Source organism: Erythrolamprus reginae, chromosome 4 (genome assembly GCF_031021105.1).
Source record: "Erythrolamprus reginae isolate rEryReg1 chromosome 4, rEryReg1.hap1, whole genome shotgun sequence".
Lineage (NCBI taxonomy): Eukaryota > Metazoa > Chordata > Lepidosauria > Squamata > Dipsadidae > Erythrolamprus > Erythrolamprus reginae.
The window spans coordinates 95,109,440-95,231,335 of NC_091953.1; the positions used below are offsets into that span (position 1 = coordinate 95,109,440).

General features: G+C 40.2%; 1 protein-coding gene across 1 annotated transcript; it reads right to left on the reverse strand.

Moving 5' to 3' along the window:
- Nucleotides 1–15,774: 15,774 nt before the first annotated feature.
- On the reverse strand, nucleotides 15,775–114,739 carry GABRA5 (gamma-aminobutyric acid type A receptor subunit alpha5). The gene is made up of 9 exons (XM_070751822.1): nucleotides 114,591–114,739; nucleotides 97,231–97,352; nucleotides 88,917–88,984; nucleotides 88,600–88,820; nucleotides 62,121–62,203; nucleotides 35,138–35,281; nucleotides 20,797–20,949; nucleotides 18,121–18,332; nucleotides 15,775–16,074 (listed from the first exon to the last, which is right to left on the reverse strand). The coding sequence occupies exons 1-9, from the start codon at nucleotides 114,674–114,676 to the stop codon at nucleotides 15,775–15,777; spliced, it is 1,389 nt and encodes a 462-aa protein (XP_070607923.1). The 5' UTR covers nucleotides 114,677–114,739.
- Between the last annotated feature and the right edge of the window lie 7,157 nt (nucleotides 114,740–121,896).

Sequence of the window (121,896 nt, forward strand, 5' to 3'; positions counted from 1 at the left end):
ACATGTCAGATATTCATCCAGACATCTTTCCAAAATGACAAAACAAGTTCTTTCCATCCATATAATGTGGAGGAAATAAGTTAAATTTTATATTAATGTTATCTTAACATTAGCATATCCACAATAATTTAAGTAACTTGCACCCTGATGCAAACTGTTGTTTACATTCATGTATATCATTTGTATAATGAACTAATAATAACAGATAAAATGAATTGCTATGAGTATAATCCATTAACCCTTACTTAATGGATATTTGAGAAAATTAAGTATGTCCCTTCTTTTACATCCCCAGGTCCATTAAAAGGAAATTTCATAGTTTTGTTATTGATGGTCGTCAGATCTAGGAACTACATGCAGTTTTATAATCCTTCTGCTTGGTTACTTATATCAGTGAGAGATCTTATGAAGAGACCTTCAATACGAGAATGTCAACTATCAAGTATGTAAGAAAGAACTATCTTCGGTAGAATGCACTTTTTGAGAAGGTGCATTTAATTTCTACTTTCTCAAAATTTAGAAAAATGACACAAAACTCATCCCATTTGCTAAGCTTTTAGTAGTTTATTTGTTATAACAATGGCTTTTAATTATAATTTTAATTGTATTATTTTTTCTATTTTGGGGGTGCTGCTCTAAGTGTTTTTAAAATTATTGTTATTGATTTTATAAAATATAAACACACACCACCACATACAACTAGTGCTCTGTGACAGGAAAAAGCAAGTACAATTAGCATACCCCCCCCCCCAAGGCTGTGTACTCTTACCACTTCTCTTTTCTCTAGAGACCAATGACTGCATCTCAAATGATCCATCTGTTTGCAGGTGATACAACAGTGATCGGACTCATTCGAGACAGTGATGAATCCGCATATAGACAGGAGGTTGAACAACTAGCCTTGTGGTGTGACCAGAACAATCTAAAACTGAACACACTCAAAACCGTGGAAATGGTGGTAGACTTTAGGATAAACCCTTCCATCCTTCCACCTCTCACAATACTAGACAACACGGTATCAACAGTAGAGACCTTCAAATTTCTAGGTTCTACTTTTATCATTACTTATCTAATGTTTTATTTGTACAAATTACCACCAAGCCACAGCTACAGTACTGATAGTAAAACGTTTTGAATCCCACCATTGGGTTGTGTGCTCATTTCCCCCCATCTTAAGATAAGGATTTTAAAACTGTGCTTGAAAGTTAGCAAGTGAAGGATTCAGAAATGCAAGATAAACCACAGGCTTCATATTTTAAAAATCTTTTCTTATTACTTGTCTTATTTTTGTTTATTGCCCACCATCACATAAAAAAAACCCAAAACAAAACCCCACAATGCAAAGAATTTCTAACACAATATCTATCTAATCTAGGGACCTAAGGGAAAACTATAAACAGATAATAAGTGTAGCAGTATCTTTTTACGTTGCCTGGCAATCTGGCACCTCTGCCTTTCTCCTAGGAACAAAACATTATAAAAGCATTATAACTAGTAGCTATGCATATCATTCTATATCAGTTTATACAGTCAGGTATATTTTGAGAAAATACATTCCACAGTTCTATATAAAATATTCCAATCATTCTGCATCCTTAAATGGCACTGCATTATAAAACAGTAAGGGGGGTGGGGAAGGCAAGTACAGTGATCCCTCGAGTTTCGCGATCTCGATCTTCGCGAAACGCTATACCGCGATTTTAAAAAAAAATTAATTAAAAAAAACCCCACTTCCGCGTTTGGCTTCGGGAGTCAGCTGGGAAGCGGCGCGGCTGTTTTAAAAGGTCGCAGCCGGCCTGGGGGGCTTCCCAGCACCCCCCCGAACCCGGGTGGCCGGGCGAGCAGCGAGCGAACGGCGGGCGAGCGGGTGCTGGGGGGGCGGGGGCAGCCGACATTCAAAGCAATCTGTCAGCTTCCGCACTTTCGTCGCTCCCCACCTCCACCATCTGCGCATGCGCGGCCATTGAAAAAAGGGTGCGCATGCGCAGATGGTGTTTTTACTTCCGCAACCCTACATCGCGAAAAATCGATTATCGCGAGGGGTCTTGGAACGGAACCCTCGCGATAATCGAGGGATCACTGTACTTCAAAATGAAATTTGTCACCTTGTAGCAGTTTACACTTGTTAATATTTTCATCAATGAATGCATAATACCTTTAAAACAAAAATAAATACCACCTTATGAATCAAGTAAGGTCTAAGGCCGTAGTGACCTTCAGGCTTGTATGGAAAATCTAAAACTTAATCTTTCTCCACTGCATCATTCATTAAACCGAAATGTTATTCCATTTATAGCTGACAGTCTTTTCTTACCAATTTTTTTTTAACATTCCAGCAGCTGTTTTTGATAACAGAGAACATACCAGAACTGGAATGCCTGTATATAAAGGGCAAAAAAAGGAAGTCAAAAATGAAATGTGAGCCAAGATCCATAATGCACTTTCTGAATTGGTCTCTGTAGGACAAATGGGATGAGTATATTGCCTGGGGTGATAGATAGAATTGGATCTTCTGCCCCACACAGACACCAATCAGAGTGTCAGCTGAATATTCTTTCAACCTTGAGGAGGAGGGGGTTATTTCTATCCTGGCACGCACAATTTAGCTTTATTTATTACAAATAAATACATGATCCTATGACACACCAGAGGCTAATTTACAGACCACAGAATCTACAAAACAACGTCCTTCAGTAATTTGCAGTGGCTGCTGTCATTATGTTATCATGCACTGTGTGGGCTATATTAGTTCATTCCAGCTAAGGAGACGACTCCCCTGCTGTAAGGGAAATTTATGGCAATCCATTCCATCTTATTTATTCTCCACTTTTTATTGCATCGCATAGGACCAATTTATGTGCAAGTCTGCTTAGTTCTTTATGGTCTCCCCTGAACTAGCATGGAATAATTGTTTGTAGGTCCTGCTGCAGATACATTGCTTTCTCTGGCAGAGTTTATCCCATATTGTAAATTGAAGCATTATTATTATTTTGAAGAGACTGAAAACTTACTTGCTTATTCAAGCTGTTTTAGTTTTCTTAAACTATCTTCACATTTTAATAATCTTGTGCAGTATTGTTTCAATGATACAAGGGACGCCCAGAAAGTAATGCACCACATTTTTTCTTCAACAATTATTTAGAATAGAATAGAATAGAATTTTTATTGGCCAAGTGTGATTGGACACACAAGGAATTTGTCTTGGTGCATATGCTCTCAACGTACATAAAATAAAATATACATTTGTCAAGAATCATGTGGTACAACACTTAATGATTGTCATAGGGGTCAAATAAGCAATGAAGAAGCAATATTAATAAAAATCTTAGGATATAAGCAACAAGTTACAGTCATACAGTCAACATGGGAGGAAATGGGTGATAGGAATGATGAGAAAAACTAGAATAGAAGTGCAGATTTAGTAGAAAGTCTGACAGTGTTGAGGGAAATATTTGTTTAGTAGAGTGATGGCAGTGTTGAGGGAATTATTTGTTATTTATTGAACACAATGAAACTTACATAGAAGAAAGAATGATGTTTCTTCTACACTCCCTATTTTTCCACGTAATCTCCGTCCCGTTCTATGGCCTTCCTCCAGCAAGACACAAGGGCGTGTATGACCTGTTGGTACCACTCCTTGTTCTGGTCACGAAGCCAGAACCGTCTTTTAATGGCCTTACCCTCTGTGCCCAGCGACTAACTGTACTTCTGTTGACTGTAGATTCTCCATAAATGTTCCCAAGTTTCTTTTTCCGCAGTGAGAAATTCAACAATGACATGCTGTTTGTAACGTACATCACTTACAAACACCATTTTGAATCACTGCTCCAGCTACACCATCTGTCTAAAATTTACACACACACTCCTGACAATTCAAATAATGTATATCTAAAGTTTTGCAATTGTACCATTACTGTAGACTGAGAAAAAAAATGTGGTGCATTACTTTCTGGGCGACCCTCATATTTAAGGCCTGTTTTCTTTAGATGTTTTAATTATATTTTTTTAAGTCACCTGGAACTTTTGAGAGTACATGGCTAAATAAGTAAGACACAACTGTGGGCTACTCCTTAAGGCCTTTATAAAAGAATGAAGTCTGGAAAGTGAGTGTTTGGGCTATGAGTCAAACTTAGTAAATATCCATGACTGCTTTAATTAAGCCGCAGATTGACTGAAACAATATTGGAAGTCCTGAAGTCACTTACGAGAATGTTACTAGTTTTTCAACAGCAATGAAAACTTTTGTCTCAAGACCATGACAAAGTAAGCTTCAATATTCTTTCATTCTTGCTAATTAATAGTTTCTAAAATGCCCAAGTGTTTGGGTGAGTACTAATAAGTGGATTTGATTTCTTGCTTGTCAATTTGACATTTGCTTTCCTTAATAAAATTCCTCCAAAAACCCAAACATCTTTGATCATTTTGATCCAGTCATTAATTTTCATTGATGGACAAAATACTAAAGATTTAAGTTATTTCTCTGTTCCTAACATCTGAAGGGTGTAGATTAACTAAATTTATTCAAGTCTAGCTATCATTCAGTCAGATTTTGTCCAGGGGTGAAATGCTCCCGGTTCACTGTGCCTGTCTGTAATTGGAGAGCTGGTCGCAAAGGGAGCGCAAAGCTCCGCCCACCTACCCAGAAACTGCCGTTTGGGTTGCTCTGCATATGTGCAAAGTATTCTGTGCATGGGCAGAAGGTAAAAGAACCCAAATGGTGGCATCCATGTGGGTGAGTGGAGTCTTGCACTCCCTTTGTGAATGGCTTTCCGACAACCGACAGGCATGAGTGAACCGGGAACATTTCACCCTTGATTTTGTCCCCGTAGTAGGCATTTTATGCTGTAAACTAGATGGGAAGGGGCGAGTACCTTCATGCCAGAGTGAGATAGGACCTAGTGGCATTGTTTGGTCACTCTTGAAAGAAACATTTTGGCACTTAGTTCTGGGAGGCTCCTATTCTGCACAATTTATTTATTTATTTTTTTGACTCCTAAGCCGCCCTTCTCGAAGCGACTAATTACCATTAGCCTATGGTGACCCTCAGAGGGACTGATTAACACTTCTCATATTATTTAAATATGTATGAGGCTGTTGGTGAATCTATTCAACATTTGGCATTGAGTGTTGTAAGATCGAAAGTAAGTACAGTATTCTAAATCAGTGTCTGATGCTAATGAGGACAAAATGTAGATGCGGGTAATAAGGATTTCATCTGTATTGGAAAGCACTAAAGTCAGTTACACAGTTAAGGTAACTCTTGTTTAGCCCTTAATTCATATTTTAGTCCAGATTTTAGTGGATGAATATAATTTACACAACTAAGAATATAATTTATACAACTGATATGTTACTAGGCCAATTCTACTTTACTGACCGGAATAAATTGCCACTTTGCACCTATAACATTTTAGCCAGTTGGAGGCTAAAGGCTGTATTCTCTATTTAAGTTAACTGATACTTTTAAGATCTTAAGATTTTTTTGGTCTCATCGTCCACTCTCAGGGAGATGTTTAATGGGAATTTATGCTAGTTTTGAAGTTGTTTCCAGTCTTCGGAAATATTTGCTCTGGAGGTCTTAATTCTTTCTTTTTTCCTTTTGCTGGCAGGTTAACCCTTGGGATGTAAATAGGCTACTGCTAAGTTGATAGGTACTACTTCTTTTTTTTTCAATCACCTTGTAATCCCTTGCATCTAGGTGGAGTCAACGTGACAGGATAGAACTGAACATTTATCGGTCAGTCACCCTTCCTGACACCTACGCAGAGTTGGCTTTGCACTAAGAAATAGCTGCCACCTAGGATTGAACTCACAACCTCTGGATTGTGAGGTGAGAGCACCACTTCTAGGCTACCCACCATGATTATAATTAATAAAAATTAATAATTTGTACTAATTATTATTTTATATTTTTATTAAGGGGATATGGTGGCCAAGCAGTTAAGATGCTGGGCTGTCGACCTGAAGATGGGCAGTTCAAGACCAAAATACTCCACGATGGGGTAAGCTTCCATTCTTTTTCCAGTTGTTACCAGCTAAGCAGTTTGAAAGCAGGTAAGTGCAAGTAGATAAATAGGCACCACTTTGGTGGGAAGGGTTAGGATTAGGTGTACTGCATTCTGTATACCTCAGTGTAATGTCATGTTGGCCACATGCCCAAAGAAGCATCTTTGGACAATACTGTCTCCCTCAGCTTGGAAATGGAGATAGCAATGCACCCAGAGTTGGACATGATTAGATAGTGAAGACCTTTACCTTTTTTAAACCTTTGACTTCTTTTATTATGTAGAATTGAAATGAAATGGCAAACAGGCTACTTCATTTTTGATTTTTACTTATGTTGTGTTGGCTATCTCAAGGAAGTTAATAAGTGCATAAATCCCGAAGACTGCTCTCTTCCTGTCCTTTTATTGACCAGATAATTCAGCTGTTGCACTAGGACAGTGATGGCAAACCCATGGCACGGGTGTCACAGGTGGCATGCAGAGCCATATCTGCTGGCAAGCAAGTTGTTGCTCTAGCTCAGCTCCAATGTGCATGTGTGTGCCGGCCAACTGATTTTTGGCTCACACAGAGGCACTGGGAGGGTGTTTTTGGCTTCCAGAGAGCCTCCGGGAGGATGGGGAGGGCATTTTACCGTCCCCTGTGGCCAGGGAAGTCTTTGGAGCCTGTGGAGGGCAAAACATGAACCCACTGGGCCCACCAGAAGTTAGGAAAGAGGCCGTTTCCAACCTCCAGAGGGGCTGGGGAAGAAGGCATTGAATTATGGGTGTGGGTACTTGTACATGCGCGATAGTGCGCACTCACACTCTTTCGGCACCCGAGGAAATAAAGGTTCGCCATCACTGCACTAGGATATTATCAGTATCAAATTACACATGTAAGTGTTCATCATCTTTTAATGACCCTTTAATCCCTTGCAGGATGGAGTCTGGGCAACTGAATGGAGCAAGAAGAGTGTTAAATGGCCAGATGCCCTTTCTGCCACCAATGTATAAATGTAAGCAATCAACTGAATCATAATCCAATGTACAAACGAACAAGTGGGACCTGTTTGCTTGTGATAACCAAAAGACCCGTTGTACCTACCTGAACGGTCTTCTCGATGCACTGGAAGGAGAGTCCAACATGGGTATTTAACCAATCCTATTGGTAGAGACTGAGTAAAAAATTAGCATAATAATAGGTACCGCCCCCTTGCAGTCCCCCATGAGCTCAGTTTTAAAAATGAAAGGCACTTAAGAGGATAACCAACTTTTATTGAACAATTCAATAACTCATAAACCAACCCAACCTCCGGTGTCCCTGAACTTCAACTACCGGGTGGGTTTGGACTCTCCTTCCAGTGCATCGAGAAGACCGTTCAGGTAGGTACAACGGGTCTTCTCCACTGCATCTGGAAGGAGAGTCCAACATGGGATATACCAAAGATCTTTAAAGCCCATGGGAGGGAGAAGGTCTAGCTAGGGACTTAGGAGAAACACAAACTCTTTGAAGAACCCTCCTGCCAAAGGCCGCTTCCGCTGAAGCAAAGGAGTCCAACTTGTAATGTCTAATAAACGTCATAGGGGCTGCCCAGGTTGCAGCCCTACAAATGTCCTCTATTGATGCTTGAGTAGACCAAGCCGCTGAGGTCGCCGCACTCCTGGTTGAGTGCGCTGTCAATCCTTCCGGAACTGTGTGTCCTCCGGCCCAGTAGGCCTCCGAAATACAGTCCTTAATCCAACGACTAATGGATTTTGCCGATAGTCCAAGTCCCTTCCTATATTCAGAAAATGAAATAGAGTTTCAGACTTACGGAACTCCTCCGTCCTTCTAATGTAAATCTTTAGAGCCCTTCGGACATCCACCTTATGCCACAGCAGCTCCGACGGATGACTCCCATGAGTACAGAAATCCGGGAGAATTAGTTCCTGCTTCCTGTGGAACGCCGTGTTCACTTTTGGCACAAAGGTGGGGTCCAACCGAAGGACCACCCTATCTGGGTAAAAGACACAGAGGTCAGGTCTCACAGATAGGGCCGATATCTCCGACACCCTGCGTACAGATGTAATAGCCATAAGGAAGGCTGTCTTGATGGAAAGTAACCTAATTGGTATAGACCTCAACGGTTCAAAGGGAGGTTTAGTTAAGGCCTTAAGTACCCATGTGAGGTCCCAGGATGGAAATCTCCTGACAGGCGGGGAATGTTTATTCGTGGCTCCCTTAATAAAGTCTCTAATCCAAGCATGCTGAGCCAATGAACGAGACTCTGGGGTTTGAATCATGGTGGCTAGGGCTGCCACCTGTCTTCTTAAGGTATTATGGGCTAGGCCACGCTCCACCCCTGCTTGTAAAAATTCCAAAACTGTAATTACAGAAGCTTCCCTAGGGTCACGTAAATCTTTGTTGCAAAAGTTACAAAATGCTGCCCAGGTTGCCTGATAAATCCGTGAAGTCGATGGGCGCCTGGCAGCCTGCATGGTATCTATGACCTTCTCTGGTAAGTCCAACTGCTTCAATTTATGCCTTTCAAGTGCCAGCCTGTCAAGTGCAGCCATTGGGGATCTGGGTGTTGCAGATTCCCCTGGCTCAGCGAGACGATCTGATCCGGGATTCTCCACGGGGGTGACACTGAAAGCTCCACCAAGTCCGCGAACCACGGCCGACGTGGCCAGTGCGGTGCTAGTAAGATCACTTCCGCTTCCTCGTGAAGAATCTTCTCCACCACCCTCGGGATGAGATTCACAGGAGGGAAGGTGTAAAGGAGGCCGGGGGGCCAAGGTGACAGTAGAGCGTTGGTCCCTTCTGCCTTTGGGTCCGGAAAGCGTGTGAAAAACCGCAGGAGCTGGGTGTTCTGGCTGCTGGCAAATAGGTCCACTAGGGGAACCCCGAACCTCTGGGTCAACTGATAGAACAGGTCTGGATCGAGTTGCCACTCTGACGGGTCCAGGGTAGTCCTGCTGAGCCAATCCGCTGTGGAATTGCTGATCCCTGCGATTTGATGTAGATATTGAGTTGTTTTAAATTCAGTATCATCCGGTATCCTCCTGAAGACTTGGGTACCAGGAAGATCCTGGAATAAAATCCCTTGCCTACTTCTTGCCGAGGTACCTGTTCGATGGCTTGTATTTCCAATAAATGGGCAATCTCCTTGCGGATCTGCTGTCTCTTGTGCAAGTTCCGAAGCCTCGGGCAACTTACAAATCGATGAGGAGGAGGTCCCATGAATTCCAGACGAAGTCCTTCCGATATGGTGGCTAGTACCCACTTGTCCGAGGAAGTGAGTAGCCAGGAGGGGCTGAAGTGTTGCAGCTTCCCCCCTAATGGTAGGAGCCTGGATGAGTCATTTGGAACGACGATATCCCCTCTGGTTGCCTCCTCGAAAGGGCCGCCTGGACTGCTGGAAACCTCTTGGACGATCCTGATAGGATCCGCGATCACTCCTGAACGATTGTTGGGAATATTGGTTCTGGTGAAAACCTCTCTGCGCCTGTCCCTGTCCGGTAGAAGAATCCCAACGTGGTTTCTGACGTCTAGTGTAGGGAGTAAAGCGACGGTCCTGGCGTCTATTGGACTTACGGAGGACCTTCCTCTTGTCCTTGTCCTCAATGAGGACTTTATCCAGAATGTCGCCGAAGAGCATTGATCCCTGCAGCGGGGCTGATGCCAGGCGCCATTTTGATTTCAAGTCCGCTGGCCAATTTCTTAGCCACAACAGTCGGCGTGACGGCAGTGTAGTAGCCATGCCTCTACTGGCAAACTTAGCTGCGTGTAGGGTGGCATCGGCAGAAAACTCAGCTGCGGCCTGCAGTTTACTGATATCCTGGCGAAGTCTGGCCTCCTCCGGGCCGAGGCGTGAATGCAGTTCCTGGAGCCACATGATAGAGGCCCTGTTGAAGAAGGAGGCCGCGGCAGCTGCTCGGAAACCCCAGCCCGCCATCTGGTGGGTCTTGCGCAATAGGGTTTCCGCCTTCCTGTCCTCTGGTTTCAAGCTTTCCCCCGTCTCTGACGGTACCAGGGCACTAGAAACCAGCGTGACTACCGGCTGGTCAATGGGGGGAATCTCCAAAAGTTTTTCCACCTCCTCGTCGAATGTGTAGAACTTTCGCTCCAAATTCGAAGGCCCCTGGGCCGCTGCGGGGTGCTGCCAGGGCTTTTTAACTCCCTCAACAAAAATGTGCGAGGCTGGGATGTGGTCCGACTCGGGTTGGGGTTCTCTTAAAAGGGAAGCCGATGTCTTGCCGGTCTCTGCTTCAGGTGTCTTGGCAGCTCCCTGCAGGTCCATTACCTGCTTTGCTTTGAAAAGTAGGGTCCGAAACAGTGTAGGTTTAAACAGGCCAGCCACTGAGAACTCGTACTCTTTGTCACTGTCCTCGGCAAAATCCGGATCCTCTGAAAGAGACCCCAAGCCCGAGGGGGGCGGTACTGGCCAAAGGTTTCTTGCTTGAGTCTGTGGACGGTTCACATGCTGACCTGCCCCGGCATTCACTCCTTGAGCATAGACATTCGCGAACATCTCCTGTAGATCTGGAGGCATGTGTTGCCATGAACCAGTCTGGGATCGCAGCCCAGCCGCTGTAGGGGTAAACCTAGCCGAAGGTGCCTGGGCGCCCCTTCTTGGAGGCCCTGAAGGTTCAGGTCTAGTCCAGGACAATGCTGGAGATGGGGCCTGTGGCAATGTCATGAACTGCCCTTCTGGGGACCAGTCACCCTCCTGAAGGGGCCCCATGTGTCCAAAGGCTGACTGTGGAGTCATAGGTTCAGGTATGGTTGCCTGCCTCTGAGCCAATGGTACTGGCGAGGGGGAGGGGTGTAATGCTGCCTCCAATTTCTTCTCCAGCGCTTTTATGCGCTTTTCTGCCTCTTTCAACGAGGCCACCGAAGCAGGAGACTGGGAGGGCTTTGACCTCTCCTTATCCTTCCCCTTAGCCTTTTCCTTGCTCACCACTGGGGAGCTGGCTTTCTCGGCACTGGCTTGTCATCCATTGTACTCACAGCTCCGGTGGTTGTATCAGATGAATTGCCCGGGAAATTGCCTCTCAGCAGCTTCGTCACTAATAGTAAAAATGGCTGCTGCTGCTGGTCTCGCCCTTGCGGTTGCGCAGTAGGGCCGAAGCCCAATTTGCGCCTCTCAGCTGCCGGAAGCCCTTCCGGTTGGCGCCTTTGCGCTCCGTGGGGGGGTCTTTCCAAAATGGCGCTGCCCAGCGTTTTCGCGGGCTTTTTGCGCTTACCCCCCCGCTTTCGTCGCCTATTCGGGCTCACCCAGCCCGTTCTCGGTCGTCCGGTCCTCGATGGACCTCTCACAGGCCAGCCGCGGCGATTTTAGCTCTGGCGGCGGTGGTGGTAGCCTCCGCGGCTTTTCCCTCTCGCCGCTTAACAGCTGATCCGGGCTCCGGCGCTGTTCGAAAATCCCTCCGGGGACATTTGTCCTCCTCGAGCCTCCCAGTGGGGGGGGGCAGCCCCCCCCACCTTCGGCTCGCAGCCCTTGTTTGACCGCTGGGGCCAGGGACTCCGGGCTGAGGTGCTCCTCTTGGGGGCAGTTCCCTCGGGGGGAAGCAGCCCCTAAGGAGATCGTTGGGGGTGTTGTCCGCGGAGGACAGAGACCCCTTCCTCCAACGCTGATCAAATCTGTAAGGAGACAAAAGAAACAAGATTAAACTGGTAAACAACAGTCAAATTTCTTTAAGTAAAACTCAGTATGTCTCTACTCTGGGACTGAGTTTTTAAAACTGAGCTCATGGGGGACTGCAAGGGGGCGGTACCTATTATTATGCTAATTTTTTACTCAGTCTCTACCAATAGGATTGGTTAAATACCCATGTTGGACTCTCCTTCCAGATGCAGTGGAGAATATCACTATCTAGCACAAGGTGATATTAACAGGCAAATATAGTGAAATACGTTACCAGAACTTCCTGAAATATAATAAATTTGGGGTGGGGAGTGAAAAGACCTCCAAAACTGCACTAGGAATGAAAATACTTCCAATCTGAATTAAGAGCATTCAGTTCTCATGAATGGACTCCTGAAAAGAGATGGAAAACTAGACTTGAATATTTTACTTTACAACATTTTTGGTAGGTCCTACTTGTCGCTCTGACAAACAAACTTGAGAAAAGATGACATTAAACAGTATTTTTCTTTCTTTTCTTTTTTTTTAATTTAAACAGTAAGATAAAATTACAAAAGCTTCTGAAGCAATGTTTCTATGCAGGAGAAAAGAAACAACCCACTGAAGTAAACTCAAATTACATACGCAGCCTGGTACTAGGCATAGTTACACAAAAATACATGTTATGTTGTGTTCTCTTCCAACTCAGTGTACATAGGACTGCAGCTTTCCAAAGTAATCTCCACATTTTCTCAGAAGTCCTATGGATCTCATTGGGATTTAATCCCAGGCATACATGCATAGGACTGCATGTTAATCATTCACAAAGTAAATAAAATTGGAAATATAAGTTATCCAAAAGGCATGGTACCAAACCGAATACTGGTGAAGTTGATTGAAACAGTTTTGAAATGGAACTTCATTTCTTTGTCTTTATTATAGTAGAAATACTGTAGAAGGATTTTGTCTGAATACTAGAGAGAAATGTTCTAAAAATGTTTATGTTTTTCTTATAAAAATGGAGAATTAAACTGGGTATTGTTCTAGTCTACTTTTAAAATGTAATCTCATGCAATATATGACTGTTTAGGAGCAGTGATGATTAAGAAGCCAGGAAGCAGGTTAAATTTGAATCAAAGTTTGTATTTCCCTGAAAGGTAAAATTCCTCATTTTCCTAATGGGCATGTAAGTAATGGCCTTAAAATTCAAGTATCAGTGAGCAGAGTATTAGCAAGTGCATTTTAAAACAGCTCCATGGATATCAAAATGCCTGTTCTCACAGTGACTGTGAGCCCAGGACAATGGCATCAATGAAAGATGTCACACCCTGCCAAGTGTCACTGAAATGCAGTAAAAGGCAAAAAAAAAAAAAGTGGTTCATGCACATTTTATTATGAAGTCTATGTAATCTATTGTCTTTGTGTGTATGCATGCATGCATGAACACACACACGCACGCTTTTGAATCCAAAATTGATTCCTGGTAACTGCCTGGACAAGTCCCTGCAGTTTTCTTGGAAAAACTTTGGAAGTGAATTTCCATTGCCTGCTTCTTAGGGCTGAGAGAGAGAGACTGCCTTAAAATCACCAATCAGCTTCTTGCCTAAGGCAAGACAAAACTCACAGCCCCTTGGTTTCTAGTCAAGTAGTGTCTTAAACTCTAAACCAAATTGCCCTCCCACTGTCATTAAAGGTGACAATATATTTTCTCTCTGCATGATTTATTACCAACCCACTATCCAGGTAAAACAATTTTAACCTACCTCTATGCAGAGATCCATCAATTTAGGCAATTCTAACTGATATATAGTTTGTAGAGCACATTTCCCCCCCTCCTTTATGCAGGAAAATCAAACTTTTGGAAACTTCCAAGGTTTTAATGAGTAATGATTTTGTTCTTATGTGCTAGAAAGATTCAGACTCTGTGGGCAATTTTGGTATATTGGTAAACTGGTAAACTGGTTCAACATTGTTGTAATTCATGCTGTTTTGTATTCATTTTTAAAACTATAATTTGGGATGAGGAGAATTATATCAAGTTAAATAAATAAATATTCCTTTGTGTGCCAAACTTTGAAAGTGTAGTACATCTGTAAGTTTCAATTCAACTCAGAATAGAATTGGAAGGGACCTTGGAGGTCTTATAGTCCAATCCCTTGCTCAAGCAGCAGACTCTATACCGAGCAGACCATATACCATTTCAGATAAATGGCTGTCCAGGCTCTTCTTAAAAACCTCCAGTAATGAAGCACCCACAATATCTGAAGGCAAGCCATTCCTCTGGTTAATTGTTCTCACTTTTTAGGAGGTTTCTCCTTAATTCCAGTTGCTTCTCTCCTTGATTAGTTTACATCCATTGCTTCTTGTCCTGCTCTCTGGTGCTTCAGAAAATAAGTTATCTCCTCTTCTTTGTGGCAGCCCCTGAAATACTGAATATGGCAGCCCCTCAATTCCAGTATTCCAGTGTTCATTCTTTCAATCCCTCTTTTCTCTACATTAGCCATACTTAAAGTTATAGGTAGTCAACTTGCTCTTCTTTTGGCTTGCTACAATGCAAGCAATATCATTGCAGTAACCTTTTATTACCAAGGGACTGATAAATACTTTTATATTAATTTTTCACGTCGACTGTGACATGTTGCACTTTTGGAAGGTGCTATAGTTTAATTACTAACAAAAAAGAGTAGCAATTCTTAGGTAGGCCAATAAATAATACCATAAATATATTGGAAATAATATCATTTCATTGCAAGCATTTCATAGTCAAATGATGCAGCTAAATCTGCTACATAACTAACCTCTGTTATGGTCACTGTTGTGGCTTATTGTAAAACCTGAGATGGCCTAGATTGGGTAGCCATGGGGCAGTTGTTAAGTGTAGACTTAGAATGGCAAAGAAAGGATTGTGGAAATGGTTGAATCGAGAGTGGTGTCTGGAGAAGGCAACCACAGTGTTATTGCCAGGACTGGCCGTATCATAGAAGTGAAGAAGTCTGCTTGAACTAACCGGTCCAGGTGGGCAGATGGGAGAGTAGCTTTCAGTGTCTTTACCTTGCATTTCAGGCACAACAGTGCATTTAGGCCATTACTATTTCAAAGTCCTAGGTTTTGAAGTTACCTGAGCCTTCTGGGACTATGAAGCCACTAAGGAGGGAGCCACTTGATTTGCAGAAAGTCACTCAGTTCAAATTCTAAGTCATGGACCAGAATCAAGAGAATGTGGCTGATATACCGATACAAAGCGCTACACCTGGTTCAACAAAACCTGCACAAGTTTTACAATGCAAAGAAAGGAAGGGCCAATTCCTGTACACTGCTGAATATTATGCATTTTACGACCTTATCTAGAAAAGTCTTACCCATGGCAGCCATCACAGGGTACGGGTCCCCTATGGTATGTATGTCACGGGCACCAGTAATATTTAGCAGTTCTCACCAGTATTAAGTGTTAGACAGTTTTACACACCGAGCACTGCTACCACATATCAAAGCTGAGGACAGATAATAGGTTGGAAAATAAGTCCAGTTTTCAGAGACTTGTATTTCAAAGTGTAGATGACCTTCATAAAAAATGCGGCACTCAGAGGCAAAAAAAAATCTGTGCCTGTGACACTACAGCGATGTTTGTTCCACACATCCAAGTTATCAGGGGAGGAGTATAGACTTCAATGGTCTGCCAAAAGTTGCTTGTGGGCGTGTGCTCTTAAGAGGTGCTGTTAATCCACTTCATGTGCATTCAGCATGACTATGAGCTAGAGTGTTCCAGCTGTAAGAATACCTCCGCAGGTTGCAAAGTTCACAGTCCCACTATGTGCATGAATGTACATTCGAAATATAAAAAAATGGCAGATATGTTATATGCCCAAACAGTTTAAAAAATATACCCTATTTCATTTGTAAACTATCAATGCAGGATACCCAGCAGCATAGAAACTATGTTCCAAGTCTTCTGTTGTCCTAAAAAGATTAGTGTCTGCTGCCATTTTTGTCATTGTCACAAACATCTGAGGTTACATGTAGAAATAATCAAGGCAAGAATAATTTTGTACATATTGTTAAACATGCAAAAACTTCCTGAAGAATATTGCCCAAAGGTCAAAAATCTTTTGGAACCTCAAATTCTCCTTGGTAGCATTTGTTTTTGCAAGTATGGCTAACACTTGATCTGGAAGTCCTTCTGTTTATTTTGAAGAAGCAGCACCTTTAATAACAGGTTCCCTGTTCAAATATGTGGCCCAATAAACTAAATTGAATGTTCCAAACAAGACCGGGAAAACTATTCGAGACATTTTGTCAATCTTACTGATGCTGTTATACGTCTTTTTGTTTTCAGCTGGTTTCTCAATGGGTATGGCTGGAGAAGAAACAGAGTTGGAGATGACTGAAGGGGTAGAGTCCTTTGGTATGCTTAACGTGGGTGTCATCTTTCCAGCAGCATAGCTGTTTATGGCTTTATTTGCCATTAATTCACGTTCTTTTTTCTGAAACACACACAAATGCAACAACAACATTGGAAAACTTATTTTTTTTAAAAAAAAAGAAATGCTTGGGTCATTAAAAATGACATTTTATACACAGTCTCCACAATCTCTGGTTATACTATGTATAACAGAATATTCATTGGATTATTATCACTGTCATTTACAGCAAACTAGTTTATTAAATGGGTACTGTATTTTTCAGAGTATAAGATGCACCGGAGTATAAGATTAACCTTTTTTGGGGGGGAGAAAAACAAGGAGAAAAAATCTGCCTCTGCCTCCCAGCAAACAGCAGAGATGCATGTGTGCCTGACCCATAGAAACAGCAAAAACATAGGTGCAATGTAATTCCAGAAAGTTTTCTTTAATGTAGCCACACTAACTCCTCCCAATTATTTAAATAGACCCACTCCAAACATGACTAAGCCAGGGTTTAACTAAGCTGCCTTATCTTAATACTAAAACAGGGCACTGTTACATTTCAGAGTATACTTTTACAGATCTTTAAAATTGATGTGGGTTTCTGGAAGTATACATTATTCTCTGCTGTTTAAAAGAAGATACAATAGTGCTGCGCCTCTTTAGATCAAGCATTTATTTTAAAAGGCTTCTTAATTTTGTTCAGTTGTCTAGAACAATAATAAAACAGTCTTTAAAAATAAGTCTAATATTTTGACCATTCTATATAATAGACAACTAGACACAAGAACAGTTTTTTCCCGAACGCCATCACTCTACTAAACAAATAATTCCCTCAAAACTGTCAGACTTTCTACTAAATCTGCACTTCTATTCTACTAGTTTTTCTCATCATTCCTATCACCCATTTCCTCCCATGTTGACTGTATGACTGTAACTTGTTGCGTATATCCTAAGATTTTTATTAATATTGCTTCTTCATTGCTTATTTGACCCCTATGACAATCATTAAGTGTTGTACCACATGATTCTTGACAAATGTATATTTTATTTTATGTACGTTGAGAGCATATGCACCAAGACAAATTCCTTGTGTGTCCAATCACACTTGGCCAATAAAAATTCTATTCTATTCTATTCTAATTATTGATTTACCTCCTTGCATCTAGTTTCAACAGTCTCATTAGTACAAGAAAATAAATCAGCTGTGGGTCGGGAGGTTGAAAACCAGTTGCTTGTGCTAATCAGGCTCTGCACTGTTTGCTGCAAGGAGGTAAATTGCTGAGAGACAGAGGCCAAAGGGTGGGGCTACATTCAGTGTATAAGACGCGCCCACATTTTCACCCTCTTTTGGAGTGGGTGGGTAAAAAAATTGCATCTTATACTCTGAAAAATAGAATAATTTTTTTTCCCATTCTGCAAGCATGATGTGGCTCAGCCTTTAAGAATAGTTTCATAAAGACATCATTTTTACATGGAGGAGTAGTGATGGAAGCATCACCATTCTAATTACATCTAAAGGAGCCTCTTAATACACAGTTAAATTCTTTTTGAGAATCAGGTTGGGGGTGAATGATTTACCTTAGCATTTAAATCCAGAAAGAATAAAGAAAGTTATTTCTCATCATCCATTAAGCATGGAACCTTCTTCCAGAGCATCTGTTATGCTACTGCAGCTTCTATTGCTCTTATTAAACATTTGGGTTGAGTCTCTTAGTCCTCAACTCCATAAGAACTTCACTTTTCCCTTGCTTTTGTCTTCCTGTTTTTTCTTTTCCAAAGGATTGTGTGTGCCTATCATAAAATCCTTTAAGGACTTTTCTTGCAACTGTACGGCCTGTTTTGTTTTAACTCTTTACTTCTTATGGTTTATGGTATATATGTAAATATACATCTGTTACTAGTAGCCAAAGTGGAAGCATTAAGTATAGCAGATATGTTTAGTTAATTGCATTATATAATAATGAGGACAACTCATAACTGAGAAAGAGGCATTAGAAGAATGTAAATACCCACAGGTTATGGAGGAAAAAAACCCAATCAGGAAGTCTAGAAAATTTGTGACATCTCCCCCCCCCTCCCGATATTTATTAATTTACTTCTTCAAGAAGTTGCGTAATTAGTCACCTTCTTTTTTGCTGCCTCCAAAGCTTTTTTGCCATCCCAGGCCCAGCTTCTTTTGGTAAAATAATTGACTGTGGCAAATTCAATCAGGGCAGAAAAGACAAAGGCGTAGCACACAGCGATAAACCAATCCATCGCAGTAGCATAAGCCACTTTGGGTAGAGAGTTACGGGCACTGATGCTTAAAGTCGTCATTGTAAGAACTGTAGTCACACCTTTAAAAAAGAGAAAGAGAGAAAGACATAAGTTACTTAATGAATTTATTTATTATTTATTTAGCATATGGCGATGTCTAACTAATACAGAGTAGTAGTTTGGCTGCCTAACTACCAGTTAGCCCTGTCTGGTTCACACTCACGTGCTTTCCAAAGTGCATCACATTTTGCACAAGAAAGAAAGACAAGCAGCTTTCCTGCAATGTTATCCAGGAGCTTCTTTCTTCACCAAAGCCACAGAATCACAACTGGGAAGATCCAGAGATGATGGGATTCTAACTGTCTGCGTGGAGCGCCGACTTGTTTTCCAACTGAAGTGGTAACCTATTTATCTATTCACATAGAAAATTCTTTCAAATTGCTAGGTGGGCTCACCCCACCACGAGTGCTAAGACTTGAACCACTGGAGTAAAGACCATCTCCAGTGTCATTAAGCCAATAAACCACCTTGCTTCACTGTTACTTAAAATGTGTAATGTGTAAAACTTTTTCAGATGGCTCACTTTTAAAGTGAATTTGCAGGTAGCGCAGGGAATAACCTTGAAAGACAGTGGAAAGATCCACTATCAAGACAACACACATGATTTAAGTCAATTCCAAGAAACTAATTTGAACACCCCCCCCCCCCCAGACATACTCCTCTGTAATAAACATGAAGATAAAGCAAAGGAGGAGAGAAACATACTCAGACATGAGAGTATTACTATCTACTGCTATTACTACCCTGTTTCCCCGATAGTAAGACACCCCCGATTGTAAGACATAGCCGTACCCTGAAAGTAAGACATATGTCTTACTTTCGGGGAAACACGGGGGTATTGCCGGGTGGGGGAGCCCGATGACGTTGCTTCCAAGCTCCCCGTGCGCCCCTCGCCTTCGGCGCGGCGCCACCGCCTCTTCCCCGGCTTGGCAAAGCGAAGGACGGCGCTGGTCCGAAGCGAGCCGAGCAGGCGGCGGCTTGCAGCGAAGGCGCTCGTCCCAGCAACCGAGTCCTGACGAGGCTCGGCTGCAAGCGGCCAGCGAGGCCGACCAGCTCCAAGGCAAGCGGCCGGAGCTGCGCCCTCCTTCGCCCGCCTCCTTTCCGGCAGGCAGGTGGGGCTGCCCAACTGCGCAGAGCGGCTCCTCCCCTCCAGTCACACGCTTCCCCGACACGCGTCTGTGGCTCCACGCGTGCACGCCGCTTGGAGCCCTGAGGTTGAACTTGGAAAAGGGCTCACGAGGCTCCTGTCCCGCGGCTGCCCTTCTGGACTCTGGGGAGATGCCTTCGGGAACGCGACCCTTTCAATTTTTTTCCAATGTAACACATACCCCGAAAGTAAGACGTAGTGGGGCTTTGGGGGGTAAAAAGAAAGTAAGACACTGTCTTACTTTCGGGGCAACACGGTATACTGTAATAAAAATAGCTTTAAGTGTGTACACTGTCTGTTTCTTATGCTTGCTATTCCATACTAACCTATCTCCAGGAAGGATTAGATGGCTTGCTTAAAGTATCTAAGAAGAGGCAGCGTATTATATCTAAATAGGTGCAGTCACATGGGAAAAAGAAACTGGAAATACTGCTATATGCTCCAATATAACTGGAGGGCACTTACCTGGAAAAGACTGACCCAGGTGATCTGTAGACAGTTAACTGGACAAAAGAGACTACAGAGGGGAGGAGATTACTTGCTCTTTTACTTGTATTGTATTTATAACTGTTGTTGGCCGCTCACAGTCTGTTTGGGAGTGAGCGGCATATAAATGCAAATAAATAAAATAAAATAAATAAATAAGTAAATAACCTTGCATAATTGAATGTTGAATTATTACTCCTGTAATAGTATGTGGGAATGACAGCATATACCTCAGGTGGATAGTGTACGTGGGGGAAACTCAGAAGAGACCCTCACTAATTTCTCGGGTGTAAGGAAATGGGAGAGGAATTGTACTTTCAGACTTACAAGGTTCTGTTAAGGTAGCCTTACAATAAAGTAGAATTAGCTCATCAGATTGTGTTTCCTATCTGCCATCTGGCTGACAGTTCTGGTTGTTAAATTGTATACCAATTGGAATTTGGTCTTATTGGTAGCTGGGTTTCTCAGGAAACCATCAGACCATAAACTAATTGATATAGGCTACCTTTCTACTGGCTCTCCAGCAATACTCAATTCTATTCTATTCTGCAACACCTAGGTTGTTCTAAGCTTCAATTTTTTTAAAGAAAAAGAAAAGTGGATAAAGTACCAAACATGAATTGGTTCACAGTACCTAAAATTACTTTTTATTTTGTATCTTCCTTGGAGGAGGGAGAAGAAAGAAGTGATAAAGTGCTTGGATTGGGTATAGGTGCAGGGGGAATTTACTGTCAGGAAGAATTAAGCATTGCCACTTTCTTGAGAGATTCCCCCTGCATTCTCTTGCAAAGGAAATTAGATTTGGAAATCCCAGAATAAAGGATCTTTTAAGGATGAAGGAGAGTACTTACCAAAGACTGTTCGAGCAGGGACAGATTCTCTATTTAACCAAAATGATACTTGTGATAAGATTACTGTCATAATGCAGGGAAGGTAAGTCTGGATGACAAAATAACCAATCTTCCTTTTCAGATGAAAATGCGCCCTCATTATAGTGTATTCCCCTAGGTAGGAGAAAATAAAGATATATCTTAGCAAGGGAAAAAAACCAGAATTATTAACGCCTTCCATTTAAGTAGCTATTCCACAAGCCACTTGAGCAGTCCTAGAATATTCCAAACAGAATGTTGATTTGAAGATGCTATTCACCAGCCACTAAGCTGGAGATTGATTCACAAGATCCGTTTCTTTTCTCCCAAAAGGTAAACCTCCATACCTGATCTTATTGCTAAGCCTTGAGATCACAGACCTTGTATCCAAGCTTCTTAAATAATCCAGAGCAGGGACTCTGACTTGCTTCTTGCACATTTGTCAAAGAGAACACTGACTTCTGTAGCCTTTGTCAGCCTGCATGTAACAGGCCACTGCTAAGGCTGCGGGAAAGGCTTTCACAAAAGAATTTTTCCATTAAATGAAGATGCCATATGGATTCTTTATGATGGAAGACAACATAGCTCATGGAGAGTCTTTACACTACTGTAGCACATTCCTAGCCAGCAAGCCAATCAGTGCTGCCAAGGTCTCTCTGCATGGGGCAGAAGACCATTGTGTTAGTGACACTACATATTGAGACTCCCTGCAGAGGTACTGCCCCAAGAAATCATTTCAAGGGCACCCATTTGAGAAACATGACAATTCTAGGGAAAGGCTCTTTCTCTTATAATTGTATAGCCACATGGAATGCAAGCGGCTATTGAGGACCAGTGATAAAGGAAGCTAACTATTTAGAAACTTGTTCTTATGTGCAAGTTTTAGTAGACCAGATTAATCCCATATTTTTTAATCTACATCCAACAGAGGCAAGGAAATGCTATGATTTACTAAAACTGGGCAAATATTTTAAGAGTGCCATGAAAAGCAGAAGGAAAGAGAATGAGGGGGGGGAAATCTCTTTCGTAAATATTCTTTTTGACACAAGAGAAATCTTTGGTCCAAAAGAATATTTACACAAGAGATTTTTTTTCTCATTCTCTTCCCTCCATCTTTGGTGGAGCAGCAATCTCTTGGGCTTCAACCACCTTTTCACAGCCAGCTGTGATAGTCTGTTCCTCCATAGTTGCTATTGCTTTGGCTGCTGGAGAAAGTGGAACCTTGCCTGATAAGTTTTCCCCCCAAAACTATTGTGCCTCTCATGTACCATGTTTCTCCCAAAATAAGACCCTGTCTTATATTTTTTTTGAACCCTGAAATAAGCACTTGGCCTTATTGCCATGCAATCAAAAGCCCAATTAGGTTTATTATCAGGGTATGTCTTATTATGGGGGAAACAGGGTATTGACTGTATAAATAAAGCAAAGGCCTTCAGATTTGGCTTCTGCCTTTGGGTAAGGTTTCCTTGACTTAGTTGTCTCCATCAAAAGTAGCCGTGTTACAATAGGCTGGGAAAATAATTTTCGGAGACAGAATGAAGAGCTGCTGCCTAGGCAACTGTGATAAAAAAAGACCAAAGTCCAAAGGAGTGGGAAAGTGGAGAAAGTATTTCAGGGGATTCCCTAATTCTCTGGAGAGATAGGAGAATAGAGGAGTGCCTTCAAGTTTTCAAGACAACAATAGCACTTAAATCTTATATACTGTTTCACAGTGCTTTCAAGCGGTTTACAAAGTCAGCATATTGCCCTCAATCATCTGGGTTCTCGGATTCTGGTGCTGTAACCTTATAATAAATGTACTAGTATTAATTACTTATGGGTTTGGATCCTGTTTGTATTCCTGCATCACCAAGAGCTGGCATAATGGAAAGGAAGGGTGAGCAGGGTCATAGTGGCTGCAGTATGAGAATTAGTTTCAGTCATTCAACATGTTGCCATCTGGTGATTGATACCAAGTCTGTTTTTCTACACAGTCTGTTTTTGTACAACTGAGGCATAAAAGCACTTTCACAGCCCCGAATAGCAGCATCAGTAACTACCTCATTAGATGATGGCAGCTTATACTTAACATGGTAAGAGCAATACTATGAAGACCATATTTTAAATACCAATATACTTTCAACCTGCCTTGAGGATGGGAGAAAGCAATGTTCACATCTGCCCAAATGAACCCTTTATTAAAAGGATTAAATCATTAAAGCAGTCCCTTTGCTTTGCATATAGATACATCTGGAAGCAGCAACATGCAAATCTGGAACAAAGATGCAGTTGCTTTAATGATCTTTAAAGTGCTTTTGTGTTTTGTGATGCAATTTTTTAAAAACACTTGCACAGCCCCACAATTTACTGTATAAAACAGACATCATATTCCCAAGTACACAATGTTTGCTGAAACTCAGGTGACACTCTTTCTTCCCAGATTGAGCTTCAACAAACAGGTAGGAAGACAATTCAAGGTCATTGTCCTGTGCCAGTAACTTGTTGCTTGTATCCTAAATTTTTTATTAATATTGATTGTTTCTTCATTGCTTATTTGACCCCTATGACTATCATTAAGTGTTGTACCACATAATTCTTGACAAATATATCTTTATGTACACTGAGAGCATATGCACCAAGACAAATTCCTTGTGTGCCCAATCACACTTAGCCAATAAAGAATTCTATTCTATTCTGTTCTGTTCCATTCCATTCTATTCTTCATCTCTGACCAGCCATGGCTGGGTATTAAGTGGGACTCAACATGAACAATATGACACAACAAATTCTGGATATTATGATGGAAAACTATGTACAGTGATCCCTCGAGTTTCGCGATCTCGATCTTCGCGAAACGCTATATCGCGATTTTTAAAAAAAATTAATTTAAAAAAAAAAAAACCACTTCCGGGTTTGGCTTCGGGACTCAGCTGGGAAGCGGCGCGGCTGTTTTAAAAGGTCGCAGCCGGCCTGGGGGGCTTCCCAGCACCCCCCCCGAACCCCCAACCTGGGTCTTCCCGGCCACCCACGCAAAGGGGAAACCCCGGCTCCTCGCTGATGCCCGCCGCTCGCCCGCCAGCAAGAGGGGGAAGACCCAGGGAAGGTTCCTTCGGCCGCCCAGCAGCTGATCTGCTCGGTAGCGCAGCAGCAGCGAGGAGCCGAATTGGGGTTTCCCCTTTGCGTGGGCGGCGGGGAACGCAAACTCCACCATCTACGCATGTGCGGCCATAGAAAAAAGGGCGCGCATGCGCAGATGGTGTTTTTACTTCCGCAACCCTACATCGCGAAAAATCGATTATCGCGAGGGGTTTTGGAACGGAACCCTCGCGATAATAGAGGGATCACTGTAATATCTCCACAACAGCATTAGAAACCTAAATTTTAAGTACATTTGGATAAAAGCTGCCTCTTTAACAAAACAGAAATGTTTTGGCAAAAAGAACTATATATATCTATGTAAAAATGTAAAAATATAAAAAATGTTAAAAAAAATCCCTGATGACAAACATACATTCAAATTTTAATAAGATAAAAAAGGATCCCACAAAACGTGCACCTTAGCAGGAATTGGTACTTTTTTAAAAAAATGGAGATGGAGCTGACATCACAGCGATACGATGACTCTTCTATAGGGCTCTATGGAAGTTTGCCGAATTCTCCTTCCAGAAGGTTCTAAGGGATCTAAGCAAACATGGAGGGGTGGTGAAGAAGAGAAGAGACCCTTGTTGATCACAAGGAGATCACTAACTCCTTCTTTGATCCAGGGGAATCCCTCTATCCAGCAGGGAGGAAAAGACGGCCATCGCGAGCCATCCAAGGCTATGACAGACAGCCTGAACAGAGAAGAATGAGGAAAGATTGAAAAAGAACAGTGTGGTGGCTGGGTGAGAATTTTCTAACTTGTGTCAAAATTGCCCTTTTTAAAACTGGCTGAGTGATAGTGGGGCTGAAAAAGAAGGAGGTAGTTTTGTTGACCTCCCACCCCTTGAAATAGTGGCAAATAAGCATAAAGCTGAAATAGATCCAAACAAGAACATTAAACTACAGTATTTGCAAAATTTGAAGATATAATGTTAAGAGGAAAATGATTGGTTAACCTAAGGATTATATTAATTGGCTACAGCTGAACTAAAACTTTATTTGGGATATAAAACATGGGCTCTGGAACCTTTAAAGGCAGTATGTGAAAGAAAGTTAAAGGAGGAGCAGAAGAGAATTAGAGCAACAGTGACATCTACTGGCCAGAAAAAAGCAACAGGGAAAGTGGAGAAACAGAAGAAAAAGAAGTATGAACAATAATTGACCTTGGGCAGCTTATTGGAAAACATTGTTACAAGCTTGTCACAAGACTTAGACAAGCTGCCTGCACCTGGGAATTATTCATAGAGAGAATTATAGAGAAAGAGAGTGCAAACAGTGTAAATTGTAAACATTGTAGTTCCTTGACTGGATATAGATTTTTAGCAATTTAGCAACTGGAACTGGGAAATAATAGAGGTTGCTTATAAGATAGAGATTTTTATACTTCAGCCTTTAAATTTTCTCCTTGGGGATTTATAACTTGTTGGATATAATTTTGGGGTCTTGGTGGACTTTTGTGGATTACAATTTGGTGACTCCTCGTGGATTATGTGATCCTTCGTGGATTATAACTCATAACTTTATGGACTATAATATATAAATTATTAAAAAAGAAGAAAGAAAACAAATCTTGTTGAAGAGAACTTGGATTATGGATTTTTTGGACATGTGAAATACAGTACATAAAAGCAAGAAGTGATTTGAGGCTTGAAATAAGAACTGGGATAAAGAAAGAAGATTGTTGGACTGTATCACATATATCTTATAAGTTGGATATAGTGGAGTATCACTGTGTTTGATTTACAATGTTAATGATTGTTGAGTTACTGATGGGTTGTTTTTGTTAAATAGATTAGATTAGATTTATTGGATTTATATGCCGCCCCTCTCCGCAAACTCGGGGCGGCTCACAACAATAATAAAAAAACAGCACAGTACATAATACCAAATCCAATGCCCACCAATCTAATTACAATTTAAAATTAGTAATCTCATAAAAACAGTATATATAAAAAACAGCCACACAGTCAATCAATCAACAAACAACATGGGCAAGGGGGAGGTGTTTTAGTTCCCCCATGCCTGACGGCAGAGGTGGGTCTTAAGGAGTTTACGAAAGGCAGGGAGGGTGGGGGCAATCCTAATCTCAGGGGGGAGCTGGTTCCAGAGGGTCGCCCCCCCCACAGAGAAGGCTCTTCCCCTGGGTCCCGCCAGACGACATTGTTTAGTCGACGGGACCTGGAGAAGGCCAACTCTGTGGGACCTAACCGGTCGCTGGGATTCGTGCGGCAGGAGGCGGTCCCAAAGATATTCTGGTCCGGTGCCATGAAGGGCTTTATAGGTCATAACCAACACTTTGAATTGTGACCGGAAACTGATCGGCAACCAATGCAGACTGCGGAGTGTTGGAGTGATATGGGCATACTTGGAGAAGCTCATAATTGCTCTCGCAGCTGCATGCTGCACGATCTGAAGTTTCCGAACACTTTTCAAAGGTAGCCCCATGTAGAGAGCGTTACAGTAGTCGAGCCTCGAGGTGATGAGTGCATGAGTGACTGTGAGCAATGACTCCCGGTCCAAATAGGGCCGCAACTGGTGCACCAGGTGAACCTGGGCAAACGCCCCCCTTGCCACAGCTGAAAGGTGTTTTTCTAATGTGAGCTGTGGATCGAGGAGGACGCCCAAGTTGCGGACCCTCTCTGAGGGGGTCAATAATTCCCCCCCCAGGGTAATGGACGGACAGATAGAATTGTCCTTGGAAGGCAAAACCCACAGCCACACCATCTTGTCTGGGTTGAGCTTGAGTTTGTTGACACCCATCCAGGCCCCAACAGCCTCCAGGCACCGGCACATCACTTCCACTGCTTCGTTGACTGGACATAGGGTGGAGATGTACAACTGGGTATCATCGGCATATTGATGATACCTCACCCCATGCCCTTGGATGATGTCGCCCAGCGGTTTCATGTAGATATTAAATAGCAGGGGGGAGAGGACCGACCCCTGAGGCACCCCACAAGGGAGAAACCTCGGGGTCGACCTCTGACCCCCCACTAACACCGACTGCGACCGACCGGAGAGGTAGGAGGAGAACCACTGAAGAACAGTGCCTCCCACTCCCAACCTCTCCAGCCGGCCCAGAAGGATACCATGGTCAATGGTATCGAAAGCTGCTGAGAGGTCAAGGAGCACCAGGACAGAGGACAGGCCCCTGTCCCGGGCCCGCCAGAGATCATCCATCAACGCGACCAAAGCAGTTTTCGTGCTGTAGCCGGGCCTGAATCCAGACTGCTGAGGACCTAGATAATCGGCTTCATCCAAGGACCGCTGGAGTTGAAGTGCCACCACCTTCTCAACAACCTTCCCCATGAAGGGAAGGTTGGAGACTGGACGGTAGTTATTAAGCACGGCTGGGTCCAGGGAAGGCTTCTTGAGGAGGGGGCGCAAAACCGCCTCCTTATAAAGGGGCGGAAAGGACCCCCTCCCCAAGGAGGCATTGACAATCTCCTGGACCCAGCTCCGTGTCACCCCTCGACTGGCCAAAACCAGCCAAGAGGGACACGGATCCAGTAGACAGGTGGCGGAACTCACAGCTCCAATGGCCTTGTCCACTTCATCAGGTGTCATCAAGTCAAACTCCTCCCAGACAGATGGACAAAAACGTTTAGCCCCAGTCACCTCGACTGACTCATTGTCAGTCGACTCTGTTTCACAATTGGAGTCGAGGTCCGCTCGGATCCAGGCGATTTTATCAGCGAAAAATGTGTTAAAATCCTCGGTACTACTCTGCAAGGGCTCCCCAACTCCTTATATTTAAAATATTTGATTTTTTTCAAATGATCAAAATGACAAGCAATATAAGCTCAAGTAAAACAGGGAGGAAAATCCCATCAGCAGCGCCATCAGCAGCAAGTCCAGTGAATCAGCACTCTATAGACACCATGTTGCAGAATGAATAATTAAACACATTTCAGTCAGAGATTTAAAATATGATTCATTTTTTACAGAAATCACGGAAAGGAGCTATAACTAAGAATTATGAGGATATGTCAGATAGAATGCAAAAGATGGAACAAAAAATGGAAGATAAAATAGACAATATCCAGCAAATTACAGTATACTAAAAATAAACAATGGATCCAGAAAGTGGAAAAAAAGACAGAGCAAACAGATAAGAAAGTAGAAGAGATGGAGAATAGATTAACTAAGGTAGATAATGACCTCAAATGATCTATATTATGTTGGAGATGGATAAGGCAGGGTACTTCGTGCTGCAGCATGGGGTTGGACTAGATGACCTCCGAGATACCTTCCAACCCTAAATTGCTATGCTGTTTCAAAGTGTCTTCTGAAGCCACATCTAGTGGCAGGGTTTGTGCTGCTTCCTTCCTCTTCATTTTTCTCTCTCTCTCCTCTATCTTCCTTTCCCTTTTTCTTTCTCTATTTCTCTGTCTTTCTTTCTCTTTCTTTCTTGTCTCTCTCTCCCTCCCTCTTCTTCTTCCTCCTCCCTCCCTTCTTTCTTTCCTTCTTCTTTCTCCCTCCCTTTCTTTTTCCCTTCCTGTGAAAAACTCCAGAAGGTCTTTGGTAGCAGGAAGAAAAGCCAGATGTTTTGAAACTGAGAACATGCCCATTGATAATCTGGCATTCTTAGAAATTCGGTGTTGATTAGCTTAGAATATGGGGAAGTAGCAGAGTTGAAAATAAATAGAGATAAAACAAAGATCTTAGTTAAAAATCTTACAAGGAAAGAGTGTATTAATATACATATAGTTGTGTCCAAGTTGTGTTTGAAAGCTACTGGCTAGGCACAGGAATATGTGAGATAGGAACTCAAGAACTGAAGAATAAAAATTCAGCAGGAGCTGGTTGAAGAAGTTTCTCTTCAGTGTAGCAAAAATAGAATCTCTCTTATACTTTTATTTACAGAAAGTACTTTACTACAACTATAAACCACAATACAATAAACCAATCCATCACACCACTAACCCACCAACCACAACAATCAGAACATCCACACCACTGCAAAGTTGCATTGCTTCTTATTCTGTTCTAGCCCAATCAGGTTGCAGCTTAGTCATTATGACTCAGCAGTATAACTGCTTTGCATACTCACTACCTTTTTACCTTAAATTGAATATTACCTAGGATCGTACTAATCCTTGACAAGTTGAACAAGTGAAATACAGTACTTGGGAATACAATTAACAGAAAACTGCAACAACTAAAGAGGATAATTATATGAAACTGCTGAGACAAATTAAACTAGACCTGGAGAAATGGAAAGATCTGAAACTGACATTATCAGGAAGAATAGTTACTATAAAAATGAACATTTTACCAAAACTACTATATCTATTCCAAACAATACTAATAAAATTGGAGGAAAAATAGTTTGAAGAATTAAATAAAATAGTATCAAGATACATTTGGTTAGGATAGGCTTGAAAACGTTGCAGGAAACAATAACAAAAAAGAGGGGGCTTTGGACTACCAGTCTGGAAATTGTATTATCAGGCCTTGGTACTCACATAGGTGAAAGAATGGATCAGCTTGACACACACACACACAATTATTAATGTAAGAAGATCATGTGGGAATCCCCAAACAGTGAGGGTTTCTTTCTTTCTCCCTTGAAGGCTCCCCCACACTGCTTTTGGGCCTAGTAAGCCTCCCTGCAGTCCCCTGAGAGCCAAAAGGGGTATGGGGGGGCCTTGGAAGCAGGGGTGGGTTCTAATTTACTTTGCTGCTGGTTCGTTTCCTTCTGTGTCACAAAAAAAAAGACAAAAAACAGATAGTAACCGAATGCACAATGCCAAAATTCAGCTTCTGAGCATGCTCAAAAGGAAATTTAAAAAAATCAAAAGAAAGATGGCAGAGCCCATGGACCGGCACCGACTGATCTGGTTCGGTGATGACATCACCAGTGGGTCACTACTGTTTCAGGCAAACCAGTCTGAACTGGGAGGAATCTACCCCTGATCTGGATCATATTACTATATGTGGTAGACATTCCCAAAAGCTAAAAAATATTGGATGAAATTAAAATACATACATGATTGGGGAAAAAAATGATAATGCAACACATAGACTTGAAACCAGAGACATTCTTGGGCATTCTGCAGGAAAAATATGGTAAAAGGACTATATGTATCTGGTTTTACATATACTAACCACAGCTAGAATTGTATTTACAAAGAAATGGAAAAATGATGAGATTCTGTCAGACGAGAATGTAATTAAAATATTAAAATGCACAGAAATTGATGGATTAGCACTCACTTTGAAGGACCGTCTCCTGCCTCATGCCTCGCTGCTGCCAGTAAAGGCCCACAGGGTCAGGCTTCTCCAGGTTCCATCTGCCAAACAATGTTGCCTGGCAGAACCTCAGGGAAGAGCCTTTTTATGGTGGCTCCGACCCTTTGGAACCAACTGCCCCCAGAGATCTGTACTATCTCTACACTACCGGTCTTCCAGAAAGTCGTTAAAACCTGGCTTTTCTGGCAGGCCTAGAATTAGTAATGTCTGTATATATGCATGGTTTCTAGGATATTATACATTTTATTGCATTGCTGCTTTTATTGTTATATTTTTATTGTTCTAGTATTTATGATTATTGTTAGCTGCTCTGACTCCTTTTTGGAGTGGGCGGCATATAAATGCCAATAATAACTAATAAATAAATAAGGATAAAGAAGAAACTGTATTTTATCAATGGCTAGACAACAGAAATAGAAGTTAGAAAGGAGGAAATATAAAGAAAATGTCATTGTTATTATGTTATCAATATTATTGTGAGGAATACTAAAACAAATACAGTGTATATGAATTATGACTGTTTAAAAACAACTGTACCCAAAGCACACACTGTTTGATGGAAATTGAATGTTATATAAATAAAATAAACAAACATGAAAAATTTCACAGAAATATATATTTGAGGAAGACATACATTAAAAATGGGAAATCATACAAAAACATGCTTAATTCAAATTAAAATGAAGAACTGCATGGTGTTATTCTGTTTTTAAAAAGTGTAGTTTATGGAAAATAACTTTTGGGTAGATGATTAGAAAAGGTTAAGCAGTATAATAGTAGTTATGTGTGGGTGTGATTGAGTTAATTGACTGTTTTTTAAATATAAGGGGATTTTAATTTAGAATTTTAACTTTTAGATTTGTACACATATTATTATTATACTGTATTTTGTGAGCCGCCCCGAGTCCTCAGAGAAGGGCGGCATACAAGTCTAATAAAATAACAACAACAATAATAATAATAATGTGGATTTTCCTGTTTCTGTATCAATACTTCTGTGATACAAAGCAACTAAATCTAAAAACTTATCTTCATATTCTATACTACAAATATTTGCCCCAGCCAACCTAGTCTAATTATTACAGGAATAATAATCTAAAACTCCTATATAACTCAGAACTTTGCAAAATCACCTCTGTTGTAACAACATGGTTCAAAAATAAGCAAGAAGGCCCAAGAGTGTTCATCCATTGCTAGATAGGCTAAATCACTTTTGTTTTTGTTTCTTAAAACATCTTAAAGCACACAAAAAGGGTCCAGACATAGGATAGGATGGTATCTTTCTCACCTGGACCAATAGATACTGCATTAAAAGCTCCATGGTGCAAACTTATTTGTTTTTAATTCATAATTTCAAGCAAGGTTTTAATTCATAACCTCAGACAAGGGGAAACCTGAATTCATGGTTCTCTCTAGTTGGACCAAGGTGAAGATGTAGGAGTTGAATGTGGGAAGCAAAATGAAAATAAAATGAGAAATTAATCCTTTGCCTTTTCTCTTCTTCCTTTTTAGGATTTTGTACAGGTCTGTGACTACAATAAAACTGATCTGATTCAACTTTAATATAACACACACACACACACACGGTTTTGTCTAACTGAGAAATTGTAACTAAAATAACACATAAACTGTATGTGTTATTTTTATATTTTTCAGAAAGGGAAATAACATCTTAGAAATCCTGATTACAGGCATCCCAAAAGCTTGCTAAAGACCAGAAAATCCTTAGTTGACTAATGCTTTCCCTGTGTGAAATCGGATTGCTGTATTTTGTTAATCCTCGGTTACAATCTGTGTCCTACTATTTCTGACCCATGCTGTATTGAGAGTGCAACCTGATCAGAGGTAACCTGGGACAATTGCAAAGTAAAATAGGAGGGGTGGGGGAGGGAAAGAAAGCTGTAAAATATTTTACGTTCAGCACTGGGCATTCTTGAGGAAATTTCTATGAAAGGTAATTCCTGGATAAAGCTCTGATTGTGTCCTCAGAATCTCTTTTGGTCCTTAGTGTTGCATGGGCCAGAAGCCTTGGTAAGCACTGCTAAGAACTGGATGAGTGCCTGGCACATTCCCTGTGGATATCTTGCTCTTAGAAAGCTTCTCCACACAGATCTAGGAGATGCTTCAGGAAACCTTCTGGACTTTTTTCTTGATGACTCTGAAAGTGAAAGGGGAGCTGCCATTCATTGCAGAGAATAATGCTGCTATAGTGGTGAACTGGTAAGAAATCTTTTATGATGAACTTATTTTACTGGTCAACGTTTCCTCCCCCACTACCCCTTGTGAGATCTTGTGGCCTTTGAGTCCTCTAGAATTGTATCTTTCTCTCCTTCTCATTACCATTCTTAAAAGATAATTAGTGCTACAGCTTTCTCGATTTCAGAGTGTTCTGTGGAATACAGAAGGAGGGAGATATTGTGTTCTTTACTCTGATTGTGTTAAGGTTGTTGTGAGGTTTGCACCGTCTCTTGCAATGCTGCTCCTTTCTCTTTATTTTTTGCACTTTTGAGATTGTGTGGACTTTCTGAAAAAAACAACTGAGTTCTCAGGAGGCTGTCATTTTGGGAACAGTGTGTTCATTTACTGATTGAGCAGGCAAGACTTTAAGCACTGCCATTCTTTAATCTTTTTAGACTCTAGGGGATGTGAGTGTGTCTATGTGTGTGTACATGCATGCCTCTGGGTCTATTACAAATCACTTAAGTATCTATTCTCCCTACAGAGAAACAGGCAACTGACCTCTTTTCTCCCAAAGTCTCAAATTAGCAAAGAACCCTGCTGGTATGCTATGGGAACCTGGGCCACCAATAGCAAATAAGTCCAGTGTTTTCTTAGGTTGCTCCATCAATTTATTGGCATTCCTTCAAAACCTACAGAGGATATAACACAGCATGGAACCACCTGATTCCAAACTCACAGGCAGGGTCCTTTGTCTCTAATTACCAGGATCCTCAATTTCTACTTCAATCTCAGAAGCAAGGGGAGCATAAATCAGACCCTACACCTCTTTATCACCCGTCCTTTTTCAGGCATGCTTCTTCAGAGATAAGAAGAAACAATTGCCCTGAAATCCTCATGTGGATGGCTGGGTCTGTAGTGCTGCCATGCTCAGCACATTTTCTTCCAGGTACATAAATGTGAATCCTAGCATCCCTTTCACCATACATGGTATCTAGACATACTATGGAGCAGGGCCACAGCTGCTAGTTTCCCTTTTCTTTTGCCCCAAAGTTTTTATTGAACATATTGTTGAGATGGGGGAAGAAATCAATCTATAAATGCTTGCTTGGCTCCTGTGGGAAAATAAGCTAGCAAAAGACATAGCAGTTTAAGTAATTGCAAAGGAGCTCTCCATTCCTAGTGCTTCTTTCAAGCTTGGATAGTTTGTCTGCTACATCTGTTTTATCCAGCAGAAAGAAATGTTCTTTAGCAGAATGTAAGAGGCAGAGCTTTTCGGAAGGAAAGGAATACTGCGTCTGATGAATGTGCTTTTAAACCAACAATCCATTTATAAAATTGTGGCAAGTTTAATAGGTATCTGAGAATTGTTGGTTGTACTTTTATACTAAATGGCCTTATTTTTTTTCTTACATCTGGGCATAATTCTATTGATTAAGTATAATAAAACCTTTTTTTACTTCCAATTAACCATCCTATCTAGAGCTACCTTTGGGTACACTGTCAGGCATAAATCATTTTAGCATGTACTAATTAAATGACAACAACTATCAGGGCTGTGCAGCACTTCAGATCCAATTCCCAAAACACAGCAAGAAGCTTGTAGTGATACACCCATCCTCATCCCTTTAAAACCATCCCGGTTTTTTTCTCTCTAGCATCACACATCAATTCTCAAGGGCAATCATATATCCTAGAGAAGATGAAACTGCTTTAAAGAGTTATTTTCATGATTCATTCAAATTTTGAATTGCATCCAAGGTACTGCATGCCCTAATATTGTGCATCTCAAAACATGCAATCAGCGTGAAGCGTCTCCTTTTTTGCTTATTTCAATACAATAATAAACTGAAAATCAGACCATAATGATGAGGGAATATCACATGGTGCAACATTATTATTGAGAAAACGTCCAAGCTACCTTATATTATGTGAATTTTATCATGGTTTTATTGAAATTTGAATCACAATCTCATTTTACACTGGGTAAAAGATATACATGATTATCACCCGAACAGCATCCCATAGTAACTTGTACAGAAAAATGAGCCATCCTAAATACCAGAAATAGTTCTTCTAGGTTACCCTTCCTGTCACAATATTGCTGAGCAATTCAATTATGACTAATAAGGTGCGAATGGTGAAGTATTGCTTCTGTTGCTTATCTAAAGAGTCCTAAACAATAAAAACCGTCTGCCTGAAAAAATGCTTCCCTATATTAATCTGCTGTAATCTGAGGATGGAACGGAATGGAAAGGAAATTGCATTAAGTGATGATGTAAGATGGGTTCTTTGCATCTAATACCAAATTGACTTTCAGGATGAAGTTTTACAAATGGTAAAATATCTACTTTATTTATATGCATTTGCATTCTACTTTGTCTAAAGATTCCAAGCTATTCAATGCCTTTTCATTTGGTATTTATGAATTAATGGCTATGGTAGGTATAATTTGTGGTTTTGTTTTATTTATAATTATTGGTTTTACTGAGAGAAGGTTTTTAAAAATTCCTTATCAGCTTGAGATAGTTTTATCAATGGGGTAAAAGAGATAAAGATTGTGGGTTCAGGAATGAATGAAATAAGCCACACACAAATAACAATCAAACATGTGTGAAAATACTGAGGAAGATTCATATTGGGCATAGAGAAAGTGACACCACAGGGCAAACCAACCAATATGACTTATTTTGAAAAAGCACCATCCCGTCAGCATAAACCTTAGATCTTTCCTTACTGAATACTGCAATTCAAAGGGCAATTTTATTACCTGTACTGGTACTGATGTTTAAAGAATCTACACTTTGTCCCATCAGGTGATATTGGTTAAGCCTAGAACCATCTTCTGCTACTACCACCGAATTTGCTGAGGTGTTAGTCCACACGTAGATCACTTCTGAATTGGGGTAAGCATCTGGATTAAAATAGAGAAAGAAAAAAAAAGACAAGTGATGTTTGAACATTAATATTCATATACTAGACTTTTACCTGAAAAGTCAAGCTTAATTTCTGCCAAGGTTCAGTTTCAAATTCTCATATCATTATTAAGATTCAATTCCTGGATGTGTGAATTTACATAAAATAATAGAATGTTCACTTCAACTAAAAATAGTTCTCGTTGTAACAAGAAACACAAAGAAGAGCTTTCAAAGAACTTGGCCTATGTATTCACCCTCTTTTCCTGGAAATGAAGCTTTGATTATTAACAAAAGCACAGAAAAGCATTTGAATCTTACAAATTTATAACCTGCCTTAGGTCTCAATATCCACAAGACCTCTATTTCCCCATTTGTTATATGAGATTCAATTACTATGATATTTTATAGATGGAAATCAGAAACAAAGAAATAGTATGTCCATAGATTCATTCATTAACCCAAAGTCGAGGGACAGCTTCTGAATATTACAAAAAGCAGATACAGTACTTTCCATTTTTGTGTTATCCCACTCTGCATGTACAGAACTGGGGGGAGAGGGGAATTATTTCAGAGCAAAAGGAGAAATAATTAATTTGTAATTAAATGAACAATGTTGTTTCTGCATAGATTGTGACCAGAGTTGATGCAGGTTGAGCTGGCTTCCTTCTTTGCCATAATACCCATCTCCTCCACAAATATCTGTATGACTGTTGCTTGTATCTTTACAATTTATATTGACTGGTTCCTGATATGATTTGATTGCTTATTTGTACCCTATCATTAAGTGTTGTACCTTATGATTCTTGATGATCTTTTCTTTTATGTACACTAAGAGCATATGTACCAAGACAAATTCCTTATGTGTCCAATCATATTTGGCCAATAAAATTCCATTCCATCCCATTCCACATATACTATACAAAGTTTCTGAAGAGATTTTGTCACTACTGCAGCATTATGTGCACATCAAAGCATGAATACAAGATGGTAAACAATAGTCCTATGGTTGTCTCTTTTACCAGCAACTACCACAATCTTGCCTGCAGCATCACCCATTCAGTTTGCTTAGCCCATTAGCCCTCTGAATGTCTTGGGTTGGCACCTGCCTGGTATTAGCAAATGAGAAGCATTATCAAGCATCATAAAATCCAGATTGTGGACTGGATTTGTCTAAATGTGACTGATCACAAATTATGCAATGTAAATGACGGGGAAAAGCAAAAGATTAGTATTAGCACAGGCTTATATTACTAACTATGGAAACAGAGCTTTGTAGTGATCTGCCAGAGCCTTTCCTCCTTTCTTTTCACCTGGATTTTGAGGCTGAATTGTTGTGGCTGCATTCTTGTGCCTCTGTTATAACGGAAAAGCTACTTTCTGCACCTAGATGCAGTCTGTGTATTGTCCACAACACACAATTTTATTTTATTTTGTTTGGTTGTCAAACACGTATAAGACAGCAGGTATAGGTATAATCATTAACAAAGTAAGTACAGAAAAATGAGGTCAATAGGACATTAAGATAGAAACGGTAAGGCACAATGGTGCATGCCCCTTACAGACCTCTTAGCAAGAAGATGAGGTCGACAGTAGTCAGTCTAAAGTTAAAGTTTTGTGGTTTGGGGGAGAAACCACAGAGTCAGGTAGTGCATTCTAGGCGCTGGCCACTCTGTTACTGAAATCATATTTTCTGCAATCAAGTTTAGAGCAGTTTACATTAAGTTTGCATCTATTGTGTGCTTGTGTATTGTTGCAGTTGAAGCTGAAGTAGTCATTGACAGGTAGGGCATTGTGGCAGATAATTTTATGAATTACATTTAGATCAGATGGAAGGTGATGTAGTTTTAAGTTGTCTAAGCCCAAAATTTTAAGTGTGGTGGAATAAAGTTGCAGAGGAGTGGAGGACTCTTTTTGTGAAATATTTCTGGACCCTCTCAATTATATTAATGTCCAATATGCAGTGCATATTCCAGACAGGTGAGCTGTATTTAAGAATTGATCTAGCGAATGTTTTGAATTCTCTGGTTAGCAGTGTAATATTACCACACAAGTTACACAAAATTAAATTAATAACTCTTAGCGCCTTTTTGGCAATGTTGTTACAGTGGGCTTTGACACTTAGATCATTAGATATGGATACTCCAAGATCCTTGATAGAGTGAGGGTTATCTACAAGGTCATGTCATCCAAGCTTGTATTTTGTGTTCTGATTCATTTGTTGTTTGAGATTTAAATAAATGCTACTCAAAAAAATAAAGAGAACACTCAAATAACACATCCTAGATTTGAATGAATGAAATATTCTCATTGAATATCTCATTTGCGCAACTATTCCATTTGTACAACAGCATGTGAAATTGACTGTCAATCAATGTTGCTTCCTAAGTGGACAGTTTGATTTCACAGAAGTTTGATTTACTTGAAGTTATATTCTGTTTTTTTTAAGTGTTCCCTTTATTTTTTTGAGCAGTGTACATTCATGGGTTGGACAAAAGGAAAAGAGAAAGTTGCAGGTGTGAGAAGAGGCAATAGGAAAGGCCAACACAAAATAAATTGGCTGCTGGATCAGTGAGCATCTGTGAAATCTGGAAAAAGTAGGGGCAGTTTCAGATGCTCAAAAGAGGAAAGCTGAAAGGAGTGGCAGAGTTTGGAAACCATGCCATCTTCTCCAGAAGAGCTAACAATGAACGGCTGGAAGATGCTAAATTCCCTCCAGTTGTTCAGGATAGCAGCACCCAGTGTTTTGCTGTAAAGCCTAACACAGCCATCCAATGTTTGGCTGTAAAGCCAGCCTGACACAAACTTAGCCAAATACACTGTGTGTGTGTGTGTGTGTGTGTGTGTGTGTGTGTTGAACTTAGGTGCAAAGTTTTCCCACCATCTAGAGTTGGGAAAGTAGCCGGTAATTTAAGCAAGGCTAGACAATGCAAGAAAGGGGAGGGGAAGGAAAGGAGTTAATACAAAGTCATACAAATTGTGGCTAAGAATACTTAAACTTAAATACATTGTTAGTACTCTGTACAAACGGTTGGGTTCCTAATATATAAACAAGCCAACAATGTGGATTGATGTAATGTAGCTTTAAAATGTATGCTATGTTCTGATTGGCTTGCAAGTTGCCAAAATAGGGAGCTAGAGATCATGTCTTATTCTCTCTGTTGTTTCACTCTATTTGACTATGATAGCGATCCCTGTATTATGCTCTGATATTCCAATGTGTATTCCAAGCTATAATATCTTTGTTGAATATATATGAGAATGACAAACTGGTAAGAAGTTTATTATATTTCTAAAGATTGACTTTATTTGAACTTATATGACCTGCACTGTTTATTTGGACTGTGCTATTTGTTAAAGTAAACACTACCTGTGTATCTGTGTGTGTGACTGGATAACTACTCATATTTGCTGCATATCTACTGCAGTACTCCATTGCTATGTGCATGTCCTTGATAACTCAAGGGTTGCTCTGCACATACCTTAACATACATAACATACAGTATCCTGTGAGATTCATAGGTAGGAATATATTCAAGCTTGTTTTAAAGGGCAGGCAGCGATTTGGGGAAGAGAAGGCAGAATGCCATTGAATATCTTGCTTCTCTGGCAGAGACCAAATCTGAGAGGTCCAAACTACAGCCAAGATGATCTTCCTAGTAATAATGATGATACATACCATTTGTGGAATACATTTCAAGTATTCAATTATTTCAGAATATTATCTCAACAATCCTTATAACAGATTTTTATTTTCCATACTATGTATGAATATGCAGCAAGAGTTGCAAGAAAAGCTATTCGTTTTTCTTGTTTAAAATTTTGTTTCTCTCTTTAAAAAAAGTTGTTAAGAAATACATTCCATTTAATAATGTTGAAGAGACCATGTTCTTATTTCAAATGTTTTTTGGCGTATATAATTATCTTCCAAGAAATATCCTGACATTGGTTTATTCGGGGACATCATATTAAGCATCAATGCATTCATCAAAATGATGTTCCCTTTTAATAGGCAACTGTTCTCTTGGATCATGTATTGTTCCAGACATGGGGACAAAAAGTAAAGCTGAGCAAATAAAAAGAGTTTGGACTGTGGCAATAATTTTGCGATAAATTGTTCCTGTGTGACATAATTTGCTCTGCTTTCCACAGGAGGGGCGGTTAGTCTTCCGGTGAGACTTTTAACAAAGCAGTTGCTTGGAAGTTACCTGGTCAGCAACAATTTCCTATTTTTTACCGTTTAATTGTCCCTGCTCAGTTATGTTAATATGTATAGTGGATATTTATTCTGGGATGCAACATTTGATCTGGGAATTAGCGTGAAAGTTTATTTTGAATTGTGATTTTCTGTTGCTGCAAAATTATCCTTCCAAAGAAAGCTGCCAGAATTGGCTATTTCAGCCACTAGTGGTTTTTTTGTGTGCTCTTCTGCAGGAGTTTTTGAAACTTATACGGGAAGCACACAGAAAAAACCCGAATATGCCAAGACCTACACATATATATACACAGATAGATAGATAGATAGATAGATACATAGATAGATAGGTAGGTAGATAGATGGTTGATTTTCTTCCTTTTCACGTATCAGCAAAAATATGTAACCACACACATACACACACACACGTGTGTGTGTATGTAAGTCCAAGTAAATAAAATAAATACACGCACACACGCACACACAAACACACACACACTGTTGAGCATTGTAATAGTACAAGTCGGGTGAAACATCTTTAAAATCTGAAAATAATATAAGTACTTTATAGATGGAAGTTCTTGTAGGAAAGACAAATAAAGCCAAAACCTTAGGCCAATCTGATACGCTCTGTTGTGGTTGGCTCTGGGCCAGCTCCTGCTCCAAGGACTGTGGGAGAATTCTCACATTATCAGAGGCCCTTTTTACTGCCAACAGCTTCCGACAGTGAAGTGTCTGTGTCAGGGGAAGATTCTGGAAGTGAAGTAGGATCAACGGAGGAGGTACTTACAGGCAGCCCATTTGCTAATTACCCCATTAGTGAACCATCATCATCATGGTTAGAATCAGAAGAGGAGGCATTCATAGATGTTCGCAGACACAGGTTGATGTCAAGGAAGGAACAAATGCGCAAGTATTATAGGAAATAAGGGAGAACACCTGTGGCTGAGGCAATTAGGCTAATGGGGCTGTTGATAAATTGAAGGTGTTGTTGCCTCTCGGCGTGGGAGTTTATCCGTTTTATGAGAATGAGAGACTTGTGGTTTGCTTTGGGATTTACAGACTTTTGTGAACGGCTTTCAAGGACTTTGTGGAACAATTCAGAGTTAAGTCTCAGCATGAGGACTCTTGAAGGGGGTTGGCTGTGACGTCTTCACAGCTGCTTTTTATCTGTTTTGCTTTTGTTTTATGTTTTTCATAGCATTCAAGGCTTGTGATGTGTGGGAGAGCACTTTGGCTGAATAAAAGTGCATTTTGGACAGTATTTTCCTTTTAATAAACCAACTTTGTTTACTTTACAAACGTGTGTGTTTGAATTTCTCCTTTGGACTTAATTGGGGGCTTGTAACATGAAGCCCGGCATAACAAAGTCAAGGATTCAAAAATATTTTATATTGTTGTAAGGTCTCCTGCCACTACTGACCACAGCTTTACTGACTACAAAGTGCAAAGGCATCAGGAGGAATTACATCCAACTTGAATTTGGATATAATTTTTAACAAGTTCGAATGCAGTTTATCAAACATCCTGGAAGAAAGAGAGGGCAAATGGAAGAAGATAAACTTAGAGAATTAGAATGTTGCTAGGAGCCAGGATACTGTCTTATGCAGTTTTAATTTTTTTAATTTCCAAATGTACTTGACAGAATATTGTTTTTGTAGAGATTCTATAATGTATGCAGAGCAGGTACACATCTTAGAATTTATATTTCTGGCTGTAGAAGACCCAAATCCTTGAGTCACTCATAACAACACCTCTAATTTTATAATGGAACTAGTTATTAGTCAGCATCCAGATACATTTCAATAGGCTCATTGTCACATGGATATCTATGGAACTGCCCATTCTAAAAAGTTTTTGTCCACCTATCATCAAGAGTAGTGCTTCCTCCAGATTCCTTGTGGCTTCTTCAGAGGTAGGTTTCTCAATCCATATCCTTCCTCTCTGGAACAACATCCCCATCAAGAGACGACTTGCCCCAACTCTATTGGGGTACTTGAGGGGAGCAAATTAAGTATATTGATATTACTTGACATGGCTCTTCTGCATAAGAATATTATGAATGTATTAATGTGAGCCTCTGTTTCTGATTTCAGATGCATTTTGATGTTTTTAATGATGCTGAAATATGGTAGGATTTTAAACCACTCAGATTCAATCAACAAGCAGGGCAAGGCATATTCACTTACTAAGCTTTACTAGAATAAAATAATAATATCTAGAATAAAATAAATAATATCGAAGGATATCATGTTGGAATGACTACGGTGATTCTGTCTGAGCAATCATCTATTTTATCCAGTATGATTGGACAGAGCTAGCACACTTCAGGTTTCACCAATTAAATGAAATCATCTGATTTAACCCAAGAAAAAGGTCCTTACACCTATAACATCTGTTCTGTAGAACAGTATCCTCCTATCCTCCTACCAAGATTGGTGTGGTCATTATCCTAATCATATTTAAAAATATATTTTAAAAAAAGAAAATAGCATTTTCTCCAGGCCTTGGGCTAGTTTGGTGGTAAAACTTTTAGTAAACGTTTAGCACAGGTCAGTATTAATGTTTTTTTTCTATTCTGGATATCACCATTTTCTTTGTTATATTTTTATTTTTAACAGTTTATGCAACCCAAAATCTTTATGGACTTGGGTGATCTTTTCAAAACTGTCAACACACCCAGTAAAATTAGAAAGAATGTAATACCACCAAGAAGAAATTTAAAATTGTGCTGTCAATAATGGAATTAATTCCAGAAGAACAAAGCCTTGATTATAGGAGCCAGGAAAGATAGTATAAAACAAAACTTTGCACCAACTGAGAAAAAGCCCAACAAGCAGCTCTGCAATACTGCAGTTTTATAGAAGTAAACCCAATTTTCTAATAGTTTCTAATAAACCAAGTGAAGAAATCAGCTCTCCAAAGCCAGTAAGAGCTGCTTCGAAACTGCTGCAAATCTCTTGCAGCTGTCTTTAAAACCAAGCCATCCACAAAAGCCATCAATATTTTACTGCAGATAAATCTACTCATTTCTGAGTCCTGTGACTCCTATATCATACACTAACTCATACCGTAACACTTCATTCTTTCAAATGTTTTATTACAATTCCCATTATTTTTTATCAGTATGGCCAATGGTGAGGAATCCTGAATCTCTCCACAAAATATATTAGATCCAAGTTGAAGAAATCTGCCCTAATTTAACAAGTTAAACTAGAAAGGAGACAACATTTTAGTTCCCAGATTTTGCAGTGAAAAATCTGTTGCAAAACAATAAAGAAAAAATGGAATTTTTAGATCTACATGCACTCCGCATGTAGCCCCAAGAAGGAACAGAAGTAAGGGATTTGAGAATTAATGTTATGAGTATTCATTCCAGTAAGACAGATGAGCAAAGACTATGTAATGGGCCAAAATTCTGGAGACAAAATGAAAGCATTTATCAATATCAGGAGGAAGTTAAAATAATATTCATAATCATAAAAGAACAAAGAGTTTATTACATTCAGGATCAATAGACTAGTGACGGGCATTCTGTAATATCCTAGTGATGAAAAATGAATACTCCAAAGGGCAACAGTCCATGTGAGAAGTGGTTTGTGAGGCTTGAGGACAGTGATGATGAATTCTTAAGTGTATATTATATTTTAAGCTTAGAAACAAATAGAATAGAATAGAATCAATGCTGCTTAACCAAGTTGAACACTTCTGTTTAGGCTGCCTTTTTAGTTTTATTGTGGAATTTGCACAAAGTGAGCGGCAGTCCTGGAATATGGTTTTGTTTTCAGGCAAAATAAAACCAGGACAAATCTAAATGTCCAGAATGGCTATACTGTATATTTCTTCCTATGTGATACAATGCTGAGATATCCAAGCACTGGAGACTTATAGTATCTATGCAATGTGTACAATGACAGGCAATTCTTAATTGAATAACAACAGACAACAAAATTCCAAACAGAATAGTTTTAGACATCCTTCTATCCTCTTAATCCCAATTACAAATTATCAATATTTTCTTCTAGTTATACTTACCATACAAATTAACTATCAGAGAACACAAATCTCAGTACATGCATGGATGATGAAAGTATGCTCTGAGTGCCTATTAACAAGCAATAATAACAACATGTAATGGTCACCGTCATTCTTTAAGAGATTCTAAAGGGACCCCCCCCCCAATGCAATTCAAAGACCTGATTTACACTTATAAAAACTCTATCCAGCTTTGAACTTAATTTTTAATAACTAGGTTGTTCATTATTTATTTACTCAGGGTTTTTGCCCATAGCAATTGAGGGCTCTGAATTTCAATTTGTGAAATCTTGCAATTGTTCTTTTATGTCTGTGGGAGCCAGTTGTGGGACATACTCTTGAAGTGTCATTTGGTTAGCTACCTTGAAAAACTAATGCTTTTAAAAAAGCTTTCTCGGGCTTTTAATGGAACACACAGCTGCTTCTGCATCAGTTGTTTTTGTCCTTATTGCTATTTTTACCTCTATTGATAGCATTATTTCTATTCTCGCTTCTGCTTTTACTAGTGTCATCATCAATTCAGTCTATGGATTCTACGTAGTAATTCCATGCAGACTGACTAGAAGTAATTGAGATGTAAACATGTTCAAGATTGTATTATAAGAGTTTTATGGTTTAATCATAATTATTCTCCATTAAGACCTTGAGAAGTCATCTGGTAAAAAGAGTTAAAAAAAAGTAACAGAAATTACTCGTTAGTATTTTCTAAGCATGGACAGACAATCTGGGAAACCCACTGAAGCAGCTACACTGTGTTCTAGAGCTAGAACATATAGTCTGATGAATACTTGATTTATACCAACATGCCTCATGAAGCATCCTTTTAAAGCTTTCCCTAGTCATAATTAAAATAAAATACGTTAAATAATTAATGATTTGCTGCCCATTATTACAATCCAAGTCTTCTACTTGGGATGCTGGCTTGATTCTATGTCTCAGCAGAGCCATCTCTGTCTTCTCATTATACTGCATTAAAAAATATACAGTACTGACTTCAAGTATTCTCAGGTTCATGCAGCTAAATCTGATTGTTTCCATGATGCCACTGTACTGTTTAAAGCAGAATCAAGATAAATCTAGTATCTTTGAAAAGCAAGCAACAGTGCAGGTATTGCTTGAAGATGTCTTCTGTTTCCTTAATTTTGTTGACAAAAGCTGAACATAAGTCTAATTTTATGTGCCATTGCTAAAGATTGTCCGGGAGATGTGATAGCTATTTGTTCTCAATTATTTCGGATACCGCAGCATGAAATTAAAATGTGATGGTAACATCTTTATATTAGTCTCCTACTTGATTTCAAAACTTTATTTTCCCCCCAAGGCTGAGCATTAATTTTTATTCTCCATCTGACTATTATTCTACAGCAGGCCGCATCTGGCCCACCTGCTGTCTGTGACCTGCCCACCCGCTACCTGTGACATGTTTCCTGGAGGAGGAAGCCATGGAGTGGGAGGGGGGGAACAAGCGCCTAAAATGAACAGGACAAAAAAAGCACCCACCAACAAGGCCATCTTAGAGCCCCACCATCATGGGACAAATTGGGGTCGCCCTTTTTAGTTCCGTTTCACCACAGGAAAGCAACAATCCCTCCTTCCTTATGGCTCTCTCCTCTCTGCGGTGTTGGGCAAAAGGCAGCAGGTTGGGAGGGGGGTAGTTGCTGAGGCTCAGGGTGGCGGCAGCAGCAGCCCAACCATGGTGGGAACAGGCTGGGCAGCCGAGATGGGGGAGAGAACAGCAGCCCAGAGAATAGGATGCAAGGGTGGAGGGCTGCTGGGGAGGTGGCAGCGGGCCAACACAGGGGGGGAGGAAGGTGGGCGGGCGGCTTCATGCCATATTGGGTGTTATTGTGCCATAAGTGAGTGTTATTGTGATAATGAGAGGGCGGGGCCAGCCGGGAGTGGGGGTGGGCTGCTGGGGAGGGGCAGTGCGAGTGAGGAAGTGAAGAGAGGAGGGGGAGGAGAACAGAGGGGCAAATAAATAAATAAGGAACAGTGGGGAGGTTTGCACTCTTTGTGTGTGTGAATTGGGGGGGGTGTCATTTGGGAGAAAGAAAACAAGGAAGAGGGTAGAACTGAGTTAATTATATTAGTCTGTCCCTCTAAAACCATCCCAATTTCTCATGTGGTCCCATGGCAAAATTAATTGCCCACCCGTTCTATAGTGATATCAAAGCAAAATTGATACATTTGCCTCAATGGAAGCAAAAAAAAAATTACTGTAGGAGATGACCAGCTGAGCTCAAGAGAGAGTTCAAGTGTGTCATCAGTTATGACTCCTTTGCATCCACAAGAGATCTAAATCCAGCTCACTTTGAATTCCTTTCTATGTTTATCTACTGCCAATTTCCTGTTGCAGTTAGTAGTTCAGATTCTTTTAGACAGCTCAATGTTGCAATAAATCCTTATACCAATTTGAACTGGATTACCTGATATCTCCAGCACTCGACATGCATTATTGAAAAGATACCACTTCGTACCAAGAATGCAATAGATTTTCGACATGTATTGGAGGAGGTGGAGAAAGAAATTATTTCAAATGCTTGATCAGAAAAAGTAAGATTGCTTTCTAACAGAGTAGAGATTAAGTAGAACAGTGGTTCTTTCTAATGTCGTGACCCCTTAATACAGTTCCTCATGTTGTTGTTATCTCCAACCATAAGTCTAGCGCCAATTCTCCCAACAGAACTTTAAGCTAATTGGCAGAAAGGTCAGAGGTACACCCCCATTGTAAACGCCTGTGTCAGGCCGGAAGCCATCATGTGGAGTTAGAGGCTTTGGCCTGCCACAGTAACACAGCATAAGGAAATTGGGAGGGGTAGTTAAAAGAGAGAAAAGTTAATAGCCACAACAAATTCCTTTCCCAGAGTCCAAGGTCATTTCTAGTTCTTCTATTTTCTGTATTCTATAATTCTTATGTCATGCAATGTTCTTCATACCATTTCCAGTCTTGATATCCCTTTGTTTGCTGGGATTTTTTCTCCTAATGTAGTGTTCTTTTAAAAAGCAAACAGTTAAGTTGTAAATTAAATGCTTTTTTGGAATGACTTCAGTGAACTGCATTATCAGAGAAGATTTCAAATGTCATATGCTATAAGAAAATGCAAAGTATTTTTCTGATTTTATCAGAAAGATTTGAAAGCAAGAAGCAACACTTTTATTTAAGCTATTTTCTTTCAATATCAACTATTATTGAGAAACACTCCATTCATTTTTAGTAAAAAGAAATTGCTATGTCAATATTCTTCTCTGAATCAGACTCTTTTATTTTATTTTCACATGCCATATTTTTGTATAAATTATTCTACCCAGGTTTTTATATTCATGGCTTCTGAGATTACGGTTTATAGAAATATGTGTAATTTCCCCAGGAATCTGATGAATGTAGAGTTCATATTATCATATTCTACTGTGCACAATTAGGAATATAAATAAAAGAGATTTATTTATCTTTATATATATTTATAATTTATTAAAATCCAAAATTGAGCCACTATTTCTGGAATACCTATTTGGTTCAGGAACCATTACATTTTACTACCGATGCAACAGCTGATGTCTGAACTTCTGCCAAGATAAAATCTTTTATCTGACATTCATGTGTGGTTTCTAGATAGCTCATCTGCTAACTATAATGGATATCTTTCAATATAGGAAGATCTTACTTTAGTTTATTTCCTTGTTTTTATCTCACTTGTTTTCCTACCAGCCAAACTTGTAATAAAAATGCATTGCTCGAGACACATAATTAAATAGAAAATACTTCAGAAACACCTGCACTGAATCTTAGCTAAATTAGATAGTGTGAAACTTCCCTCAATTTCCTTCTTTTAGTGACACAATGAAATCTAAAGTAATTTTGAAGCTATAAACTAGTCTGCTACTTGGCCTTGACCTGTCAAAAGAAGCTTTATGAAACTCTTATGGAGTCAGAAATTCTAGTGAATTCTTATATTATTTTGCCTTCAATGATGAAAGTTCCTGATTGGTGTTTCTCAACTTCAGCAACTTGAAGTTAGGTGAAAGTTGACAAACACTTCAGCTAATCATCTTGAAACTTCAGCTGATGTATTGAAGCATGGGTGTCAAACTTGATCATATCACATGATGTATCATGACGTATTGTGATTTTTTTTTTTGCCTTTGCAGAGCTAGTGTGGGTGTGGCCAGCGCATGACACATCTGATACATGGGCCATCAGTTTGACAGGCCTGTAACTGAAGAGTTCTTGTCTGTGCCCTGATAAGATACAAATTAGCACCTGAAACTTGCTGAAATATACCTATGATATTTTTTATTTGATCTTGAAAACTTTTCTTTTTCAATGGTAACATTTTAGACATACTTCTTAGCATTTAAACACTTATTTTCTTCTGCATTTCCTGTTAAAAATAAATGGTGTAGATCTTTATGAAATTTTCCTCCTTAAACTGTAACTCTATTGGTACTTATTCTAGCACAAACTTGATTGACTATTGATTAACAGGAGAATAAGATCAGAGACAATGAATTTAAACTGAAACCATTCCAGATAACGCTGCCACTGTGTCCAGTCATATGAGATTAAAGAATAAGTCTATTTTTCTAAACTGAATAATGAAAACAGGCAACAGAATTGTACACAGAACTTTACTTCTTTAAGAAACACACCACAGAGGTTAATGCAATAAAAGAGATGCATTTTTCAATTTAGAGATAAACACAGGCCCAAGAATGACAACTTTGGATGGATATCAGAACTTAGACTGTAATTCTGAAGCAACATCTGTAAGATAGTCTCTCAGGAATGGCAGTGGAACAAAACAGCTCATTAAGTTTGAAACATAATATATTTCTATATTTTAATGTTTCTCTAATGAGGTCCTGGTGTTAGAAAAAATGGCTAACATACACATAAGTGGTGCAGTGGTCACAATGCAGTACTGCAGGATACTTCTGCTGACTGCCAGCTGACTGCAATTTGGCAGATCGAATCTCAGCAGGCTCTAAGTTGATTTATCCTTCCATCCTTCCAAGGTGGGTAAAATGAGGACCCAGATTGTTGGGGGCAATATGCTGATTCTGTAAACTACTTAGAGAGGGCTGTAAAAACACTGTGAAGCAGTATAGTCCATTGTCTAAGTGACCATTCCTATTGCTATCTGAAAACATAATTGGAGAAGAACGGAATGGATATCTTCTGAAGCCTAGCAAATGGCCACAGCAGATAATGTGATAGGACACTAAAATAACCATTTTAATATGAATAATTTCTTCAATTCAGACCAAGAAAACTTCTCTTTAGAAGGATGCACGAATCCCAGTGAACGGTTAGGTCCCACAGAGTTGGCCTTCTCCGGGTCCCGTCGACTAAACAATGTCATTTGGCAGGACCCAGGGGAAGAGCCTTCTCTGTGGCGGCCCCGACCCTCTGGAACCAGCTCCCCCCAGAGATTAGAACTGCCCCCACCCTCCTTGCCTTTCGTAAACTCCTTAAAACCCACCTCTGCTGTCAGGCATGGGGGAATTGAGACATCTCCCCCGGGCCTAAACAGTTTATACATGGTATGTTTGTGTATATGTTTGCTTTTAATAAGGCGTTTTAGTGTTTTTAAATTATTAGATTTGATGGACATTGTTTTATTGTTGTTGTGAGCCCCCCCGAGTCTCCGGAGTGGCATACAAATCAAATCAAATCAAATCAAATCAAATCAAATCAAATCATAAAAAAAACCCAATACATCTCAGACTTTCCCCACCTACTACAGGCTACCCACATTTGCCACATTTATGAACTTTTATGTTGAAGAAGTAAGATTGATGAACTGTGACAGTGAAGGGCTACCAAAATTTTTACTACCGCACTGTGGGCGTGGCTTACGCAGGACGCCCTACATTTTCTTTCAACATCTTTCAGTGCAAATTGAGTGCTCTGGGATGGAGCTCCATTTTCACTACCCCACTGCACCCCCCCTCCCCGGTCCGGGCAGTAGCCCACCCCTGAAATGTGGTCGAACATTTACAATTTAGAAGACTTAGCAGTTCAGTATGTATGATGATAGTAGTGATGATAAGGACAACTACAGCCATTGAAAAAGTGCCCCCAGAGTAAAGACACCAAAGTCCTCCTCAGAGGATTACTTATGAAATCTGGAAACCGAATCACAAATTAAAAAGAAATATGTGCATCTCATATCTTAATTCTATTGGAATTCTACATGAACCTTCACCTTGATTTGACTATTATTCTGGGCCCTTTATGTTGAGATAATAGAGAGATTTTGATATTCTTCTATGTGGTGTTTTAAAAATATTATTATGTTCCCCCTGAGTTTTATTACCAGTTCTCTCCTTGTCTTTGATAAAACCCTTCAATCCAATTCATTAATTATTGAATCAGGCCCAAGTCAGAGCTCTATTTAATACCTCCAGTGTAATAATAAATAACATTTAATGAGCATAACTTTGGTGCAATATAAGCCAATTGTGTGGGTCTACCTAATAAACATGCCATCCGGCTTGTAATTAGCTTGCTTAGTCATATTTATGACATCAGTAGTGTTCTGGGATCATGTGATCACCTTTTGCAAATGTCTGACAAGCAAAGACAATAGGAAGGAAGACTAATTTAACAACCATGTTACTAACTTAACAACTATAACGATTCACTTTACTGTGCCAAGAAAGGTTATTAAATGAGGCAAAACTCACTTAACAAATGTCTCACTTTACAATAGAAATTTTGGGCTCAATTGTGATTGAAAGTCAAGGACTATCTGTATATGATACAGGACTTTATGATTCCCTCTAAAATCTTCCCCTCTATCAACATCAGGTAATGCATATTATTTGGGTTCTCCTTTTCTTCCCATTGGAAGACAGAGATGACCTGCTGCAGTTATATAATAAGTATTTTAATCATTTGAATATTTCTCAAAGTCGATGCATATCTATTTGGAAGAATAAATAAGAAAGTAAAGAAAATTCAGTAAGTTCCTTCAATATTCTACAATTCAGTTCACTTGACCCAAAAGAGCTGAACTCATTCAAGCTAAGTAGCTATTTTATGTCTAGGTTTCTATTAAGCATGAGTAGGAATATTTTTGCTTCAACTAACTCTTCACAATTAGCCTGGTTAATCACATATACTGTTTCTTCTCTTTCTTTAAATCTATAGCAAGAAACCTTTGGATTATTCTTACTATACTTCATTGTTCTCAGTTCATTCTGAACTTTAACTTTCCTGACCAGCTGTACAATTTCAGACTGTATGTACACTTCCTCAGTGACCTTCATCTTGTAAATGTTTATGTACACACACCATATGTATAGTACATGCACATGCTTTTGTTTCAGATTTTCACTACATCTGTCGAGTCGCATTAGCATATCCTTTTCCATGTGCTGAAATAAATTGTGATTATGCTTTCAGGGAATATAAATTTTATTCTTGGAAATATTACCCATTATTTGAATGAGCAATAACTTCGTTTAATGGTCTGGGTATGCTGTTTTAGGCAACTAAGTGCCTCCAGGAGTTTCATCTAGGCAATGGTTTCAATTAAGTGACAATTTTTGTTCTTTCCGTTTAAGATTCATATTTTGATTTTAATATATTATATTTTTATTCTCCAAACAGAAGGAAAAGTCTCATGACAAATGAGACGACCAATTTCTAATCACCTTTTTTCAATCTTTTTCTATTAATCAGGCAATGGTTTCAATTAAGTGACCATTTATTTGTTCTTTCCATTTAAGATTGATATTTTGATTTTAATATATTTCTTTTTTTCAACCATTTTCAGTTAACTCATGATAAAAGCACAGAACATTACTCATTTAACAATTGCATCTTTCTAATGCAATTGTTTATATTTATTATCAGAGTCTGAATAACTTCTTGCAAGTCACAATTTTTAAAGTCTTTGAAGATAATTATAATACTTTTTACAACCTCATCACTAAATGTCATAAAAACAGAAAGGACAGGAATATCTTGAAATGTCACAAATTAATTTAAAACTAAAATGGATTTTATAACAAAATGTAAAAGGTAAAAAAAAAAAGGAGCTGCCCACCGCAGGAGGTGATTCTGGGGGTTAATATGTGATCTATGAAGCAAGTTGTCACACCTATTTAAACCATTTTTGAAGTCTGTTAAAGTTATGGTTATGTCAGGATTTCTTTGACATCCTTTTAAAGCGTTCCTGTCCAAAGATAATTGTTAACTGTCCAAATACTTATCACCACTTCACCAATCCAAAAATGGATAAGTGTCGATTTTTAAAAATAATGTCATGACTTCAAACTTTAACAAAAACTATTTCAATGCACTTCTCTAAGATGTAAGGATTAATTTTAGTACAAAAGTAATGGATCAATTAAGATTAAGTAGTATACATACTTAGAGTATATACTGCATATAATCTACTTTGCGGTGTCTGCTTATAGTAAGGGGCATACATAAGGGCACTAGAGTGCCTTCCATCCCCTGTCCTATAGTCTCTCCTATATCTTGTATTTCTTCTCTACTATATCCTCTATAACCTTCATTGTGTATTATTGTGTATTGGACAAAATAAATAAATAAATAAATAAATAAATAAATAAATAAATAAATAAATAAATAAATAAATAAAGTTAGGTTATCAGAGCAAGTGCAGGAGTTTGATCATTTTAAACTATTTAGAGTAGCTATTATCTAATAGTATTTATGAAAACACGCTTCAAGTATAGATTTAAAAAGATCTAATCAAAATAATCATCTTTTCTGGGCATTCAATAGGAAGCATGCAAATTCTTAGCAAAAATGCCATGCTTCAATGGGCATAAAAACTGAATAAAAACAGGATAATGGCCTCTAATAATAAAGCATTATACTTATTCCTTATACCTGACACAACAAATATGGCCACAAAATAAATCCAGGTTATATAATCCAGAAAGTCATAACAACATTTTCACACATACACACAACATGTTTAGAAAATTTATAAAAATCTCAATCAAGAATAAGAATGAAAAAAATTCAATCACAGCAAGATTACAATAATAGCAATTGTAATGTAAATCACTGTCAAAACAATGCAAGCATTAACAAATTTATATTCAATGCAACATCCTTAATAGTCTATATACTGTACAATGTAATTTAGAAAGTGCACCAATTGCTTGAGCAAGAGTCTCGTTTATCTAGATATCTATTTGATAAAAAAAAATTCTCACATAGCTTTGCTTGAATGCCCTTGAAAGAAAGTCAATTAACCTTTTTTCTTTAAATGTATCCTCTCCCCACCACACCTCTCTCTCTCTCACACACACTTATTCACAGAATAACTTATGGGCAGAAACAAGGATAAAATATTGATCAGAGGACAATATATTTCCCTGAGTTTTAAGTCTAGCAAAGGTATTTTTGTAAAATACCAGATTTACCAGATGGAGAGTGGGTTTTTTTGTATATTTTTATTTTTACTCCACAATAAAACATACATATGACATCATATACTTTTAGTACAACCTAATAAGCATACAGTATATCATATTTTAAATACATTTTAAAAGAAAATCTATTATATCTTACCTTTGGTATATATTATTTAACTCTTGCTGCCTCCTTTATCTGGTTTTGTCATCTGGATACACAAATTATCTTCAAAAGAAATTTACCGCTATTGTTTACTTCATTTACTAACTATTATATCTCTAATTTCTTAAATCTAAGCTGTAGCGCTTCCTTTTTTCTCATCCTTGTTTTCTTGTTCATCATTCTTGTTTTCCTTTCCCCCCTATTTTTCTCATGACTAAAACCCCTTATCTCTTAAAAATTGCAAATTTACTTATATTTACTATTAAACATCAAGTTATAAATTTGTATACTATTTCAAATTGATAACCTATCTAATAAGGAAAAGAATAAAATTATTCAAATTCAAAAATTTCACATATTCAATTATTTTCTTCATTTTACATCATAATTTATCTTCCCACTGGTGGTAAAAGTATGTATTTATTAATTTTAAATTTAATCCAAAACCAATTTAAATATACTTTCCAAGAAAAATCCCCACCTAATTTTGCAAGTACAGGGTAGTTATATTCAAATGTTTTAACATTCAATTATTTATCTAAAAACATATTAATTGTCAGTATTAATTGATTAATCAGAATTGCAGAAAAAACAATTGCTGCCAATCTGCCTTCCATTGAGGACCTGTATACTGCACGAGTCAAAAAGAGGGCGGGTAAAATATTTACTGACCCCTCACATCCTGGACACAAATTGTTTCAACTCCTACCCTCAAAACGTCGCTACAGAGCACTGCACACCAAGACAACTAGACACAAGAACAGTTTTTTCCCTAACGCCATTACTCTACTGAACAAATAATTCCCTCAACACTGTCAGACTTTCTACTAAATCTGCACTTCTATTCTACTAGTTTTTCTCATCATTCCTATCACCCATTTCCTCCCATGTTGACTGTATGACTATAACTTGTTGCGTATATCCTAAGATTTTTATTAATATTGCTTCTTCATTGCTTATTTGACCCCTATGACAATCATTAAGTGTTGTACCACATGATTCTTGACAAATGTATATTTTATGTTATGTACGTTGAGAGCATATGCACCAAGACAAATTCCTTGTGTGTCCAATCACACTTGGCCAATAAAATTCTATTCTATTCTATTCTATTAATATATTTAAAAAATTAATAGTAATTCAGATTCCATAAAATTATACAAATTAAGACATTTCATTTATTTACTTGTACTATTTGATCTTCTAACACCACATATAAATATTTACCAAGTTTAAACTTAATCAATCAAATCAGATTTATATCAATTTATAACACATTAGTACATTTTATTCATTTTATTTATATTTCTTCTTTCCTCTAATAGTACATTAAATATTTAGCAATTTTGAATTTTTTATTAGTACAGTGGTACCTCTACTTACGAACTTAAGGTTTTTAAGTAGAAAGGTTTGTAAGAAGAAGCAATTTTTCCCATAGGAATCAATGTAAAAGCAAATAATGTGTGCAATTGGGGAAACCACAGGGAGGGTGGAGCCCTGTTTCCTCCCAGGAGATTCCTAGAGCGGCCCCACAGAGGCTTCTCCCCACCTTTTTTGGCCCTGATTCATCCCAGGAGATTCCTAGAGAGGCCCCACAGAGGCTCCTCCCTGGCTTTTCCATTTACAGTTTTGGAGGCTCGGGTTTATAAGTGGAAAATGGTTTTTGAGAAGAGGCAAAAAAATCTTGTATACCCGGTTCTTATCTAGAAAAGTTCATAAGTAGAGGCGTTTGTAGGTAGAGGTACCACTGTAATTATATTTGCTTATATTAAATAGTTTGTATTCCCCATAATAGAAAAAAAATCAAAGGAAAAGATATTATATAATAATCAAATCTCAATCATCCATTTTCTTTAAATTTCCATTCTTTTTTCCTAAACTCCCCCAATTTCTTTCTTGTCATTTTGTACCCCCAATTTCTTTCCCCTTTCTCCTTTTTATATCTGTTAATTGTATGAATTCTCCTCCTGTTCTTCTTAATCCCTCCCCTCTATTTCCTTCTTCCTTTTTAATTTGCCATAACCAATACCTCTGCCCATACCCTATTCTTTTCTTATCACTGTTCATTCCAGTGTAATCATCATAATATATATGATCATTAGTGTCCATTTTCAAAATCTTCTTTACTTTTGTCTCTTTATTCTGTGTCTTCTTCATCTGCTCTTCTTCCAATTTCTCTTCCACTCCAGCTCTTGGCTTTGTATTTGCTGCCATCATATTTTCAAAGTCCTCCTTATTGTGACCTTATTAGAAACCTCATTGTTATGCAGTACTTTCCTTATTTGCTTCCTAACTCCATCTTCAAACTCCATAAAATATCTCCTTAAATCTTCACAATAGCCTTTAAAGAAAACTGCAAACTCCTCATATTCACTCGCCTCCATGTCCCAATGTCGTAATTCACAAGTCTTTGTAGTAAATTCAGCTGTGTAAGGATATCTATCTGACATCCTAATACAATTACTTTTTTCTGTTCCAAATAAAGTATCCATTTTAATATTTAATATTTAGCATTTTTAAAGTTCATTCAAAGTTCATTCAATCAGCAAATGGAAATTCTTTTTTTATAACGAATAAAGACAAGATACTCGCTGCTTTATTCTGTCCAAGTTAAGCTATCAGTTCAAGGTCAGCAGCTATGTAAATTAAGATGAATCCTCTAGCCAGCAGGTGGCTAAGATGAAGTTAAGATGAATCCTCTAGCCAGCGCAGCAGGTGGCACTCTTGCTTGATTCTATAGATCTTTTTCTTTTGTTCAATATCTTTATATATTTTAAATTGGTATAAGTCAATATAAATTAGGTCCAATATTTTTTAATTCATAATCAATTCAAAGCTCTCAGAGTTTTCTAACATTGGATTTTATTTACTGCCTTCTGAATTGTTTAACTAAAACCTTTTACTTGCCAATTAGCCACTTTGTAATCTTTTCAACATTTCTGCCCCCCTTTTAAGCTTAAAAAGAGTCCCAGATTTCTTCTCCAGCAAAATGACTCATCAATTAAACTTCTGTTTTTCTTCTTTTCCTCCAAACCTTCACTTAAGTTTTCTTTCCTTTCCAGATGATTTCCAATCTTCAAATCAATCTGTCCGTTCATGGCCACCACGGTTTGGACGACTTTTGCAAATCGTTTTCCAATGCCGCCAGTTGTGGGCTCTATACCGGCTTTTCTGGAGTTTTTGCTGCCCCCTTCCATATTGCCGGTGGCGGCCCAGTTCTTCACCACCCCTCCGGGGTGGTTCTGACCTGGTTCTAATTGACACTTGGCCACGCTTCTCTGGATCCCGAGAGTGATATTATTGATGTTGCTTTCTTGCACTAGTTTAATCATCTACTAGTGCAAGAAAAGGCTATTTCTACTACTAGGGCTATTTCTGGAAAGGTGTCCTAAGAGAAATTTACTTGATATTTCTTTGGGGATTAAATGGACCACAAAGAACCTTAGAGGTACAGCCACTTGGATAGAATGATGGTACAATGAAAAGGAAGGTTCTTCCTATTGGAAATCTTAATTTAGTAGAAGCCCTTTTTAGAGGATGTTTGTCTTTGGCATGTGCAGAACACTGAAACACTCTCAAATACTTTTGGAACTTCAATAAAAAATATGTATAGTTCATTTGTTTTGGAAAGAGTATGATTAATATGGGCTTCTGCCAGGTACCAATCAATGCTGCTAAAAGACATTCATTATATTTAAAATAAAAATATTCAAATATACATTCTACCTAAACTACATCTTGAACTAAAGGAAGCACAAGATAGATACAAACAGAAGATATCCTTGTCTCTTAAATGTAGGGACTAATTTTACTCACAATTAAAGCAGATGAAAGAATGGTGTGTGAAGTTCCCCTCATCCATCACTTGCCATTTGTCTAGCAGTCAAAGAAGACTCACAGATGTGAAGAGATGATATAGCAGTGATGGCGAACCTATGGCATGGGTGCCACAGGTGGCAAGCGGAGCCATATCTGCTGGCATGCGAACCGTTGTCTAGCTCAGCTTCAATGTACATATGTGTGCTGGCCAGATGATTTTTGGCTCACAGAGGCTATGGGGGTGCATTTTTGCCTTCCAGAGAGCCTCTGGGTGATAGGGGAGAGCGTTTTTACCCTCAGAGAAGCATTTGGAGCCTGGGGAGGATGAAATAAAAGCCTGCTAGGCCTCCCCAAAAGTTGGGAAACAGGCTGTTTCTGGCCTCCAGAGGACCTCCGGGGGGCAGGGGAAGCTTTTTTCGCCCTCCCCAGACATTTAATTAGGAGTGTGTGCACTCGCACATGCACGACAGTGTGTGCACACACTCTTTTGGCAACTGAGGAAAAAAAGGTTCGCCATCACTGTGATATAGCTTCCCACTCCTTTAGTCAGTTTATAACTAAACTATCTGTAAGCACTCAGAACTCTAGGTATGAGAACTTTATCCAAGCTTTGGGAAAATAAAGGGTTAGAAAGCAATCCATTTTCAATTAAACAAAATGAAAAAAACCCCAAACCCATGAATTTTAAAAAACATACAGCACTAATTTCTCAACCTCAGAAGAGAACTTTTGTGATAGGACTCTCCCCAAACCTATTTGCAACTCTATGTAATATTTCCCCTCTTAGTTATTTGCATTTAATTGTGTATAAATTAATCAGAAAATAAATTAGTTTCAGATCATTTACATTTAAAAAGAAGATCTCAGAAGCATTAAGATGAATGGGTTTTGAGAAGAGTATTTTTTTTTTAAAACCACACACTATTAGAGATTGCTTCTTCACAGCAGGTTTTTTTTTCATCACTAAATTCTTCCAGTGCATGTGGAGGCTCATCTGCTCACTCTCCTCCCTATAAGTCCAGTCAACCAACCAGTCAGCTCCATAACCATTAATTAACAGGCCAGATGAAAGGAGGAGAATATTTTGGACCTGGTGGGCAGGAGACAAAAGAAAGAAGGAAAGAAAGGAAGAAAGAAGGAAGGAAGGAAGGAAGGAAGGAAGGAAGGAAGGAAGGAAGGAAGGAAAAATAACTAACACCACCACTCATTTCTTTTCATTTATTTCCCTTTTCCAACTTTCCAGCCATTTTCTTTTTCTTAACTTCAGCTGGAGAATACTTAGGCATTAATTGGCAAAGGTCAGGAAGTAGAAAATGGCTGCAGCAGAAATTAAAAAGGGAAAAGGGAACAGGGAACGGCTATTCTCCTGCCTTCTCTGATTCTTGCTCCTTCCTCTCCTATGTATCCATGTATTTTCTTATTTCTTCTAACTGAGCCATAGGTTTTATATCTGCATAAGCATGTATTACCTCCACTGTTACCATTTGTTACAACTGTAATCCTAAGGCTGTGTATGGTTTGTATAAAATTAGCATGACCAGGGTTTTTTTAAGGTCTAGGAAGATGGTTATATTTAAATTGGAACCACTGAGGATAGAAAACATTTTGAAAACTGCTAGCGTGAATTTGCTCTCTGAATTACACAGCACATACACATTTCTGTTTTGATTACATAACTGCTGGTAAAAGGAACCAGTCTAGTGATCCATCACATGTTACTGTGACGATGTGAGTTTGATACCCCTAGTGAGTACTTTAATTAAAGGCTTCGTATTCAAACTTTTCTCCCTCCTCCTGATACTGTTTATTTATGAAGTAAATTGCTGGCAAATTGTTATATGATGGATACCTGTGGCTGTTATATTATGACAACAAAAATACCTCTGTATATTAATTAACCAATATGCCACCAAATCAGAAAGGACTTCTGTGGGTCTGTTGGTGGGCCAGGTCTTGAAAGAGTTGATGCAGTATAGTATTATAAAATTCTAATCAATTAGATATTCTGGAGAGAGGAGGGGCCAGAGATAGAGAGAAAGAGAAAGGGAGAAAGGAAAGAAAAAGAGAAAGGAAAGAAAGAGAAAGAAAGGAAGGAAGGAAGGAAGGAGCAATAGCTATCTTGCTATTTCCAACTGTTCTGACTGTCAGTAGACCAACTCTTCTGACTGACTGTAAGAACAGTCACAACTGTCTCTTTTGACAGTAAGAGAATAAAATAAAATAAATAAATGGATTGAGTTGTCTGTTACTTGTACACTGTCAAGGCCTTGACAACAATGTTGCACAAGTAAAGTTCTTTTTAAAAAAATTCTTAATAAATACACGTAAAACACACACATATAAAACAAACAACAAGTAGGGATACAATTTCCCCATATATACAATAAGCTTACATCGATTAATATCAACAATTATAATCTCCCTCTCTCTCTCTCTCTCTCCATTTTATAAATTACTTTTCTTTATTTTTTATTTCTTTTACATTGTTGCATACAATAATCTGACATTACATTTTAGTTTATTTTACAGATTTCATATTAGTCATTCAAATATTGACAGTTCTAGTCCATCTTTTGCCTATTCTTTCTTTCTTCCAGCCTTTCATATAATATATTCCATATTAAGTGATATTCGGATTCTTCTTTTATTTTCTTTGTTAATTACCGTAGTCCATTTCAGTACAATCCAATATTTTTCTAATTATGTCCTCATCTTTTGGTATTTCTTCATTTTTCCAGAATTACACATGTGTTATTTTTGCTGATGTGTATAATCAGATAATCTAATTCCTTTTTATATTTTTTATCAACTATGCCCAATAAAAATAACTCGTATTTCCTATCTATATCTTCTTTTATTATCTCTTTCAACCATGATCTAATTTTATTCCAGTACTTTTTTGCCTTTAAACAAGTCCACCATAAATGATAAGTTCCAATCTTCTTCTTGCATTTCCAGCATATTGGTGATACCTTTGGGAACATCCTGGCAATTCTTACAGGTGGTAGATGCACAAGTAACTTGCACAAGTAAAGTTCTAGTTCCAGAGGCAGAAATGTATGATTAACGCCCCCTACCTCCATATATAGGCAGCTGAGGGTCACAGTAAAGACAGGCCCAGGACATGCAACACATTCACTTGTTGCAAACTTCCACACCATGCCACTAAAACACAAAAACAACCCCCCCCACTGATTTTCAGTGAAAAATTATAGCTGAAAGTTGAACATTATTTTTCCCTACTGTGCTAACCCCAAAGATCCGCATTAACCATTTTAAGCTTATTAATGCACAAACACTTAGCTGCATCTTTAATCCTACTCACGAAGTTAAAAAGAGAAGGTAGATAATTTATGTATTAAATCCAACCCAAAAAGCAACACCTCTTTTCACAACCACATCTGTGCTATTCTCTGCTTCAATCTCCTTCTCTTACACTCACTCCATTCCTTGTTGTTTAAGAACCTTGGGATGAGAGATTGTAATTGTCACCACATATACTTGCTGCTATATATTTTTCAACAATGATACATTTTTTCCACATTGTGTCCAGAAGGGCATGTTTTACCAGTGTTGGGCTAGTTGTATATATTCATCAGTATCAGGATGACTGCTATACAATTGAGAACCAATGATATCTCTCCTATACTGAATCTCAGATTATGTCATGCCAAAATGTAATATATCTGCATCTGTACACAGAACAATAAATCCTACCCCGTTACCTGGGGGAAGACAAAAAGCACACTGATCCCCCCAAAAATCTACTATGTCTCTACTATGCGGTGCACAGAACATTTGACAACACCATAACACAAAAACTTGTGCTAATGTTTCTTGAGAATGAATGGGATTATGAAAACCCTAAACACCAGGATCTCTGCTTTCAAATTCTGATGAATAGTTGAGTCATGTGGTTTTTCTTTCATGTACACTGAAAAGTTTCAAAATACACTTTCTTCCACTGACAAGGCTCATAAGAAAGCTTGACAATACATAGGTTATTAGCCTCTTTTTATTTGCTCTATCTGAAATATTCCAAATAGTGCCGCCTGTAACCTTCAAGTATCCTTACTTGTGGCTCACAGTAAAACAGTGGATAAAGTCGATTTATTTCTGATAAGAACCGTTCACCCTTCTGATTGCTGGCTACAAAGACATCCCAGTGCAGAGAATAAATGTTTATATGTCACAAAGATGATCAGAAATCAATTACCAACATTTCAGGACTAAATCATCTTTTTTGGTTATGTTCTATCTAAGTTCTAATATTAACCTGTGACTATTAAAAACATCTGCTGTTAAAGAAAATGGCATTTAAAAATAATTTAAATTTAATCTGCATTTAAATGCATATTTGAAGAGATACAGTTAATCTTTTTGTTCAAAAATATATTTGGAGGTATACTTTGCCCAATATGATTGTTTGATATATTATTTGGTATATCAAGTATATTTAGTATATCAAGTTATCTTGAGTCTTAGCAATTTCCTTAGTCTTATCTTACAGGCCTTTCAATATCCACCTATCACTGCTGTATTTCATTCCATGTACCTTGCTACTTCCATCTTGTTCTTCTCTTTCCTTTTTTGTTTCCTAGTGTGATAGACTTGTTAAAAGAGCTAAATCTTATCCTGTATGTGTGAAGTATGATAAACCTGGTCATTTGCACTTTGGGTGAAAATTGTAGGTTGACTTATTCAATTATCCATTTATGTGTTTTCTTAGCTATCCTTGCTATTGTGAAGAGTCTTCTTCAACACTAGAATTGAAAATCCTCAATAATTCTCTTTATCCTGCTTTTTAAAAAGGTCAACTTTCGCTTCCACAAAGTGTCACAGGAAAAAAACATCTCTTGCATTATTCTGATCACTGTACAGACATCCTAGCATCTGGGATATTCACTGCTACTCCATAAAGTATTAGTATGTTCTTTCAATATACACATTTCTAAATTCAAAGGTTGTTAACTAAGCAGCACTACAGCAATATTTGATAGTATGTGATTAGCTGCAGACAACAGTATACCAAGATACATCCCAGTCCTGGAACTTATGTATGAACCCCTTTATAAGTACAGAATTTCCTCAAATGTGTTTCTAAGATCAACCCTGGAAAATATAGAGTAGTGTCAAATTCTTCACTGATGTTTGCTGCCCTTACTACACAGCAGTTCTATAAAACATTATTTAAAAATCACATTAAAGAGAATAAAGCACTTACAGCTTCCAAATTTTAATGGACAAGCATGGGCATCCATGGGAAAGTCTTCAAGTTGCATGGGACATTCTGCAGATATGGTTAATCTAATAGGAAGAGAGAGAAAATCCAAGTTTTTCCTCTGATTCAGAAATCAAAATCTTTGTTTCAAGTTTATTTACATTTATTGATAACATTTTCTCAAGACTTAAAATTAACAGTTTTCTTGCTGTAGCAAAACCATGATTCAGTAGATACAAATGAAATGGATTTGGGACTCAACAGACAAAAAAATCTGATGTATTTGTACTAGGGTAAAAAGTAAAGAATTCCCTGCCCAGTCATGTCCAGCTCTAGGGTGAAGTGCTCATCTCTGTTTTTTGGCCAAGAGAGCCAGTGCTGTCTGAAGATATTTTACGTGGTCATGTAACAAGCATAGCCATACACCAAAGGTGCATGGAATGCTATTACCTCTCTCCTAAATGGTTCCTATTAATCTACTTGCATTTTCATGCTTTTGAACTGTTAGATGGGTAGGAATTGGTGCAAGGAAATGGGAGCTCACCCCATTGCGTGGAGATTGAGGCTTATATACAGACTTATATACAGCTTCACAGTGCTTTACAGCATTCTCTGTGTGGTTTACAGAGTCAGCATATTGTCACTAACAATCTGGGTCCTCATTTTACTGATCTCAGAAAGATGGAAGGCTGAGTCAACCTTGAGCCTGGAGAGATTCCAACTACCAATCTGCTGGCAATCAGCAGAAGTAGTCTACAGTAATGTATTCTAACCACTGCTCCACCATGGCTCTAATGCATAGCTGGCTGGAGAATTCTGGCAGTTGAAGTCCCAAAGTCTTAAAGTTGCCAAGTTTGGGGACCCCTGCTCTATTGGATAACTTCTCATCCCAAGGGATCTATTAAATTTAGGTTTCATTGAATTTTAATGTATAGTGCTAACAGCCTAGGCAGATAAAGAAGGAACTATATTTTAAAATCTCAGTAAATGCTTGGTAACCTTATGTTACTGCCAATCTTCCTTATCTATCTCACTTCAGAGCTAGACCCACATCAAATGAGGTGTAGGAAACGTCAAATGGAATCCAAAGATGACAGAGACTCCTTTAAGACTTCCATACTACATCAAGCACAAGCTAATAATCAAGTAATGTGATTAGGATCTTTATAATTGGAGGCCAGCATCAGGTAGATATTACTTCTTAAAGAAGGTTTCAGAGTGGTGAAATGCGTTGGGATACAGGAAATTGCAATTCATATTAGTGTTAGATAATGGTGGGTGGAGAGACAATTGTCCATCTAACTTAGTCTTCTAAGGAAAAGGTCTCCAATCTAGGCAATTTTAAAACATGTGGACTTCAGCTCCCAGAATTCCTCAGCCAGAAAATTCCGGGAGTTGAAATTCACAATTCTTAAAGTTGCCAAGATTGGAGACCCTTGTTCTAAGGCCTCTAAGATACATGCAAATCAACAAACTTTAGAGAAAAGTTAGGAACAAATTATAGTGTTGTCCTGTTTTCAGTGAGATAAATTATTAAACATATAATTAGAAAGTGATCATATAAGTTGCATTTAATTTAAAGTGGTAAGTATTAGGTTAAGTCAAGAGGGGATGGAGCAGAACAATCTTCTGGACAAGTAGTAAAAGAATATTCATTTAAAGGGCTTCCAGCATCTGATCCAGAACATTTCCCTTTCCAGCTGCAAATGCTCTTTTATGATTTCCAAGGTCAGCAAGTGACTATTTGTTTCTGTCATTCTACAAAGCCAGTCCAAACTAATCAACTTCCTACGACTAAACAACAAATGGCTTCAGAACTGTTGATGTATGTCAAAGTGGGCAGTACTCCAAATCAATGAATTTATATTAGCAGAAAATCTCTGAAGGGTTCCATTTCCTCTTTTCAGGATGCTTCATTATGATCAGTGACTTTTTCACGACATCAGAAATCAGCTGCCTGATATGGATGCATCATTTAAAAGCAAGAGAGAGGATTGTTATACAGTAAATTAATATTATTCTACTGTAGTAATATTAGGGTAATGTGAGGGTTAGTATAATTCCTAAATCCCAGCCATGTTTTTGTAAACCAAGCATTAGTGCTGTGAAGTAGTTGAGACAGAAAGTATTAATCATGAGTACTAGCACCACCTTACTATAAGGTTACAGTAACAAGGTTACAAAGTCGCAAGTTCCTCCCCCTCATCTTTACAGTCCAAGAAATTAGGAAGATTTCCCCATGCTCCCCCATTGATTCTGTGATCTCAACTGCTGCTTATCTGACCATTAGCAACAGCACTAGCACTTAACTTATATACCAGCTTCACAGCGCTTTACAGCCCTCTCTAAGCGGTTTATAGTGAGCATATTGCCCGCAACAACCTGGATCTTTATTTTGAAGGCTAAGTCAACCTTGAGCCAGTCAGGATCCAAGGAAACAAACCCCTGTCAATGTCAACAGAGTTAGCCTGCAATTCGTACCCGATCTGTGGTTCTTCCTCCTCTTCCCCGTTTCTCAAGAACATTCTCACAGAGAATTACATCAGCGTTACTCACAGCAAGGAAAACTCTTCCTGAGTTTTCTGCTACACATATCCTGTGTTGTATGTACAGTTATGGTGTGAGGTGAAAATAAAGTAGGCATTAAAAATCAGATGGTTTTGTATTCCCTGTTTGCATGGCACCTTTTTTCCTCCAATTATCTATAATAACGCTGTTATATTTCACCTGGGAAGCATCTCAACTTTAAGAGTAAAGGGAAAGTGAGCTTTTAAGAGCACATTATTGGATTTTTAAGTAGCTAGCGTACTATACTTTTATCCACCCTTTGTATTTCTTTTGATTTCATGTTAACCATTCATTATTGTGGTTCATTATGTGGTCCTTTTCACACATGCCTGTGCATGGTAGGCAGTTATTTCTCTTTACGCATGTGTTTTCTAAATAGCCTGGGAAGTGACTGCATTTTCTGGTGGTTGCCTTACAGAACAGTCACTTTATATTAGTAGATTTTGGGTATCTCTATTACCAGAAGAATCCTCCTATTCTGTGAATTGCCTGAAACTGTCAGGTCTCTCCCGACATAGACATTAGGAAAGAAAAACCCTCGACTTCATTTCTTTGACCTGAAAGGTTCTTTTACTAAAGTCAAGCGACTACAGCGAAAGTAAATCTGGATCTGAGTATTCCCACACAAAGATTACAATTCCTTTTCCCCTGCCCCTTGACCAGTCCACTAGGAACCAATGGTATTCATGTTTGATGTTTTGGGACTGGCTTTGAGGTTTGGTGCCTCTTGATGTAATTTCACATTCTGTTCTCCACCTATATGCCCTTGGCAGCTGATTTATTTTGGATTGCACTACTGGTTTCTGTCAGCTTGTCATTTCTCCCCATTTCTCCCCTTCTCCCCTACCTGTTGTGGTTAGCTCTGGCCCAGTTCCTGCCCCAAGGACTGTGGATGTGGGGGAGACATCCACATGCTGCAGGCCTGTTTTGCCCCCACCCCCCGTGGAATCTGATGATGAAGGCTCCTCTGACCAAGAAGACATGAGTGACAGGGAGAAGGAGAGTGTGGCAGACAGCTCAGAAGAAGATCAATTATCTAGCTCCTCCTTGGATTCAGAACAAGAGTTAATGATACAGCCACGCATGCGGAGAGCGATGCATAGGCAACAACAACAACTGAGAGATTATTATCAAAGTAAATGAGGCCACCTGTGGTTGGGTGGAGCTGTGGTAATTAGTGAGGCTGCTATAAATAGCAGCCTGTGGGTTTGGCCATTGTGGAGGATTATCTGATCGTTGTGTTTCGTGACTGCTTTACTGACTTTGACCTTTTGTGTGCTCATTTTTCCCCGCTTTGAAACTAAACCAGGGCAAAGTGTGTTTCACTTTGTAAAAGAAGGACTGTGAATTGCCTCACAGCTGCAAGCTAAGTATCACAGAACTGATAGGGGACTTGTACAAATTACTAGTCTGTTTGGAGACGAGTGCTCTTTGCTATACCAAAAGAGGGCTTGGTTTAAGTGAATTTTCATTATAAAGAACAATGTTTTGAATTTTCAAACATGTGTGTGTCTGAAATTTGTACCTGTGAGTTTTTGGGAGGAGTCTACCAGAGAGCCCGACAGAACACTACCCATGCCCAATCTTTACCCCCCCCCCCCCAATTGCCTCCTTCCTCCCCTGGACTTAATGGCAGGGTGACAGCGAAGTGAAGAAGATGAAGATGGCAGGCCAACACCAACTTTCATTCTCCTTCGTACATTCTATGGATTTTTTTTTTTAAAAAAATGTGTGTGATTTCAGCAGCATTCCATGTTTATTGTCTCCAACCTTGTTTTTTCACCTGACTACTTAAAGCAGCACAACAAGCCTCTACATTCTATCTCTTTTTGCATAAAATAATTTTAATAGTTGACAATGAGATTGATCTGTCTCTAAGGTATCATGTCCTGATTTGTCTACTCACACATTACACATTATAGGGCACTATGTCCTTTTTTTCTCTGCTCTTTGGCAGTAATAGTATACGGCAATGACGGCGAGCCTATGGCACACTTGCCACATGGAGTCATATCTGACGACATGTGAGCTCTTGACCTAACTCAGCACCTGATTTGGCTCGCACGGAGGCTGGGGGGCATTTTCAGATTCTGGAGGACCTCCAGGGGGACAGGTAAGAGCGTCTTTGCTCTCCACAGGTTCCTGGGAAGCCTTTGGAGCCTGGGGAGGGTGAAAAATGGGCCTACCTGGCTCACCAGAAGTTGGGAAATGGGCCATTTCGGGCCTCCAGAGGGCTTCTGGGGGACAGAGGAGCCTGTTTTTGCCCTCCCCAGGCACTGGATTATGCATATGGGAACTCAGGCATGCGAGATAGCCCTCATGCACATGCTTTTAGCAACCAAGGGAAAAAAGGTTCGCCATCCCTGGTATAGGGTATGAAATCCTTTCCTCCTTCATATTCTGGAATTAAGAGAGAGGATACTAGGTGATAGGATCATCCTGAAAGATAGGTAATGTACCAAGCAGCAACACAATAGCAGGAAATTGGGCCAGAGTTTGTAAACTCAGACAACCTATGGACTCAGGCTGCTTTTCCATAAATGTCACAGTTTGGCATTTAAGGTTGACATTTGAAAACACGATTTCTTCTTTTTCTCCTTCCAGCCTTTACTGACTTCTGCTCACTAATCAACTCTGGTGAGCTCTGGATTTTTTCCCATTTAATGCTTGAACTCTGCAGAGCTTTATTGTGGATGAACATATCAACACTCCAAATTTCAGATACCATGACTTCTACTCATTTCCTGCCAACAGATAGTTTGTAGCCAGTACATTTTTACTGTTTTGGAACCATAATATAGTAATAGGTCCTCGGAGAGGGGCAGCAAAGAAAACCAATTAATAAATAAATAAGGTTTAAAAGCTATTGGTATGTTTTGGGAAATGCTTTCATCACCCCGAACAGCAAAAGCCAAGAATGATCCTCATGGTGGTCAGCAGTTTCCTTGATCCTTGGTTGTGGAGAGATGAGATCATTTACCATTTTCATTATACAAAGCTTTATATTATTATGGAAGATCCACCCAAATTCCATGAATATAATAACAATAGGCGCCAAAACAGAAAGAATTTTAGAAATTATGTGGGTAAGCCACAGGAGTTATGGCCTAAAAAAACAGAAGCATTATGTTACTCTTACTGACCTCTGAAACTCCTTGATGTCCTGCTCCCATTATCCTACCCCTTTCCCGTTACTATTGACAAATTATAAGCCTTATTTTCTGCCTTCTGCCTTCTGTTCAACTCTAAAGGGTCCAGGAAATCAATTTGTCTCTGCAGCTCTGCATTATGAATCCAACTTAATACAAATGGGTGCATTTTTATTTACTCTTAAATTGACCTTCATTTCTGAATTTAAAATAGAATTCAATACAATCACTAGTAGTGAAAGTCCAAGTACTGGCAATATTTGTCCTTAAAATTCTGTTGGGTTGTAACTCCCATATATCCTAATTTCCAAAACTACTATAGCTTCAGGGAGTTGATTTAAAAATACCTGGTGAGACAGATGTTCTCCATTCCTGGGGTTGTCAACACAAAAATGCCTCTAGTGCTATAAGATGTCAGTTTCTGAGAAGCTTATATTACTATTTAACTTCTGCTATAACTTGGACAGGCAGGTCAGGCAACATTTTATTATCAATAGTGAATAATGGATGCCTATGTGAGGTCACTAATACGAGGTAGAACATTTTTACACTGCTATCATTTTCCACGGGAAAATCAATATCAAAAAAATTCACAAGCTCATAAAATTAGTTACTGACATCTCACCGTATAGGTTTATTGTTTAAAATAACTTTTTTTAGGTGGCTGTTCTGAGGAAGCTTGTGTATATATATTTAATGCAACACAAACTGAATCACCGGATAATTCCCAAAAGAAATAGCCTAGCCTGCAAGTTGTCCCCAAAAAAGAATTCAGATCTTTCTCAGGCCTTATGCAGAACCACATGATTTTAATGAATTGTAACAATTTGGATAGTATTATAAATCTCTATATAAATGTTCTTGAGTATTTATTTCCCCAACCATATGATGGGTGAGATCTATGGAGCACACCCTTGTTTTCCTTTGGCCTCTTATGAAGAAAATGGCTGCGAATCTCTGAGATTATCAAAGACAGATGATCGATCTGTGTGTGTGTGTGTGTGAGAGAGAGAGAGAGAGAGAGAGAGAGAGAGAGAAAGATCTATCTATCTATCTATCGTCTGTCTGTCTGTCTGTCTGTCTGTCTGTCTGTCTGTCTGTCTATCTATCTATCTATCTATCTATCTATCTATCTATCTATCTATCATGCTCTTGGAAGAGGTGTGACTGTACAATATGAGCATTCTTTCTGGTTCTGCTGGAAGGTCAGAATTTTATAGCATCAAAGGAAACTTGAGAAGGACATCTCAGTAGCTATGACTTCAAAAATCTAAAGGCTTTCTGTCCCTAATACAAAATCACCAGCTAAATCTAAAAGTATACCATTTCTGGTTCTCCTACTGTGAACGATGAAGGACATTATTTTCATTTTTTTCTGCTTACTGTAATAAGATCAAAGGCAGCTTATTGATTTCAGCTTCTCCTTCATAGGATTTTGTATCTTCAAGAGCATTCTGAAATTAATGTTCAAAGTTTCATCTGCCCTAAGTTTTTTCTATTTTTAGAAATTAAGCCAATATATTGAAGGCTTCAAATCGCTTTAAAAAGTTTACGGGTATTCCAAGAAAATTAATTTCAAGCTAAAACTGTGTGGTGATTGTAAGATAATTTTGCAGAGAAGTTATGGCTGACAGTGGAAGTGATTTATGAATAGATGCACTAGAGGTGGGTTCCCGCCAGTTCGGACTGGTTCTATAGAACCAGCAATGGGAATTTCTCCCTGCTTGCCAACCAGCAGAAATGGCTAGCTGGACAGGCCCCTGAACCAGCTCTCTCGGCGGCGCCACCATCTTGTTTTTCAGTTCTGTGGATGCTGTTTTTTGCTTCAGTGCTGGGGTTTTAGCACTGCGTATGTGTGTGCACACCCACACATTACGTGAGGAAATCAGAACTCATCCCTGAGATACACATGTGTGTGGGTGTGTGGGTGTGTAGGGGGGAGGGTTCCTAAGAGACATCTATGAGAAAGTCAGAGGGTCTTATGGCAAAAGTTGATTTGTGCAGACATGATATAGATGCTGGCCTATTTTTAAGCATGCTGTAACAGCTTGTGCATGTATGAAAGGGGATGAGACAATAATGTTTTTGTCATTGGGACAAAAGTACTGGTTTACAAGACAAACTGGCAACCAGGTACTTATTCCACATTTTGGTAGCTTCTTATCACTGAAAGCTTTATATTTAGGGTATAAAAACACTGCTGTACTGTATTTTTACATAGCAATTTGGACCATGGTTTCCATGGAAGTAAATAATAATCTTCAAAAATACAAATACTTTTGTTTATCAAAAGAGATCAACAACTTTCTTCTATTATGTCTTACAATTTCTGGTATGATAAAATTTGCTTTCTTCTAAAGTCTAATCATCATCTCCAATATGGATCTGGAATATAATATAGATTAACATTACTTCCTTATCTCATACTTTTTTTATCTTGAGCTTTCTTGTTATTGTTCTCAGTAATTATATTAGGTACAGACTAATATTAAAGATAAAGCAAAACAAAATCCTGCTAATTAAATAAACGGGCTTTTGTAGAAGGTGTTAGGGTTTTTTCAGGTGCAGATTAGCAAGTCACTTTTATACCTTAGATGACATTACACACAGCTGTGTAGACATTACACAACATCTGGCATACTAGCTTCTCTCTGCAGGAATGTGCTAGATTTAAAATTAACACAAGCTGTTTTTTCAAGAGAAAATAACCCAGCTTCTACAGGGATAATCAAAAAGAACTCTTTGATTTTATACTAATTAAATTTAATACTTAATGCAATTATAGTGCCTTTTTTATTAAGTATATTATGGAACACAAAATCAAAGGCCACCAGATTCACTGTATGGATTTATATTCATGATCAAAGCAAAGGAAGTGTTAAATGTTTTTCTCTATTAATAAGCACAGTTCTTCAGTTAAGTTATTGTAACTAAAGGTGAGGATATGCCGCCACTAAGTGGAAGTTCCAGGTACTACATTTTATTTTTAAGAAATAAATTGAACCTGTCAGAACCGTCACATTATAGTACACAATATGGTGTTACATGATTACTTGCAATATCAAGGTTAATGATACAGGCGCACTATGCTTCTATATACGGAAAAATAAGGATAAGATAATTTTATTCAATTTTGTAAAAGCTAATTACTGTTTAAAAAAAACATTGTTTCTTCAGCATTTAATAAATGTGTTCCTTAGTCTCCACGCTACAATTGTTGAACATCTCTTTATTAAATGTAGGGTGTGCAAGATATTTTTAGAATGCTTTTAATTTTTTTGTGCCATAAAGGTTTCAACATATTGTGCCAATAAAACAGTTATTTGCCTTATTGAGGGAGCCAAAAACTGGCCTTTAAAAAAATGTTTAGATATTGAAAGGTGAATCTGCAGAGAAAGAATGCAGATGCTTCAAGCATAACATTTAAAACAGAGAAGGTAAAAATTGATTTTGATAACATAATTCTGGTGGTAAATTGGAGATACCTACTCTTTATAGATTATAAATTCAAAAACTGCATTTTGGATAGAGACAGAAAGAGAGACAAAGATTTTTGCCTTTAAGCAATCTGAGGTATTTATAATATCTAGTTTTTAAAAATCTAATGGAACAAAACAATCCCACACACATACATGTCATCATTAAACACAGAAAAAGCAGATTTTTAAATTATTTAGGCATATAATATTTTAAACTGTAGGAAAGAATAGGGCAATCATTTTATATCCTATGCAACTCTACACAACTGGCCAAAGAGTTTCACACAAGCAAGACATGACTTGTTTTTTCCCTCAAAAATAAATCTATACAATTTATTATTCTACATTGCTCAGATATAGATTTTATTCCTTGTGAAAATTGCTTTCCCCAAAAAAATATTTAGACAATGTTCCCATCTGGCAAGAGCAAAGAAACCATCTAAAATTCATATCATAATCAATTATAATTGCTACTGCTCTATCATTAATAATAATGTAATTGTGTCATAACCTACAGTATGATTTAGCTTATTATTTTTATTATATATACCGTAAGTACTAGGTCTTTTATGCAACTAATTATATTTGTACCATAATCCACATAAATATTTCCCCATAAAGAAAACCAGTACAGTGAACCCTCGAGTTTCGCGTGTTCAAGTATCGCGAAAGGGCTATTTCGCGAGTTTTCAACCAGGAAGTAAACTCCACCATCTGCGCATGCGTGCCCTTCCACGCATGCATAGATGGTGGAGTTTCCCCCGCCGGGCAGAGGCTTCCCTGGGTCTTCCCCCTCTTGCCCCCGTAAGACCCCAGCGGCGGCGCGAGCAACGGCGTGGGCGGGCGGGGCGGCACGCGCTTGGGGACATCCCAGCTCCGCTCCCCAGCTGGGGAAAGCGCGCGCGTTTGGGGACTCCCTAGATCCGCTCCCCAGCTGGGGAGCGGATATAGGGAGTCCCCAAACGCGCGCGCTTTCCCCAGCAACGCGCGCGCGCGGTGGGGACTCCCTAGATCCGCTCCCCAGCTGGGGAGCGGATCTAGGGAGTCCCCAAACGCGCGCACTTTCCCCCAGCAACGCGCGCGCTTTCCCCCAGCAACGCGCGCGCGCGGTGGGGACTCCCTAGATCCGCTCCCCAGCTGGGGAGCAGATCTAGGGAGTCCCCAAACGCGCGCGCTTTCCCCAGCAACGCGCGCGCGCGGTGGGGACTCCCTAGATCCGCTCCCCAGCTGGGGAGCGGATCTAGGGAGTCCCCAAACGCGCGCGCTTTCCCCAGCAACGCGCGCGCGGTGGGGACTCCCTAGATCCGCTCCCCAGCTGGGGAGCGGATCTAGGGAGTCCCCAAACGTGCGCGCTTTCCCCAGCAACGCGCGCGCTTTCCCCAGCAACGCGCGCGCGGTGGGGACTCCCTAGATCCGCTCCCCAGCTGGGGAGCGGATCTAGGGAGTCCCCAAACGCGCGCGCTTTCCCCAGCAACGCGCGCGCGGTGGGGACTCCCTAGATCCGCTCCCCAGCTGGGGAGCGGATCTAGGGAGTCCCCAAACGCGCGCGCTTTCCCCAGCAACGCGCGCGCGGTGGGGACTCCCTAGATCCGCTCCCCAGCTGGGGAGCGGATCTAGGGAGTCCCCACTGCGCGCGCGTTGCTGGGGAAAGCGCGCGCGTTTGGGGACTCCCTAGATCCGCTCCCCAGCTGGGGAGCGGATCTAGGGAGTCCCCAAACGCGCGCGCACCCCCAGGCGCGAGCAACGGGGTGGGCGGGCGAAGGGCGGGCGGCAGTGGAAGCAAAAACACCATCTGCGCATGCGCAGATGGTGTTTTTACTTCCGCACCGCTACTTCGCTAAAAATCGATCATCGCGTGGGGTCCTGGAACGGAACCCTCGCGATGATCGAGGGTTCACTGTATTTACAATCTCAGAATTAAAGTTCACTGTAGCAATGATGTTGTTCACCAAAACTTGCTTTTTATACGCTATGTCATGTGTTGAACTTTCCTGTCCTTTCAACAATGATTTCTTAAGGATTTAATTCTATTTATTTATTTATTTATTTATTTATTTATTTATTTATTTATTTATTTATTTATTTATTTATTAGATTTGTATGCCGCCCTTCTCCGACGACTCAGGGAGGCTAACAGCATATAACAATACAGTACAATGGCAAATGTAATTAAATTTAAAATTACAATCTAACAATCCAAGATTTATTGCTCACAGTGACCTTGAATGTGAAGGACTGGGAATGGTCACCGATTCAACATCTTAAGTCTGTGTTTCCTATCTACAATCAAAAACCCAAAGCAAATAAAAGTCTCTTGTTACATTCTCAGACTGAAGCACAAAGGTTTCAGTCAGATCTTCCATTCTGGAGGAAAAATACTGAGTGCTGATTGGCTAGACCTGTGATGATGATGATGATGATTTGATTTGTATGCCGCTCCTTTCCGAAGACTCGGAGCGGCTCACAACAATAAAAGCACAGTACAAATCCAATTATTAAGAAACAATTTAAGACCCTTAATATAAAAACAATCATACATCCCAGACATACCATGCATAAAAAGGAACGGCCCAGGGGAATCAATTTCCCCATGCCTGACGGCAGAGGTGGGTTTTAAGGAGTTTGTGAAAGGCAAGGAGGGTGGGGGCAATCCTGATCTCCAGGGGGAGTTGATTCCAGAGGATCAGGGCCACCACAGAGAAGGCTCTTCCCCTGGGTCCTGCCAGACAACATTGTTTCATCGACGGGACCTGGAGAAGGCCAACTCTGTGGGACCTAATCGATCGCTGGGATTCGTGCAGCAGAAGGTGGTCCCGGAGATATTCTGGTCCGGTGATGGCGGGACTTTTCTATGTTTCAGCTCCAGCGCTCGTGTCCGTGCTGGAGAGCTGATTTTTGGTCTTGGGAAAGGCTGTTTCATCTTTCAGACACTTTAGGGAAACTTCCCTGAAGCCCAGAGGCAAAAAAAATCCCCCAATGGACAAACTGGAAGTTCAGAAAAATGCACTTCTGGTTTGCCCGTTTGGGCAATTTTTTACCTACCAGCAGTGGTGGGTTCATACTGGTAGTGGTCCGGAGTGCCACACTGATAGGAACCCATTGATGCAATTTTCTGCTATTTTTTTCTCGGCATCTCCTGAGAAGGAATTCCTCAGGTGCACTTCAGACGAAGACATTAAGACGGGGGTGGGCCGGAGGGCTTCTTCCAACACAGAGACACCAGAAAAAAAATCACAGAAAGTTGCATGTGTGTTCCTACTGATGCGGCACTCTGGATTACCCCATTATGAACCCACCATTGCCTACCAGGCTTCAGATAGGCCTGTGTGCATGCACAGGGGGCAGCCCAGAGGGGGTGCACATGCATGGGGAGGATGAAGGGATGTAGGCACATGCACGCATGCTATCATATCCACGCACACCCCTTTTGGCATGTGAGTCAAAAAAGGTTCGCCATCACTGGACTAGACTGTCTGGCAGCTCCCTATCAAAAGATGGGTTATAAATAGCTGCCAAATAAAGAGCTGTTGTTTTGAAGCCACTTCTGTCTGCCTCTTCCATTCCATTCATCCTATCTACCATCTACTATGGCAAGAAGTGAGCAGAATTGGTACAGAAGGCAGCATACAGTGGTGCCTCTACTTACAAACATAATTAATTCTGTGAACAGGTTCTTAAGTGGAAAAGTTTGTAAGAAAAAGCATTTTTTCCTATAGGGATCAATGTAAAAGCAAATAATGTGTGCAATTGGGAAAACCACAGGGAGGGTGGAGGCCCTGTTTCCTCCCAGGAGATTCCTAGAGAGGCCCAAGGGAGGCTTCTCCCCGCCTTTTTCCGGCCCTGTTTCCTCTCAGGAGATTCATAGAGAGGCCCCACAGAGGCTTCTCCCTGCCTTTTCCAGTTACAGTTTCGGAGGCTCAGGTTTGTAAGTGAAAAATGGATCTTGAGAAGAAGCCAAAAAAAATCTTGAACACCTGGTTCTTACTAAAAATAGTTCATAAGTAAAGGCATTCTTAGGTAGAGGTATCACTGTATTTGCAAATAGAGGCTCTAATCTACAGTAGGGGGAAAGCTTCCAGTGGTGTAATGTGGGTGATCCTTGACTTACAACAGTTCCTTTAGTGAATGTTCAAAGTTACGATGACAATAAAAAATAACTTATGACCATTTTCACACTTACAACCATTGCAGAATCTCCATGGTCACATGGTCAAAGGTTCCCATTCGGGAGATGAAACCTTCCCATTTTAATCCATTCTCTTTTGGTCTTTCAAAAATTCCATTTCTTATAGGTTTTTCTCCTTCCAACCTCTTCTCTTAACTTTTTTTTCTTTCATTTTTATACCAATAATTTATTTTTTTTCTAAATTTCTTTTCTTCCTTTTGAATATACTATTTGTGTAAGTCTGCTCTCAATTTCTCCTAGTCTCTTCTCCCTATTTCCCCCTTATTTTTAATTGCTTCTTCTGATACCAACGCTCCCCTCTTTATCACAATAAATCAATCTGGGTTTTTTTCAGTCCCCTTTTCATGTGTAATCTCCTTGTTCTTCATTTTCAACCATTGTAAATTCTAAATGTTCTTTATGATCCAGCTTCATTTCTATTTTCTTTTCCCTTCTGATTTCCAAAAGGTATGTTTTTATATCTTCATAGATGTATTTTAATATCTCAATCAATTCTTCATAGACAAACACCTCCATATTGTCAAGTTCACAATCCACAAGGTTCACAGGTTTTTTTAACTTGAAGTTTAAGTCTATATAATCTCTTTGTATTTCAATCCAATCCAATTCAAAATTCCTTTACAGTGATCCCTCGAGTTTCGCGATCTCGATCTTCGCGAAACGCTATATCGCGATTTTTCAGCAATTGTGACCATCTCGATCTTCGCGAACGCTATATCGCGATTTTTCCCACCCGATGAGGTCACTCCCTTCCTTTCTCATCTTTCTTTCTCTCTCTCTTTCTCTATGTTGCTTCTTCCTCTCTCACACTCTCTTCCTCCCTCTCTCATCTCTCTTTCCTTCTCTCTCTTTCTCTCCCCCTCTTGCTCTCGAGTGGCCGCCTAGCAGCTGGTCTGCTCGGCAGCGCAGCAGCAGCGAGGAGCCGAAGATCTTCGGCTCCTCGCTGGTGCTGCGCTGCCGAGCAGATCAGCTGCTAGGCGGCTGAAGGAACCTTCCCTGGGTCTTCCCCGCCGCCTCGGATCCCGCTGATGCCCGCCCGCCGTTTGCCGCTTGCCCCGTTCGCCCGCCGCTCGCCTCGTTCGCCCCGCCGCTCGCCTCGTACGCCCGCCGCTCCCCCTCGTTCGCACCCGCCGCTCCCCTCGTTCCCCCGCCTCGTTCACCCGCCTCGTTCGCTCGCCTCGTTCCCCCGCCTCGTTCCCCCGCCTCGTTCGCTTGCCCCGTTTGCTCACCCCGTTCCCCCGCCTCGTTCACCCGCCACGTTCGCCCGCCCCGTTCACCCACCTCGTTCCCCCGCCTCGTTCGCTCGCCTCGTTCCCCCGCCTCGTTCCCCCGCCTCGTTCGCTTGCCCCGTTTGCTCACCCCGTTCCCCCGCCTCGTTCGCTCGCCTCGTTCCCCCGCCTCGTTCGCTCGCCCCGTTCGCTCGCCCCGTTCCCCCGCCTCGTTCGCTCGCCTCGTTCCCCCGCCTCGTTCCCCCGCCTCGTTCGCTCGCCCCGTTCACCCCGCCGCTGTCGGGACACCCCCCCACCGCAGCACTTTGAATCCCGCCGCTTCTGCTGGATACGGGCGTTTCACTTTCCCTCCAAGGCAAAAAGATCCGGCCCCATCATCCCAGAATGCCGGCAACTTTTTGCCTGAGAGGGAAGGTGAAACGCCCCTCGTAGCAGCTGCTACGAGTGGCGTTTCACTTTCCCTCCAAGGCAAAAAGATTCCGGCATTCTGGGATGATGGGGCTGGACTTCCCAGGCGGAAGGCGTGCCCCTCTCCCCGGCAACTTTTTGCCTGAGAGGGAAGGTGAAACGCCCCTCATAGCAGCTGCTACGAGGGGCGTTTCACCTTCCCTCCAAGGCAAAAAGATCCGGCCCCATCATCCCAGAATGCCGGCAACTTTTTGCCTGAGAGGGAAGGTGAAATGCCCCCTCGTAGCAGCTGCTACGAGTGGCGTTTCACTTTCCCTCCAAGGCAAAAAGATTCCGGCATTCTGGGATGATGGGGCTGGACTTCCCAGGCGGAAGGCGTGCCCCTCTCCCCGGCAACTTTTTGCCTGAGAGGGAAGGTGAAACGCCCCTCATAGCAGCTGCTACGAGGGGCGTTTCACCTTCCCTCCAAGGCAAAAAGATCCGGCCCCATCATCCCAGAATGCCGGCAACTTTTTGCCTGAGAGGGAAGGTGAAACGCCCCTCGTAGCAGCTGCTACGAGTGGCGTTTCACTTTCCCTCCAAGGCAAAAAGATTCCGGCATTCTGGGATGATGGGGCTGGACTTCCCAGGCGGAAGGCGTGCCCCTCTCCCCGGCAACTTTTTGCCTGAGAGGGAAGGTGAAACGCCCCTCATAGCAGCTGCTACGAGGGGCGTTTCACCTTCCCTCCAAGGCAAAAAGATCCGGCCCCCATCATCCCAGAATGCCGGCAACTTTTTGCCTGAGAGGGAAGGTGAAATGCCCCTCGTAGCAGCTGCTACGAGTGGCGTTTCACTTTCCCTCCAAGGCAAAAAGATTCCGGCATTCTGGGATGATGGGGCTGGACTTCCCAGGCGGAAGGCGTGCCCCTCTCCCCGGCAACTTTTTGCCTGAGAGGGAAGGTGAAACGCCCCTCATAGCAGCTGCTACGAGGGGCGTTTCACCTTCCCTCCAAGGCAAAAAGATCCGGCCCCATCATCCCAGAATGCCGGCAACTTTTTGCCTGAGAGGGAAGGTGAAACGCCCCTCGTAGCAGCTGCTACGAGTGGCGTTTCACTTTCCCTCCAAGGCAAAAAGATTCCGGCATTCTGGGATGATGGGGCTGGACTTCCCAGGCGGAAGGCGTGCCCCTCTCCCCGGCAACTTTTTGCCTGAGAGGGAAGGTGAAACGCCCCTCATAGCAGCTGCTACGAGGGGCGTTTCACCTTCCCTCCAAGGCAAAAAGATCCGGCCCCATCATCCCAGAATGCCGGCAACTTTTTGCCTGAGAGGGAAGGTGAAATGCCCCTCGTAGCAGCTGCTACGAGTGGCGTTTCACTTTCCCTCCAAGGCAAAAAGATTCCGGCATTCTGGGATGATGGGGCTGGACTTCCCAGGCGGAAGGCGTGCCCCTCTCCCCGGCAACTTTTTGCCTGAGAGGGAAGGTGAAACGCCCCTCATAGCAGCTGCTACGAGGGGCGTTTCACCTTCCCTCCAAGGCAAAAAGATCCGGCCCCATCATCCCAGAATGCCGGCAACTTTTTGCCTGAGAGGGAAGGTGAAACGCCCCTCGTAGCAGCTGCTACGAGTGGCGTTTCACTTTCCCTCCAAGGCAAAAAGATTCCGGCATTCTGGGATGATGGGGCTGGACTTCCCAGGCGGAAGGCGTGCCCCTCTCCCCGGCAACTTTTTGCCTGAGAGGGAAGGTGAAACGCCCCTCATAGCAGCTGCTACGAGGGGCGTTTCACCTTCCCTCCAAGGCAAAAAGATCCGGCCCCATCATCCCAGAATGCCGGCAACTTTTTGCCTGAGAGGGAAGGTGAAATGCCCCTCGTAGCAGCTGCTACGAGTGGCGTTTCACTTTCCCTCCAAGGCAAAAAGATTCCGGCATTCTGGGATGATGGGGCTGGACTTCCCAGGCGGAAGGCGTGCCCCTCTCCCCGGCAACTTTTTGCCTGAGAGGGAAGGTGAAACGCCCCTCATAGCAGCTGCTACGAGGGGCGTTTCACCTTCCCTCCAAGGCAAAAAGATCCGGCCCCCATCATCCCAGAATGCCGGCAACTTTTTGCCTGAGAGGGAAGGTGAAACGCCCCTCGTAGCAGCTGCTACGAGTGGCGTTTCACTTTCCCTCCAAGGCAAAAAGATTCCGGCATTCTGGGATGATGGGGCTGGACTTCCCAGGCGGAAGGCGTGCCCCTCTCCCCGGCAACTTTTTGCCTGAGAGGGAAGGTGAAACGCCCCTCATAGCAGCTGCTACGAGGGGCGTTTCACCTTCCCTCCAAGGCAAAAAGATCCGGCCCCATCATCCCAGAATGCCGGCAACTTTTTGCCTGAGAGGGAAGGTGAAATGCCCCTCGTAGCAGCTGCTACGAGTGGCGTTTCACTTTCCCTCCAAGGCAAAAAGATTCCGGCATTCTGGGATGATGGGGCTGGACTTCCCAGGCGGAAGGCGTGCCCCTCTCCCCGGCAACTTTTTGCCTGAGAGGGAAGGTGAAACGCCCCTCATAGCAGCTGCTACGAGGGGCGTTTCACCTTCCCTCCAAGGCAAAAAGATCCGGCCCCATCATCCCAGAATGCCGGCAACTTTTTGCCTGAGAGGGAAGGTGAAACGCCCCTCGTAGCAGCTGCTACGAGTGGCGTTTCACTTTCCCTCCAAGGCAAAAAGATTCCGGCATTCTGGGATGATGGGGCTGGACTTCCCAGGCGGAAGGCGTGCCCCTCTCCCCGGCAACTTTTTGCCTGAGAGGGAAGGTGAAACGCCCCTCATAGCAGCTGCTACGAGGGGCGTTTCACCTTCCCTCCAAGGCAAAAAGATCCGGCCCCATCATCCCAGAATGCCGGCAACTTTTTGCCTGAGAGGGAAGGTGAAATGCCCCTCGTAGCAGCTGCTACGAGTGGCGTTTCACTTTCCCTCCAAGGCAAAAAGATTCCGGCATTCTGGGATGATGGGGCTGGACTTCCCAGGCGGAAGGCGTGCCCCTCTCCCCGGCAACTTTTTGCCTGAGAGGGAAGGTGAAACGCCCCTCATAGCAGCTGCTACGAGGGGCGTTTCACCTTCCCTCCAAGGCAAAAAGATCCGGCCCCATCATCCCAGAATGCCGGCAACTTTTTGCCTGAGAGGGAAGGTGAAACGCCCCTCGTAGCAGCTGCTACGAGTGGCGTTTCACTTTCCCTCCAAGGCAAAAAGATTCCGGCATTCTGGGATGATGGGGCTGGACTTCCCAGGCGGAAGGCGTGCCCCTCTCCCCGGCAACTTTTTGCCTGAGAGGGAAGGTGAAACGCCCCTCATAGCAGCTGCTACGAGGGGCGTTTCACCTTCCCTCCAAGGCAAAAAGATCCGGCCCCATCATCCCAGAATGCCGGCAACTTTTTGCCTGAGAGGGAAGGTGAAATGCCCCTTGTAGCAGCTGCTACGAGTGGCGTTTCACTTTCCCTCCAAGGCAAAAAGATTCCGGCATTCTGGGATGATGGGGCTGGACTTCCCAGGCGGAAGGCGTGCCCCTCTCCCCGGCAACTTTTTGCCTGAGAGGGAAGGTGAAACGCCCCTCATAGCAGCTGCTACGAGGGGCGTTTCACCTTCCCTCCAAGGCAAAAAGATCCGGCCCCATCATCCCAGAATGCCGGCAACTTTTTGCCTGAGAGGGAAGGTGAAACGCCCCTCGTAGCAGCTGCTACGAGTGGCGTTTCACTTTCCCTCCAAGGCAAAAAGATTCCGGCATTCTGGGATGATGGGGCTGGACTTCCCAGGCGGAAGGCGTGCCCCTCTCCCCGGCAACTTTTTGCCTGAGAGGGAAGGTGAAACGCCCCTCATAGCAGCTGCTACGAGGGGCGTTTCACCTTCCCTCCAAGGCAAAAAGATCCGGCCCCATCATCCCAGAATGCCGGCAACTTTTTGCCTGAGAGGGAAGGTGAAATGCCCCTCGTAGCAGCTGCTACGAGTGGCGTTTCACTTTCCCTCTAAGGCAAAAAGGTGCCGGCATTCTGGGATGATGGGGCCGGACTTCCCAGGCGGAAGGCGTGCCCCTCTCCCCGGCATGTTTTTTCCTTGGAGGGAAGGTGAAATGCCCCTCGTGAAATGTCCCTCGGGGCTGGCAGCGACTGACGCAGCGGGGAACATTGGTGCGGGAGGCAGGAGAGGACTGGGTGACTGGAGTAGCAGCGCCGCCGCCGTCGCCGCCACGCCCGGCTCGAATTCCCTGGCTGCTTGGCAGTGGAGGCTCGGGCAAAAGGGGCTGGAGACGCAGAGCCGAGCACGCCCCTTCCTCCCCGAAAGCTGGCCTTTTTGTCTGGGAGGGAAGATGACGCGCCGGCGGCACGGGCGAGGGGTGGGAGGCAAATCTCTGCGTCTCCAGCCCCTTTTGCCCGAGCCTCCACTGCCAAGCAGCCAGGGAATTCGAGCCGGGCGTGGCAGGGAACATCGGCTGGAGACGCAGAGATTTGCCTCCCACCCCTCGCCCGTGCCGCCGGCGCGTCATCTTCCCTCCCAGACAAAAAGGCCAGCTTTCGGGGAGGAAGGGGCGTGCTCGGCTCTGCGTCTCCAGCCCCTTTTGCCCGAGCCTCCACTGCCAAGCAGCCAGGGAATTCGAGCCGGGCGTGGCAGGGAACATCGGCTGGAGACGCAGAGATTTGCCTCCCACCCCTCGCCCGTGCCGCCGGCGCGTCATCTTCCCTCCCAGACAAAAAGGCCAGCTTTCGGGGAGGAAGGGGCGTGCTCGGCTCTGCGTCTCCAGCCCCTTTTGCCCGAGCCTCCACTGCCAAGCAGCCAGGGAATTCGAGCCGGGCGTGGCAGGGAACATCGGCTGGAGACGCAGAGATTTGCCTCCCACCCCTCGCCCGTGCCGCCGGCGCGTCATCTTCCCTCCCAGACAAAAAGGCCAGCTTTCGGGGAGGAAGGGGCGTGCTCGGCTCTGCGTCTCCAGCCCCTTTTGCCCGAGCCTCCACTGCCAAGCAGCCAGGGAATTCGAGCCGGGCGTGGCAGGGAACATCGGCTGGAGACGCAGAGATTTGCCTCCCACCCCTCGCTCCGTGCCGCCGGCGCGTCATCTTCCCTCCCAGACAAAAAGGCCAGCTTTCGGGGAGGAAGGGGCGTGCTCGGCTCTGCGTCTCCAGCCCCTTTTGCCCGAGCCTCCACTGCCAAGCAGCCAGGGAATTCGAGCCGGGCGTGGCAGGGAACATCGGCTGGAGACGCAGAGATTTGCCTCCCACCCCTCGTCCGTGCCGCCGGCGCGTCATCTTCCCTCCCAGACAAAAAGGCCAGCTTTCGGGGAGGAAGGGGCATGCTCGGCTCTGCATCTCCAGCCCCTCACTGCCATGCCCGGCCCGGATTCCCTGGCTGTTTGGCCAGGGAGGCTTGGCCGAAACGGGCTGGAGACGCAGAGCCGAGCACGCCCCTTCCTCCCCGAAAGCCGGCCTTTTTTGTCTGGGAGGGAAGATGACGCGCCGGCGGCACGGGCGAGGGGTGGGAGGCAAATCTCTGCGTCTGCTTGCGGACACCCTAGCTCCGCTTCTCAGCTGGGAAGCAGAGCTGGGGTATCCCCGCGCTCGCGCACGCCGTCCGCCATTGCCAGCTCCGCTTCCCAGCTGAGAAGCGGAGCAGCTGCTACGAGGGGCATTTCACCTTCCCTCCCAGGCAAAAAGATGCCGGGGAGAGGGGCACGCCTTCCGCCTGAGAAGTCCGGCCCCATCATCCCAGAATGCCGGCATCTTTTTGCCTGGGAGGGAAGGTGAAATGCCCCTCGTAGCAGCTGCTCCGCTTCTCAGCTGGGAAGCGGAGCTGGCAATGGCGGGCGAAGGACGGGCGGCGGTGGAAGTAAAAACACCATCTGCGCATGCGCAGATGGTGTTTTTACTTCCGCACCGCTACTTCGCGAAAAATCGATCATCGCGAGGGGTCCTGGAACGGAACCCTCGCGATGATCGAGGGATCACTGTATCTGCCATTTCCAAAACAGTGCACTATCAAACATAATAGCACAACACACACTGCTTTCAAGTCCTTTCAAGCTCCTAGTTAATCTTTTTATGAGTAAGGCCAGTCTCCAGCTGTCAGAAAATTCAAGCTTTCCTCAGTCTGTTGCAATATATTCTTTTAACCAGAAGATGGCATTGCCATTTTCCCAACATAACAAAACAACTCTTTTACAAACGTCTCCAAAGTATTTTAAATCCACTTAGCATTTATAAGATACAGTGGTACCTCTACCTAAGAACACCTCTACTTTTCTAGATAAGAACCGAGTGTTCAAGATTTTTTTTGCCTCTTCTTAAGAACCATTTTCTACTTAAGAACCTGAGCCCAGAAAAATTTCCCAGGAAATTTGAGAGCAACACGAAAGCCCGGCCAGTTTCCTGCCATTCCCCCTTTTATCTTGGCCATCTTGGACCTTTCTGGGCTGCCAGAGGAGCCTTTTGGTGGTGCTTAAGGAGGCTTTGGCAGCCCAGAGAAAACAAAGCATTTTCCTTTCTCTGGGTGCTTGGAGAGGGAATAAATTTTTATCTTAGGATGGATATATGTTTATCCCAAGGATAAGTAACCGAGGACTCACCACAGTGAAGGAAAGGCACCGGCTACAAAGCAAGCGAGTGAGAGAAGAGGGGAGCCCTTCAACATGGGAAGGAAGAGGAAGCAGCAGCTGCCTTTTGGTCAAAGGAACGGGAGGTTCCCCCCTCTTGCCCACCTGGGTTTCTTTGTCTGGCATAGTGTATGGGAGGCAGTCTTGCGCTAGGTGTATGGGAGGGCACATGCTCCTCCTTTCCGCGTCAGAGTCCCTCTTTTTTTTTTTAAGCCTTAAAGTTTTGGATTTTTTTGATTCCCCTCACCTCACCTTCTTCCTTCGACAGTGAATGTCTTCGTCTTCTTCCTCCTACTCCTCCCACCCAAATTCTGAGTTTTTATTTCTTTCCTAATGGGTTTGCATGCATTATTTGCTTTTACATTGATTCCTATGGGAAAAATTGCTTCTACTTACAAATTTTTCTACTTAAGAACCTGGTCACAGAACGAATTAAGTTCTTAAGTAGAGGTACCACTGTATTTTCTTCAAATTCTTTATTCTTTTTCAGGCTCTTTACCTTCCACCAAGACCAATTATAAAGACATCCCCAAATTTGGGCTTTTAAACTTTTTCCTTTAACTCTCTCTGTGGTATTTCCAATTGCTAGATAGTTGCTCACTCCATTTTACAGTCAAAATAGTCTCCTTTTAAATATAAAATTTCTTATTTTTATTATTAAATTGGCCAAACACTCCCCCAGTTTCAGCACTTCTCTCTAGCACAAATACTTATATCTTGTCACCTAGGCCAGTGTTTCCCAACCTTGACAACTTGAAGATATTCGGACTTCAACTCCCAGAATGCCCCAGCCAGCGAATGCTGGCTGGGGAATTCTGGGAGTTGAAGTCCAGATATCTCCAAGTTGCCAAGGTCGGGAAACACTGACCTAGGCAATCCACTCTCTTTCCATTTCAATCCTTCTGATCATGGCCCTCCCAGGTAATGGCGACTGAGTCATCTTCTACAGCTGCTGGTTGAGAAGCTGGTGACAGCTCCCTGGAGGGGTTGCAAGCCCCCCCCCCAATCATCAACTGGTGCCTCTCTTCTTCACTGCCCTTCCGTGGCAGATCTGACCTGGTTCCAAGTCTCCAAACAGCTGCAATTTGGAATTTCCCACAGAGCACGGGAGACATTCATAATGCTGCAATGTTGGCTAAGCCCCTTCGTTCTGGCGTCCACTTCCAAAGGAGTGTGGATCACTGAGCTACAACAATGTGCTACTTCTTTTTTGCTAGCCACACGGTTAGTGTGATCAGGCAGTTAGCTATCTTGCTGTTAAAGGCCTCATTCCAAACAATTTCATCGACTTTTTAAAAAAGTTCAGCTTTATTAACAATCATAGACCAAAGATTGAAAGGCTACTTAATCCAAAAAAATAAGAACACAAAGAGTAACAACAACAGAAAAATTCTGAACACACAAGGATTTAGAAATATAATTTAAAAATCCAAAAAGGATCTAAGAAAACATGATAATCTAAGGCATAATATAAAATAAATTAACACGTGAGGCCATTCAATATTTAATAACTGGGAAAGGATAACGGTTGCCCATTTGATAGCAAAATCAACAGTATAAAACTTAATTATCATTCTAGATATTTCTGCAGACACATGGGCTAATAGGAAGCAATTTTTCTCCATAATGGGCCAGCCAGAACAGTTTAAAAGCAGGAGGATAATTAAGACTCACTGCCAAGCTGTATAAAATGGGCAGGACAATCAGAACGAACAAACTCAGTATTTTCCAGTTTAGCAGTACTGGAAGACTGTGCAGTATATCTCACTTCTGCTAACATAGAGTTGTTTTGTGAAGTCTGTAATTGGGATACATACATACACATATACATCCATACATGTGGTGGGTTGTAAAATATTTTGCCACCGGTTCACACAAGTACATGTGCAAGAAGCATTCCAGTTGGGTGGGCGGAGCCTCCCATCACCGGCACTACCAGTTCTGAGAACCGGTCCAAACAAGGAGCAACCCACCACTGATAGAAAGAAAGAAAGAGAGAGAGAGAGAGAGAGAGAAGGAAGGAAGGAAGGAAAGAAAGAGAAAGAAAGAAAGAAAGAAAGAAAGAAAGAAAGAAAGAAAGAAAGAAAGAAAGAAAGAAAGAAAGAAAGAAAGGTATTAAATCTTTCTAGTAAAACTTTTTCCAGTACATTAGACATGTTGGTTAAATAATTATCTGGAATAACTGTTCAGACTATCTATTTTAATATGAGGAAATCGCTGGTAGAGATAGAATAAATGCTAATCCTCAGTTCAAAGGTGGTTCTTCCAAAGCTTAATAGTGCAAACTACTATGTTGAAAGCCCATATCAATCAGAAATTTGATTCCTTTTTTCTCTTGAAAACTCAAGCAAGTCAAATACTGCATTCATGTAAGGGCTAACGGCGGCGTGTGCTCTCTCTCTCTCAAACACACACACACATACACACACACACACACATACACACAGAGGTTGAATCTTTCTTTCACCCCACCCCCCAATTCTGTCTCACCTACCAGACACCCCAGGATTCCCTCCCCAATCCTGCCTGTCTCATACAGGCACCACTCCCATGACTGATATAGAGTTGGCCATGCCCACTCAGTCACATGATCACCACCCCAGCCATGCCCAACAGGTCATTAGGAAGGCACTTTTCAATAAATAAGTGGGTTTTGGGTTGCAGTTTGGGCACTCAGTCCCTAAAAGGTTTGCCATCACTGCTCTAGAACCATGTTTCTCAACCTTGGAAACTTTAAGATGTGTAGACTTCAACTCCTAGTGTTCCTCAGCAAGTCAGCTAATTGAAAAATACCAATTTACTCAGACTAGTCCTAATTCTAAGCCTAAGAAATAAGTGGGTGCATTCCAAGAAACCTAGAATATAAATTTTTAAAATGTTTGATTAAGATTCTTCCAAAGGAGAAAGTTTTACAGCACTGGGTAAGTGTCCTTCAATCCATAGCAAAATAAGTTTTAACTACACGTTTAAGAACTTTAAAAAAAATAATACACAGGAGAAATAGTAATTAAAACTATGATTTTAGAAAGCTATAAATGGAGAAAGAGTACAGGTAAATTTTATAATAAGATTTTGGAATTAATTATAAAGAATCCTTTACATGGAAAAATGCAATTGTTTTTATTTTCTTTTTCTAAAATAATACAAGACTTAAAAAATTGGGCACTCGAGGGAACTGATGAGAAGTAAAGATTACAATTAAAGGGGATATCACTCAAACTAGACTTACAAATACAGAATGAAATAAAATATTTTCTCATTGGATATACTAAATGTTATTTTTGAACAATAAACCCAGAAAATAATTTTAAGAGTATCTGCCTTTATAGATAGACTATATTTAAAATATGTTATGAAAGAGGAACTCATTCTACCTATTGACAAAATCAAGTTTAATTTTATTTAAATGTCTATTTGTGTTATTATTCAACTATAAATTAATTAAAGTAAACTTACATTATACAATTATATTATTTTAGTATAAATTATAAAGACTGAATTTAAAAATGGTAGGCTACAACAATAATGAAATAAAAAGTGTTAGATTGGATACACAAAACACAGATTCATTTTTGTTGTTTGTATATCCTTTTTAATTATTAAGACTATAATTATTAAGACTGGGATAATTTTCCAATATTGAATTTTCTTGGGAAGAATTTTGTAAGAAGGAACAAGAATATATGAAAAGAAATTAAGTTCTAGTATATTATTTGGAAAGCCTAAAGATCAAGATGGTCAGAAGTAAAATCAAGTTGATTTATTTGATCAAGGTTGAAATAGATATGGTATGATCACTAGTAATGGACTTTTGTTGTCATCGGTACAGAAATGAGGTAGTTTCTGAGTTTCCGTTTATAAAGAGATGAGATATGGGAAGAAGTCCTTTGTTGTATTTTAAAAGAATGTAATACATTACTAAAACTATTCATATGTGTGATAAAGATGGAAAGTCCTTTTTAATATATTTTTCTTTTTTAAACTATATATGTTTTCTTTCTTTTCCGTTTCTCTAATTTTTTCCCTTTTCCCCTTTCTTTTCTCTTCCTACTTTTTTCATTTTATATTTTTCCAGTTTTACTTGTTTTTACTAATAGTATTAAATTACTATTATGTCCTTGTTTGAGCCCTGAAGCCATGCAATGGAAATGAGTTCCTATTACTTGCTCCCGCTCCCGCTCACCTAGCAGTTCAAAAGCATGCAAATGCGAGTAGATTAATGGGTACCACTTCAGGAGGAAGGTAACAGTGTACTGTGGTATATAGTCATGCTGGCCATGACCATGGAAATTGTCTTCGGAAATTGTCTTCTTGGCTGTCTTGGCCAAGAAACAAAGATAAGCATTATTCCCTATAGTCGGACACGACTGACTTACCTTTTACTATTAAAAAATATAACTTTTGACAGTTTTTAATATTTAATATTTAAAATCCCAAATATATCTGAAAAATGGTTCTGCTCAAACACCTATTCATCCACATTTTCAACTTCATGTATTTTAAATCATTAAATTTAATTAAAGTTATTTGAGTCATCCTAAACTTTGATCTTTTCAGCTAACACAAATGTACAAAAGCAAGAACAAATTAAACTCTCTAGTTTAAGCCGTAAATCCATGGGGAATAATGTGGGGACAGGGAAGAGTTTCATTAAGAACAATTTTGTTCAACATTGTACATTAGCTGCTAACCGAAAACTGTGATGGTGATTTCTACTGATTTTGGACAGTCTCCTATTATTATTATTTTTTTTTTATTTACTGGATTTATATGCCGCCCCTCTCCGAAAACTCCTATGTAGGTGTGAGGGTTTTTCCCACTTTTATGAAGAAGGTAGAATGAGATTCAAAATACATCAGCTGTCATAAGGCTCACCTCATTGTATACAGCAAAGTTCCATCATCCTCAAGACGCAGCAGCTTGTTGGGGGTGGTCATGTTATGAGCGATGGATTTTTTGCCATTATGGAAAAAGGTATCTGGGGTCCAAATCTTACTGGCCAGGAGGTTGTTAAGAGGGAGACGTTGCATTGGGCCTTTAAATCGAAGCCTTTCATCTTTCCAGCTTTGTCGGAAAAAAACATCAATAGTATACTCCTAGTATAAAAAGAGAAAATTGCATAAGGACTCACTTGTTAAATTATCCAAGCAGCAATAACAGGAGAAGCTTAGAATCTGTTCAGTCCAACCTACCATTTCAGTGTCAGAAACTGGACCGAAACTGGTGACATAGATGTCTGTTTTCACCTCCGTTATTCTCTCTATTGGAAAAGAAAACCATGTGGTAAATCAACAGCTGCTGTATTAGCGGGTGAGTGAGAGAGCCATCTTTAACTTTGATCTTGATACCAGAACTTAAGCAGAACTAAGAGTATTCCCTGGGACTGAAATAGGAAAGACCTTTCATCTCCCTGACTTCCACATCAAACCGTTTGACAGTAATATGGGGGCAAAATCAAACGCTGGGCCGAAGAGAGAGAGAGAGAGGGAGGGAGGGAGAGAGAGAGAGGGGGGGGGGGAGGGAGGGAGGGAGAGAGAGAGAGAGAGAGAGAGTATTTATGTTAGATTTCTATGCCGCCCTTCTCAAAACAACTCGATATATGCCTGCTACATCTCTAAAAAGCATTACTAATCTCCCCAAAGTAATTTAAAACATTTAAAAGAAATAGAAAACGAAAACAGCAACATCTCAATCTCATGTGGGAAAATTGCATTTCAACAATCTCACTCAAAAAAACAAGAATTTTAGCAACTTTATTTCTGGGAGACATATTGGCCATAAAAACATTGTCTATCTTAGTTCTGAGAAATACAAATAACTCATCAAATCTATATAAAAGTATACCACAAAATCTTTGTCAATGCTATATATATTGCAGTAGATGAACCCAAGAGAAAAAAGCTCTGACCATAAGAGATGCAAGATTGGATCAAAGCAGAAGTTACTTCTAAGAATCTAAATTATTTCAATTAATAAGGCAATGTGCTGCCTGTTGGGATTTAACATACAATGTTATTTAACAATAATACTTAAGCTTATATCCTGTTCCATAGTGCTTTATAGCACTCTCTTAATGATTTAAGGAGTCAGAAATCTGGGTTCTCATTTTACTGATCTTGGAAGGATGGGAGGCTGAGTCAACCTTGAGCTGGTCAGGATCGAACTACTGGCTGTGGACAGAGCCTGCAATACTGCACTTTAACCACTTAACTAGCACAGCTCCAGGATACATATAACATAGTAAACATACAATAATATATGTAAAGCTACAAAGAAAAATAAAACAAAGGGGGAAATTTCCAGACGAAAACATTAGATGCCTCAACTTAATAACCTCACTGGAGATAAATAGTATAGCTTACATGTGTTACAATTCTGAGCTTGGTCTTCAAGATCTGAATGCTCAATATCTGTAACTGAACAAGGTAGTTGCATTTGCCACAGCATATATCGTTTTGCCAAAAACCAATTAAGTAGACCAGTGATGGTGAATCTTTTTTTCCCTTGGGTGCCAAAAGAGCATGCACGCGTGTTATCGCACATGTGTGAGTGGCCACACCCATAATTCAATGCCTTGAGAGGGTGAAAACAGCTTTCCCTGCTCCATGGAGGCCCTCTGGAGACTGGAAATGGTCTGTTTCCCAACTTCTGGTGGTGCCAGTAGGCTCGTTTCACCCTCCCCAAGCTCCAAAGGATTCCTTGGAGCCGGGGGAGGGTAAAAACATTCTCCCCCATCCCCGGAGGCTCTCTGGAAACTAAAAACCCCTTCCCAGAGCTTCTGTGTGAGCCAAAAGTCAACTGGCCAGCATACACATGCACATTAGAACTGTGCTAGGGCAATGGCTCCGCGTGCCACCTGTGCCATAGATTCGCCATCACTGAGGTAGACTGTATTTTTCAGCACAACTTAAAGTTAACTTTCTTTATTCTATTTTAAGAAAACATCAGCTTGATAATGTGAGCTTATTAATAGGACCTCTGCAGAGTGCGGATCAAAAACAGTCAAAATGGTTGACACAAATAGGTAGCCATGGCCACATTCCTTTTCAAATACATGTGATTCAAATAGTCTACAATAGCACGTACTATGGTTCCTCCTGGTTCACACCGGTCCTATAAAACTTGTAGCAACCCACTAGTGATGTCACAAAGACATCATGGAACCAGTTCTGTCGGTGCTGGTCTGCTATCTTTATTTTTGGACTTTGTTTTTTGGGGAGGGTTTTTTCTGTTTTTTTTCCTACTGCGCATGCGTAAAAGCTGAGTTTCAGTTACTGTACATATGTCGCCATCTTGTTTTTGACATTTGGGGGGGGTTGGTACTGCTCAGGTGCTTGCATGCACGCGAACTGCACCCACGCGGTATGGGAGGAAGCAAACCAGCAGCGAGGTAAGTTAGAACCCACCCCTGGTTCGTACACATTAAAAAAGGGCAGCAGAGCTTCAAATATTTGATTGGCATTTTCCCTTTTTTTGGATCTCTCCAAACCCCCAAATGCCCCCATTATTTATGAATGTACTTAATATTCAAATATGGCTTAGGAGACTTCACTGATTTTGTATTGTCAAGTCAATTTTTAATTCCTGACAAATACTTACATATTTTACCCCATAATTTTCATAAAACGAAAGAAAATCCATTACTTTTGAAACTTTGAAATTATTTATATTATTTATAATGTTGAAAGATTTTTTTTTTTAGTATTTTATCACAATCTTTAAAAAAACCTAGTATTTTGATAGTTGCCACTATCATATCATAGTTAATTTTTCAATTTTTGAGGCTCCTAATGCTAAATAAATATATTTTAATTAATTAATCAGGATCCAGTTTGTTGCAGTAGTTAAGGAACCAGGAGATGGTGAGTTCTCATTTTGCTTTAGCCATGAAGCCAGCTGATTAACTTTGGACCAATCACACTCTCTCAGTCCTAGGAAGAAGCAGGCAATGGCAAACCAGTTCTGAAATCTTGTCTATAAAACTGCAGTCACTAGGAGTCAATTAATGAATGAAAGGCACACATACACAACAACATTAATTAGAAACAGATTGATGTATTCTATTTTATGGCACCCTAATACTAAAAGGAAAATACCTAATATTTTTATTTATGGATTAGAAACATACTTAATTCTGAAGAAAACTATAATTTTAAATGTACTTTTTCAAAGGAATCTGCTACAAGTTATGAAAAAAGCACACACATTATGATATATAAGTGATATAATCTAGATCATGACAAATGACTGCAATTCAGCAGATTAACAGCAGAGGAAACAAAATAAAACAACAGTTTAGGGCAGAATTGTCCATGCAATCAATATATGCCTGTTTTATAAACAAGATATCAAAATTTGGTCGTGTTCATAGAAGCTGCCATTGGTTTTAAAATAGAAGCAAAAATAGAACAAACAACTGCATGGATACTTTTTGAACAGAGTTATAAGGCGAACTCTATTCTTATAAAAATGCAATGCAAGAGGACCCTGTCATTTTTTGCAGAATTGTCTTGTACCCTATGTATCCACAATTGCCCCATTAAGCAGGGAACCCATAACTTCTGAATTAAAATTCAAGCAATAAACATCAATGCAAATACATTCAGCTGCATCAATTTTGATCAAGCCTGCCTCTCTCTTTAATATTTCTTGAGGAACATTTAGGGCCACAGTAGTTGCATATGGGTTTTGACCAAATAAAGTTTTAATGCTGCTTTTATTGGGAGGGGGGAAACACCTGATGTATAAGATGGTCTTTTAATCACTAAGCATGTACTTCAGATTGCTTTTCAAAAATTAAGATATTGGTTTTAGAGGAGCTAATCTCAAATACAATCTCAGGGAGATATTGACTAGACCACTAGCTTTAATTAAACCTGATAGATGACTTGATATATAAACACTACACTGTGTACATATAATATGGTTGTGAAATGTCTACTGCCTCATTTTGTGGGTGCTCTAAATTAGTTATTTTGGACACAAGGAGGTTAATATATAAATAATATAATAAATAATATAATAAATAATATAATAAATATACAAATTAAACAGCTGGAGGGAAAATATATCCCCCATCTCTCTCCTTTTCAAGTTGGAATCTCTTTAGTGCAATGACCTTGCATACAGCAACAGACCTTTTATTCTAGAATTCTCATCAAGTCTATGCATTAGCATTAGTAGCTGTTACCCATAGATTTATGAGTTTATGCCACAACCTTATCCTGGAAGTAAGATGAAGTGCAGCCCTGAACATGATGAATAAATGTGCCTGGCTTTGATTAACATTTTTCAGCCAGATGTTGTTGTATGAGGGCATGGTCAAGGATATAGAATGTCCAGCTCTAAAACATGTTTGCTCATCTGCCAAAATACGCTTTAGTCTAGACTGACCTAATCAAGCAATTTATTATGTAGCAGAGAACTTAATTATGCTGTTTAAAAGACTGACGGTTACTAGGCAACTGCTGACCATCATTTTACAGGTAGATGTCACTATAATGCTTTGTTATTTCCCAAGTGATAGACATAGGTCAAGAGAAAAAGCAAGTACAGGGCTTCACCATTCCAAATTATTGCATAAACTTTTATTACTCTTGAAGTAATTATCTGGGACTATGCCAGGTTTCTGCTTTTATAAGGCCTGTTATTTTAGAATTCGTAACTGGAGACAAGTTAGGGAATTGGTTGAGATTTGTGTCAAATACGTGGAAATCTTTTTCTACCTATTTCTAGAAGTATTTTTTTTCCTCAAGTCTCTTTCTGTAAGTAACACAATAACGTGGTCCTCCCACACTATTGTCAGTAAAATATAAAAGAAATGCAAGAGTCAGGATGCACATGATGCTGCTTCCTTTAAAATCATCCAGTTTTATCTTACTCTCGTATAAATGTGTGAAGGTTGGGAGAGAGATTTTGAAGAAAATCACACATATATAAAACAGAAATAAAAAAATTCACACATTCATACTGGTGAGGTTCTTTTAAAAAAGCGAAACAAAACAAAGACCTACACAAGAGAGACAATCGGGTTCAGTAAATAAAGCTTATATTTGGATTATATTACATTTTCCTATCTTCTGAAATTGTGATCTCCTTCAAATCACATCTGCACATGATTTATTTCCCATAGGGATTCACAAATTTTCCCTACCGGTTAACCCAGCACCAAAAATTTGAGTAAATGCTTTGGTCGTGCGCACCTCTTCCATACATGTGCTTTGCTCACGCACTTAGCTTACACACAGCTTGAAGGTATAGCTAAATAGGATGGCATACCACTGGGACAATTGGCCAGGCCCACTCGAAGGTCACTACTACTGGTTCACCTGATCCAGTCTGAACCAGCCTAAACCGGCTGAATATCACTTCTGATTAAGACATTTCATCTTATTAATCTAGAAAATTGAATAATGATTTCTGCCTAGTTTTCTGACATATTTTTTATGCCATGCATAAATTTGTTTCATTCACCCTTTCTTTCTCTGCATCTTTGAGTCCGTTTTTTATTTGTTTTGAGTATCTGAACTACCGTATTTTTTTTCTATAAGACGCACCTTTTTCCTCCCTAAAAGAGGCTGAAAATTCAGGTGCGCCTTATACTCTGAATGTAGCTTTTTTGAAGCGTTTCCCTCCCAGCCCTAACTAGGTGCTAACGATTTTCCCAGCTCTCACCTTGCAGGTTCTTTCATTGTTACTGTTTATGAAGAATGTTTTCAAGACCTAAGTCTTTAAAGGTTTTTTTTCATACCTCTTACTTGCTCCAAATGGTGCTAGCAATGTTCCCAGCTCTTACCCGCTTGCAAGTTCCTTCATTGTTACTCTCCATCAAGAATGTTTTCCAAACCCTGTCTTTGCAGGGGAGGTTTATTGCTCTATTTGCTCTGAATGTTTGTTTCCAGTCTTAACCAGGTGCTAATGATATTCCCAGCTCTTACTGGCTGGCAAGCTCTTTCATTGTTATTCTCTCTGAATAATGTTTTTTTAAAGCCCTAACCATGGGATAAAATAATGTGCTGAAGCTGACCAAACCAAGGATGCTAGCCAGATGAATAAGCAGATTCTTTTCCCTATTTTCCTCCTTCCAAACTAAGGTGCGTCTTATACTCCAAAAATATGGTATCCTTGTTTTCTTGGCAAGGCTTTTCAAAAGTGCTTGCCATTGCCTCCTTCTTAGGGCTGGGAGAGGATGATTGTCTCAAGTCATATAGCTGGTTTTATACCTAAGACAGGACTAGAATATCCAGTTGTAACCACTATACCAAACTGGCTTTCTTGATTCACGGATTAAAAGAGCCATTGATTTATTTACTCAAGTCTCAAATATTTGTTCATTTACTAGAAATTCAGTGGCATTTAACTATGAGAGGACAATCAATTTTATTAGTTAAGCTCATGTGATAGATCTTTATCACTCTTTTTATGAAATGTTGGTATTAATCTCAGGAGGCCAGCCTGTGAACAGAGCATGTAAACAAGAAGGAGTAGAGAAAAAGTGATCCATCCTTAGAAGATCCTTCCAGTACTATTTCCACAAAATGGATTGTCCTCTTACAGCAGGAAAGGTAGAAAGGGGACAATGCTGGAGACATGCTGAAAGAAATTTATGACCTCTTAATTCCAAAATTTCAAAAATGGGGGGCATTTCATACAAGTTATTGAATCCCCATTGCCCGAATATTAAATGCGACTGCAGGTAATTTCCATATCGTAGTAAAGATCCTACAGCTTGCTTTTAAATACAGTTTTTTTTCTCCTCTGTATCCCCATGAAAGATGAAAGTGGCAACTGGACTTCTCTCAGTGATTGTTCTCAAGATGACAAGCATGAATTCTGACTGGAAGACATAAAACAATCTTTAAGATTAAAAATAATAATAATAAAAGAAACCTTTGTGAAGGTTGCAATATACTCTCAGCATGTGTTTTGACTAATCCCTTGCCTTGCCATGCTGCTCCCTACAATTATCTATATGTTTAAAACTTTAGCATACTCTCCTTTATTCAAAGGCCAGTGAATGGTTATAATATCTACATTAAAACATACCTTGAGTGATAAAATGAATGAACCAAGGGCATAAAGCAAAATAATAATAATAATTTCTGAAATTGTGTCTTGGGGAGGAAACATTGAACACTGAAAAAAAAATACAGCAGGAAGGTTGCTGTTATTTAAAATACAGTGATACCTTGTCTTACAAACTTAATTGGTTCCGGGAGGAGGTTTGTAAGGTGAAAAGTTCGTAAGACGAAACAATGTTTCCCAGAGGAATCAATGGAAAACAGATTAATGCATGCAAGCCCAAAATTTAACCCTTTTTCAAGCCAAAGCACCCGTTTTTGCGCTGGTGGGATTCCCCTGAAGCTCCCCTTCATGGGAAACCCCACCTCCTGACTTCCGCGTTTTTGCAATGCTTTAGGGAAATCCCAGGAGGGGAATCCCAGGATCGCAAAAATGGGTGCACCGCTGGCAACGGAAGTCCGGAGGTGGGGTTTCCCAGCGAGGGAAGCCTCAGTGAAATCACACCATCGCAAAAACACAGAGGTCTGGTGGTGGGGTTTCAAGGACTTCCATGTTTTTGTGATGGTGCAATTTCACTGAGGCTTCCCTCGCTGGGAAACTCCACCTCCGGACTTTTGTTGCCAGCAGAGTGCCTGTTTTTTGTGATCCTGGGATTCCCCTGAAGCTTCCCTCCATGGGAAACCCCACCTCTGGATTTCCGTGCTTTTGTGATGCTGTAGGGAAATCCCAAGAGGGGAATCCCAGGATCACAAAAACGGGTGCTCCACTGGCAACGGAAGTCGCACCATCACAAAAACACAGAGGTCTGGAGGTGAGGTTTCGATGATTTCCATGTATTTGCGTTGGTGCAATTACGCTGAGGCTTCCCTCACTGGGAAACCCCACATCTGGACTTCCGTTGCCAGTGGAGCGCCCATTTTTGTGATCCTGGGATTCCCCTCCTGGGATTTCCCTACAGCATCACAAAAACGCGGAGGTCAGGAGGTGGCATTTCCCATGGAGAGGAGCCTCAGGGGAATCCCAGGATCGCAAAAACAGGTGCTTCGCTTGCACAGTCCAGAGGCGGGCCATCCCAGCGGCGGCGGCAAAAAAAAGGCAAAAAAAGTTCGTAAGAAGAGGCAAAAAAATTCTGAACCCCGGGTTTGTATCTTGAAAAGTTCGTATGACGAGGGGTTCATATCACAAGGTACCACTGTATGTGTTTTCTTTACTATTACATACTGTACTTTCAGTATGGTGTATTGAGAGACAATTTGGTCTAGTGGTTAAGGCATCGAGCTAGAAAGCACAAGGTTCATGAAAGCCAGCTGGGTGACCTTGGCCTAGTCATTTTCTCCCAGCCTAAGTGAAATCACAGTGTTGTTGTGGTGGTGAAATAGGAGGAGAAAGGATATCATTTCTGCCTTTTTACATTGCTGTAAAAATAATAAAGATGAGCCATAAATAAAAAAAATAAAATAAAAATTATTTTATTATTTATCATACCTCCCAGACCTGGGCGAAGTCTGTTATCGTATCCATCCAATAGGCCATCAAGGATCCGAGTGAATATGGTAATGTTGTCATTGGTGTCATGTTTCCCTGAAGCTGTTGGCATCTGTGAGAAGCTGTTAAAAAGGAGAATATAGGAAGAATGTAAATATAATCAACCTTGGCCAGAGGTTGCCTTATATTTCAATTTTCATTTAATTATTTAGATTGGTTTATTGTTGGCTATCAACATTTCCTGGTGGTTTACAATAAACATAGTAAGCATCTAGGACTGGATAATGGAAGACTTCACAGGGGAGATTACAGAAAAATGTGTGGTCTTAACTGTTTTATAGAAAACGTAACCGTTTTATAGAAGCTTTCTGCCATTATATTCCACCATTGTGCATTTGTTCTTCTTTTATATCCTGTAAACAAACACACATACCTCGCATATATTTTCTCTTATCAGCAGAAATTACTGTGCTGGAAAGAGCCTCAGGAATCATCAATCCCTGCAAATTCAGGAAATTTGATGCATGGCTGAGACTCATGAATAACAAGGGCAGTTTGCAAACAACTTTTTGAAACAATATGTATTAAGGTTGAACAGTTGATAACATTAGAAACTCTATAAAGATCCCAGAAGAGCAGGAGCCTAGACTTGTTATTTACATTGTTATATATAGTATCATGCTCCAGGCTGACTAGCCGTTACCCTAAACTTGTGATGGTGAACCTATGACACACGGAGCCATATCTGAGGGCACATGAGGGGTTTTGTGCACTGGTCAGCTGATTTTTAGCACTTCCGGAGGGTGGAGGCTGTTTTCATCCTCCCCAGGCTTCAGGAAAGCTTCCGAAGCCTGTGGATGGTGAAAAACAGCCAAAATAGGCCTACTGTAAGTTCAAAAGCATGCATGTGCGGGGGAGGGCATTGCATTATGGGTGTGGGCAGGCATGTTCACACTATCATATGCAGGGATGTCCTTTTGGTACCCAAGCAAAAAAAGGCTCGCCATCTCTGCCCTAAACAGCCTTGATTTCATGAAATGAGCAAATACAAAGTGCAGACAATAATTGATTTACTTCTCCCTGTAGATCAGTTTCTCAATTTGGATCTACCATTAAGGCTAGACAATCATGAAAAAACAATGGCAAGGAAAACAGTTAACTTCAATTGTTAAACTGTTAAACTAGCTGCAACCCCGATCAGAGGAGAAACCTAGCTTTGGTGACTCACACACTGGTAGCCTCCAGTTTGAATTATTGTATATTAGAAATTATGCTCTGTGAATAGCCTGAAAGACAGTCTAAAGTTTGCAGCTGGGCCAGAATACCCAGCAGCATGGGTAGTGTGAGTATCTCTTGAGATTTGACAACATCCATTTGACACAACTTCAATGGTTGCTGGTTGCTTTTTGAAGCTAATTAAAAATGTTTTTAATGATGTATAAAGCCTTACACAGCTTTAGATAAAGGATCTTGCAGGATTGCCTAATCCCACAGAGTCTGTCTTCCATGATTAGATCACTGCAGCTCCAGTAGTTACATTTGACACCAGTATTAGTTGTGACTGCAGCAGCATATTCTTGCAGTAAAAATAAAATTATTCTACAGTTATTTATGTTTCTTTTTTTTCATGTTCGGATTCAAGTTATGGAGCAAAATGCCATTGGAGTTGAAACAAACCTTTTTTCTTTATTATACTCCATAAGACTTCAGAAAAGAGACTCACACAGATAAAAACTTTAATTTAGGCTTTAACTATTTTAACTCTCTTTCAATAGTTTATGTTTCTATAATGTAAATATAATACTTCTTACTGTTTTAATAATTCATTGACTTTTGTTTTACATTGTTCTTTCGTTTTACTTGTATTTCTGGAAGGCATCTTTTGCCATTGATATGATTTAGCATACAAATACTCTAAATAAATTTAGAAATGTGTAGTGCATAAGTGGGAAGACAAGGCATCTTTGTACAAAGGAAGCACCCACATTGCGGGATATCCTGGCCGCTCGGACATTGCCTATCTCCGGTGGCTGCTTGGGGATGAGCAGGCCAGGATTATGGCACAAGTGGCCAGATTCTGCGCGGTAGCAGCGGGGATTCGTCGCAAATGTGTGCCTTCATAGTGAAATATGTACATCTTTTGTATAGTTACGATGGGTCAATCTTGGTTGCTCAGCCAAAAGTCCTGTTTCCTGTTCTTTTTCCTTTTAATTATTATTAATATTATATTGATGGTCTTTGACCGTAAATAAAAATTTATTATCATTAACCCACTTTTTCTATGTCTGTTGTTGTACTTGTTTGTTGAAAGTTACTTTAAAACTTACATTCAAACAGTTGTCGATAAGGCCAAACAAAATTCTAATTTGATTAGATAGTTCTACTTAGCTTAAATTAACTCATGTTAATTGGATTATTCCACAGTTACATAATCAATTATTTCTCACTTTCTAATACATGTAAAAGCACTATTTGGTGGTATCTGTTAAAAAAAAAATCTGAAAATCGTTTCAAGGCTTTAGGGAACCACAGGAAATTCTGGAGCTTCAGATTCTGCATATCTGCTTTAAAAAATATTAAAATAACTTTAAATAACCAAAAACTTGATTATTACAAAGTCTGCAAAAATCTTTTCCGAAGTCTTCATTTCTGAAGACTATTGTGTAAACAGTCATGTGCAAGGGTTTTTTTTTTAATAGGAAGGTTATTAGATAGAAAATAATACATCAGGCCATATCAGTTCTAAATCGAAAGAAGTTCAGCTGCCTGAATTCTAATTACATCCATCTAAGCTCAATATAAATATTACTAAATACATTTTAAAGAATCTTGCTCGGCCAATTTTTAGTTTTAGGCAGTTGCTAAATGCCGAACTGCCAACCTTCTGATCGACAAGCTCAGTGGTGAAGATGCTGAGCTTGTTGATCAGAAGGTCAGCAGCTTGGCGGTTCGAATACCTAGCGCCGCATGAAAGGTTAAGTTTCTGTTATTTGTCCAGCTTCTGCCAACCTAGCAGATTGGATGTAAAAATGCAAGTAGAAAAATTGGGACCACCTTTGGTGGATTGGTAACAGCGTTCCAGATGCCATTATTATTATTTTATTTGTTTCTTTGGATTTCTATGCCGCCCCTCTCCATAGACTTAGGGCAACTTACAAAAATAGGAATAAAATACAAAATACAGCAGAGGGAAACCCAAACATAAAACAAATACTAAAACCCCAAGTTATTTAAAACCAGACTTTTATACTCATTTTAACCACAATCCTACATTCGCATCATTGGCAAAATGCTAGTGCTCAACAGCCCAAGGCCTGCTGGCAAAGGTGACTTTTTGGGGCCAGGAGGGTGCAGACAATATGAATCTCTGGAGGGAGCTGATTCCAGAGGGCCGTGGCTCCCACAGAAAAGACCCTTCCCCATGCCCTGTCAGCTGGAATTGTTTAGCCGGCTGCTGGGTTATGTGAGGCAGAAGATGGTACCATAAGTAACCTGGTCCTAAGCCACATAGGGCTTTATAGGTCATTACCAACACTTTAAATTACATCCGGAGACCAATTGTCAAGCAATGCAGCTCGCAGAGTGATGGTGAGATATGCACATGCCTTGGAAGGCCCAAAACAGCTCGCACGGCTGCATTTTGCACCAACTGTACTCTCTGAAGGTTCTTTAAAGGTAATCCCATGTAGAGGACATTGCAGTAGTCGAACATCGAGGTGATGAGGGCATGAGCGATTGTGAGAAGAGATTCCCTGTCCAAATAGTGCCGCAACTGGTATACTAGGCGAACCTGTGCAAACGCCACCCCTGCCACAGCTGAAAGGTGATGTTCCAAGGTCAGCTGTGGATCAAGGAGGATGCCCAAGTTGCACACCTCTCTGAAAGGCTCAAACATCCACCCCCCACCCCCCCGGATGATGGATGGACAGATAGAATTGTCCCTGGAAGACAAAACCCACAGCCATGCTTTCTTGTCAGGATTAAGCCTGAACCTGTTAACACCCATCCAGACCCTCACAGCCTCCAGACATCAACACATCACCTCCACTGAATTGACACGGGGTGGAGATGTACAGCTGAATATCATCAGATGATGTACAGCATACCTTTGGCATTTAATCATGCTGGCCACATGACCATAGAGATGTTTTCAGACAGCACTGGCTCTTCGGCTTTGAAACGGAGATGAGCATGCCCCCCCCCCAGTTGGGAACGACTAGCACATATGTGCAAGGGGAACCTTTACCTTTAAAGAGTCTCTAACAATTCTGACCTTGGTTCAAGGTGGTGGCTGGAACCAGCAGTCATTAGATAAAAGAAGGCTGTTTTCTACACATGTCTCACCTTCCCAAGACCACCAAGCAACTCAAATTCTATAGCATGGGATGAAGCAGACTAGAGTTTAAATTGTGGACTCTACAATGAGCATTCAAATTATTGTTTTATTTCATTCTTATCTGCCATAAATAATGTGAGAAAAAAACTGCCAAATTGTATCCACAATTCTGCCAATTTTAGCCAGCAGCAGTGATCGAGTAGGACTTTGTCATTTCTGCAACTATTGATCATGTATAAATTTACTTGTTTTCCTTTCTTTTTCTCTGCCCTAAATGAGCATATATGAAAATCATGCTTTTATGGTGATTTTAATAATTTAAATTATGAGTACAAGCTAAAAAAAAAATCCCTCTTGGTCATTTTATCTGTTTTAAATGGTTAAACTTGGATATTTCTTTACAGGTTAAAAATAGCACACTGCCAAATGCAGACCATGCACAAAAGCAGTGAATGTAATTATGGTTCTGCCAGTATGGTTGAAGCTAAAATCTTCTGTGCAATATGACTTCTCTAAAGTCAGGAAAAGGAAGCCCTAAAATATTGTTTTTCAAAATAATAGCGGAAGGAAAGGAAAGTATATTTCTTTTAAGAAATATTAAGATTGCTAAAGCTCATGTTTCTTTTCTCTAAGCACACTTTTATGTTCTCTGTTGTTTTGAAAACATAGATTGTAGAATTATGCAAAGATAAATAATCCAAGTTAATGAGAAAAGAAAAATGATAATGGTTCTATTTCTTTTTTAAATAGATTTTATTGTGTTTTTCTCATTAAACAAATAGTCATATTTTTATGTAACTGCTCATTTACATATTATTTACAAATCATTACATTTCAATCTAAGCATATTCCATATATTTCAATTATAAATTTTACTTTTACTTACATTTTATCTTTTTTTTCACTCTTCTATTCTCAATCTAATAACACCATTTCTTCCATATTGCATAATATTCCGAATAGCATTAGGATTATAGCATTTAAACTTATATACAGCTTCACAATGCTTTACATCCTTCTATAAGTGGTTTACAGAGAGTAAGCATATTGCATATCCCTCCAAAATCTGGGTCCTCATTTTACCGAACTTGGAAGGATGGAAGATTGAATTAAGCTTGAGCCTACTGAGATTCCATCTGCCAAACTGCTGGCAGCCCATGATCAGCAGAAGTAGTTTGCAGTACTGCACTCTAACCACTGTACCACTGAGAATCATTATGTCCTTTCAGTTCAATTGTTAATTTGTCCATTTTGGCATAATCAAGTATTTTTTTATTACTAAATTTTTGGAAAGTAAGTTATTTTGTCTCTAACATTACACAAACACTATTCTTGCAGCTATTATAATATGTACAGTAATATAATGTATATGGTTGTTTTATTTTATCCCCCTTCAGCAATCCCTAACAAAAATAACTCTGGAGTATATTCTACTTGAAATCCTGTTATTTCTTGTATCTATCTATGAATTTTTACCTAATTTTTTCCCCATGCATAACCACCATGTATGATAGAAGGTAGCTTGTATTTACTGCATTTCCAGGAATTTGGTTTCAAATTTGGGTAAATCTTTGCTAATCTAGCTGGTATCATACACCATTGATAAAACATTTTATACTTGTTCTCTTTATATTTTGCCGATTTAGTTATTTTATAATTAACTATTAACTATTCCAAATTTTCCCCCAGTATACTATGTCCAATTTTTTTTGCCCCTGCTATCATAATTCCCTTCAATATGTCCTCTGCTCTGTCAAATTTTAATAAATGTTTGTAAATTTTTGTAATTAATTTTTCATCCAGGCCAATCAATATTTTATCTAATTGTTGTGGGGCTATCTCAAATCCTTCAGTGGTTCCATTTCTACCTGAATTGCTGACACTTTCTGATGAAATCTTTTATAACTTAAACAGCTAATGCTTTGTAATGTTTCCTTGTAATTTTAATTCTATTTTTGGCATTGTATAAGAACAATTAAAAAACAACAACAAAAAGAACAAGAATAAAACTGGAAGAGGAGGTGTGACCTAGAATACTTTAATGATTTTGCATTCTTAATTCAGCTTTTTAGTTTTGATCAATTTAGTGAAATAACACTTGCAGGGAGATACCTTTGTTTGATCTAGCACATATACATGCAAAATATCTTAACCCCTTTTTAAATGTTTATTTACCTTAGAAAAAATAACTGAATTCTAAAGCAGTATGGTTTTTATCCACCAACTACCATGATTAACTGATGAAAAGGATTTAGAGTAAATATAACATGGTTCTGATAAAATACATGGAAGCATTTGCTATACAATATATTCATATGTATGTGAATCTTATCTCACCACAAACAACGATTATGTCCCTTTGGATGACATCAGTTATTCACTTATGAGCAGACAAACTTACAAAGAGAAAGCTGTTTCAGATATTGAATTTAGTATGTGAACGTATCAATTGAACAGAATTAGTGTGGAATGACACATACAGGACACACACAAGTGAACATGCAAGTAATTCACCAGTTAAAATTTCTGCAAAGGCAAAATTTAGAGTAGGGCATATTCTTCATAAGTTAAGTGAAATGTACACATGTATAGTTATCAATGAAAGGTGAGACAAACTGAATTCAGACAATCATTGCCTAACTAACCTGTTATTTGAAGTTATTAGTCACAGGTTCATGTGAGCAGGTTCAAAATATAATGAAGTGATAAATCACTCTTTAAATCACTACTCAAATTTTACCTATGGTGGCTACACCATATTTGGTGTTGTTGTCTCAAGGAGATGCCTAAGTCTTTCATATCCTAACCAACTCAAAAAGAGACTGCTTGTTTCATTTTAATGAAAAATAGATGATCAACGTATTCTCCAGCAACTTGAGAATCCTGTAAAATGTTCCTTTGTTAGAACTATTTCCCTGAGCAAAGACTGCACTGATCTCAAGTAAAGTCTAGATGGAAAACCCAAGGATAAGTTTTAAATGTTATAACAAAGTTTTCCCATAAATTCCATTCCCTTCGTCAAAGCAGTGGAAGTGATGTACCAGTGCCTGGAGGCTGTTAGGGTCTGGATAGGTGTCAACAGGCTCAAACTCAACCCTGACAAGATGGAGTGGCTGTGGGTTTTGCCTCCCAAGGACAATCCCGTCTGTCCGTCCATTACCCTAGGGGGGGAATTATTGACCCCCTCAGAGAGGGTCTGCAACTTGGGCATTCTCCTCGATCCACAGCTTACTTAAGAACATCATCTTTCGGCTGTGGCAAGGAGGGCGTTTGCCCAGGTTTGCCTGGTGCATCAGTCGCGGCCCTATTTGGAAAGCTCACAGTCACTCATGCGCTTATCACCTCGAGGTTTGACTACTGCAATGCTCTCTACATGGGGCTGCCTCTGAAGAGTGTTCGGAAACTCCAGATTGTGCAGAATGCGGCCGCGCAAGCAATTAAGGGTCTTCCCAGATACACCCATGTTTCATCAACACTCCGCAGCCTGCATTAGTTGCCGATTAGTTTCCAGACACAATTCAAAGTGTTGGTGATGACCTATAAAGCCCTACATGGCATCGGACCAGAATACTTACGGGACCACCTTCTGCCACATAAATCCCAGCGGCCGATTAGGTCCCAGAGTTGGCCTTCTCCAGATCCCATCAACCAAACAATGTCGTCTGACGGGGCCTAGGGGAACAGACTTCTCTGTGGCGGTCCCGGCCCTCTGGAATCAACTCCCTCCAGAGATTCGAACTGCTCCCACCTTCCTTGCCTTTTGCAAGAGCCTGAAGACCTATCTATGTCATCAGGCATGGGGAAACTAATGTATCCCTTTTCTGACCATTAAAGTTATGAGTGGGTATGATTGTGTAGTATTGATTGTTTTTAAGATAATGGGTTTTAGTTACAGTTTTAATTATTAGATTTGTATCTGTATTGTTTTATTGTGGTTGTGAGCCGCCCCAAGTCGAATAAATTATTGTTGTTGTTGTTATTGTTATCATTATCATCATTATTATTATGCTTTGCCACTTCCCAAATCTCACTTGTCTTTGACCCACTATAGGAATGCTAAATAGTAAGAATATTAAGGAACAAATGTATTCACAACAAACTTATGACTTTGGTAGGCAATAAATTTTCTCAAAGGGCGACATGAAAAACTGGGAACGCTATGGAGACCTACCATGCCAAATCCCCAATTCTACCACCACTCTACTCTTCCCTATCACTGATGCCCCACCTCCACCATTATTACTACCTCACACAGCCCCACCAATGCTGCTGGTCAGGTTGGGACTGCCTGAGGGCCGTAAAATCCCTAGGTCTGCTAACGAGGGTTGAGCAGGCTACCGACAGGGAGCAAAAACAATAGATGAATCTGGAGTCTAAGAGATTGCAGTATATTGCCATAATATTTAGCTACAATGAGATAAGTTAAATTTGTAAAGTTTTGTTGAATAGGTTGATTGAAAAGAGCAAACAGTTTGCTCGGATCATATAAAATGTCTTGGAGCTTTTAGATGCAGATTTGTCATTTAAATGTTTAAAACACCACCATGTCTTTTAAATATCTACAGGTAATTCTCAATTTACAATCACAGAATTTCCATTGCTAAATTGTTAACTGAGACCCATCCAATTTTATAGCCTTTTTTGTGCAGTTGTTTAAATCAATCACATGGTTAAGTAAATCTGGCTTTTCCCCTTGACTCTGTCGGAAGCTGACCTTGAAGGTTGCAAATGAGGATCATGTGACTCGACAAGGCTGCAAACCTTTTCATGCTAGCTGTTAAGTACCCAAATTTTGATCACATACCCTTGAGGATGCTGCAATCGTCATAGGTGCAAGCAGCAGCCATAAGTAACATTTTTACATGCTGTTGCAATGTTGAACAGTCACTAAACAAATGGTTGTAAATTGCAAATTGAAGATTACCTGTAATTCCTTCAGAGGATTCTCTTAATGGACTTTTTTTTGTAAATGCAACCAAAAGTAATCAGTTGCTTTAGACTTCAAGATAAATGTTGGTTCTGAAGCAAATTCTCTTTATTACAGATGCCTTTCCAGCAATTTGGAAACAGGGAAAATATTCACCACAGGGTACAGCATTTCTGCAATTGTCTCAGGAACCTCTCCTATTAATGAGGAGGCATTGTGAAATTATTGGAAAAGTTTTGTTTTTAATGACTTTGTTCCTAACATAAATTTGAACTGAAGTAAATTAAACACCAGAGGTTACCTTTTAAAACAGGGGTCTCCAACCTGGGCAACATTTAGTGTGGCAGACTTCAACTCCCAACCTGGGGAATTCTAAGAGTTGAAGTCCGCCAGGCTTAAAGTTGCCAAGGTTGGAGACCCCTGTTTTAAAGTACCGGTATGTGTTTTAAAGATATTTATACAACCCCAGTAGGTAATGGAGCCAGTATGACTGGCCTTGAAAAAAGCTAAGGCAGGGTTGGTCATGGCTGGGCTCAGATCCAGAACTAAAAGCTTACTAGGAAGTAAAAAAAACCCCAATAACCATATATTCTGAGGAAAGGGGCATGACAAACTACTTCCATGTTTTTGCCAAGAAAATTACATAAAATGTTTGTGTAGTCACCAAGAGTTGACATCACCTAAGATATTGGGGTTTTTTTAATAGCCTCAAGCAGACTAGCAATTTAAGAAAAAAAAGAATAGCTTCTACAAAGCATTGCTTACCTGCAGGAAGGAGGTAACTTGATTATTGCTTTTGGTCAAATAATGTTTGCAGATTTTAAAACAATTTGCAAAAATTTGAAAACTTTCTGATTCAAGATCACATAGGATACAATACTTTATAAAAACTCAAAAATCTCAGTTTGGCTTTGAAATTCACTGATTAATTAGTATTTCTCATCTTAACATGTGTTACATGACTGAAGTAAAGAAAAAAAACCCTTCCTTGCATGTTTTTTTTTCTGCAAAGGACTAGCACAGGCAACCCAGAGAGGGACGGTATAGAAGTCTAAATAATAATAATAATAATAATAATAATAATAATAATAATAATAACAACAATAACAACAACAACAATAACAACAACAAGAAGCCTCCTATGCAGCAAAAAAATACAAAATTGCTAAAACAATAGCAATGTACACATTGCTGTGTATTTTATTTATTTATTTATTAGATTTGTATGCCGCCCCTCTCCGTAGACTCGGTTTCTTAATACTATTTCATTTCCAGTTCAGGATTGTCATACTGACTCTTTCTCCTAAATTAATAGAAAAGGATCCAAGTGCAAAATGACCTGATATGCATCAGAATTAAGTCATGGAAGATCTGTCCAAGAAGAAAGGTCTATTTGTATTACATCACTATTCTGATCTCTTCTTTATGACAAAATCTTATACATACAGATCTAGAAAAGCAGATCTATCCTCACAACCTTCATCGGATTCATTTCTCCTCTAAAATCAACAGAATTCTAGGTCACCTTAAGGCAGAAGCTTTAGTTTGCTCTTGCTTTATAAACACCCAGGGAACATCTGTTTTATGCATGAAATATCTCTATGGCATGAAAAAATGGATAGTTAGATTGGTGAATGTTTATGTTTCTAATTTTTCCACAAAGAGGAAGACAAATTATATAGGAGTAATTGTGTAGGTTGATTATAACAGAGTCAACAAAATATATTTGACACATTGAAGGCTAGTCAACTGAGTTTGCAATTATTTGGTTAATCATCAGGATAAGAGGGCCAAATAAGGTTGCTCACAACATATCTTAGATATGGACACCAGAAAACCTTCAAAAGTTGCCTTGGATTGTAATTTTTAATGGAAAATATAATTACAATTTGAAAGGCTTTTTTTACATATTCACACAATGAATTTTTTAATCTCTTCTTTTCATATATGCTTTTTCTTCTATGTCACTGTTTATAAGCGAACCACTCTGGAAATTTGTTTTGTGTGGCAGGTAGGTAGATAGGTAGGTAAGTAGGTGGGTGGGTGGGTGGATGGACGGACGGACAGACAGACAGACAGACAGATGATGGAGGGAGGCATTTGAGTGTACTTTGTATGTTATTCACTGTCTAACCTCCAACCTTTCTAAGTAGGGATGAGAAAATATTGCTGGGCATTATTTTGCCTCCTTCCTTAATTGTCAAGAAACTTAGATGCTAGTCTTGTTCCAAATGTATTTATGTGTGGATGCCCATCCTTGAAAACATAATCAAAACCTACTGGTAAATTTTATTGTACGGTGGGAAAAAAAATAAAATGAGTAAGTAATTAGCTGGAAACTTCAGGGCTAGCAAATTTTATTTATCCAGAAAAACAAGGCCATAAAAATGTTCCTAACCTCCAGTTCCAGACACAGCGATTTGGGATAAGAAGGGATGCTTTTTTTTAATGTGGAGACATGTCTAACACAAAGTCAACATGTGTACTTCCACAGATAGTTGCTTAGGTATAGATGCAGGACCCATGTTTAGATATAGATATAGATATAGACCCAAGAACTCTTTTTCTGCTCATGCTGGTTCCAAATAGGAAAGTTTTGACAGCAAGGAATTCAGCTTTCAATCCAAAGTCCAAAATTCTTCATCAATATTTCTGTGGCGCTGCCAAGTCACTATAGACTTCTATCCACTCAGCAAGGGAAGTCTTAGAAAAAGTTACAGATGTGCATGATTATGTTAATAAAGCATCCAAGAATCAAATTCAACTTGAAGACTTTATCTTTATACATATACCCTAGGTAGTTTTGTGCATGTTTGTGGTACCTCCAAAACAAGGCATTTAGAAAGAAGGATAAACAGCTTTGAATCTTGTTCAACTATATTTTTCAACTACACCAGCCTGAAAAATGGTATTTTAATGCCCTCCTACTTAAGTCAATGCAAGGTTAAGAAAAAAAAAAGAAAACTATCCAAACCACCACCCAACAAAAAACCGAAAAGGACTATTTTGATTCTTGCTTGCTACTGTTGGGGTGAGTTGGCAGGTTATCAAATATGGCAGCTCAACAGCACTGAAAATAATACTATTCTTACGCCCAAGTCCACACAAGATAGCTGTTATATATAATTACAGTGTTTTAGTTTTGCATGATAACTAATGTAGAGACACCCCAGATACAAGTATACCACATGGGGATTACATCCCTAAAACATTTTGGCAGCATTATGAAAATAATTTACTGCCTTCTTCCAGAAAACATTGGAATGATCAATAGATGAACTAACAGATGTAAGATTACCTAAGATTGCTTCATTCAGATACTAACCAGGTTCAACCCAAAACTAGGTGCTAGCTTTTGCTGAGGCCTTAATGATAAATCAATGTAGATCAATAACTTTTATTTTAATGGCTATATTATTAAACTTAACTAAAATGAATATGGGGATATTTTTTCTAGTGTTAAGAAATTAGTGTTCATAAAATTAATAGTTAGCATATATGTTTCAAATCTATAACACATTGTTTCTTTTTCCAAAGCATTCATTTATTTCCAGAACTTGTACTTTACTTTTCTATCCTAATTATTAAAATAGACTATCCTACAGCATACACATTCACCTATGAAATAAAGAAGGGATTTCCATTTACTATAAAAGAAAACAAAAAAAAATTCATATATTGCATTGCTTAGAAAAAATATATTGGTTTTCTGTTTACTACTTTTACAAAATACACCATAAAACAAAAAGTAATTACTGAAATGTCAGGATGTGATAAATGGGCACAATTGGTGTTAACTGGTGTATTGAAAATGCTGCTTCAATTTATTAGAGCAACCCTTATGAAGATCTATAAGGAATTCCCAAATATTTCTCAAGATAGTTACTAAACTGCAGCTAAAAAGAGAACCAAATTCCTTGGCTCAGTTACGCAAACTTTCACAAACTCCTGCAATGCTCAATTGCGCATCAGAATAGTCTATAGCCAACAATGCAGTGCATGGAGAATTTTACTCCTGGAGTGGATTAAGAGAAACTGTTTGGCAAATGTTATCCATTTAAAAATGATTTTGCTAAAAAACTTTTAAGGACAAATAACATACACTACAATTGCCTATCTCTGCCAAGCTGATAAAATACTGAAAAGCCTCACTTCCTTTTACTGTTCTTTGAAAAAAAGGTTTCTCAAAACCTATGCAAGGACACTTTTAACTCTTTTATTTAGGAATCACTCTTAACTCCTGGTGACTGCCTGCCTGGACAGGGCTCTACAATTTTCTTGTCAAGATTTCAGAATGTCATTGCTTCCTAGTGTAAGAGAAAGTGTCTACCCAAGGTCACCTAGTTTGTGCCAAAGGCTGAACTAGAATTCACAGTTTCCTAGTATTCTATCCACAGTACCAAACTGACTCTTAAGTATATTTAGAGGGAATTAGGAATAATCTTTTACATTTCTTATTATCAGTAACTATATTTGTTACCATATTAGCAGTGTTACATACTATAGAACAGAGCCAGATTTTAACGTCACTCAGAAAACATTTGCTTCTATAAAAAATGGTTTACTGGACTGTTTTGGCAAACAATATGTAACTTTTTTAATTGTTCATAAATTTTAAATCAACTGCTCCTTGTCCAGCCGTTACCAGCTATTGTTAATAATCATTCTTATTCTAGTTTTTAAGATTTCCTCTTGAAATTTGTCCTCTATTTTTAATTCCTTTTGACTAAGTACCCTCATAAGAACAAATTGTTAAACACACCAATTGTTTTTAAAAATGGTCAATGTACTCAAATTTAAAATAAAAAGGGTATTCAAAAAGTGAAGTGGGAGAAAAATCAAAATCTCCTTTCTGTACTTATTTTGCCTTTTTAATGGTCACAGCAGGTAACAATTAAAATCAGTACAGAACTGAAAGTTATGACTTCTTATAAGGTTTCTTAGTAATAGCAATTTGGTGGGGCTGCAAGGAACACTTGGTAGACACTTCTAACCTTCAATTTCAGGTTAGGTAAAATTGTTTATTAAATCAATACATTGTTGTAATCATATAATGCCAGTATTAAGAATGAGATGTTATTACTCTTTTCCATTTGGGGGACAAACATATTATTGTCTATGGTTCACAGCTCACCTTAGAGCACTCTTCCTGAACTTCATTCATTTTGTGTTTTCACTGATATATTTTTTCTCTTGAGAGAAAAGTTCCTTGTCCAGTATTTCTTTTAAGCCTATGTTTTATTACATGCATCCCTTCCCAGTCCCTGGACAAATGGAAGATGACTCTCCTTTGCAAGAATACAACCAAGCAACTAGACCAATAAACTATATTTAACTGGCCCCAGTGGTGACAGTTGAATAAAGACGTCACACCTAGATCCACTAACAACAGAAACTTGCTTGATGTCAGGATGGCTCATTTCACTAACTCTCAAACAGGATCTTTCTAATAGGCTTCCACTGAGACAATAGTGCTCAGCCACTTGACTTCCATTCTATCTACTTTCAAATGGAACATGTCATAGCGCCAGCTGGAAAGTCACAGGACATGCCAGGTGCAATTAAAATATATTTATCTTTTCAAATTTTCTAGAACTTATCAAGTGATATTTATTATAACATTATTCTTTTAAACTATGATTTCCACTAACTAGTGAAAAAAAGATTTATTTCAAAATTAAAAGCTCCTCAATATATTTCTCATTAAAACGTAAATTTCTACTAAAATGTTTCAGATTATAAAGCTCACTCTTGCTAAAAAAAAAATGACAGCAAAAGCAGGAATGCTTTCAAGGTTGTCTTTTTCTTTTCTATCACACAATTAAATTATTCTCTAAGGGGTTTGTGACAAGTATCAATGTAGAGAAAAAATGAAAAGTACCTGAAAGGAAAGGAGACGAGGAAGAAGGGTAAGAGGAGATTATTTAAAGCATTTTAGAACAGATTTGGTTATTTCACATCCCCCAGTCCTGTCCAGCCCACAAGAGGTTAATCAGAGATTATAAATCAGCATAAATAAGAATACACCATGCACACAATACAACTGCATTGCTTTTATTTTGAAGGCAACTGCTAGTTTTTTTTCCAATTTACACACCTCCACTGTAATGTATTGGCCCTATTCGTTTAGCCCTCCATGACAATCCCAGTTTCACAAGTGAGTCCTAGGAAAAATGACCTACAAATCCTTAACTTAGAACATTTTATGTTAACTTATAAAAGAGTCCCATACATATCTAATTAGAACTACCTTACAGTATTAGAATCTTTTGCAACATTCCTTTTAGGTAGATCAAAGGGACCTCAGAATTTAAGTGTGTTAAGGTAGTGGTACAACCACAACTGAGGCCAAAATTTATGTTGCTAGGTGAGAAATTTATTAAGTGAATTTTGCCCCATTTTATGATGTTTTTTGTCACATCGATAACTGAATCACTGGAGTTGTTAAATTAGGAACAGGATTATTAAGTGAATCTAGTTCACCCATTGACTTTGCTGATCAAGAAGGCTGCAAAGGTTGATCACATGACCCCAGGATCACATGACCCCAAGATTCTGCAACCCTCATAAATGTGAGCATCCAAATAGAAATCACATGACTATGAGGATACTTCAATGGTCATAAGTGTGAAAAATGATCATGTCACCTTTTTAAAGTGCTGGTGTAACTTCAAACAGTCACTAAATGGATTGTTGTAAGTTGAGGACAACCTGTATTGAGATCTACTGACATAATTTGCTTAAGGCTTATTTCTTTTAATTATTGAGAAAGGCAATGGCAAATCATTTTTGGAAAACTTTGCCAAGAAAACAGCAGAGATTTATCCAGGCAATCTCCGACAATCGGAAATGATTGAACAAGAAAAAAGAAAAATTAATGCTCACTGCAAGACATCACTACTTCCTTCCCTCAACCTTAAACCTGACATTTGGCAACACTTTTCCATCCAGATGATTTATATGGTAGCACTGACTTTTGTAATCCTAATGCAGCAAAATACTGGAATGCATACCTAAGATGTCTTAACCAAAAATCAGTGAATATATCTTACCATCCCACAAATCACTCATGTTTACACCTGTTCTAGGCAAAACAAAATCTACTGTTCTATAGATAAAAAACTAATTTTCATAGTCATTAAGCCTTCGTCTTCTTACAATTTTCATGCCTTCTAGCAACTCCTTGTCCTACCCCCAAGGAAAAAATCCTGATTCTGGAGAAGTGGATATAAATGCCCTCAACAGAAGGAATGAACACAAAAGGAAGTTGTTCCATTGGCATTTCTTTGGTATCCTCATTATAATGATTTATTCCCTATCTGTCCCATATTGTTTCCATAATCATTACAGTAATACATTGCGAGAGAACAGAACAGAGAGAAACTGGGCCAGATGTAACTGCATCGAAAGCTTGGAAACCACCAGAGCTCACCACCAGAAAAAACAGAAAGTGCATTTATAAGCAACTGTCACTACTAGTAGGCAACAAGTGAAGGATAAGCTACTAAAACATCTACTAACAAAACTTGTAACAATTTGCTGAATGAGTGACCATATAAATATTTTAAATGAATTAAAAAAAGTGGTACATATAGTCAGAGAACATGCATCGTTTAGTAATGTGTCAATTTCCTTTCTAGACAGGAGGGAAGTTGGAGAGAAAGCAAATGAGCAAGTCATACTATTCTGTTTGCTTATAACTTTCAAAATACAGACTACCTACCAATGAACTAACATTCTGTTTCTAATGCCCACCATGAGCTAGGTACATGAAACAATGTTGGAGTAGCAATACTAATATGTATTTTACTCAATATCACATAGTTATATGAATTACGGAACATCTGATTTGCTTTCAAATTATGCCCATTTTATAGTTGTTTTACAGTTGAGAAAAATAGTAAACAGTTTGTCCCAAATATAACGCTCTGCCATTGAGGGCCATAAGAGATATTAGGATATTTTTGTTTAGGTCTATTTTTTTTAAAAGAAGCCTTGGTTTTTATTTATATTCAAAGAAACAAAACTTTGAAATGCTGCAGTTTGGCAAAGATTTACTAAGCTATACTTTTAGAAAGTCATTTAGTAAATACTTACCCAAAATGACTGACTAAATCCATGGAAATACAAAGAAGAAAGCAGTTTTTGATCATGATAAAATCAGGAAGCATCCCATTGTCCATTCCCAATGAAATTGTTAACAGAATTGGCTGACTTGGTTGGAGTGTGCCTTTATCACCTTTGTTCTGGAGCTGCATAAAATAAGAGTGGCACACTGTAAATGCTTAGTCCAATGCAATTAATACGCTAGATTTCAAGCAATACATACTACAGCTTTTGTCCACTCAATCAAGCATCTATGAAAGATACCTGGATGACCAAACCAGACCAATATGATGTAAATCTCATCCTATTTGAAAGATCCATATATTAATTAAATCACCTGGTCTGCCTGAATCCCAAGTACAATTGGCTCTTTGGGGCTAAAAGCTTGTTATTCTACCTAGATGGCTATCCAGACATACAATATAAAAGTTATTTCTTATTCACATCAATCAGGTAAATAAGAAAAATATACATTTTTCTGATTGGCACATCTTATTTCTATGGAATGTCTGTTTAATCCACCTCGTTTCTCTTTCTTTCTGTAGGGATACTGTGTGTGTATGCACACACCACATAGAAACCATTCTTTTATCTTGTTTTCTCAGTTTTAGAAAGGTGGATCATCTGTCCTGAAATTCACAGGATGCCAACATACAGCGCCAGTCTTAAATAAAACAAAGGCCACACTGGCATTTTCCTTTAGCAACATATTACCCAGGAAGGATGGTGGGGAAAGGAGAAAAGGACAATACCTGATCCCCAAATTGGGTGCCATTGCTTCTGTACTTGTTTGGTCCATAAGGGGCAGGCTAATTGTAACTGGGTTGCTCAGAAACATCTTAATGGCTCCAGAATTGTCATAGGTTGCTGGAGAGATCCTATGTACTGAACGAACACCAGGGATGTGTGCGGAACGGGTTGGTTTTTGCTTCTTCTTTTTTTAAGTGATGTGGCAGCCATCAATCTCTGGAAACCATCAAGTGACAACAGAGATTGATGGAAGGACTCGGCCTCGCTTAAAATTAAAACAAAACGTGTTGTTTTTTTTCCTTTCCCCCGAGCAGGTTTACTTGTTCGGAGACGTCGCCTCGCTTAGAAACGATCTCCAGTTCTCTGCCGCCTTCACACTCTGGAGTCGTGGCTAGGCGCCTTCATACACATACACACACACCCACACAAACACACCCGCGCTCTGCTTCGATGGCACCCCCGTCCCCCCCTTCATCCCCCTCCCTCGGAGGAAGAAGGCTTTGCAGAACCGCAGCCTTCCTTCCCAGCCCTCCCCGCGTCCTAAAAATTCACTTACCGGCCCCTTGCCAGAGCCCCGGTCGATCCCCCTCCTCGGGTTTTACGCCGTCAAAATCTCCTCAGCACCCCACCCACCGATAGGAACGCGCCTCCTCGGACCCAAAGAGAACGGGAAGGGCCCGGCGGCCAAGGTCCAGCGGCACAGTCCGGTTGGCGGGCTTTTGGGGTATCCTGCTGTTGCAACCTACCGCTGCACGCCGGCGCTGCAACGAAGCCGCTCGGACGGCTCCCTCTTCCCCGCCCGCCAACCTCCCTCGGCCCCACGCGGGCGCTCCCCAACTCCTACAAACTCCCGCAGAAGTGCACCTCGCGGAGGGTCCCCGCCGTCGCCATCCCCGTGAGGGCGGCCCAGCTGTTGCGAAAGCGAAGGCTCGCCTCAAACCAACTCGCCCCTCACCATCCGGAACGTCGAAGCTGGAAAAGCGGAGGGAGTCGCCCCCCACCCAAACGGTTCCCTCAGTGGAACCGAATTTGCCCTCACCCCCTCCCTCAAAAAAAATAATACGCGGAGCCGGTCTGTGGGCGCGCGCGCCCCTTTGCCTTCGAGCCGGAGGAGGTCCGCACCTCCCCTCGTGGCCCGCCGCCATCGCCCCCCCTCCTGACAGAATAGCGCAAAGGCTCCCGCCAATTCATCACCCGGGATGCGTGGGGGAAGAGATGGGTCGCCTTACCAATGGCCGGGGAGCTCCTCCGTGCGCGAATTGCGCCTTTTTTTCTCCCGCACACAATCGCTTTTTTTTTCCCGCTAGGTCTGCCGGCGGTGAATTCGAAGCCGGTGACAAAACATCTTCGTTTCTTCCCCCCACCCCCTCCCCAGCCCTCCCCTCCCCCAGAAGAAATATCCCGGGAAGGGCGTTAATTGCTTCGGCGCGGGCGGCCTCCCATCTTCCTTCCAGGGCTCCGGGGCGAGTCCTCCGCTCTCCCTTTTTCCTTCTTCGCCTCGGATCTCCCCCTCCTCCCGATCCCCCGCTAGCCTTTGCCTCGTACTCTCCACATGGCTATTCCTGGACTGGGGAGGGAGGAACAGCTGCCGCGCGGCGCGCTGCCGGTAGGGGCCGCTGCGAGAGGAGCGAAAAATAGTTCATAGGAATCGCTGCGTCCCTATTTTTACGACGGGAAAAGCTGCTTAGCCCAGCGTTGCCGAAGTGCTATTGTTTTCGAGGACAAGGGGGGATTCCGAAGGCGGCGAGGGGGGGGGAGGGCATGTTGGGCGCCCTTTGTTTGGGAGTCTTCAGGTAGGAACAGGACTGAAGTGTGGTTGTTGAGGAAGCCGGAACCTCCGGACCGATAGGTAGAGATATGAGAAATACTATAGGAAATCAGAACGCTCGCCCTTTCCCGTTGGATTTATAACGTTTTTCTTACGTCCTCACACGGTTTAGGCTGTTCGCTATTTTGGGGTTGTGTGTGTGTGTGTGTGTGTGTGTGTGTTTATTTGTTTGTTTGTTTGCTTGCTTGCTTGTTTGTGTGTGTGTGTGTGTGTGTGTGTGTGTGTCATAAGAAGTCTCTTCTGTCAGAAGGATAGTGAATATCCCCAGCAGATTGTTGATTAGGGTGTCCAGCAAACCTGGAAAACAGGGAAATCAGGGAATTATCAGGGAAATCTGGCTCTGTTGTAAAGTGCTATTGCTAACATATTGTAAGCCACCCTGAGTCTAAGAAGAAGGGCGGCATAAAAAAATCGAACGAACAAACAAACAAATAAATAAATAAATAAATAAATAAGCAAGCGGTTTGGGAAATATAAGGGAATTATCAGGGAAATCGTGGGGGGGGACCCGGAATAAATCAGGGGGGGAAACCAAACTGTATTAAAATGTTTAAAAGTCAGGGGAAAATCATGTAAAAGATAAACAACCGATCGCACTCTCTGGCAGAGTCAAGCAAAAATGAGCAGAACCGTGGCAACAACTTGCTTCCTCAGCTACCAATATACCTCCACAGCTTAGCCATTTGGTATGACGTCATCTATGACCGGGCCTTAACTAGATCGCAAGTTACAGGGAAATACAGTATCAGGGAATTTCAAAATGGACACCCTGTTGATCAGATTGGTGGATTGATTAGTGAAATGATAACAGCTTCTCATTCCCAAGCAGTTGAGGGAGAATGAAGCTCCATGAATGCATGTTAAAAGTGGGATTTGCTATAAATTACTTTTAGATAAATTCGTAGAATTTAGTTCTAAGTCAGTATTTGTAGCAGCATTCTGGCATTCCATCAAAATTCTGGATGTTGACATTTCCAAATTCAAACAAATCCGGACACACTTTCTTCAGAAGTACATAAGTACATAAGTGCACCAGAGTGCCTTCCTTCCCCTGTCCTAATTTCTTTCTCACACTAATATCATGAATATAAACATTATTATTTCTTTGTATACTACCAATACGCACTTGACAAAAATAAATAAATAAAATAAATAAAGAGTAGCAGCCATAATTCTGTTTCTTCTAGGTTATAAAGGAGCAAAGGAGATTGTGAACCACACACACACCTTACTCCACCAACCACACTAGAATATGTGGAATATATTTTTTTATTGGCCAAGTGTGATTGGACACGCAAGGAATTTGTTTTGGTGCATATGCTCTTAGTATACATAAAAGGGGTGTACTACATTACCGCTTTAATACAGGACTTCCTAGGTCACTCTTCTGTTAGCAAAAAGATTCTTGAGTGTCTTAGAATCCCAATTTCTAGTCACTCGAAATACCTCAATTTGAAGTGTGTTTTGCATTAAATAGTAAAGTCTTTTTCTTTAAAAAAAATATTGTTACATTGTCTAATAATCAAACCTGTTTTCAAAGGACGGAATGTGTAACGGTGAATGTATTTCCTGCTAGGGTTGTATGCTATGATCTCAGTCTTAGAAAGCAAAGTAAGCTAGTTTGGCAGACTTCCTAGAGAAAGCAACAGTAGGATATATAATCCTGGCATAGTTCTTCTTTTGGCCATATTTGCATCTCCCAACTGTTCATCTTTGTATAATAATCCTTTGTAATTCTCAGTTCACAGGAGGTATAGTAATCTGAGACATATTTTAGTCCCCACTTTTCTTTTTGTCCTGGTTACTTCTGCCAGTAAATTGTAGTTTGGTTCACATATTACAAACCTTGTGTGTTTGATGAAGTCAGTTACTGCAGTGTTGTGTGTTTTGTGACTCTGCAATAGCTAATTTGCTGCCCGTGACCTCTTTATTTACTTAAAGCATATCTTACTGCTTATGGCTTACATGTGAAACACTAGAAATATATACAAAATGGTCAGTATGAAAAGTGACTTCACTGCATGAAAAGACCATTCCTCCCAGGAGCTCTAGCTTAATGACAGAACTCATCCTTAGAACAGAAGGTTCTTGAAAGTCCCTTCAGGAAAAGCCATCACTGAAATCTGAGAAAACTGTCACCAGTAAGTAGACAATGTATGTTCAGCCAGAATTGGGGTAACATACAATAAACCTCCAGTTAGATTATAGGGGTCCCAAAACTTGGCAACTTTAAGACTTGTGGTCTTCAACTCCCAGAATTCTCCAGCTGGCTGGAAAATTCTGGGAGTTGAAGTCCATAAGTCTTAAAGTCCACAAGTTAAAGTCGCCAAGTTTGGGGACCTCTGAGTTAGAAGACAGGAAGTGCTCTGAATTGTTGTAACTGGAAGAAGGGAGAGCAAAACATCATCTCAATTAGCATGAAAGAAGTCACTTCTTTGTGGGAGGGAGGTTCATCATGTCTTCAAGCATTGAGTGGTTTGACAATTGAGTAACGTTTTGTCCAATGAATTAAAAGTATTCTGAGAAGGGATAAATTCCCATTCATAGTGGAAGCATGCATATCTGTAAGCTGGAATTATTTCTGGAAAAAAGAATAGAATAGAATAGAATAGAATAGAATAGAATAGAATTCTTTATTGGCCAAGTGTGACTGGACACACAAGGAATTTGTCTTGGTGCATATGCTCTCAGTGTACATAAAAGAAAAAAGATACGTTTGTCAAGAATCATGATGTACAACACTTAATGATTGTCATAGGGGTCAAATAAGCAATAAGAAAAAAGTGCTGACAATTGCACTGAAAGTATATATTCTGGAATGAGCCCCAAATGTTTATTCTTCACTAAAGCTGGAGCCTTTTGTATACATGCATTGGGAAATTACTCTCTGGACTACTTGTGAAGGGAACCAGGTATCTGGAGGATGCCACTTGATCACCTTTATGAAAAATTGGCCCATGAACTATGCCTCCTCTCTGTAACTGTGGATCCTGCAAGAACCTATTCTCTACTATATCTTTCCCCAAGCTTTGGTGGCTTAACAGATACACATACACCCGCCAATATGAAAAATATATTAAGAGTAACTTGCTAGCAGACACATTCCATGATCATTTTTTAATCAAGGTATCCCTTAAGATTAGAATATTCATCTCTTTCTATAAAACTATCCATTGGCCTCGAGATTTATGTGATTAACATTAAAACTTCTACAGCATATATTAAATTGATTTGTGGGATTGCATAGATTTAATTTAGGTGTCTGTATTCTTAGTGTTTCAGTTTGCTCTCCTCTTGCTTATAGATATGATTATCATAAGCTCCATTATCTAACATGTCTATACAAAATTCACTAACATTACAATTGTATTATCTTTGAAAAATGAAAATCAAGAAAGGCAAGAATCTTTGTTATATAGATGAACAGTTATACAGTAAATTTATAGGTGTGTGAATGAAGGAGTTCCAAATGATTAGTTTTATCAACTCTATATATTAGCATGTCCAGAACTAAACATATTAAAGTCTATACAATTAAAGTCTGCACATATTTTCAATTTTATATTCTAGTACCCGTGTTTTCCCAGAAATAAGACAACCCTCCCCCCTCTCTCTCTCTCACACACACACATACACACAGGGGTGGGCAGCAGGCAGGACGGGGTAGAACGCAGTTCCACTAGTGGAAATTTATTTATTTATTCATTGGATTTGTATGCCGCCCCTCTCCGAGGACTCGGGGCAGCTCACAACATAAATGAAGCTGTGTGCCCAGCTCCAGCTGACTATCCTACCCCCCCCCTCCTCCTCCTCCTCGGAAAGCGGCAGGGAGACCAGCACCGGCAGGAGTTGCAGGGGGCCCATTTCCTCCCCCATCTTTTCTCAACAGCTGATTGGCAACCGTTCACCTAGCTACCCAGCCTGAGGCAGGAACCAACCCAGGAAGGAGAGCGCGGGAAACGTGAAGGAAATTGTCATGCCAGAGAGCGACACTGGTGAGGTTGTAATTCGAGGACTTAACAGTTCACTTGAATGATGATGATTGTTCAAGCCACTCCCACCTGGTCACATGGCTGGCAAGCCACTCCTACGCATGACCATCAAGCCACACCCACAGTGTGGCAGTAAAAATTTTGGCTGCCCATTACTGCATACACACACACACTGAAATAAGTGATAAGTGCTTGGCTTTATTGCCATGGGCTTTTTATCAGGGGATGTCTTATTTTGGGGGAAATAGGGTACGAACTTAAGTTATTCACATTGAAAGAAAAATACTGTGAGCTGTTACATAGACATTTATTTTAAAATATGAACTTGCTCCCAAGTGTGTATCATTTAGAACAGTGCAATTATAAAGAAAAAAAAGGACATAAGGATACATGATAGCCAGGGGTAAAAGTTTCCCTACTGGTTCTGTGGGCATGGCTTGGTGGGCATGGAAGAGAAAGGATATTGCAAAATCTCCATTCCCACCCAAATTCAGGGGAAGGATATTGCAAAATCTCCATTCCCACCCCAGTCTGGGACTAGCCAGAGGTAGTATTTGCCAGTTCTTCAAACTACCCAAAATTTATGCTACCGGTTTTCCACCTCCTGTCAGAACCTGCTGAATTTCATCCCTGATAATAGCTCTATGTAAGATGTACTAATTTCTGAATATAAATCAGAGATGTAGAGTCTCAGTAAAAAGTATGTGTTATCCAGTTGAAAAGCAAA

Bases quoted from the DNA above. Each gene is read 5' to 3' on its own strand.
- GABRA5 (XM_070751822.1), bottom strand. From the start codon at position 114,676: ATGGACAATGGGATGCTTCCTGATTTTATCATGATCAAAAACTGCTTT. The intron at 35,282-62,120 runs GTAAGTGCTTTA...ATTTTAATCCAG, and splicing joins TCCATTAAAATTTGGAAGCT to ATGCTTACCCCAATTCAGAA. The intron at 18,333-20,796 runs GTAAGTACTCTC...TCTTTTTTAAAG, and splicing joins CCCTGCTCGAACAGTCTTTG to GTGTGACTACAGTTCTTACA.